The sequence below is a fragment of the Pseudonaja textilis genome, chromosome 1 (genome assembly GCF_049901715.1).
Source record: "Pseudonaja textilis isolate UNSWEBS1 chromosome 1, rPseTex1.2, whole genome shotgun sequence".
In the NCBI taxonomy this organism is placed as follows: Eukaryota; Metazoa; Chordata; class Lepidosauria; order Squamata; family Elapidae; genus Pseudonaja; species Pseudonaja textilis.
Genome location: NC_141990.1, coordinates 46,210,955 through 46,355,133, shown reverse-complemented (window position 1 = coordinate 46,355,133; position 144,179 = coordinate 46,210,955). Strand labels below are relative to the sequence as shown.

At 38.1% G+C, this 144,179-nt stretch overlaps 3 protein-coding genes and 2 long non-coding RNA genes across 11 annotated transcripts; 3 read left to right on the top strand and 2 right to left on the bottom strand.

The window, feature by feature from the left end:
* Positions 1 to 64,293: 64,293 nt before the first annotated feature.
* NENF (neudesin neurotrophic factor) lies at positions 64,294 to 69,687 on the bottom strand. Its single transcript, XM_026695782.2, has 4 exons — positions 69,298 to 69,687; positions 67,785 to 67,845; positions 65,892 to 65,995; positions 64,294 to 65,587 (listed from the first exon to the last, which is right to left on the bottom strand). The coding sequence occupies exons 1-4, from the start codon at positions 69,457 to 69,459 to the stop codon at positions 65,411 to 65,413; spliced, it is 504 nt and encodes a 167-aa protein (XP_026551567.1). The 5' UTR covers positions 69,460 to 69,687; the 3' UTR covers positions 64,294 to 65,410.
* Positions 69,688 to 70,075: 388 nt separating this feature from the next.
* Positions 70,076 to 91,702, top strand: PACC1 (proton activated chloride channel 1). Of its 4 annotated transcripts, none has more exons than XM_087933135.1 (8): positions 70,076 to 70,207; positions 77,374 to 77,473; positions 78,868 to 79,071; positions 82,615 to 82,769; positions 84,389 to 84,531; positions 86,832 to 86,976; positions 88,023 to 88,127; positions 89,492 to 91,702. In XM_087933135.1, the coding sequence occupies exons 1-8, from the start codon at positions 70,193 to 70,195 to the stop codon at positions 89,651 to 89,653; spliced, it is 1,029 nt and encodes a 342-aa protein (XP_087789261.1). In that variant the 5' UTR covers positions 70,076 to 70,192; the 3' UTR covers positions 89,654 to 91,702. The 4 variants fall into 4 exon arrangements, with proteins under 4 accessions (XP_087789261.1, XP_026551572.2, XP_087789267.1 ...); XM_026695787.2 differs by lacking the exon at positions 70,076 to 70,207 and adding an exon at positions 70,821 to 70,958; XM_087933141.1 differs by lacking the exon at positions 70,076 to 70,207 and adding an exon at positions 70,821 to 70,958 and having other exon boundaries at positions 77,356 to 77,473.
* PPP2R5A (protein phosphatase 2 regulatory subunit B'alpha) lies at positions 80,452 to 136,404 on the bottom strand. 4 transcript variants are annotated; one of them, XM_087933117.1, is made up of 14 exons: positions 135,258 to 136,282; positions 116,886 to 117,082; positions 106,688 to 106,789; positions 105,160 to 105,252; positions 103,988 to 104,118; positions 103,412 to 103,471; positions 101,956 to 102,064; positions 101,022 to 101,075; positions 99,713 to 99,763; positions 98,514 to 98,633; positions 98,307 to 98,434; positions 96,163 to 96,264; positions 93,207 to 93,338; positions 80,452 to 80,867 (listed from the first exon to the last, which is right to left on the bottom strand). In XM_087933117.1, the coding sequence occupies exons 1-14, from the start codon at positions 135,406 to 135,408 to the stop codon at positions 80,840 to 80,842; spliced, it is 1,458 nt and encodes a 485-aa protein (XP_087789243.1). In that variant the 5' UTR covers positions 135,409 to 136,282; the 3' UTR covers positions 80,452 to 80,839. The 4 variants fall into 4 exon arrangements, with proteins under 4 accessions (XP_087789243.1, XP_026551571.1, XP_026551569.1 ...); XM_026695786.2 differs by lacking the exon at positions 80,452 to 80,867 and adding an exon at positions 89,380 to 89,905; XM_026695784.2 differs by lacking the exon at positions 80,452 to 80,867 and adding an exon at positions 90,910 to 90,992.
* Positions 94,823 to 99,521, top strand: LOC148127600 (uncharacterized). Its single transcript, XR_015743563.1, has 3 exons — positions 94,823 to 94,926; positions 96,770 to 96,980; positions 99,354 to 99,521. It is a non-coding gene; the product is annotated as an uncharacterized LOC148127600 (long non-coding RNA).
* On the top strand, positions 100,144 to 101,467 carry LOC148127599 (uncharacterized). The gene is made up of 2 exons (XR_015743564.1): positions 100,144 to 100,292; positions 101,320 to 101,467. It is a non-coding gene; the product is annotated as an uncharacterized LOC148127599 (long non-coding RNA).
* Positions 136,405 to 144,179: the final 7,775 nt, after the last annotated feature.

The window sequence follows — 144,179 nt, the reverse complement described above, 5'->3', positions numbered from 1 at the left end:
GGAGTTATGTAGGGTGATGCAATGTCTTTAGGAGATTGTGCAATGTAGTAGGCTCTGTGGCTTAGTGGGTTAATCTTATTATGTCCTGAAGAGTCATTTTTAATCCCTTCACCCTGGAGTTGAAGGTCTTTTGTTTTGTTGATAGGCTGGCCCAATCTTTCTTAATGGGCACAAAATATCTAGTGTGGGCAGGGAGCTGGGGCTCTGAGTTTCTATCTCTCTTAAGATTTTGTAGATCTCTTTTAGAGAAAATATTTTATCCTGCCTTTTTTAAAATATTCCTCAAAATATTTTATTCTTCTAGGGGGAGATGCTAACATTCTACAATAGCATTGGAACTGGTGTACAATATTTAGTTTGTTAGTCAATATATATGGCTGACCTTCTTGGAACTGACTCTTGATGGCTAACAATAAAGTTAGTTAAAAAAAACCCACCAACAATAACAAAAACCAATATATCCTCAGAATGTAGTTGAGGGCAAACTTACAGATACAATGGCATCTGTCTTGCGTGCTTACCGAGTTGAGTTACTGTAAATATGCTGGTCTTGTGAATGGGCTAGTTTTGAAATTTTTGGCCAGATTTACAAATTACACTTAAAGTTTTGTATTTTCCATTAAAAGATATAGACTAAATTATTGTAATATATAGTATAATTCAAATAGATTATTACCTAGAACTGAAGATTTACATGTAGTGGTGACAATTGGAGAAACGCCATGGTTTTGGTTTACTTTCTTCTGGAGTCAGCTCTTCTATGTTCCATGACTGCATTTGTCATATTCATATTCATATTCATATATATATATATGAGTGTGTGTGTGTGTGTGTGTGTGTTTGTGTTTTCTTAAGTTTTCGCGGGTACTTACATGTATGGCATTCAGCTTTGTTCGGGTATTTTCCCACGTCATTGTAGTTGTACTTTTAAAGTTGTAGCAACGTTTCATTAGAATCTCATCTGCCATCATCTGTACAAAAGCCTGTTGATGGCAGGTGAGATTTTGCCAAAACGTTGCTACAACTACAATGACGTGGGAAAATACCCGAACAAAGCTGAATGCCATATATAGAGAGAGAGTCTGATTTGTTTATTTAGGTTTGAACACATTAAGAATTCACCCACTTAAGGAAAATGTAGCTTAAAAATATCAAATTGTTATATTGATCCTAGAAATAAATATATATAACAGTTAATAATGGCTCCATTTATTATATTTACTATTGATGTATAACAGCCTTATTTGTCAAGAAGAATGGAAAGAAAGAAAAATATTTAACTTGCATATCTAATTATATATATAAACTTATAATAAATAAATTTCCATTCTGTGTCATTAAGGCTTTTCCAGAATTAGATTGTCTGCAAACTTATGTAGTTAATGCAATGTATAACTTTTTCTCTGTTTATAACTCTCGATGTGTATTTAACTTATTCTATTTCATCCACCTGATAATCCTAAACCTGATTTATTTACAAATGAATCATACTGATTTTCACTGAATTCTCCTGTAAATAAATCTTCTGCCTAAGGCAACAATCTTAAACTTTCTTTATAAAGCATTATTTAACATTCAGTTAAACTTAATTTTAATGAAGTACATTTGGCACATAAGTACATAAAGTATAATCTTGCCTTCCCAAAGCATCCACTCTTTCTGTGAATTGTTACAGAACAAATAATGTCCACGTTAATTTTTATAGATTATAGAGTTTTGCTTGACAAAATAAATGAAATCAAAGAATCGTGAATGTAGTTGAAATATAGTTCTCAAATCATAATTCCCTTTCCTAACTGAAAAAGCTCTTTTTAGTTTATCATCTTAATAGGTTCTTAACCTATTAAGAATATCGGGTATAACCAACTGAGACTATTGTTCTAACTCAGTATTGTCTAAGATGACTAGGAGCAAGTCTCCAAATTTTCAAAAGAAATTTTTCCCAGCTTTCCTGGGATAATGAAGTAATTGAACATGGGACATTCTAAAAACAATGTATGATTGAACTACTGAACCACGGTTGCAGGTTCCTCACAACAAAACAATATTGAAAACTCTCCTACCACTTCTACAACACTCTACAAAGAATCTCAAGACCAGAAACTCATTACTAATTTTCTTCAAAAGAAATTATTCAAGAAGCATGGTCGATTATTTATATATTTTATTTATCAATGTGTATATGCTTCCTGTCCTGATTCTAGGCAGTTTATGATGTATGAACAAGCATTCATAAAATTATAAAATTTATTCATAAACCCAATAAATCAAAGTTTTTAAAATTATAAATACTGTAAGCCCTGTAGCTGCTACCTAATAGAGGACTGCTTTTCTCATTTTCCAAAACAGGGTAAAGGTACACCCAATCTTGGGGAGCAGTCTGTTCCAGAGAAGGTGGCCACTACTGAGAATGTCTGTCTCTGGATCCCAGATCATCTTAAATCTTTCAGGTTGGGTGGCCAGATCATCTTAGGGTATCTTTTAGTAAACAATAGAGTCATGCACCCAAACCTATACAACTCTTGTTGGTGGTGATGTTATGGTAGACCTTGACCATCCATGAGATGATCTATTGCTCTGACTTTTGGATGGAAACAGATCCTTCTCCCCTCCGCACCCATACAGAAAGTTGTCTTGCAGCTGCATAAGTAAGAAAAAGAACATAATCATTTTGAGGGAAAACAAGTCAAGTATGAAAATATACAACTTCAAAGATGCATATGAAAATGTAAGACAACAATAACATGATATACTGTTGTATTGTGTTTGTTCCTGGAGCAAGTGTGAAGAAATAGCTTTGGCTCAATTGTTAAATATTTGAAATTATTAGCTAGGGAAAGGGAACTAAGGGAGGACAAAAAACATATTTAGGGATGGATTCATAGCTACAAAATTCTTACAGAAACCCTAGAGCTAATGGACTCCAACTCCTAGTGCAAACTCTTCAAAATTGAAAATAGATGAATCTTGTGGATTTGTGGTTCTAAGGCATGGGAGTTGGAGAATTTAAATTCTAAATAGGGCTGTGCTCTATTGGATAAAACAGTTACATAAGTTGAGAATGCTCCTAGACTCATTGTTAATGGCAGTTCAAGTGACTTCTATAGGTTTATAATAGATGGCTTCCAAGATTCAGTTGGTTTTGAGATGGACAAACTAGCTGTGGTTTTTCACCTACAGATAGCCTCCCATTTAGATTACCATAAGAGTCTGGACTCTGGTCTAGAAGCTGCAATTGATAGGGCTACTATGTCTAGTCTGCAAAAATGTTGACAACCAGTAAGATGGCAGCAAAGTTAATGTTAAAAGATTAGTAGTCATCCAGAGTTTTGCAACTCTGATAGAGAAACTCTGATTCCTAGAGTTGCAATCAAATGGCTGAGAATCAATCTCTACTTGAAAGTCTCAAATGATGAAGCTCCCACAACTTCCAAAGGCAAGCTGTTCCATTAGTTGATTGTTCTCGCTGTGAGAAAATTTATACTTATTTCCAGGTTGAATCTCTTCTTGATCAGTTTCCATCCATTATTCCTTGTCTGGCCTACAGGTGCTTTGGAAAATAGCTTGACCCTTTCCTGTCTGTGGAAGCCCCTCAAATTTTGGAACACTGCTATCATGTCTCCCCTGCTCCTTCTCTTCACTAGACTAGTCATGTCCAGTTCCTGTAACCATTCTTTATATGTTTTAGTCTCCAGTCCCCTAATCATCCTGGTTGCTCTTCTCTGCACTTTTTCTAGAGTCTCAACATCTTTTTTATAGTGTGGTGACCAAAACTGGATGCAGTACTCTAGGTACTAAGGCTTTATAGAATGGTATTATTACCCCACTTGATCTTGATTGTATCCCTCTGTTAATGCAATTTAGGATTGCATTGGCTTTTTTGGCTACCACTACACACTACTGGCTCATATTTAGCTGGTTGTCCACTAAGACTCTAAGATGCCTCTCACAATTACTGCTATTAAGCCTGGTTTCACCCAGTCTATATGTTTATGTATGACCATTCAAGTTGATGGCAGTGAACAACTAAATTATGGCCATCTATATTAAACCGGGGTCGCCAACCTTTTGGACCTCAGGGACTACCAAATTCATAATTTTAAATACCACAGACCACCAATATGAATTTTGAGTGATGGTGGCTTGCTGATGTTGGTGGGAGGGAGAGAGGGAGAGATCCAATCTAACCTCAGAGGGCTGGCAGTGATGTTCTCTCTCCCCCCCACACACACCCTCTCTCTCTCACACACACACAGATCCCTCACACCCACCCACCCCCTCTAAGGCAGCCACATTCCTAACCTGCTTTTCAGCTCCGTTCTCAGGGAGGGGAGAGAGAGAGACTTTTGCCTTCATGCAAAGAAAGCAGCAGAAGCAGCAGAAGTCTTTCTCTCCCCCAAACTCCACCTGAAATGAGTCTTTGTGAGACTTGTCACGTCAGTGCAGCCTCTTGGAACAGGATGCCTTGCAGGGTCCCAAAGACTCATATCTGGTGGAGTTTGGGGGAGAGAAAGAAAGACTTTTGCTGCTATCCTTGCGTGCAGTCAAAAGCAGAAGAAAGAAGCAGCCTGTTGACCAAGCCAGGCATGTGGGTGAGTGGGGCAAGTTCCCCCCTCCGCCCTTTCCTCCCTCCCCTCACTACCTCGCGTTGTTTGCAATGCAAGCGACGCAAGCCTTGTGTTCCCACGGGCCATGTGGGTGGCGCAGCCTTGTGTTCCCACTCAGCCTGAATTAATTGCTTTGGGGGGTGATTTGGGGGTGACATTTCTCTGCAGACCACCCAAATTTTCTTGTGAACCACTAGTGGTCCCCAGCCCACTGGTTGGCGACCACTGATCTATAAAGTTGCAGCCATCACAGAGTCTCCACAGTCACGCAATTTCTAACATTTCCTGCCAGGTTCCACAAGCAAAGACAGTGGGGACACCAGTAGGAAATCTGAAGTCACTCTGATTCTTGCCGCTTTTTCACTTGCACATGCTCCGCAGCAGCTCCCTCCACTGTTATACGTATGCTGTAAACACTCCCATGGCAGGCACACATTCAAACGACCTGTCCAAGGCACCTCTGCAGCACCTGTACTCCCATAGTAACCACAAGGTCCAGGGTTTATGATGGCAGCTTGAACTGCAGGTTTGCCATCACTAAGTGATATAGTCACAGGTCACACTTTACAACTGCATTGCTTAGTAATGGAAATGCCAGTCCCATTTGTTGTCATAACCCAGGAATTACCTGTAATTTGGCTAAAGCGTGTTTATCTAGATGAACCAAAATTCTGCACAATACAATTTATATCAAAGTTCATATGCAGTTTCAGAATAGTAGATAATGTGCCAACTATGAGAAGTATCACATTTCCTCAGGTAAAAGATTATATTCAGTAGTTAGAAGAAATTTAAATAATCCTGAAATAAATAGATGTCTAAATCATTGAGATTTAAGTGTAATTGTTTTTATTTATTTACTTGCTTACTTATTGACATATTTGGACAAAGTTGCAAAAAATTTCCCAGGGTTATGCTCTGTGAATTGACAGAAGCAAATCCTGTGCTTCTTTTTTCTAGGAAGAAAGCCAGTTAATCAGAATGAACATGGAGTAGTTAACCAAGATACAACTATAATAAAATGAGATGGAATGCATGGACCCATAATGCTATATAGAGTATAATATTTGAATTAGGGGATTTTTTGATTTATATGCTAATCACTGTACTTATTGTAATAGAATGTGAGGATGACTTCAGAATTGTAGTGAAGTTATCAGCAAAAATCTTTTAATGCAGTCCTCAGAACTTTTATGATATAAGATGAATATACTAAGACTATTAGGACTGCATCCTATATCCATTTGCCTAGAAATAAATCCACTGCAGACAGGCATAAAATTGTGTTGTCAGAGAAAACCAGAATTAAGGGAGAAAATTATCTGTGTTTTTTGCACAATTAATTTTCAAAAATGATTATCCAACTGCACATTCCTAAATAAGTTTTCATAGAAATAAGAACTGAATGGCACAGGTTTAAATTGTTATGGAAAAAAAGGAAACTCTAGTTTACAATTCCCTGTGGAAGGCTCAGCAAAGGGAGAGATTAACATATAGGGGAAAGGGGTCTTTGAACTGCTATTGTAATACAGTATAATGTTATACAATTTAGGATATGTAATGATTGATAGGGTTTTTTTATGAAATGGTGATAGATGGCTGCTATGATTCAAAAAGATATTGTTCTTTCTCATTTTAGCACTAGCACTACTAGGAAAACAAAGGAGAATCAAAACTGAATCTGAAGCAAAATAATTACACCATGAAAGAAAATGTGCACCAAAAGCATCCTTCCTATCTTATTCTTAATACTGTAAAGTACTATAGCAAAATTACCAACACCAGTCACCCACCCATTTTCTGCAGTGAATATTTTTAATAAAGTTCTATTAAATAATTTTAAAAGAATATAAAATTTAATACCAACTAATATAACATAAGAACAAGAAAAAAACAAGAAAGAGTGCAAAGAGAGTAAAATACTCAAAGAAAAATGATATAAAATAGCTTCCAGTCTTCTTTATAGCAGTTATATAGGTACAATTATACGTTTTTCTATATGATTACCACTTAACTCTATTCTTTTTATAATCTATCTTGTCTGATCATCAAAATCATAAACCATAAATTATTTTTTTCTGTTTCAGACAAAGTTTATAAAGAGTTTGTAGTTGGCAATAAATGTAGTTACCGTAATTGTTTTTTTCTCTGATTAAAGAGGTTAATGTAATCATCTCAGCAAGTTTCGTCTACTTCACCAAACATTCCTCCATTGGGGGGGTACAGTAATGCCAATTTTTTTTTCTATCTTTGTGCACACAATTATCTTGCTTCACTTATTGTGTACAAAAATAAAATTCCATAGATTTGTATCCAACTTTTTATATGTTCACCAAACATGATAAAATGTCTCTTTTTGTTATTCACTTTTCCAGTATAAATCTGAAGATAATGTATCTATACTATACTAATTACTATACTACCGTTACTTCATTTTACAACAAAAATCTTTTAAGTCTATAATCTAATGTAATTTTCAATCCTTTCCACATATTTCCCATTGTTCCATCTGTATATTATAACCAAAAATTGTAGCTCATTATGTCATATATTCTTTCACTTCTTGTTTCAAATTTCAATAAGTTATACATTTTAGCAATTACGTGTTCATCATTTGTAAATACTGCTTTTCAAACTTAGTCTTACAATATTCAGAATCATATAGTATTTCGTGTATTTTAAATTAAATTTATTATTTAATTATAAATAAGAGAATCATTGATAACTATATCCCTCTGCCCCTAGTTTTTCTCTTGGTTTTATTTTATACTAGTCTTAACAAAATTCTAGTGCCTCTTGATAAATTGTTTGTGTTTGCCTGTTCCTCATCTATAAATGCTTCTTGTGCTGAGATTCAGAAAATTGTTTTGGGGCACAACTTCAGTTTATATCTGTTCCGTATTCTTCCCTAACATCAGTTTTTAAAATCTACTTAGATGTTGAATCTATGCCACCAATATCCATGCCATCCAAATATCAAATCATAGTATTCTAACTCCAAAAGTCTTCTATTTCTCAATAACAATACCCGCTCTTTCATCCAAATCATCATTCAAACCAACTAGCAAGCTGCCAAATACAAATTCAAATCAGGTAAGCTCAGTACTCCTCTTTTGTCTCTTTAAATATCTTGTTATATTTAAATTGTGGGTCCCCGTCCCCTTCACTCAACAGTGAATATCTCACTAGATGATCTGATGCAGATCATCTAGAACAATAGGAAATGAAAAGTCAAGGCAGTCCTCCCCCACGATTAGCAACTGAGAGGGTGGAATGAACAAGAATGGATCTTTCATTTTTGTTGCAGTATCTTACTGATGTTTTGCATCACTTTGAAATTTGATCCAGGACTCATTGGTTTCACACTATGGCCTACCTTCAGGAGTTATTCTTTGAAATTATTGAAAACTACAGCTCTACAACCAGCCTCTTTTCCCATTAGCAACACCTGTAAATCTCCCCACCCCAAGTTCAGTCTGCAATTTCTGGAACTTATTACTTCTTTGTATGGATTGGGTGGAATATATTTGCCTTTTCCCCCTCAATGCAAGTTTGGCTGTAACTCCTTATTTGCTTACCACTACTGATAATATCTCATGCGCAAAATGTTTTTCTCCAATGGCAGGTACATTTAATAATAAAAGTAATAATGCATAACTCTTGTATGCTGCCAGGCTCTCAACAATTCTTGGAACAGATTTACTCAGGCAAATTATGCAAAATGTATTAATCAGTAATTCAGGTACATGAATATTAATCAATGACACAGTTCCATAAATTTTGTAACTGCATTCAAAAATACCCTTGTTTTCATCAAGAGAGCCAAAATAAGTAACCAAAACTGACAGGAAAAAAAGAAAGAAGAGTCCCAAATGCTGAAGCAATATGTAATCTCGGCTATGGCAATTGTGGAAAACACCTGGTTGCAAAATTGCTGGTCATTCATTTTCACAGCTTTGAAATGCAATAGAGGGTGGTGAGAAGATAACTAGGAAGCTATGGAGGGTTTAATTACTTTTGTTTACATTTCTTTAACATAGCTTCCAACCATTGTAATTTCTTATTTGATTTTCCAAACAAAATGCTTAGGCATATATATATTATGATGGATGTAGACATCTAACATCAAATGCTATTTCTTTTTTGTGTAGAAGGGGTAAGGTAATTGTAATCTGCTACCAAGTAGTGAGACAGAACACTTATTTACATTCCTCTAATGCCTCAGGCTTTTTTCCCCCCATTTCCTTTCCTTTTTTTTTTAAGAGTCAGTTTCCTGTAGTCATTAAGATACTAGGATAGAAACTGGGAGGCCTTGAGTTCCAGTTCTATCTTGCACCCAAAGCCAGCTGGGTAACCTTTTGTCAAACACTTTCCTTCAGCCCTCAGAAAAAAGCAATGGCAAACCACTTTTGCAAATTAATACTGACTTAAAGGCACAAAAAATAGATAAATAAAAATTTGTCAGCTTTAAGAAAATATATGAGTGCTGATTGGCTTAAAGTATTTCTTGCATTTCAAGGTCAAAAGAACCAAAGATGATTTAAGCTCTTATTCAAAGTGCCTGACAGAGATATAATTTAAACATCATATTTGGAGAATTCTCTCACTTTGGGCAAGTTATAAGGGGAATCTTTAATACTGTCAGGCAGGACAAATTGCAGACGTACACTCCTTGATATTGTGATCTGGCCACTTTAGCTGAAAACATTTCCATTACATTATGAAATAATCTCATTTAAAATATTCCATGCAAATGTTGAAAAGAAACACACTCCTCCCCCTCCCTTTAATATGTTTAGGCTAGAGTCAAATAACAAATCCAACTTGCTTTTGAAATGGAAGGGAACTCAAGCAATTTGTACTGAAGTAAGCTAGCAGTTCCTCAAGCTGTAATCCTCCATATTTTCTAGAACTATGCTTCCGGAATTCACAGATGAAGGTGGAACATAACATATCTGAAGCAAACTAAAATGGTACTACCGGTTTATTAACAGAAAAACATTATAGAATTTTGTCTTGCTATACCCAGTTCTTTTGACTTATTCATTCATCATGCATTTCAACACATGATTTTAAGCAATATAATCCTATCCAAGTTTACAGTGCTTGGAAATAAATCCCTTCTCAATTAATCAAATCTATTCCTTCCTAGAAATGCTTAGCATTGCTATATTAATTGTATTTTTTAAAAAATTGATCATAATATGTCTGGTGTTATACGTATATTTGACAGCTACTGTTATGCTGATATTATGATAAGTCCTTTGTCTGGCATATCACTTGTTATTTACAGAACTCTTTTCAATCCTTTTTATATTCCACTTGATTTAATTACATCCATATAGTTTTTTTATTATGTTTTGCTCCACCTATGAGCAATTTAGTGCAAATAAGAAAGGATAAATTGTATTCAGATATTTTTCACATTAAGTAAGTTGTGTGCATATTCAAATTTATCTTACAATAATATGTAAAATAATGATCAAATATTGTTACATATTTGAAAAATGATGCCTTGTTTTTTTCTTTAGCTTTAGCATGAAGATAAAACTAGCTGAAAAAAAGAATCAAATGTCATATTTGGTCCACTGTTTTAATGAATCTACTGCATATGGAAACTAGTAGGTTTGATAAAGAAATGTAAAATAAGAAAAAAAGAAAAGGTGTTAGTTAAATGTAAACATTAGTTCTAATCGATTTATACTATTCAAGTCCTGTGACATTTGTGAGAAACTAATCAATAGCCTCTTCTCTTATTAAAAAGAGCTAAATTATATAAAAACTACAGATACCATTCCTAGAGATATATGTTTAGCCATTCCATATGGACTGTAAAATCTAGCCAAATTATTATAGCATGACACACATAATATATGAACTTGAACCAATTTTATATGAAGAGATATTATGTCATCTTCAGTTGGCAGATTCACCCAAAAAATGCAGAAAAATATGAGATGTTCCATTTTGAAACAAATCAAAAGTCAGATATTTTTTCTTTACTTTCTTAGAAAACATATCCCAAATCATGAAGAATTATTTATTAAGTCTATTAAAATGTCATTAAAAGATAGTAAGGTTTTAAATTATCTGAAACTCTTTCTATAACCCAAATATTTGAAGGGGGAAATTTTTAACTTAAAATTTAATTGCTCTGGTGATCTTTTGAGGGGAATTATTTTTGAATAAAATTAAAAAATATTAAAAATTGAAGGTCTGAAATTGGGAACTGATAACACTATGGATAGCATGGCAAACTGTTGATTTTCTTTAGAATGTACTCTACATCTACAAAGGAGCCAATTGATCATCAATTATAATGAAAACAATGGAACAGAGAAGGAAAAAAAATCAAATCTCACTTCAATAAAACATCATTATAAAAAATAACACAATGATTATAATTGAAAAGTGGTAAAATTTTATTGTAGAATTAAAACCACACTAATCATAAAAGTATGAAAGTTAATTTTATAACGTTTTAAGAAGTTATAAAATTTAAAGATTTTATATTTAAAAAGAATTCTGTTTTGACAATTTTCTTAAATGATGATTCTGTTAGTGCAAAATGACAAATTAAGAACTAATAGATTAACAATCATAATAAAAGATTATAGAAAGAAACTGGCAAACAACAAAGTTGTCGTTTTTCAAAATAGTTTCCACAAATTTAACACAAATTTCCGATATTATCTGAAATTATAGATAAGAATGTATCATTTCTTCAAATGTGGTCAGTTACAGTTTAATTATTGTGACATTATCAGTTTTATTTGTAGAGTATCAGAATAAATATTGATACATATATTAGGATGCAGGTCCAGGCCATATTGTAAAGAGTGTGATGTTTTGAGGTTGTTGGGAATCAAAACAAAGAACTATTATATAAGCTATGTTTTCTTTAACTTTATTAGTATAGTACATATTACGCTCGACATAAAATCAGAAGTTTTAAGGAATTGAGCAGGGCAAAGTGAACTTTTATTTTACAAGCTCTGATTTTTTTCCAAAATTTTTGGGTAGTTTTACAAGACCACCACGTGTGGAAAAATGTTCCTTCAGTGCTTTTGCATTTCCAACACCTTGAGCTCATGTTAGGGTTCATCTTCGCCAACCTCGAAGGGGGTAAGTACCATCTATATAACATTTTATACATATTTTCTTTGTACGCCGCCGATTTCGTAATCTTGATGTTTCTATTCCAGATCTTTTCCCATTCTGTTAATGTAATGCTTCTTCCAATATTCCTACTCCACGTTATCATGTTCCCTTTCACTATCTCTTGCTCTAATTCTACCTCCAATAAATATTTATAAAATTTGGAGATATTCTTTTTATTTGATCCTAATAAGATTTTATCTAAATATTGTAATTTGCTATAGATTCCAAACTCTTTGATATCTTGTTTGTATCTGCTATGGATTTGTATATATAACCACTGGTCAATTTTAAATCCCTGTTCCTGTAAGTCCTGTCGAGTTTTTAATTTTCCTAGAGGGTCTAATAAATCTTTATATTTAGTCGTTTTTGTTATATCCAAATTGTTGGGATGAACCATTGCCTCCATTGTTGAAAGCCAAATCGGAATTTTTAAATAATGTTTTTTGCATATTTTTTTCCAATTAGTTAATAATGAATCTCTGAAAATACAACTGTTTAGTTTTCCCCACATCCCACAGAAATGCGTGCCACCCTCTCTGAAGATCGTGCCCTTCCAAGGCTAAAGTTATTTTACAAGCTCTAAGGAAAATACCAGCAGTGCTGAGTAGCAAAAGTATTTTTTTTCTTTTACTTTATTTCATTTTATTATTTCCAGGGAAATTTGAAGTTTTAGAAAATCTACAACTCAGTTTGGTTAGAAGTGGAAACGGTAACTCTGAGATCTTGGAAAAAGAAAGTAGAGAAAAATCAATAAACAAAGGAACTCTTGATTACACAAGTTCTCATTATCATTAGGAGAAAATAAACTGGCCTTGGATGTTCCCCCGATTCCTAGGGGGCTGCTTGCACTCTAGGTTTCAGTACTTTATTTAAGTTTCAGACATGGATAGTTTTACATCAGGACTTCCATTCCTCAGCTGCTATCAGCAGCTGGTGATTACTTCAGCCAGCTGATATGCGCACTCTCCTCTATACACATTCTCTCATTTTTGCATTACTCATAGTTTGAAAATCACTTTGACTACTATAACATAATTATGTTAATGTCAAATGAGTCACAGAGAAACAGAAAGCTCTTGTGTAACAGACTTCAATTCTAGGTCGGTTTCTGAATGCGGTGTATACTTGTGCACCACAGAAGGATGGGGCCAATCAGAGGTAAGCAACAGAATTACTGGGTAGTGAGAGTCGTTTAATTACAAGCCTGGGTTAGAAGGAAAGTTGATTTTAATGCAATTCAGGCTCACTAATTTATTATTTCACAGGCAAGCCAGAAGGCAGCTATTTCTAATAAACAAGTTAGAACTATATGGAGGGAAAGTTTGGACACTTTTTTTTTCTTTTTGAGCATTCGAAGCACAAGAACGGAGGCAGTAGGAGAGAAGCTAATGTAAGATTCATTATGTTTAAATCCATTGAAATCACTGAGGATGTGTCTAACCTTGGTCTGAATAATACAATAGTCAACTATTTATCTAGATATCAGCAATAAGTGTCACATATACAGTGCTTTCCTTTATAAATTGTCTCAGAGTAAAGCCTCACTTAGCACAATGGATTTATGGATTAGAAACGTTATACAATACATTCAAGTTTAAGTACTGATCTTGTGGTGGGCCAAGTATTTCCTCCTTTTTTCTAGATTCTAATTCTGTAAAACTGTGTTTTGTAACAAACAACAATGGGCTATGAGGAAATATCTATAGCCCTAGTAACCACCACAGCAAGGCTCTCTTGCTCAAAATGAGAAAACAGCAGTAGTTTTAAAGCCAGATAGAAAAAAGACTAAAAACACTGCCTACATACATACTGTATCCAACTGCTTTTTTCTACTTCCTTAATTTTCATGTATATGAATATTGTCTTAGTGCTATACTTTGAAACTGGATTGTATACTGTTATGATTGTTATGACATTTTATGATAGCAGGATTGGATTGTGATTACTGTCACTGTTATTTTTTTTACTGCAGATCTTTTGTTGTTTAGTTATTGTATCTGTTCTACAGATGTCTTAATTGGAGTAAGTTATTACAAGTTATAATGAAATTCATGACATGCACAATGGCTAAAGAAATTCCTGTCTAAAGAAACTTCCCCATTTCTCACAAAGAAATACATTCATTTAAAACTGACTTGTTCGATAAGCAAAGCAAATTTTTATTTAAAGTACTCTATACTTTGAGTAAGATGGACCTTATTTTGTAGTCCTTATTTTGAGCCTGTTTATCTTGTACAATCTTAATGTTGTCATGCTAAGGAACTTTGCAGGCTACTCAAGTGTTTCTTCCAGGCTTTGGGTTTAATGGACGGCTATTTATTTCTACAAGTAGTATGTATTCTATACTTTTCAACAGGAATGCTGGTATAAGTAACTTGTTCTTTTACTTCTTTGTGCATCAAAATATCAGTCCCACAGATTTTGACTGACATGTGAACCAATGTATGCAGCACAGTTTACCCATGCTAAAGACATGGATAAGAAATTATTAGTTCAAATGAACATAATCCATATTTTCTCTAAATGCAAATACTTGCTTCCAGGATCCCAGTCAGAAATGGGACTGTTATTACTTTATTCAAATAGTTTTGATTCAACCACTAACAAATATTCTCTGACCAGATTACAAAGTAAAAGAATAAGATGACAATATAGTCCAAGGGGGAAAAAAAGAAAAAATCCATACTAAACATTCCAGTATAGTATGATCAGTTACAAATAACAAAATTAATATCTACTGCTTAATTTGCTCATTGACCTCAATGGGCTTTAGCAAATTTAATGGGATTTTACAAAGGTTTGTTGTGGGGAAGAGACTAAATACTCCAACTGATCAAAACAACTTCCAGGATTGTGCTCTCATATCTGAGCTGTACTATTTTTTGTACCTATAAATACATTTGACACAAATTTTATGAGGTTTTTTTTTCTTGAATGAAGAAATTTTAGAAGTGTAACCGTGTTTACCTGTTTAAATAAGAACAGCAATTGCATCCTATAAAACATTAGCAAAAGGTATGATTCCTGCTAAAGTTCATATTTTTAAATCAATCTCCCTACTCTTTCACTGAAATCAGGGACTATTAAAAAGTTTTGCTTTTTACAACATACTTAGCCATATATTGAACAGTATCCTCTCACCCCTCTTTTGTACATAAAGCAATATAAAGTTCTTAATTCAACTTATCATCAGAAACAAAAATTCAAGCAAAACATTTTGTAGTCTGATACAAAGGAATATTACGCTTGCAAAAAAAGGGAACTGTACGGATATTTCTGGTAACTATCATTACAAATAATTAGCTGCTGTCAACATAGTTGTGGCAAATTTTCTGAATGCTCTAAACTTTCTTTCAAAGAAAATAGATAACATTGTTACATCAATGTGATCATTTACATTTGTTTGTACAATTCTGAAAAAAAGGGGGATTCTCTTTACAGGCACCCTCAAAAATTATCTTAGTATAATACCACAGGCATAACCAGGGTTTACCTGAGACAATGGAAAGGTGAGCCATTCAGCTGTACTTGGAATGTGAGGCCATCATCCATCTCTTTGAAAACTCCATGTCTGTGATCCTGACTTTTCATCTCTCTTGCTGCCCTCTCCTTCAGCTCATTTATCCAGGACGTCTGTTAATAAGCTCAATCTCCTTTGCCCCCTACAGCCCCCAACGAACCAACTGTTGTTACTAAACTGAGTGGAACTGCTAAGTCACATAATAAGTGACTAATAGGCACCCTATAATTCTTCACTAGCCATGATCTAAATATGAAGCAATAGCATCATCTCGACCTTAAAGTGAGTGAGGGGCTATATTTCAGAATGGTGCCCCTTGTTCCAAAGATAGCCTACTAAAGGCAAGATCTGTAGCTTGAAACCCACTAGAGTTATAAATATTTCTCTGTGATCCTTTACTGCTCTATTAAGTCATTTTCTGCTTTTTGGTATTTACTTCAAGTGGTTTCTTTTTTGAAGAACAGGGACTTTTCAAAAGATCATTTAAAAGTTTACTGTGTTTTAAAAATAAAAAGAACGGAATACAGAGTGGAATATTACATTGTAATGGGTTGATATAAAATTGGTTCCAAAGAGTTGCTTATAAAGTACTGGTAGCCCTCAACCTAAAACCTTACATTTAGTGACCATTCGAAATTTCAATGACGTTGAAAAAAGCGACTTATGACCATTTTTCACATTTACAACTGTTGGAGCATTCTCATGGTCATGTGATCAAAATTGGGATGCTTGGCAATTGACTCATATTTATGATGGTTGCAGTGTCCCAGGTTTTGCGACCTTCGAGTAAGCAAAGTTAATGGGGGAGTCAAGATTCACTTAACAACCATGTTACTAATCTAACTACTGCAGTGATTCACTTAGCAACTGTAGCAAGAAAAGTCTTAAAATGGGGCAAAATTCACTTAACAACTGTCTCACTTAGCAACATAAATTTTGAGCTCAAATGTGGTTAAGTGTGTGTGTGAAAAACTGAATAATGTCGGTTTAGAAAACTAAACCTAACTTCAAATTTTTGATAGCCATGATGCTCAACTAAACCTGACCTGTCTCATAATATTACCATACTGAGATAAACATGAAGTGGAGAAGGAAGAAAAAACATGTTTCTGTCTCAATTCAAAATAAGATGAATAAAAATAGCATAAATAAACTATGCATTCTTAAAAAATTATATACACTGAAAGCAATATAAGATAGAGAATGTCAAGTTATGAAAACATTAATATGATATAAACAATATATATAGTATCGCAGTATAAATGTCCACAAGGGGCTGGGGAAGTAATATCACTTGCATAATAACATCATTACGTAAATTGTTATGTAATTCATATCAGTCATGTGATCTGACTGATAAAAAGGCAGAGGACAGGTCTCAATTTAGCATGTAAAAGGGAACTTCACAAAATTAATAGTCTCATTGGATGAAGAGAGGCAATCTATCAGCCACCTAGTATTAAATAATTGTAAACTTAGCTCAAAGGAGGTAGATATTATAAGTAGGAAGAAGAAAACATTTTCCTAGGTTTTCTGTCAGACCAACTAAATGTCCTTGATAATTCAGAATGAAGCTTAAGAAAATAACTTTTTGCCTTGAATTTTGCATGATTGGTAGAAATTGAGTTCCTTTGGTAGGTATCTTTCAACACTTTTTGAAGCCTATTCTGTGTCTTCCTAGTCCTATTCCATTACCCTAATGGTCAGACCACTGTCAAGAGTGGCAATAGTATGGGAAGAAGGTGGAGCCTCCTCGCTGACAGACCGTAGATTGCATCTCTCTGAGGCTATGGTCCGTGCTCTTTCGTTGGAGAGCCCCAATCATTATGATTAGGGGCTGAAGCTGCCTTGGAGGGGCAGCGGAGTAAGGGGAAGCCACAAGCCAGGTTGAGGGGAGCCACATCTTCCCTCCTGGGCTTGGTCTTTTTCCCCCCGAAGACAACTGCAGTGGTGGTTTAAAATGGCCACCCTGAAGAGGAGGACTCAGCTGGATTAAGATTTGTGCAGGAGGGAAGGAAGAGGTGGATAACATCTGAACCGGGAAACTGGGTGATGCAACTAAACAAAAGTACCCCGGGATTAAGGTAATATGGAATTTTTAAGAAAAGAAAAGTGAGCAGCGAAATTACAAAGGGACAGGAAAAAAAATAAGAAAATATTTCTGACAGCTAAGTGGGGCTTCGAACCGGGAAAGGAAAAAGCCAGAACTAAAGATTTAACTAAATTGGACTAAAATGTTTTGGCAATAAACAGGCATAAAATAAAGCTGGACTTAACATTGTCAAAAAATAATAATAATAAAGTTTACAAATTGGAGACTGGACTGTGCTGGAATATTGAGGTTCAAAAAACCCTAAATAAAAAAATTGGGGGGAAAGGTGAAGACTTTGTATAATGGAGAGTGCCACCTTTTGACAAAAATTTGAGCTCAAACAAGGGAAAGCATCCTGTTTCTGAATGAACTTGTGTGGATATAATATTAAAGAAATATTGAAACAAAGTAAGAAACTTAGAAAGTGAAAGCAGAGCTAGAATAAAGAAAAAAGCAAGGAAAGACTGACTGTGGGATTGATTGATGTTTTTGGTATAAACCCTGGGCTGGAACAATTGAGAACTTTAGAAAATTGAAAGAAGAAAGAAGGAAAGTAAAAGTGTTTTTTTTGTGGACTTTAACAATTATAAAATACAAGAGCGTGTAATGATGATATCTCTTCGGGAATTAAAAATGGAACTTAAAAATATGAGAGAATTACTACGGGAATGAGGTGAATCACTTTGTTCTGTGTTAGAAAAAATGGAAAAATGGATTGAAGAACAACAGAAAGAGCTTCAGAGGAGGAGGAGTTGACTCAAGGAGAAGACATCTTAAATAGACAATTAACACAAAGAACGCTACAAAGAAGTGGGGAAAGAAGGAAGGTAATAATAGAATTAAGTAAGCATATATGAATGTATAATTGCTGTCATATTTGTATGTAAAGGTGACAACCCGGAAATATGTTGTCCACTAAAAAGAGATTCTTGTTTTTATGTAAAAAACTGAATAAAATTTGTTAAAAAAAAAAAGTGGCAATAGTAGGACTGGCAGAACAAAGCTCAAAAAATCTGAACAACCCTTAGGCAATGATTCAAGTGATCCTTGTTTTTTTTCATTGCAGAAAACTCTGGCATATCTGACTTCATAGTAGAGATATGAGTTATAAACCCAGAGTGCTTACAACTCATGACTCAATGTGACAACAAACAAAAAATGGAATTTGGGTGTTATTATAGGTGATGTATTTCATCAATGTTGAACTGCATTTTTTTCTTTCTAATGCAGCCATTTCTGCTGTGTGTACAAGCAACAAGCCACACTTCAATTTGACAACTTCCTAAAAATACATTACAATTTAATTTAAAACATCTTTAAAATAATGAAATGTCCCAAGATTGCTATTAGGACAGACTAATCAAAATTTGCATTCTCCAGAATGCTTCATGAGCGTAGATGAAAGGAGTTGTGGAGCGAAGGGACAAACAAGGCCAAAGACCAGAGCATACAAGTGTAGACTTTATTCAAGGGAATAAAGGGTTGCTGCGTCTGCCAGCTAACAGGCAGACTGCTAGAGAACAACAACGGCTGGCTCCGTCTGGCAGCCGGCTTTTATAGCCGACTGTCAAACGGAGCCAACCAATGGGAGCTGCTGATGCTCCCGCCTAAAGTGCGGACCTGGTTGGGAACTCCAACCAGTTCCAAAGACATAACACCCCTCCCCCCTGGCTGGGTGCATGCATAGTCTTTGAGGTATGATGGAGGGCTTCGCTGGCAACCCGAACGTCGTAGCTCAGGGGAACCGCCGGTTGGCATCGAGTCCAAGGAGCGCGGTTCCGAGACTGCCGTGGAGCCCTCTGGGATTGGCACTGGATCCGGGGAACGAGAAGTCTCCCCTCGTTCGGGTTGGCTTGGTAGAACGTCTTGGCCTGGACGGTCGGTGCTCCCGTGGGGTGGACGTGCAGGAGCTTCTGGCCGGCCGTCCAGGTCCGCTCTCGGCTCACTTTATTCGAGTGGAGATGTCTGGCCCCTCAGGGAATTCCCCTCTGGAACCTGGGCGAGGATTCGAGGGTTGGCTGCTGGATCTGGCTCACCGCTGTTCCGGTCACTCCGCCGCCTGCGTAGCTGGTCCAGGTGTCTCCGCCATACTCGGCCGTCTTCTAGTTGGATCCGGTAGGACCTTGGACTGGTGATGGCCACGATCTGCCCTGGCACCCACAATGGATCTCCTGCATAGTTCCTTGCAAAAACTGGGTCCTGCAAGGCAAAGTCTCGCACCTGGCTGTCAGAACCCAAAGGGGTATCAGGACAGTAGTGGGGATGCAGTCTGTCAAGAGTGGTCCTTAAATGTCTCCCCATTAACAGTTCAGCTGGGGATTTGTTGGTGCTAGTGCATGGGGTTGTATGCTGGCTGAGGAGGAAACGGGATAACTTGGAATGCCAGTCTTCCTGACCGAATCTGGCTAGTGCCTCCTTAGCCAATCTGACGGCTCTCTCCGCCATCCCATTACTAGCAGGGTGAAAGGGGGCCGTGAGGACGTGTCGGATGCCCAGGTTCGTGACATACCTGCTAAATTCGCAGGACGAGAACTGCGGCCCGTTGTCGGAGACTATCGTGTCCGGGAGCCCATGAGTCACAAAAAGTCTGGTCAGGGCTTTGACAACTGCCTGCATGGTGGTCGTGGGGAGCAAGGCAACGTCTATCCATTTAGAATACGAATCCATGACCACCAAGAAAGTCTTGCCATGGACCGGACCGGCCAGGTCGATGTGTAACCATGACCAGGGGGCATTGGCACTTTCCCACTTTGTGGGTGAGGCTGCTGGTGGGGCTGCTCTGGATTCCTGGCAGGGTTTACAGGAGCTTACCCACTCTGCGATCTGATCGTCCATTCCGGGCCACCATACGTAACTGCGTGCCAACGCCTTCATTCGCACGATACCCGGATGGCCCTCGTGCAGCACCTTCAGTATGGGCACGCGAAGGGTGGATGGGACAACGACTCTGGTACCCCACAGCAGGCATCCCTGGAGTTTTGATAGTTCCTGTTGACGTGTTTTAAATGGGACAAAATCAACTGAACACTTTGTTTCCGGCCACCCCCTTCCCACCCAGTCTAGAACCTGGGCGATTAGTCTATCTTTCTTGGAGTGTGCCGCGATGTCATCAGCAGTTACAGGTAGCTTAAGTTCGTTGACTTCGAAGATCACGTGCACCGGAGCTGGGTCTTCAACTGGGGTCGGTAAAGGGCAGCGGCTGAGAGCATCTGCGTGGCTTAAGGTCTTACCGGGGCGATGGACCAGCTTGAACGAATAGGCCGCCAGAAACAATGTCCATCTGGTCATCCTGGGGGACAGAACTTGTGGAGTTTGCCTGTCCCCCGATAAAAGTCCCAAGAGTGGCTTGTGGTCTGTAATGAGTTCGAAATGGTGGCCAAAAAGGAATTCGTGAAATTTTTTGACTGCCGCTACTGCAGCCAGAGCCTCCTTATCAATCTGGCTGTAGTTTCTTTCAGTCATGGAAAGTGTCCTGGAAAAGAAGGCAATTGGTGCCTCTGTGCCATTGGGGAGTCTGTGACTAAGGACAGCTCCTATCCCAAAGGGGGATGCGTCAGCGGCCAAAACCAAGGGTAGGTGTTGGTTGAATTGAATTAAAACGGCGTCGGAGGTGAGTAGAGATTTGATCGCTTTGAATGCAAAGGATTCCTTGGGGCCCCAGTGCCACAGAGCATCTTTATCTAACAACCTGTGTAAAGGTTCAGCGACTGAAGCTTTGTGTGGTAAGAATGAGGCGTAGAAATTTAATAAACCCAGGAAGGCTTACAGTTCCGTTTTATTATTTGGCGTGGGTGCCTCGTGGATGGCTTTTACTTTTGACTCCACTGGGTGGATGCCTGAGGCGTCTAGTCTATATCCTAAAAAGTCCACCTGTTTAGTGGCGATGGTGCACTTCTCCCGTTTGAGTTTGAGACTATGCTGTCTAAACTTCTCCAATACTGCTCTCACCCTCTGGAGGAGCTGGGGCCTGTCCTTAGCTGAGACCAAAATATCATCAAAATAGGGGACTACTCCTGGAAGACCCTGGAGGATTCTCTCCATTAGTGACTGAAAAATCCCCAGGGCCACGCTAACAACAAATTGGAGGCGCTTGCACCTAAATGCCCCTCTGTGTGTTACGATTGTTTGTAAGTCTGCTGTGTGGCTGTCGACAGGGAACTGTTGATATGCCTGCGACATGTCTAGCTTGGCAAAAATTGTGCCGGGTTCAAAAGTGTGCAATAGGTGCTGGATAACTGGAACGGGGTATGCGCTAACCTGGAGATAACGGTTAAGTGTCGTCTTGTAATCAGCACAAATTCTCAAACTACCGTCCTTTTTAAGTGGGGTGACTATGGGGGTCTCCCACTTGGCGAAATCTGTGGGCTCAATTACCCCTTGCTTGAGAAGTTTGTCTAGTTCCGCATCCAATTTGGGGCGGATGGCGAAAGGTACTCTATGGAATTTCAGGCGGACAGGAACTGCCTGGGGGTCTACAGAGAAAGAGATGGGTGTGCCATTGTAGCAACCCAGCTCGCTACTGAAAACATCGGAATAGTCAGAGAACAATGTGTCTACATCAGAAGTTGAGACAGCATGAATCCCTGTGACATTAAGGCCAAGAGAGGGGAACCAATCTAACCCCAAAAGACTAGGGAGGGTACCATTAACCACCACTAAAGGCAAATGGCCTTTGAAGGTTTGGAATTTAACAAGGAACTTGCCTTTCCCGAGGACAGGGATGTTCTTGCCTTGATAGTCTCTCAGCGTGAGGTGGTACTTTTGTAGCTGCTTCCGGGTCAGCCTGGGTTGAATCCTTTTCAGCCTCGTGGAGGCAGTTTAAATTTCGCGCCTTCCGAGTGCAATGGCAGCGGTGGCTAACAGCGCCGCAAACTAGCTTCAATGACTTCAGCTCAGTACTTCGCTAGCGTGATTTGAATTCAAACGGCAGCGGTTTGAATTACGCGCTCTTTTGCGAGCGGGGCGGCTGATGGCTGTCAGCGCCGTGACTTTCAGCTCCAAATGCAGCGGTTTGAGCTCGAGCTCTCTGTGAGCGAGGCAGCTACGATCCAGACGCCGTGGCTTCAGCTCTTTTGCCTTTGGTGCTTCTGGTTAGCCTGTAGTGATCCCATCCTCGTCGCCAGTGTTGTGGAGCGAAGGGACAAACGAGGCCAAAGACCAGAGCATACAAGTGTAGACTTTATTCAAGGGAATAAAGGGTTGCTTCGTCTACCAGCTAACAGGCAGACTGCTAGAGAACAACAACGGCTTTTATAGCCGACTGTCAAACGGAGCCAACCAATGGGAGCTGCTGATGCTCCCGCCTAAAGTGCGGACCTGGTTGGGAACTCCAACCAGTTCCAAAGACATAACAAAAGGCAAATAGGATAAGAAAATAACACTGGCTACTATTTTATTTAGTATAAAAATATGATTTCTACCTTGCTTGTATTATGCACTATTTAGGACGCTTACGTTAACACAGTAACATATAATTAAATTTCAGTAAGACAATAGCATAATTACATGAAAAAAGATTTCGATAACAATCTAACTCCAGCACTCCACTGCTATTAAAGAGGGTATCAACTTAGCTTCCCAGGGGAAGATTCCACAATTATAATGCACTCACAAGATCAGTGATGGGATTCAATATTTTTTTTTAACTACCGGTTCTGTGTGGCTTGGTGGGTGTAGCAGGGGAAGGATACTGTAAAATCTCCAGTCAGAGGTGGTATTTGCCAGTTCTACAAACTACTCAAAATTTCTGCTACCAGTTCTCCAGAACTGATCAGAACCTGCTGAATACCACCTCTGCACAAGATGATCCTTTTTCTCATTCATATTATCTGGATCTCTACCATAGTTAGAGCTGGGAAGCTAATTCAGAAGAGAGGTAATCCTAAAATATCTCGGACTTCAGTGTTTGAGAAATTTGAAAGTCTTCAATACTTTACTGAATTGTGCCTGGAAACAAATGTGTAACTAGTGTGTTCTTGTAGGTTTGGTAATGCCTATCTGCATTTTTATCTGACCCTTGCATCATTCATTCATTTACAAGACTTGATGAGCATCATAACACAGATAATGTAGTTCAGATGTAATTACAAGCTTTGTGTCATCAAAGCCAGGTCTTACCTCATCAAGAATAGGCACAATTGATGTATCTATTTAAAATGGCAAAGTTACTTATCTCAGTTTCCACATACTTGCAAAATTTACAAGTAACTAGACAACCTGTGATCTTAGTGACATTTCAAAGTTATTTCCTTATTGTACCAAATTTCTGAATGCCTTCAACAATGGTGGAACTTCTAATGTATTTAAAAAGTTGTTACAACATTCAGGGAGATATTCAGAGATATAGCTGCCTTGAAAGTAACCCATGTTGAACTGAATAGCATAGTCAAATATTAGGAGCTGACCACAGGAAATGTTTTATGGCATTCTGTATTGTCATAAAATGCTTCATGATAATTTTTATGTCATATTGCAATCTAATCTAATCTATTAGACTATCTAATGACTATTGTTAAGTATTGTACCTTATGATTCTTGACTCTTGATGAATGTATATTTTATGTACACTGAGAGCATATGCACCAAGACAAATTCCTTGTGTGTCCAATAACACTTGGCCAATAAAGAATTCTAGATTGTCTAGATTCTAGATAAAATGTTTTATAAAGTTTCCAGATTTCAATTCCACTGGAATCATGGGTACCAGAATGTGGGTACATTCTGTGTTAGCTCATTTGAGGTACTTGATTGAAAAAGTTTTATGGTGTACAATTTTGCCCAGTTAAAGGTTTCAGACACAAGAGTTTTAATAGAATACAGTATAGATATCAACCCAAAACCTCATTCTTCAAGGAAAGTATTATCTGAGCCAAAACAAATTGCATATGTATTTGAATTCATCTGCTTTCTGACTAGATACATCTCCCTTTATCTTAGATTACCTCTGTTACTCTTCTTCCAGGATATCATTGACTCTAAATACTAATTCAGAACATTAGTTGCTTTCTTGGTGATAAGACCTATTGTTTTATGATATCCTCATCTCATATAGGTAACAAATCCCCAAATCTCTTAATAACTTTTACTAATGGTTTCATGCAGATATTAAAATTATGGAAAATGGGCTCAAACCTTGTGGGTCACCATAGGTAAAGAATGATAGGACTAAACGTAAGTCACCAAAGCTCTCTTCCACCAGGCAGAAATCCTGTGAGGATAGCAAGTACAACTGAGAAGTTCAAAAAACCAACAGATATGAGTTCTCTTTATCTAATTGATAGTATAAATGATCTGCTAGAGCAACTAGAGTTGTTCTTATTCAAAACCTGCCTTAGATTTTAGTTTAGTTTATTGTCATTGTACCTCGTACAATGAAATTAAATACCATCTTCAGTGTACATTATGATTATGAAAATAAACACATTGCCTTCATATTCTATATATTGATTTGAAAACCCCTGATATTGCATTAATATTGCACTATACAGTAGAATTCAGTAGAGTTACTGCCCTGGAATAGAAGCTGTTTTTCAGCCTATTTGTCTTATTTTTATTATCCTGTACCATCTGCCAGATGGTAATAGTTCAAAAATAGGGTACCCAAGATGAGCTGGATCTTTGAGAATGTTTTGAACTTTCTTAAGGCAGCGGGAGCTACAAAGCTTTTCCAAAGGAGTGGGCAACCAATGATCTTCTGGGCAATGACGTTAACCCTCTGGAGTGCTGTCCTATCTGCCACTGTGCAATTGGCAAACCATGCACAGGTGAGTAAGTTAAGATACTCTCTATGGTGCAGTGATAGAAGGTCAAAGCAGTTTTCATTTAGTTGTTGTTTTCTGAGAAGTCTCAGGTAGTATAAACTCTGCTGGGCCCTTTTGATCAGTGCTGCAATGTGAGCACCCCAGATCAGGTCCTCTTTTATGGTAACACCCAGAAACTTAAAACTGGCCACTTGCTCCACTTGGTCTCCATTGATAAGCAAGGGCTGGATGTCTGATCTGTTCCTTCTATAGTCCACTGTCAGCTCCTTGGTCTTATTGTGTTACGGACCAAGTTATCTAGACCAGATTAAACTGGACTAGATAATTCATTTCATTCATAAATCTCTCAAACTAAACTACAGCAAATTCAAGTATCTTGCTCAAAGATAATTAATTGGAAACACAAAGCAGTCCAAGAGGTTTCATCAACAAATAGTTCACAATGGCATTTTTAAAATCCAATTGTGTAATTCAGGTGTTTCTCAATCTCGGGAACTTCAACATGTATGTGGACTTCAATTCCCAGAATTTCCCAGCTAGCCGTTTCTTCAGATTGACAAATACCAGTGTAATTTCTTTGTCCTTCCAAAGGTGTGTTTACCATCTGAACATACTTCCTTGCTGTCTAAATATTTCAGAAAAGACAAGGATCAATTAGGTATATCATTGATTACATTATTTGAGAAAAAAAGTATGTATATTCAGACTGCATAAAGTGAGATATGTTTATGCTAGCCAAATTTACATTAAAGGGAATATCATTACAATTATGGACTTTAAGTGAGAGGAAGCTGAAGAAGAAGTCTGGCAAATATGACAGTGAGCCTCTGAGATGTCTTCTTGAGTTTCCACAATTACTGTTATAACATTTTTTCCTACTGGGAACAGCTCAGCAGGATAACTCTGTGTATGTGCAAAATGGTAGCAATGTTAAATTGCTTCGCTACCCTCAAAATTCCAAATCTGCCTATATTGGTGTTCTTCAACCTTAGCAACTTTAAAATATGTGGATTTCAACTACTAACATTTCTGACTGGGGCATTCTGGAGTTGAAGTCCACTTACCTAAAAGTTGCCAAGATCGAAAAACACTGGCCTACTTCACCATTTCAAAATATAATAGTGAACAGTTGTATTGTAATACATCTTCCAACACGTTTTGGGAGAACTAGTTTACCTTTTAAATTAAATTGTTTGCTTATTACCCAGAAGACACCTAAGTGAAGGAAACAGGACTTGCTTGTATAAGTAAACAGGCTGGACTTTTTTTTTTCATAGCAAGACCATTCGGAAGTGTTAAAGCCAGTGTAAAGGACTACAGGACTAACTCAAGAACAGAAGTCAGAAGTTATCTCTTACATAGAATATACTTTCACCAGTAACTTATCAATAGGAGTAACAATAGTTTGTAAACAATTATAAGTGGGGGAGGGGTTTCTTACTGCAAAGAATACAAGCATTTGGGTAAATAATTAGGGTATTGCAGGGTTTGTGAAACGTTTTTGGAGATTTTTGCTTAGCTACCATTTATTGAAAAATTTAGAAACTTTGCACCCCCATCTATTAAGACGTTTCAACAACCACGTCTTTTTCCACTGGGGGTCTCATCTGATGCCTCTTCGGCTACTCCAATCAACTTCCCAGGCTTCCTCCGGCCCCACAAGACACGTCACTGACAAATCGGGAAGCCGATGGTATCATCCCTTTCAGCCTTGATAGCGAGTGGGGTACCGACGTGAAACAAAGAATAATGTCGTGAAACAAGAGCATTCGAGAAGGTCGGTCGGGCTGAGCAGCTTCAATGCAGGCAGTAAGGAAAGTAACACACCTCCCACCCTCTTATCGGCTTTTTCCATCTTCGGTTCACAGCGAGCAGATCGCTGCAAAGTGGTGACTCATAAGGGGCGGGGGCTACGATCCGTTTCTCCTTCTTGAGGAGTGACACATCAGTGGCCGCGGAAACCTAGGCCAAAAGGAAGGCGCATTATCTTTTGACTATTTATAGCCTCCGAAAAGGCTGAAGAATGACGTCAGGCAAACGGTAGGTGGGCAGTGACCGGGTTTCGGCCTCGCCCCACGATTGGCCTGGCTGCCCCTCCCCCTTGGGGCATCTTTTGAACCTGGAGCCAGCAAACGTGCGGTGCAAGAATCCGGATGATTGTTAAGTGGCAGCAAATGAATCCCGAATCGGCGGTTTCTGTATAAAGAGGTCGTCTGGGTTTGGGCTGCTCTGAACGACGAAGTTGGGGCGGAGGTGACTTAACAGCAGCTGTACCGTTTTCCAGCATAGGTTACTCTCCCCAAAGGGCAGCTGCAAGTCCTATTTCTCACACTTGGCAACTCCGCAGGACTGAATGGGGGGATTCTGGGAGTTTGAAGTCAACACATCTTAGTTGCCAAGTGTGAGAAACAGTGTTCTAGGGTCCCATGATATATATATCATATTCAAGGGTCCAAGCAGAGACATTTAGTTGTTTCCTTTTCGGTGTAAATTTATTCATATACAATTAATGTTTGAATACGGGTAATCTGATTTACAACAGTTTGTTTAGTCACTACTCAAAGTTTCAATGGCACTGAAACAAGCAAATTATGACCATTTTTCACATTTATGACATTTCCAGCATCACCATGGTCATGTGATCAAAATTCAGATGCTTGGCTGTTAGCTCATATTTATGACCATTGCTGTGTCCCAAAATCATGTGATCACCTTTTGCAATCCTTTGACAAGCAAAGTCAATGGAGAATCCGGATTCATTTAACAACTGGGTTACTAACTTACCAACTGCAGTGATTCACTTAGCAACTGTGGAAAGAAAGGTTTTAAAATGGGGCAAAACTCAATAAACGTCTCACTTAACAACAGAAATTTTGGGCTCAGTTATCTTAAGTTGAGAGCTACCTGTAAAAGTATTGCTGTCCTGCTGATCATAGATGGAGTGGTTAAGAGGAGCAGGTACTCAAAGGTCTTCTACAGTTTTGGTGAAGTAATCCTTGAATGCTGCAATTTTATTTTTTAACACTTCCGAAGTAATGAAGCTACTATGAAGGTGCAATGGAATTACCTGACAATCTAGCAAGCTATTTAAATTTCTAGAAGCCTTGTGAAATGAAGCTACTGTTTACTTTAGTGTGAGGTTATACTATGATTATTTTTATCTATGTAAAATGCAGTGGCTACTATAATTTTTTTTATCCAGGCAGTGGTTGTAAATTGTAACCTTTAATTTTATAAATAGATTTCAGTATGAATTGATAGTTTAATTGGTGATAGTACAGTCACAAGCATCATTTGATTCCCTTTTGCTCAACCCCAAAGGGAAAGCTTCTGTTTGTATTATGAAAAGGAGTAATAAATGCTCACTTGAAAATACTAACAGAATAAGAAGAAAGGAAAATTAATCAATTATGAACTTTCAGGCTGAATAGCTATGTTTTTGGATGTCTTGGTGGCATTTTTAGGGGAAGAGTGAGTGTATTTGCAGTGAACTTCACTGGCAACTGACTGTGTTCTTGTATTTATAACTGGTAAGATGCTCTGGTTGGCCCATATGATGGAATTCCAAGAAAGCTGATTTCCCATCTATATAGATTTCTGATTGTTCTGTTTTGAAGAACTTCCAAAAGAATTGGTTCCTGATTTGCCTCTCCTTGAATGAGGCTGCTGATTGGTTCTTTGTATAATAGAGTTTATACACAAATACTTTTGAAATTTGGTGTGGGAGATTTTTGAGAATACTGTGGATTGACAAAAAACACAAACAAATGGATCACCAAAAAAATAGGAGTCTTATTGGGCACAAATGACCAGACTCTATTTATCCTCTTTGGAAAAGCTCTAATGCTGGGAAGGAAAAATAGAGGATGATCAGAAGAAAGATGGATAATTGCAGTTGCAATAGCAATGAGTGCACTGTTGGAAGAGCTGAAGGACCAAAGGAGGGACAGATTGGCATGTAGAAAAGTCTATCTGTGCTGGTGCTAAGAATTGACAATAACTTGGTGGCCTGTAATCAATCAATCCAGACTTATGATGGGTCCATTTTGGAGAAATCCAAGAAAATCTCTTGGGCGAGTTTTTGAGCCAGAATACTATTCATTCATTCTTTCTTTTTTTTGTGATTAGCTAAGGGCTTTTTTGTCTTGGTGTGGCATAAGACTAGGATCCATGTTTTATTGATTTCCAAACTCTCCTCCTTCATATTGAAGCTATTGGAATGCTTATGGATCTCAATAATATGTCTGTGTAGTGGTATATGGTAGTTTGACAGGGTGACCAGTACTTATGTGTCTTTGAATTAGATGGTTGGTCAAAAATGAACAAGGCGTGTTCTTAGACATTGATTATGGCAATGCCTTTCATGTTTTTAAGCCAAATATTAATAGACTTGTGGTTCTAATATATACCTTTACACAACTGAAGAGGATGTGGTAAACCCCTAATGATCTGCCATCCTTGAGCAATCAGATGATATGTTAATGATGATTTCTTGGTTTGTAGAATGCTTTTAGGTTATGTCTACTTTATGTAGGTGTTTCTCTAATAATTTTCCAATATGAACTATAACTTTCTCAATATAGGGGACTTACACTTTTCCTATTAGAGGTGATTTGCCTTTGGATGTACAGTGTATTTATTGTTGTTAGATTTATTACTCACCTGATCTTAATAGCATTAGCTTATAGAGATGTCTGAAGTCATCTGATAATCTTGCAGTGTCCTAGATGAATCTGGAACAGTCAGTAGGAGTTTTGATGTTGCTTCACCTCCGGGAAGATGATGGAACTTTTATATAAATAATGACTCATGTGTATTGGCTTTCAATATACAGTATGTCTTAATTGCAGGTAGTCTTCGACTTATGATCACACAATTGAGACTGGAATTTCTGTTGCTAAGTGATGCAATTGTTAGTTGAGTTGTGCCCAATTTTACAATTTTTGCTTGACCTAGAATCAGTTTTCTTGAGATCCTGTGATATGGTCCAGTCAGAGAGCAGCTTGCCAAGTTCAAATAGAAGCGCCAAGAAATACACTACAAAATAGCTCACTCTGTCTCTAAAGATGCTGCAATTGTCAGTGAAACATAAGGACACCAGAAAATTAGACCATGGATATTTAGCATGAAAACTCATTGCTGCTTGCTTGACACCAGCTGTGAAAGCCTACACAAGTATATAAGGAAAATTACTTTATGCTGTTGTCATTTAAAATGCTTCTTCATACTTTTCTGTTTTTTCAAATTATTTTGTTTTTACATGTCCGCATAGTTGTTAAAACATTTACATTTGGTTTTTAAAACGTTTCCCTTACTTTTATTTTTAATTCCATTCACTATGATGGAAACTCCTGGTTTTGCCCTCTTTACCCACTTATGAAACATTTTTAAATTTCCATCAGAATCGCTGTATTTTTTTTTTGCCTCTTCTAGTTCACTATTCCTTCAGCTTTCTAACTCACTTACCTTTTTCTTTGTATATACATTATATTTTATCTCATCATTTTTTATCTGATTTTTGATTATGCTACTATACAAAGCATCGTTTCTCATCCTTTTTGAAAGTTCAAACCATGAATATAATTGTTGTAGCTTCCACACTATATTTATGCCCATTTACTACTCATTCCTCTTGAATTTTAAGTGGTCTATATGCAGCATATTTTCGTCTTCTGCAGTCATTCAACTATCACATTAGTTTATTTTGTCTTTTCTTTCCTGTTCGTCCCCCCACCCCTGTTCACTCTTGAAATAACCAAAATTCTCTGTCCCACATTCAAAACTTCTAATTCTCTCAATTTTTCATATTAACAGTTCACTATTTCTTTGAGTTAATCCCTTTGCCATGTGTACATGTGAACACATGTATCTGAAGTATGTAGACTCACAATTTTATTCAATACACACATACTAACTAACCATAATGTAGTAGTTTTGGATTTTGTCTTAGGATGTTGTCTGAATCCTAACGTGTATTTTGTAATCCACTATGTTTGGAATATTGTGCTAGCTTAGTGATTTGTATTGGCTCAATCATTGTTTTCATTTCTGGGATGTTTTAAGCATTGTACTCTGTTCAGAGTCACTGTTATGATGTGGGTAGCTCTATAAATTGCTTAAAAAAAATCAATACTTTAAATCAATAAGTCATCATCAATTAAATCCTAGCTTAGCAGGTTGTGTGACTATAGCCACTATTTTTTATATCACCATGGAACAAGCTTTTTTCCCACATTTCTAAGAAGTTCTTGTTAATATAATTGTCCTCTTCCTGTTTCTGGTTATATAAATAGAATAAACAGTTGGAGTACCCATGATTCTTCTAAATTTAGTTTTATTTCTCAATCTAGTAGCAAAAACCAGAACTGAGCAAAAGCAGTCTCTGGGTCTTTTTCACGTGACCTATTCATTTCTTAATTTCCAAAATCTGATGGCTGGATTTCTATATGTTCAGCTATCAGGAGTTAAAGTTGAATATTAATTTAGAATTTGCAAATGAGTTCTTTTCCACTCCAAATAATCTGTGAGTACAGAAACTTCCGTAGCTCCACAGGTAGCAAAAGATGAACTTCAGCCTGAGAATCATTACAGAAAGCAAGCTGGTAGTATAATATTAGAAAGAATAATGTGGGACATAAGGAGAGTCATCTGCATGTCTTGTGGGGCCACAAATGCTCAATTCCTAGCAACTGTAACATATCAGACTTTGGGACTGTTATATTTGGCATAACAGTGGAAGATAACTGGAACTTGGGGAGGCGGTCAAAGGTTGGATAATGTCATTATTTTTCCACATTTTCAGGCATGTATCATTATTATGAAATACAGATTGATGTCATATATGAGGGCAAGAGACAGAACACAGCCAAACTGTAATTAAATGAATTATGGAATAGATGGCTTACTTACTTCAGCTTCAACCACGACAATATAAGAGCACACAACAGATACAAACTCAATGTAAAACGCTCCAAACTTGATTGCAGAAAGTACGACTTCAACAACAGAGTGGTCAATGCTTGGAATGCACTACCTGACTCTGTTGTTACATCCTCTAACCACCACTCCTTTAACCTTAAACAATCTGCTATTGTCCTCACCCCATTCCTAAGAGGTCTATAAGGGGTGTGCATAAGTCCACAATCGTGCCTACCATCCCTGTCCTATTGTCCCCATTTATTTGTACCTATTTCCTGTATTCTTACTTATGTTTATACTTATTATCTTGTAAGCGGTTGACAAATCAAATAAACAAATAAACCCTGTAATAGTGAGTTTAAGCTAAAATTATTTCCATCAAGGTTGCAAAATTTCTCAGACTGCTGGGGGTGAAGCTCAAATCAGGAACACCCTATCGAACTTATAGAGAAGAATGTAGTATCACAATCAGAATTTGACACTAGTCCAAAAATGAGCCATTTTCTTTAGAATTCCTCAATGAGGGAAGCTAAAAGCTCTAGAAGTTGGTCAGGGTATTTAACAAATTTCACTTCTTGTTCCCATGTACTGCAGAAGAAAGTTAGTTGTTTTTAACCTTGTCATAGGTTTTTATAGTAATGACAGTAAGAAAGCTGGTGTGATACAGTAGATGCATTCCAGATTCCCACATATTTTGTGAGTGGATAGGCTTTTTTACATTTAAAAAAATGTACCTATGTATATTCTGAATAAAAAAACCCTTTTTCTTTCTTTTTTCAGAATTATAGATATATGCACAGAGAAATAGACTTCTTAATGCTATTATAAATTTCAAAAGTGATTGGCATGTGCACTTACAAAATTGACAAGACTTTTTTGCTTAACTACTAGCTTTGCTAGAGCTTAGATTGGAAAGGTTTGTTTTCTTCATTTTCAAACCTGTCAGTAAGAAAAGGATAATAAGAAGGAACCCTATCATTTTGAGAATACAAAATGGAGTTTGCACTAGTAGAAAGAGAATGTAGCTTTTTAAGAAGAAGGAGTAATTATACCGTGAAAGGTGGCAATTAAAGCAAAGTAATATTACCTCATCATCGATAAATTAGTTGAAAGATGTTGACTGAGATATGGCCTTTTTCATTCACGAGAACTTCACTTGAAGGCCAGACTTAGTTATCATCTTGATTGGGAACCTAAATTTCAGTTGAGCTTTTCACTTCAGCAGAGAACTATTGCCATTTATATCTTCCGGTTACACCACATATCAAATCATGGTTTAATTATTTATTTATTCATTTGATCTTCCCATCTCAAATATATGACTGGGACAGCTCACAGATTTAAAAACATCTAAAAACACAACCAATAAACAAGTTACAGGAAAACAGTACAAATGCAATAACTCCTAAAACCAAATGAAAAACCTAATTAAAGCAAAAAAACAACACAAAAAGCAGGCAAATACAAGTCATGATTCAATCAGTATACCCATCTAACAGATTCCAAACCATAATAAGATCCGCAGGCCCATTGACACTACTGTGTCTTTAGAGCCTTTCAAAAGGCAAACAGAGCTGCATCCAATCCAAGATTTGAGGGGATGTTCAGGCGGGTGCTATGGTAGAAAAGACTTTAGAGCCTGGGTTCTATCAGAAGACATTTCTTAATGATCAGTATCCATAACATACTCTTTCTGCCAGACCTCTATGGCTATCCTCTTTCCAAGTAAATGTAACCTGGCAAGAGAGAATCCCTCAAATAACCCTGCCCCAATATAGATTATTTACTAGCACCTTGGATTGAATCTGGAAGTAGCCTGTGGAGCAGAAGTGCATTGTGTGCTGAACCTAACTGCTCGTGCCATTTCATCTTCCAACTGAAATTTCTGGGTGCTCTTCAAAGGCAGCCTAACGTAGAAGACATTTTATGTCAAACTGGTTGAGATAATATGACACTTTAAAGTTTAAACTGAAAGCTTTTATGTTGCGCTGGCCTCCAACCACATAAAGCCACTAGCCAGGTGTTCAATGTCCTTTTGGGTATTATATGCTGTAAGTTGCCCAGAGTCGTTGAATACAAGATAGGCAAATAAATTTCATAAATAAATAAATACTTCTTTGGAGAAAATGCAACTGAGATGGGAGAAAACACTTTGGATTAGTCTGTAGAGACTTTTTAGGGGGGGTACTGATGGCAGCAGGAAGGGAGCAAAGCAGCAAACTTTATTTTTGTGAAATTTCTCTCTTGTAATAGTTTTACAACTATTACAAAGACTATATCTTAAAATTGAAGTGAATTTAATATTGTATTAATTGTATTGCTTATGTAAACTACACAATTATTCATTTTTGCCATCATTATTTTGTTTCCAACCAACTTAAAAAAAATATTCCAAAAAGCTTTCATGTTTGTACCCATCTCATAATGATGGTAGAAACAATGTTTTCTACACTTAGAACTTTCCCTCAAATCATGACCACAAATCCATGTGACCCATATGATAAGAGAGATGCTTAGATCATCTAATTGTCTGCCTCTTGAGCATGACTGTTGACTACTCAAGTTCCTGCTTCTTGTAGTTAGGGAAACAAAAGAACTCTATGTGACATAGTGAAAAAGAGCAGTGACTCAGCACTTGTCCAAAAGTGGCATTTGCTTATTTTTGTGTTGCTTCCTTTTAATACTGTGATCAGCAATCAAAGCTATAATAAAGAACTTATGAACATCCAAATTGGGTCATTTATAAGGACTTACTTAAAATAGTTAGCTAAAAAAGCATTTTGTTTATGGTAAAAAGACACGTGTGAATACTTTTGCCTGATTCTCTTGTCTCTTTGTAAATACGTAAGCTAAATAAATATGAAGCAAATTCCTTAGAACTGTGCTTTGCAAACTATGAAGGAGCTGTCTGAGGAGTTGTTGATAATTGCTACAGAAGGTGTTTTCCTCAAATTTTCCCCTAGAATAATTTTGTCTGTATATTGATTAGAAAAGATGGGGAAGACTACCTGAGCCACATATTCTTCCATGTATTGTTCTAGAAGATAGAATCTAAAAAGATACTTCTTAAGTGGATCACTAACTTGCCTCTTCAACAGTTGCTGTTGTTAACCAGTATTAGAAAAGGCTCTGGTAAATTAATTCTGTTGTGGCCTGGTTTCACTCATAAGCATTATTATGCTTAACAGTGACTGTTAAAAATATGTCATATTTACCTGAGGTTACAAACTCAGAGCTGAGTTTGCACAATATACTAAATCATACTGTACTGTACCATATCATACCATGCCATACCCCTGGATTATGTGTGAACTCATATTTTAATCTCTTGGAAGCCTAGTTGAACCCTAGGTAGCTGGGGTACATGATAGGGTTGCTCTCAATCAGTCTTTCCAAATATATTTGCTTGCTTTACTGAGGGGCTTTGGGAGATGAAGTGCCTACCAGGAAACCTGGATAAATGCTGGAGGGCAACAAGGAGTGGAGATGATCAGAGATTAACCAACACAGGTGAAGGCCCAAATTCACATCTCTATCACGATAGTGGTACTAATCACTTCTTAATATTACTGCCTCCTTGGAAAGCCAGGTGTGCAGTAAACTGCACTAAAGAATGAGCTTTTGGGCTCTCGCATCCTGGAAGATCATATGAACAGTTTGCTAAATAGTTTGGGGACAAAATTGCTCATTCCCAATCTTAAACTAGATGCTAAATTTCATGCAATGGCGGCTAAAGACTTGATAGATCATCTGTAGACTCTCTTTTAAAAAAGCATTTCTTGACTCAGGCACCTTGGATAACTTTTGGCTAATCTTTCATGTCCCATTCTTTAGTTGGTGTTGATGAAGGGTGCCAGTCCCATTCACACTAATCAATCTCCAATGATATAACCTCTTTTGTAATTTTTATGTAAGCAAATTCTCTTCCAATCATTTTTTTGTATAGCTTAACCTAATTTCCACAACTTGTGCAAGGGCCATACAAGTGCATTGGATTTCAAAACTTATAGTTTTTTTGTACGTTTGTATTGTACTTATGTAGAAGCCTATTCCAAATAAAAACAGTACTAGTACTAAATACTCTACTACTCCGAGTCATAATCATTTAAGATAACTTTCCTAATGCAGTCTTCCCTAACCTTGCATCCTTCAGTTATTTTGATTTACCACTGCCATCATCTCCAGCCAAGAATCATAAGAGCCACACAGGGTAACAGGATTTGTTAGACTTCAACTCCTAATAGACACAAGCAAGACCCATTGGTCAAAAATGTGAGAGTAATAGACAATTTAAAAATAGTAGGTCAAACATTCTCTATCAATAGAAGTAACTTGGTTTGAATAAGTGTTTTTTCCTATTTTTTTCCAAGATCAGCATGATGTTTGGTGATTTACCTGGATATATCCATAAGTATGAAAGTAAATTATTTCTACATTTTTGGAGGAGTTTTTTTTTCTACCTCTTAATTTGCCCTAAACACTTGAGCTTCCTAGCTAATGCTAATTTCAAATACTAGCAGGTCTTACCTTGCTTAATTTCCAAGACTAGCCAAGGTTGGATAACTGTTGCTACTAGCTGGACTAATTATTCCAATTATAAATGTCCCCTCGTAGTACTGAGGAAGACACAGTTGGATCAATTCCATCATCATAATCATAGTTCTCTTCCTCTTGCAAATAGGGATAATTGGTTTAAAGTTGATCACAGCTATTTGAGAAAAATGAATAATGAAATCATAGAGATGGAAGGGACCATAGAGGATGTAGTCCATAGGCAACTGTCTATAAAGGAAATATTTTCTGTTCTAGTTATGGTTCTTTCACTCAAATGCCATTTCGTTTGATGGGACAAGAACGGTTGTGTTGGGATTGGGAATGAAATGGTTTAGAAAACTTGGCTGATGATTTTATCTGGCTGTTTCTCAGTGCAGAAAAATAAGAGTCACTTGAGGGCCAGTTTGGTATAGTGAATAAGGCACTAGCCTAAAAACCAGGAACCATGAATCCCTTTTCTTAAAGGGCATTGCATACATCGGTCCCATGTCCAAAGGTAAAAGATGTGTTGTCTGCAAAAGTTGCTGACCTCATTCTGCTTGGAAGGCTATGCACTGCTTGCATCACATGAAAAGTAAAATCTAGACCAAGGATCTTTCACTAATAAGTAAAAGGTATGCATGAAACACCTCTATTTCCTAATGACCTTGCAGTGCTGTTCCTACCTAGTGGCAAAATGTCTGATGTTTCAGACAAGACAGGGAAATATCAGAAATGTAGATTGATAACGTGATCCTGTCTTCTTCAAGACTCATTTGTACACTAGCAGCCCCTAAACAGGATTTAACACCCTCCAAGAATTTGGTATAGAAAGAAGAGAAGCTACATCAGGCATAGCATTTCATTGTGCTCATTGCTATAAAGGAAATTTTGCTTGTTAAATAAGTTTAGTCTCGAAGATAGAGATGCGGAAAGTGAAAATTGGCTTCACGTTATTCTGTCTTCCTAACAGAACCAGTTTTTCTATCTTACACTACTACTTGCATGCTAGTTACTGGTGTATTAATATATGATGAAAATGAAATCATAGGTTTCAATGATAGCCTTTTGCAATCAATGCCTTGCATTATAGAGCTCTACAAGGAAGTATTTAGCTATATAACATCAAGTGTGAAATGATGACAATAAATACTGAAGAGCATCAAAAAATAATATCACAAACTTGGAATTCTGTAGGAGGCAAACATTTTGCTTTTTGGCCAGAGAATAGGTAAAAAAGCATTGCCTGTAGTTATTTCATTTTCAAACTCCTAATGGTTTGGGTTAGGTAATTTGAAAGGTGTTTTAATAACTACCCAGAGCTGCTGGCAGCCAGGTGGCATATAAATAATAATTTCATTTGACTTAATAATCTCTTTTAGACGCTATGCTTGTTTTAATTAATTGTATAATTTATGTATTATTATTACTATAGTGCAGATCCTAAAATCATCTTCCAAAGTACTTTTCCATGGACTGCCTAGAGAAAAATGACATTTTTCAGGTATGGTACCACATTTACAACATTTATTTTATATAAATACACATGCACAGACATAAAAATTAAAACAATAGAAACTAATGCAAGCTTTAAAAAATAAAAGGTTAAAAAGAAAAATAGAAACTGCAAAAAAGAAAAATGGAGTAGGAAAAAATAAGAATATATAAAAACAAGATATAAACAAATGAGTTCCCCCTCCACCATAAATATAAACAATTTGAGTAACTTATCCCCTTCTATTAAAATACAACAAATGCTGTACTTTCCATATCTCATCTCTTATTTATAAATAAATCCATAAAACCTCATTATTTCAGTCCTGATGTCAGCAAAGTCCATTAAGAGTTACCAGAATTAATAACATCTCTATTTTAACCTTGATCAAATAAATCAACTTCATATTTCTTCCTTTTATTTTTAACAATCTTGATCTCTAGTCCTTCCAAATAATGTTCTAGAACTCGATTTATTTTCATTTTTTCCTTGTCCCATTTCTCAAAATTCTTCAAATTTTTAACAAGCCTGCTTTCTAAATCTGATATAGAAAAATTATTCATGTCATTCTCTTGGTTTGCTATTTGCGTATCCCTTTTAATTTAATACATCAGTAGATTTGTGGGGGGTATATGTCCAATATGACATCTTTTTCTTTATCATTCTTTTAGCTGTCATTGTAAAATCCACTTTCAAAATCACAATCTTGTAAGATAAAACTATTTCCTCTTCCATAACATCTTTTAAATACAGTCTATCAATAGAGGCAGACACACTTAAAATTAACCTCTGAGGCCATTGTTCAAAATATCCTTCAATATGTCCAGAATTGAAACATTTGGCTTCATTCTGCATTTGTAAGTTAATTTGCGTGTTCTCCTTTAATTCTCCTTCTAGTTCCTCTAGGGTCCAATTTTTTAAATCTTATCTTATTACATTTTTTAAGAATTAAAAACAATTCATTTCCCCATTGAAAGGATTCTTTATAATTATTCCCAAAATCTTATTTCAAATGTATCTGGGACCTTAATGCATTTGTAATTTTCAAAAATTAAAGTTTTAATCACCCTTTTGCTGTTTATTCAAAAAAAAGTTAATCTCTTAAATTTACCTTACCTTTTAATAAGGATTGAAGGAAACTAACTTGGTGCTATAAAACCTATTGATCCAGAGGTTCCTCATAGCCAAAAAGGAGTTAACAAGCAATTTCCAAAAGATATTAGAAAAGAAGTATGCAAATCCAGTGTCCTTTCAAACGTGCTGGCCACAGTTTGAGCAAGATTATTATTCTCTCACATACTAAGCTCTAAACCAATCAGAAACCCTTGTCTTTATTTTATTTTTATTTTATTTTTAATTTTATTTAACTTTTATATAGCTGACCATCTTATAACAAACTCTAGAGGTACCCAATCAAAATGTTCTCAGGTTGTGTATTCCTTATGAGAAACAACTGCATGGTGCACTGGTGGGCAATCTCAAGTCCTCTCCTGGTCTGGGTTTATCAAACAGGCAGTTATTCACCAGGTGTTCATTCCACTGCTGTTGTTTGCTCTGTGAATTTACTCTTCCTTCCCCCAAAAGTGAAACATTTGTTCAAGAAAGTTTTACTGATATCTAAGTAGTTTTTTCATTGTTGTTGTTAGCAAGAAAAGAGTTTTTATTTTCCCAGCATTTCAGGATTTTTGGTACTTATTGGCCCTCTAAGTTTTGTTCTGTTTTTTTCCTATCAACTTTAGTTTGTATGCTTCTTTTACCTTTAATTCATATTGTATTTATAGTTTTTAATCTTGGCTCAACACAGTTTGGTGTAGTGGTTTAATGCACCAGGCTAGAATCTGGCAGGCTGTAGTTCTGCTTAGACATGTAGCCAACTGGATGACTTTGGGCCAATCGTTTTTTCTCAGCTCCAAGAAGATGACAATAGTATGCCGCTTCCGAGAATCTTGCCAATAAACTGCAGGAACTTGTCCTTCTAGTCCAGGGATATAAAACTCAAAGGCCTGCAGGCCGAATCCAGCCTGCAGGGTGCTTAGACCTGGCCCGCAGGTAGTGGTGGGATTGAAATTTTTTTACTACCGGTTCTGTGAGTGTGACTTGGTGGGCATGGCTATGTGGTCATGTGACCGGGGGATCAAAAGACAGAAACTCACTTTCTGGAGCAGGGGATTGGACTAGATGACCTCCAGATATCTTCCAGCCCTGGATTTCTGTGCTGTTTCAAAGCATCCTCTGAAGCTGCATCTAGTGCAGGGGTCTTCAAACCTGACAACTTTAAGACTTGTGGACTTCAACTCCTAGCATTGCTCCTCCATTCATGTTAGCTCAGGAATTCTGGGAGTTGAAGTCCACAAGTCCTAAACTTGCCAAGCTTGAAAATCTTTGGTCTAGTGGCAAGGTTTGTGGTCCTTCCTTCCTCTCCTCCCTCCCTCCCTCTCTTTCTTTTTCTTTTTTTTCTTTCTTTTTCCCTTCCCTCCCTCCCTTTCTTCCATCCCTTCCTCTTTCTTTCCCCCCTTTTATTCTTTTACAGCACCCCCCTGCACCCCATTTTTGGCCTAGTGGGCCTCAGGAAAGCACTGGAAAAAGATGCATTTTGAAGCAAGGGGGGGAATCAGCTGTGCCGCACAATTTAGATTAGCTAGAAAGCAAGGAATAATTTAAATTGCTTGGCACAGCTGATGGTTGCGCAGTTGATAGTCCACTGGTTCCCAAAGTGGCTGGTACCGCCCCCTGGGGGGTGATGTGATGACTTAGGCGACCGCTAAGAGACAAGCGGCGGCGGCAGAGGTGAGCCTCTCACAGGGCGCAATTCAGGGGTGGGATTCTACTGGTTCATTACTATTTCCAGTAGTTCAGAAAACCCGTAAAATGGGCCCCTGGCTGGCTCTGCTCCTCTCCGCCCGCTCCTCCATTCCCTGCCCAGTCAGTCCTTATTGCGCATGTGCGGCATTGCCAATCACTGATGGCCACAGCAGCGCATTGGAGAAGTGGAGCAAGCAAAGCCGGAGGTCGGTAATTTTCGCTCCAAAAAGCATCCAGACACCATGTCTTTTTTTCCAGCCGCAACCCAAAAAAACCATGCGGCGTCTGGAGGCTTTTTGTAGCAAAAATTACCAACTTCTGGCTTTTCACTGCATTGCCAACATGCCACCGCCGCTGCATTCTAGGTGCCAGCCATGCAGGCTCGCCCCATTGACTGCTGCAGCACTCCGCTTGGACTTGCTTGGGCAAGTCCCTCTGGTGCAGTGGGCTCAATGGGGTGGGAGAGAGAAAGGAAGAAAAGGGATAGACAAAGAAAGAGGGAGGGATGGAAGGAAGGAAGGGACTGAAAGAAAGAGGGGAAGAGAGAGAGAAGGAAGAGAAAGTAAAGAAAGAAAAAGGGAGAGAGGAAGAGAAAGGAAGAAAAGGGATAGACAAAGAAAGAGGGAGGGATGGAAGGAAGGGACTGAAAGAAAGAGAAAGAAAAAAGTAAGAAAGAAAGGGAGGGAGAAGAAGGTGAATGAGATATCTAGTCCAACCACCTGCTCCAGCAGGGTTAGAAGGGAGTGTGTGTGTCTGTGTGCGTGTGTGTGTGTGTCTGTGTGCATGGCTGTCAAAACTCCAAAAATAGGTCAAGTAGCTCTGGGGAGGTCAGTCATAAATTAGAACACTTGCTAAGCAACCGGCCATTAAGCGAGGACCACTTATATTTGGTTTGCCAGTCACATGGCCATCTGGCCACACCCACCCAGTCACATGACCACCTGGACATGCCCACTCAATCACATGTCCACTAAACCATGCCCACCCGGTCATGTGACCACCAAGCCATGCCCAGCCAGCAAGTCACACCCAGCCAGTCACTAAGACACACCCACAAATTAGACCACACCCACAGAACCAGTTGTTAAGAAATTTGAATCCCACCCCTGGGTAGGGGGCACTAAGGATGAGTTTGTAGCACCAAGGGGGCGGTGGACTGAAAAAGTTTGGGAACCTCTGTGATAGTTGGAAATACTGGTTCGACCGAACCAGGAGCATTTTTTACTACTGGTTCAGGTGAACCGGGCCAAACCAGTAGAATACCACCACTGTTCGTGGGGCCGACCTGGAAACAACAAAGGACTGGCCTACAGTGTTTCTTGCAATGAAAATGGAGCTCAGGGGTGTGTGTGGCCCTCCCGTGCTGTTTTCGCTGGCAAAGGGTTGCAGGAGGCTGTTGCAGCCGAAAATGTAGCTCAGGAGCCCGTTTTCACTGGCAGAACACTCTGGCCTCCACAGGTGCCCCCAACACAAGTGACATCAAGCTGGCCATGCCCATCCCAGCCCCCCCCAAGGTCAAATGTAACCCTGATGCGGCCCTTAATGAAATCAAATTTGACACCCCTGGTCTAGTCACTAGGAATCAGTCTTGAATCAGTGGATAAGTAATTTGCATTGGTTTGATGAATTACCCAAGGAAGTTTGCTAATAGTTAGACTGTCTAATAAGTTTGTAAACAAAGAAGTATAATAAAATTAGGTTTCTGACCAACTTGTTCTTCAGAACATAGGGCTGCTAATGTCAAAACTAGGAATTCAAAGTGCATGCACATCATGTAGGACTTCTTTCTAAAAGGTGATGCTTTGCATTCCGAAAATTCCACTTTCAGTTTCCTGAATCTCAAGTTAAAAGATCTATTAGCATGGGACAGGAAGCAATACTGCCAGAAACAGGCCTTTTTCACCTCAGAGAATTATAGTGCCTTCATAGCTTTACCCAGCCATTATTCAGATGTTACAAGGCCTGGCCTTGTTATTGTTATTTTAAGACAGTGGTTGGGTGATTCCAAAAGATGCCATAAGTTGTATTGGAGAAATGATAAAAAAAATGGATAAGGAAATAATTTTACTGCAATATAAGACATATTTCCTTATTCTTACCTAACTAACTTGGTCATACATATCTTGGTTCACACACATTGGAAAATAATACCAATCAGGGAAAATCTTCATTAACTATTTTCTATCATCAAGCTGCTGCTGCTGCTGTTACTAGACATGTTAATGCATCTCACTAGTTGGCTGACAGTTCTTGGAACCTTGAGCTCAGAAAATTATTATTATCTTTCCCTTTCCTTCTCAATATACTCATCAAGGCCAAGCGGTGGAAAGCTCTTGCACTTTAAATTCAGTTTTTAATCAAGGATGGGAAATCAGTGATCTCCTAAAATGGTGAACTACAATTCCCAGGAGCCACTTCATCCATCACAGGCAATAATGCTCAAAATTCAGTAACATTTGTAGGCCCATCCATCTTTCTAGAAAATGATTCTGCTTGAAAAGCATGTATGGAAAGCAATACAGCTGCAATACAATCCAGCTATCCAGGTTTCTTTACTTCATTATATAGAACCGGTAACAGATTTATAAAGCAATTAACTGGAAAGTGTAATTTTAAAAAAACCCTTATTTATGCGAGCCAAGCCTTTCCGTAAAAGAGTTATGCTGTAAGCAAGGATGACAGTATTTCATTTTGGTACTGCAAGTCATATGTTTAATTGGAAATTATTTCAGTTTATTTCTGCAATGTCCTCACCAAACAAGGAGCACATGACTGTTTTGTAAGCTTCTTGTACCTGAGGGAAATTTGATAAGGCTCTCAGGATCTGTATTGTAAGCAGATGGAGCACTCTGGTCCAATAGGAAAAGTCTCTGCAATGACATCATCCACAAGAGTAAGGATGGAATGATTACTGCTGGCTTGTCAGACCACACTGGTAATGAAAGATTCATGAGGAGATGGTGTTTTATGGGCTAGTATCTAATACTGCTGCCAAGTCACAAGTGTGATGTGAACTAATCGATAGAATTTATCCTCCTGGAAGAAACTAATAGTGTGTGTTGATAATGAGATAAAATGTTTTAACATCTCAAGATACAGAACCAAGCATTCTTCCAGCCTCAGCTTTTAAAAAATTGTGCTATTTGGTGTGTAATTGCATAGGAATATTAGAAGACCCTGTATCTGATCCCAGGAGATCTTGTGTGATTTACTTCTTAATTAGTATGTAGCAGATTAAGGGCCTCGTGCAAGGAAAATCCCTGTGAAACATTACTCTAAAGTGCTGATAACTATTGTTGCCAATCTGCATTTTACAGTTCATTAATGGAATCATAGTGTCAGCCCTATAAGGTGGGCAAGACTAGCAACAATCATTGTGTAGACCTAAAACAACCTTCCAAGAATTTGTGAGATTAGAAATGCTAAATGAATAAATTTTAGGCCAAATGAACCCATGACCAAGCACTAGTCTATGATCATATTATTATATATCTTCTTTTATCCACCTGGTAGAAAATTCTAGAGACAGTTGTATATGGATTTTGTTTCCTTTAGATGTTTTGAGGACTTGTGCTCTCCCCCCCGCCGCCAGTATTTGATTTATATACATACATGAGGAAGCAAAGAAGATGTCTATTTCCACCAGGTACCATATAATTCCCATGCAGACGCATTTGCATGCCAATTTTTAGTTGAATAGCTTTCTTTGTTAGAAAAGATATTTACTCCAAGTTCAAATCAAAAACCACTACCACAAGGAGGCCCCAAATCCTTGAAGCTGCCCATTACCAACTGAGTATGTGTATATATACCCAGTCATCTGATCATTCATAAATAATCTTCCTGACCCAGAAAACTATCCTATTTATTCTGACTTCATGAAAATAAAGACCAGGAATCCCACTATTCAGATGACATTAACTGAAAACATTCCCTGGTCAAAATAAGTTTATTGTTTATGACTAATTCAATCTGAAGACATTCAATCTTTAGCATAGGTAGATGTAATCAAATAGATGAAAATCCTGTCAGTTTAAACCAGAAATGAAATGGGATGATCCAATGTATTACATTTATCTTTTAGAAGACGTCCTGAGAATCCTCCCTTTCCAGGATTCATAGGACAGTTGTCAAACAAATCACAACTTGTGTATAAGTTGTGATTTGTTTCGCATACAAAACAATTGTTGATCCTGTGGATCCTGGAAAGCTTCTCAGAATGTCTTCTAAAAGCAAAGAACATTGATATTTCATTGGATCAAATTGCTTCCAGTCTTGGCTACATGCTAGAGCAGGGGTGTCAAACACAAGGCCTGCGAGCCAGATTTGGCCCACAGGATGCTTAGATCTGCCTTGAAAACAGTGAAGGACTGGCCTGTGGTGCCTCTGCCAGCAAAAATGGAGCTTGGGAGGGCCACAAGTCGCCCTCCTGGATTCCTTTTTGGGCTGCAATGGTCTCCTGCAGCCCTCTGCCAGTGAAAACGGAGCCTGGGGAGGCCATCCCGGCCAAAAACAGAGCCCAGGCTGGCCACACGCGGCATCCCCAAGTTCCATTTTTGCTGGCCATCGCAGCCGAAAGTGGACCTTCGATGAGTGATGTTGAGCTGGCCACAACCATCCCATCCCCCCAAGGTCAAACACAACTCTGATGTGGCCCTCAATGAAATAGAATTTGACACCCCTGCGCTAAAGCAGGGGTCCCCAACCACCGGGCCACGGACCAGTACCGGTACTGGTCTGTAGAACATTTCCTACCGGGCTACCAGTTTGCTGGGCGCCGCCATCTTGTTTGACAAGAAAGTGCTTCCGGGTGAGCTTTTCCAGTTGGAAAGCGGCGTTTGGGTGCTGAAAGAATCCTCGCGCCTTAGTTTCATCGAAGGGGGGGGCTTCGAACGAAAGTAAGGCGCGAGGATTCTTTCAGCACCCAAGGCAAGGTGAGCCAAGCGACCATCCTGAAGCCGTCCTGAAGCGAAGCCCATCGACAAAGGTACAAAGGAGTTGAAGGTGGCGGGGAGAAGCGGGGGACGGCTGGCTGGCCAGTTGCTTGGCTCACCTTGCCTTTACATGCGTGCTGATGCCAGTACCAGGCCGCGGATCATTTTGTGATGCCGGTACTGGGCCGTGGCACAAAAAAGGTTGGGGGCCACTGCGCTAAAGGATTCTAGAGTTTATAAAGCTTTGGCATAGATTGGTCACAGGCCATACTACACATGAGAGAATCTTTTGCTAGGCAAGATAGATTAAAAGGTCTGAATGACATGCAGTCCAGTAGACAATGAAACCAGAATGCTGTTCCTGTAACAACTGTTCCCCAGATTCACTACCAACATGATTGTCTTTCCTTAAGGAAAAGAGGACTGACTTCTCTGCTTTTATTTTTGCAGAGTTATTCCACTTCTTTGAAGATACCAAGCCAGCTGGGTAACCTTTACCCCGTCACTCTCTCTTAGCCCTAGAAAGGAGGCAAGGACAAACTACCTCCAAAAAATCTTGCCAAGAAAACTGTGTGGATTAGTCAAGACATTTACTAGGAGTCAAAAATGGACTCAAAAGTACACATACACACACACACACACACACAAAACCCCATACTTCAAAACGTATTCCCTGATACCGAGCACTAAAGACAGCTTTTATTGGAAAACTGGAGGGAAAGGATGAATCCCTTCCTTCTTGAATCTGGGGGGTCTTTATTGTTGCAACCACTATTTTGTTTAGTTTCTCTGGTCTGCAGTGAAACTGTTCATTAAATTAAGAGAGTTTTTGTCTTTAACAATATGAGAAAGCTTAAAGGTAATCACTGTGCTTCTGACTTCTGAGGAAATGTAGTTTATGTATAAATATCCCTGATAAAATGCAGAGCATATTGGTTAGACTTGTAATTTTACATTGGCTATTTGTAACGTGAATGCAGTCATTAATAAGTGAGAGACACACTCATTGTTGCATAGAGTTTGAAAACAGAATTTTTAGTTCTGGTAATAAGAGCTTGTAATTGCCTAAGCAATGACACACAGCTTGTTCATCATTCTCCCTGCTCATCAGACTCATTTTTGCTTACAATTTCTTGTAAAGCTTTAAGACTATAAAGTTGCCTTAGCTATACATGTGACAGAGTGACTGAAGTGCACTCTGAGATCATACTGTTTCTACTGGAGAGAGGAACCTGTTTTGATTACAAAATCTTCAACTTCTGGAGAAAGAGGGGCTCACTTTTCTACAGAGTTGGTGGTTGCTGAGCTCATTTTAAATGTAGTGCTGGACGTGTTACAGCAGAGAGGAAAGAGAAACAAGATTAGCAGCAGAGTGATGCAACACAAAGTTTCTTTCTTGGACAAGGTCCTATCAGGTGATGGTCAAGCAAGGCACTTTTCTTAGAATCTCCTGAGTTATGCCATTGACAGGGGAAGTCACTTTATGGCTCAGGGTATAAGCTATGGTTCTGTCCTTAGCTGTTTGTTTTCAGAGAGTTTCACAAGTGCTGCTAGCAATGCACATGTTCACTTTTCTTCTAGTTAATTATATTAACATGCTTCTTCTTAGAAAGCTAATGTTTAATAATCCCTGACACAATTATCTTTTACAGTAATCTACTGACAGTATGGCTTCAGCCCCCAACATTTCTAGTTACAGACTCCAAATGCTGTGGAAAAACTCTGCTCCAGAGACCCTGACAATTAGAGTCTATTCGGCCTAGAATGTGGGAGGTTCACAACAAGTATATTGCATAAATGATAACATCGTTTCCTTAATGTTAATGTGTGTGTGTGTGTGTGTGTAGTTGTGATTTTGTCATTATCATTTGTTGTAAACATGACTGAAACCAGGGATCAGCAGTCTTTTTGGGGTAGGGGATTGGGTGGAATAGATGCCATTATCGTAGGGTTAAGTACAAAATACCCGTTTATCAGAAGACTCTTTGGAAAGATTATTCTCAGCCATCTCCCTAATGGCCAAGATGTCCCCTAGCAGTAGAACTTCCCTTGCCTATATTCCAGGGAGGAGAACCCACTGAAGAAGGCATTAGGCTTTAGCTACTATACACTTCGTATCCTTTAAGAACTCTCCATCTGAAAAAAAATGGATTCTTAAAAGAAACCACAGTGGGACAAGTATCCTGGCTTGATCAATGTCCCCCCACCTGGCACCATTAAGAAATATTTTGATTATGACTCCTGGAACTCCCAGCATTATGATAATTGGATGGGAAAATGATGGTATTAAGGATGCCCATCTCTACCTAATGCAAGGTATTTACGGCCACAGGGATGCAGTTACACAGTTCCTAAGAGAGATTTCAAAGGGAATATGCAAAATTTGAGAAGATCAGCAATGGCTAATAGCCATGAAGGTGTTCTTCTCTTTTATTTCTGGAACAAAAGCAGCATTGCTCTGCATTCCTGTTGCTGGGAAACCTAAGTGGGTAGGTTAGCTTTATCCCTTACTTTACAGAAGGCATTCATTGGAAAACGCCTTCTATTTTCAAGGATGTATATCAATTTGAGAGTAAAGAAGTGACAGCTGAAGAGGTCTTGAGGTGTTGCCCATTACTAGCTAGAACATGGACTGAACTGGCATATAGGTATTTGCTTTCAGTCTTTCTCAATGTTTATATTTTTCCTACATTGGCATCTGTTGGAAAAATTGAGCATCTTCAAACATTACAGATGTTTTGTCTTCTTCTCTAACAAGAAGCCATTCTGTCCATATATGAGAGTTATTATAGACATCTAGTTGACCACTGGAGAAAATGGGAGAATTCTTTGGTTTTAAGTTTCTTGCGGTTCAACATATGATATAGTATACATATTACGTTACTTCATCTTTAAGACTTAAACAGAGCCCCCAAAGTGGTTTTGAATATTAAAAGCATACAATGATAATTAAAGATAAAAAACGGGATAAGAAAAAATAGAGTAGCAGTCAAGCACTTAAACTAACTTTAATCTAAAGATTAATCTACAAGAGGGGATCAGGATCAATAGTGAATGAATGACATTTCCAGAGATGACTATGTGTGGGAAAACAGCATAGAACTGCAGAGTGACTTACAAGTAATCCTTGACTTACAACAGTTCATTTGGTGACCGTTCAAAGTTACAACGGCATTGAAAAACATGACATGACCATTTTTCACACTTAGGACCTTTGAGGCATTCCCATGATCACGTGATCAAAATTCAGATGCTTGGAAACTTGTTCCTATGACCGTTGCTGTGTCCCAAGGTCATGTAATCACTTTTTGCAATCTTCTGACAAGCAAAATAGATGGGGAAGCCAGATTCACTTAACAAGCAGGTTACTAACTTATCAAGTGCAGTGGTTCATTTAACAACTCTTGCAAGAAAAGTCATAAAATGGGGCAAAATTCATTTAACAAATATCTCACTTAACAACATCAATTTTGAGCTCAATTGTGGTCATAAGTTCAGGAGTATCAACTTTGTGTTATTCAAAACTAGATAGTACTGTCACATATCTCAGGCTCAGTGTAAGACAGCTTTATATATTAATATGATGTATGCCTACCTATGGCCTTTCCTTGTCCCTTAAAATTGTATTGCATAAAACTAAGGAACTTACAAGATGTGTCATAAAAGGGTAGATGTCAACCTTTCCTTCTGCAATGTTTGTCCTTCCTTTAGCCTCTGCTTACTCACACTTGCCTCTTGTTCCTCTTCCTTGTCTTTTGCTTCATTTAAAAAAATGGGTGGAGGGCAGAAGTCACTCTGAAATATATTTCAAAGCCCCAAAGGTAACGATGACCTTGCACAATTATAACATTACAGGATTGGGTAAATACTACAATCCTGAATTTATAATGCATATAGCTGCCCAGCTTGACTGTCATAGTGTCCTTTGATTTTTAAAGGTTCCTAAGGCACATTTCTTCAACCTGATCTCCGTTGGATATTGGAGTCCCACATCATCTGCACAGGATCCTGGAATGCCACTTTTGGACCGTGAGAAGCAACTGCTTGAAATGCAGAAATGAGTTGGGCTGATTCTGTATAAGTATGGCATTTCCCCCTGGAAGTCTTCATAAAGACTTCTGTGTCTCTGCCATTAAAGAAGTGCAACCTTTTCAAGCCAGGAAAGACTCAACTTATATGATAGTGCCTGTGTACTTAACATTTTCCATCATATTAAATGATTCATTTTTTCCAACAACTTTTGGAGCAGCTTTCAAGGCAGGGTTCTGAATGTCTGGAATAAGAGAAGATTAGGAGACACAATTCTTATAAGGTTCATTCAATTTGACCAGTTACCTCAGTGTGCAGTTACTTTTTGTGGCACTTAAAAATAGAGCAGTTTGTAAAGACTGAAAGCAAAAACCTGGCTATTGAATATCAAGAGAATAGTTCAGTTAAAGTTGTCTCAGTTAATTTGGTCAACTCACTGGGCAGCTTTGAATGGAGGAAGTAGCAGGATTCTCAAGAGTCAGAAGACAAATCTTAAAGAAAAGAGGTTGTGCACAAATATGGCCAAACCAGATGATTCCCATAAATAGTATCATTTTCTGTAGTTTAGGTGTTTTCTAATTGAACATTGGCCAGAAGAACAACACACATGCTACCTTCTAAATCTTCTGGTTTATGGCATGTCTTTAAGGTGGCAACCTTAAATAGGTTTAACAGTCATTCACCTTTAGCAGGAGGCCTTAAAGGCCAAGGTGAGATTTTGATTGGGAAATGGTTCTGCCTGTCTGTAGGAAAGCAACTCTCATTTGTAGCCTTTCATTTCCACAGTTAATCTATTGATGAGGAAAATGTTTTAATTAGTAGTGGTAGGAGCCGTTTCTCTTAAAGCAGCCTGGTTCTCTGAGATACAGAAATTTCTAAAGTGACACTTGGGTGGTGATTATAGAGAATGTAGTTATGAGACAAGTTATTTTTTTATGAAGTTTTATTGTTTTTTAAGACAAACATAGACAAACAAAACATAAAAACATCAAGCCATCTTCCATATATATACATACAGCGTGTTGGTTGGTTTACAAATTGTTTTGTGCTTCCACTTCGTAGTCTTCAATTACAATTACATTGTATATATTCTCATATTGTCAGTCAAATATTCCTAAATACATTAATATCATTATTAATCAATCATTTGACTATACTATTATTCATTCATGTTTTAGAAGATAATCCATATTTTATTTAAGCTAAGTTATTTTTATTTTAAATGATTGGACATCACTCTTCAGATAGGTGTGTCTGAATTTTAGGGGGTTTTTTTGTAGTGATTTTCATTTCCAATACTATTTTACACTGGTATGCTTATCGTTTCTGAACTCTGCTGTTTGTTGTTTGGGAGTTAGAAGAGCAGGAAAGAAAGGGATTGATCTTGCTGTGTTATATATGCTCTTTGTCATCCATAAAACACAAGAGCATCCAGAGCTAAATTCTTGAAGATCCATTGAATAAGATGTTGCAATTGCCTTTAGGTTATATAGTGTTGTTACATTGCTGACATTGATTTATACAGAATAATTTATATTAAGTTGTGTGTATCACACATACTAATTTTTAAAAAAACTACTATCATAACTTATATTCAAATATGCTGTATCTTATCCTGGATTAACGGTGGCTGAGAATTTGATACCCTTTTAATTTATAATTCCAACATGAAATTGTTATCCTAAGTGTAGGCAACTTCATACATTACAGATGTTTTGTCTGACGGACACAACCAGAAGCCTGATAATGGCAGATGAGATTCTGCCAAAACGTTGCTACAACTTTAAAAGCACAACTACAATGATGTGGGAAAATACCCGAATAAAGCTGAATGCCACATATGTGTGTTTGTATATAGATAGATATATATAGACTTACACTCCTGGAGAAGCGCCCTACTTTCAACCACAGGGGTAGGCACCACCCCTAAGTACAAGTAATAATAACAATAACAATAATAATAATTAAAAAAAAATAAAGTTAGAGACACGAGATTCAGTCCTCCACAATGGAAGGTGACAACGTCTTCCGCTCCAAGACAAATAAGTCCCGAGATAAGTCAGTGGGCCCCCAAAAGGCCTCTAAGGCGGCGGATCATCGACTGCACCAAGCCTTGGAAAGGCAGTGGCAGAAACGGGCCAGGGAGGCGGACAAGATGGCTATGACACAACAATCGGATCAGGGCCCAAGTACATTGTTGGGGCCCTTGGACTTATCCACCCACCCCAGACAGGCTATTTCTGGACAGCCTCCCATAGGCATATCTCCTCCAATGAGCACTGCCCGACGAATCCCAGAGGCAACCTTCACCCCTATGGCCGCCAGTTTAAGACAGAAGGAGGGATTACCTGAGACTATTCCCATCGAAATGAGGCAATGGATGGAGATGGCCATACAAAAGGGCATTGCGGCTGGAGTTTAGCAATCCATCCGGACCAGACACTTTTTGGCTACTTCGGAAGCGGGATCCCTGTCTGCTCGATCCTTTGCGCATATGGGACATCATCAAACTCAGGTATTCCCCAATATCCCTGACATACCAGCCCAGGATCTTCGGGAGGAGGTGGAATTAGATGACCAGGATGTTCCCATGGAGGTGGGGTCGATCCATCAGATGGACTTGGGGTTGTCAGAGGCTGACCCACTAGAACGAGGAATGTCGGATGACGAAGGCCTCATTCCAGACCAACCTACCTTTTCTGGCCTTTTTTGTCCGCACCTCTTTAAATCTTTACTGTTCAAAGCAAAGAACACCGCTAAACTAGGCACATCAAGCCCTCATCCATTGTCAACAGGGTCTCAGGACGAATCCGAAGCTCTAATATTCTCACAACTGGCTAATGAGGCAGAAACTGTTCCTGTCCCTCGTATGTTTGCTGAATTAGTACAAAATCAATGGGCATCAGCAGCATCATACCCAGTCCCAACAGGGTACGATAAACGATATTATAATTTGGCACCAGAGTTTTTTTTCTCAAAATGCCGGAGGTGGAGGAGCCCATTGTGGCACTGGCCTCTTCTTCAACCTTTCCCAATGAGGTCGAGGAAGCCCTGAGACCGGAGGAAAAGAGAGCAGAGTTGGCACTCTGTAGGGCACATGTTTCTGACACCTGGGCCATGAGGGCAGCTACAGCTGCATCCTTTTTTACATGGTCCTCCCTACGATGGCTCCTCAACTTGAGGGATATATTGCCGGCGTCAAATGTCAGAACCCACCTGGACATTGCTAAGATCATTGCAGCAGCAGAATTCTCCGCCGACGCCACATTTAATGCAGTCAAATTCTCATCTAGAGCCATAGCATCTCACGTATCAGCACGGAGACTGCTATGGCTCAGACATTGGCAGGTGGATACCAAGCATAAATGCAAGCTGGCATCAGCCCCAATATCGGGGGATAAATTATTTGGCAGTGTCTTGAAGCCCCTGCTTATTGAGAATAGAAACAAGAAAAAAGTGCTTCCCCCTCTTTTTCGGAGGTCTGAAAACAGAACGCCCCAGTCGTTTCGAAGGGGTTCCTTTCGGACCTACTATCAAGGCCCATATGTTCCCAGATCGCAAAGAACATCAGGCTACAGAGCCAGTTTTAGACAGGATAGGTCGGAATCTTCCGACAGAGGTCAGTGGGGAGGCCAAAACAGAAGAAACCCCAGAGGTACCGGAGGCTGATTTTTTTGTCGCCCCAAGTGAGTCCTTGACAGCAGCTCCCATTGGAGGGCGGTAAAATTGTTTGCTGATCAATGGGACAGCTCCACCTCTGATGCATGGGTCAGGGGCTCTGTTAGGTTTGGTTTGGCACTAGAGTTTCAATCCTCCCCTCCAAACTTTTTCATAGGTCCACAGACCCCATTAAGAGAGCATTGATGCAGGAAGCTATCATCTTCTGCATATTCGGGCCATTAGAGAGGTCCCATCTGAACAACGGGGTCAAAGCTGTTACTCTCTACTGTTTGTGGTCCCAAAGAGTTCGAGGGGCTGGAGGGCAATTCTGGGCCTCAAACGTCTTAACAGATCATTGGTTTATCGAAAATTCAAAATGACTACTCTCCAGTCCATTCTGCTCAGCATCAGAGAGAACGAGGTCCTGACCTCTATAGATCTCACAAAGGCTTATCTACATATACCACTTAGACCTGCTCACTACAAATATCTTAGATTTTGCTATTGTGATCGGCACTACGAATATATCGCCCTACCATTCGGTCTGGCTTCGGCCCCTAGGACTTTTACCAAGGTCCTAGCGGCTTTGGCTGCCTTCCTCAGGATCAAATCTATTCGTTTATAATGTTATCTGGATGATATTTTAATTTTGTCATCTTCCAGACATCAAGCAAATTTGGATACCAAGATTACTCTGGAGACCATTCAAGGTCACGGCTTTTCCATAAATTGGGATAAAAGCTATTTGATCCCTTCAACTAGGTTAATTCATTTAGGGGCAGTGATAGATACCGTGGGGGGCAAGGTTTTTCCCTCTCAGGACAGGTTGAATAGTATCCAGTCTTTGGCCAGAGAGATCAGAGCCTTAAAGAGAGTTTCCCTGGCAGTTCTGTCTCAACTGTTAGGGAAACTGATTTCTTGTATTTCCATTGTGCCTTGGGCTCGATTCCATTCTAGAGATCTACAATGGTTCCTGCTACCTTTCCAGTGATCCAGAAGAGCCACTTCCAACATCCGGATAAAGGTATCACACAATGTTCTCCAATCGCTCCGCTGGTGGTCGGAAAACACGATAAACAAGGGGTGTCCTTTAAAGGAACCTTGCAGGGCAACGATCACAACCGACACCAGCCTGGTAGGATGAGGAGCTCACTTCCAATCCCACACTGTGCAGGGAATTTGGACTATTTCCGAACAATCACAAAGCATCAACCTGTTGGAGCTGCAAGCAGTTCATCTGGCGTTATGCAGTTTTCTACCCCTTTTCCAATCACGCCACATTCTGGTCTTGACAGACAATATCACACTAAGGCCCATGTAAACAGACAGGGGGGTACCCACTCCAAACTTCTGATGCTGGAGATGGCCAGGTTGTTCAAATGGGCCAAGGCCAATCTGTTGTCACTCAAAGCAGAGCACATAGCAGGGGCCTTAAACATACAAGCGGACTGGCTCAGCAGGGCCTCGATAGATCAGGCAGAGTGGCACCTACACCCGTCTCTCTTCCAGGAAGCAGTGCGGAAGTTTGGGCAACCGATGATCAATCTATTTGCCTCTCCCCGCAATGCCCAATTGCCCCGGTATATTTCAAGGTACCTGACTCAGGGGGCGGAGGCCGTCAACGCTCTGCGATGTCAGTGGCCTCCCGGACTTCTATATGCGTTTCCTCCACTCCCTGTAATACCCAGGTTGATCCAGAAGTTATTGGAGGAATGAGCGGAACTGATATTGGTCGCCCCTTATTGGCCCAGGCAAACGTGGTTCATGGACTTACAGGACCTGTCGAGAGAACAACCTTGGAAAATTCCACTGTCAAAGGTTTCCCTCTCGCAAGGGCCAGTACTTCACCCGGACCCACAATGGCTCAGCCGAGCTGTATGGAGGTTGAGCGGAACCGTTTAAGGACCCAACAGATTTCAGAGGATGCCGTTGCCACCAAGCATCCAGGTGGTCCTCTACAAATCATATATACGAGGCCACATGGTCCACTTTCTGTCGCTGGTGCCGGGGGCCTAAGATCGACCCAACTACCCCATCAATAGGACAATTATTGGACTTTTTACAGGAGGGGTTGACCAAGGGCCTATCTCCAAATACTTTATGCAGACAGGCCTTGGCCTCGGTGATATCCTGGGGTGACCTTCATTCCATAGCACACCATCCACATATCCACAGCTTTCTTAAGGGTGCTGCAAACTTACAGCCTCCTGTAATTCACCGCTATCCCACTTGGGAGCTCAACAAGGTGTTAACCGCACTTACAACTGGGCCATTCGAACCTTTAAGAACCGCTAGTCTCAAATTCCTGACATATAAGGTGGTCTTCTTAATTGCAATCACATCAGCAAGGAGGATTTCCGAGTTGGCAGCATTGTCGATGAGAAAGGACCTGTGCGTGTTTCATGTGGACAGAGTGGTTCTCAGATTGGATCCATCGTTCATCCCTAAAGTAAATTCAGCCTTCCACAGAGCGCAGGAGTTGGTGCTTCCAAATTTTTGTCCGAAACCATCTCATAGACTGGAGCATCAATGGCATCATCTTGACGTTCGAAGGGCCTTAAGCATCTATCTAGACCGCATGGCGGCATTTCGAAAATCTGAGGCTCTAATTCCTATCCTTCAACCCATCCACTTTAGGACACAGGGTGTCATCGACGACCATTGGTAGATGGTTGAGAGCCACCGTAGCTAAAAGTTACGAATGCCAGTCCATCTCAGTTCCTAAGGGCATTACAGCCCACTCGACAAGGAATGCAGCAACATCAGCAGCATGGGCCACTCGGGCTTCCATAGACGAAATCTGCAGAGCGGCAACTTGGGCTTCATCATCGCCCTTTGTCAGAAATTATAAAATTGATGTCTACTCCTCAGCGGACGCTTCATTTGGCAGAAGAGTCCTGCAGAGGGTCCATAGAGTTTAGGAGTGGGTTTCGATCCAAATGGCATCCCACCCTAAGGACAGGCCAAGCTTTGGTATGTCCCACTTCTTGATGCTCTGAACAGCTCATGGGAGAAAGGGCGTTGGTACTTACCTGATACGCCTGTTCTCTGTGAGCTGTGAAGAGCATCCAGCCCCACCCATTTCTTTCTGTCTAGTGGGGTTCCGTTCCGGTGAGGGATCTAGATTAGGTAATGAGTCCTGGACTTTGGCACTCAGTCTTTGCAAAACTGGGGGACGCTGAGGAGGTGTTCTGTGGAGGAGGAGGAGCGTCCCGGAGTTTTAAGCCCAGCCTTTCCAGAAGAGACTGAAGCACCTCCACTTCTGGATGCTCTTCACAGCTCACAGAGAACGGGTGTATCAGGTAAGTACCAATGCCCTATTCATTTCAAAGGCACTTCAGACAAGTGTATCAACAAAGGGCTCTGTTGGAGTTCAAGTAACCAGCATTGGGTGAAAATCCTAGCTTCTTTGGAAAAACCCTGACTACTAGCATAGGGAAACATGTTGAAAAATATCCTTGCTCCCAACATATTAGCTTGGGCCACAGAAGAGAAGTGTCTTTTCCTTGCAAGATGTTGTTTGGTTGGCAAGAAGAGCTGATGGCTCTTGTTTTGATAGTCTGCATGGCTATGTTTTAGGATATGCTTGCCATGGGTCATTCATTAAATCTTGTAATGTAGCACGAGATTATAATAGACATTATAATGAACTCATTGGAGAAGTGGGAAAAAAACCAGCACTGTGGTAAATCTATAGATATGTTAGGAAAAAGCCACTATGAATGAAGGAATTATTACAAACTCTATTAATGCTCACAAAAGTGTTTAAAATAAGGAAGGGAGATCCATGTGACAGTTATTTAAGGCACAGATGAATGTCATTTTTTGCCACACTGCATGTCAAAACTGTCAACATGGCTTTTTAGAAATTATGCACTAAAAAGGAGAAAAGGGAGGCTTCATTGTTGTTTCAAACACTTCTGCTTCAACCAAGCCCTGCCCTCCTTTATTTCAGAAACGGACAGCCCAGAAGCTATTCATGCCATCAAAAATAGGCTTTCCTAGGGTACAAAATGGTTGCAAAAAATTTGATTACTCACTGTCAGCAGGGAAATTGTTGAATCTAGTAGTGGTCCATTTTTTTTTCATCCCAAATTGATTCGCTCCAAGTTGTTCTTTGTGTCTTTACCTTCCTTTTCCTCTTTAGTTAGTAAAGTTAGTAAAGTTTAGTTAGTAAAGTTTGTGTCTTTACCTTCCTTTTCCTCTTTAGTTAGTCTGCAGCAATAAAGAGCAGAACCCAGGACATAGATTTGGCTCTGAATGAAATGAACAGGTATTTTTAGTTCATTGTCCTTCAGTTGGGTTGCTGTGGCTGATCTTCCAACTAAGCCTATTGGGGAAATCCAATACACCCAAAAACACCAAGCTGGCAAAGTTAAATGCACAGAATTGTTGCATTCAGTCAACAAAGATAAATACATGGACTATGAATGGGAGTCTAAAATATTTATTTGGGGTAGAAAGATGCCCAGAATCCAATGCATTTTTAAGTATGCAAACAATAGTATAACAAGTGATTCTTGTTCAGACATTTGCAACAATTCCTTAATAAGTATAATTAAGGCTGAGTACCATATTTTAACATCAATTCTTGTGAAGATGAACAGAAAAAAGAAAACATCTGATTCACTTAAAAGAGGTCCCATTTACTATATGATTGAAAAGCTGATTCCTTCACCTCCTTGCAGCTTCCCTACGTATTATTGTAACATATGCATTTTGTAAGGCATATTGGAATATATTTTGCATTTCAGACCCCTCAGATTACCAATTATTCTGGAAAAATACAGGTAGTCATTGACTTACAACTGTTCATTTTGTGACTGTTTGAAGTTACAACGGCACTGAAAAAAGTGACTTTTGATCATTTTTCACACTTACAACCATGATCATGTGATCAAAATTTAGATGCTTGGTAACTGGTTCATATTTATGTTGATTGCAATGTCCACAGTCATGTGATCACCTTTTTGCGACCTTCTGACAAGCAAAGTCAATGAGGAGGCCAGATTCATTTAACAACGGTGTTACTAAGTTAACAACTGTGGCAAGAAAGGTCATAAATTTGGGCAAAACCAACTTAACAAGTATCTCAGTTAGCAACAGATATTTTGGGCTCACTTGTGGCCGTAAGTCGAGGACTACAGCAAATAGACCTAGAGGGAAAGAAAAACCTAGAGACATATTATTTCTGAGAAAAAGCCAGCAGCTATTGCCAAAGAACCAACCCTCTGAACATAAAGCTCTTCTGTTCCTGCATGCTGACTCAAGCCCCACCCTATGTTGCTACTGGATATCCCACCAGAATTTGCAATGATGCCAGCTGCCAAGAAGTGCTGAGGTGTGAAAAATGCCAAGTGATCCTCTGTGAAGAGATCACTTATTTGGCATCTCAGTCTAAATCAGCCATGTGACAAGACTGAAACTAGCTTTCTCCAGGATCTCTTCTGAGCCACAGATACCTTCATTGGAAATGGCCAGTGATAGTGAAGGAGGGAGAGAGAGCTTCACCTAAGACTACAGACTAGATGGGCAGAGCTGATGAGCTGAATTAAGACTGAAAACCAGATGGTCAGCACCCACTATCTAAAATTTCTTATCCATGCTATTATGCTATAAAGTAGGTCTGGAATCAGCTGGCTGCTTTCTCTCATTTCCAAAAGCTGTTAGGCTGTTACGCACACACAAATACATGTGTATACATGCACACACACACCTCTTACATCAGCCCTTGCATCAGCCTTTACAACTTTAGCTAGGTGGAGTGGGGAGTGTCAGTCTCCTGTTAAATCTTGCATGGCAAATTCTCAAGAAATTCCAAATAGCAATCAGCTTTACTCATAAACCAGAATTATAATTTTAAAAATAATCTATCAACAATAAAATCAACAAGGTATATTTTTTTACCAAATTAACAGTATACTTGAAATGTTAGGTATGAACAAGTCTCACAGAAATAAGATTTACTTCTGAGCAAATATGTATATAGGATCAGAAGCACTTTGTTCTGGAAGATTGTTATCATTTTCTGCAGAACATTATACAACAGCACCGTATTAAAAAAATTTCAGCTCCTTGGTTATCTGTAAATTGAAAACTGCCTTTCCCGAGTTTTGTTCTTTCAAAATCTAAGTTGGGTATTGTTTTCAATTTGAGGAAACAATAAATATTACCATCACAAGATTAGATTTCATAACAAGTCAGGATGGACTATTTTTTGAAGTCTGTGTATGTATATATGTTTGTACATTCCAAAGCATGCACGCCCACCCACACCCAGCTTCTCAGGAAGGCCCCTCTCTACCGTGTGACTCAGTGCTGAAGCAGGAATTCAAATTATCAACCTTCACCAAACCTAAAAGCCTTGCACAGGGTTACATCTGTTTTGCACGTTTGGTACATATTGCAGCACTGAAAAAGGAAAACACAAAAACTGCGAGTCATCCCCCTTGCATCAGACTCTGTATCTCACTCCAGGTTCTCATTCCCTCCGGTTGCATGACTTTCATCAGCTCAGCAGTGAAACGGAGTGGGAAAGCGGACCAGCAGAGAAAATTCAGTTGGGGGACTGTACTCCCTCCCTCCCTCCCTCTCTCTTATCATGGGATTTGCTTAACAATAGCAACTGGAAGTGCCAGAACTGCCATCCCCAAGTGATGTGGTCACATGATGTTGAGGTTTATAACCACATTGATTAATGATGGAAATTCCGGTTCCAGTTTCTGTGGTTTGAAACAAGAACTACCTCTGAGTCCAAGGAAGAGTTCTCAGATATTAACCTATTCTGAGTCCAGTGACTGCAGCAAAAGATCTTTCCTGGACTTAATAATCTTTGATTCTCTACAGCTAAACCTCGACTTACTACCACAATGAAATCTAGGGTATTGGTCATAAGTCATTGCAGTTGTAAATTGAGGCACCGTGCGACTGGATGATTTTATGACCATTTTTATGATGGCTGTCACTGAGGTTGTAAAGTGAATCATGTGGTTGTTAAGCAAACCACATGATTCTTAAGCAGATCCATTGTATACCGTAGGTTTTTTTTGCTTTTGGTTGGAAAATGGCAAAAAACGTCACCAAATGTGGGTTCTCATGACCATGGAATACTGCAGCTAGTCATGAATGCAAGCCAGTTACCACAAGCCCCAGACTATAATCACATGATCTGGGGACATGACAGTCATCGCTAAGGACAGGTCATAAATAGCTTTTTTAAAAAACATGTCATAAATTAAATGGCTAGTCATAAATCAAGGACTAGCCATTTAAGTGACAAAGTTAAGTGACAAAGGAGTATTTTGTGAGGAAGGAGTGAAACTGAAATGGGTTGGGAACTGATCTACATTCAGCTCTGTGGTGTAGATACTTCTGAACTGGGTGAACAATGGACTTGAATGCTGTTATGAACATACTTATCAGAATTGCCCCCTTGTAAAGATCACTATGTGTGATGTGAGCTTTCCTGCACTCACCAAACAATCCATAGATAAGGCAGCTTCCTGTGTTCCTAGCTTGGTCAAAAGGAATATATTTGTGCAGAGAAGCACGTACATTTTCAAGTTTCACAGAAGAGGAAAGGGGTTCATTCCAGGCAAATGAATTTGAACTAGGTTGACTTATAATCCTGAACAGATTGGCAATATGCAAGTGGCTGGCCTTGCTGCTATCCTGTTTAATATACTCACGGGGCTGGAAAGAGTTCTTTAGCCTATGAAGTATGGCTCCTGCTCGATGCACACTGAGAGCAGCATAAATCCAACTTAAAGCATCCTAGACAAATCTTGGATAGGAGAATACAGATATTCCCCTATCCAAGATAGGACAGCCCATTACCTCTCTGGGTAACTGGATCCCCCATTGAATATACTTTTGAAGAGGAGTCCTATTCAATTGACATCTGCCAGCCTTGAATTTGAATCCGTTACTCTGTGTTCTGCTATTCTGGAGTGATAAGAGAACTTGGCTTCTACTTCTGTGTAACATACTCTGATAATTAATTACCTGAGAAATGCAGGAAAATTAGGCACATTTTTGATACAATGGTTTTTATCTGATTTCGCTTATTTGTTTTATTGCCTGTACTGATCCAGGGCAACACCAACTGTACTTTTCAAAAAGGCAACACTGTTGTGTGCTAGTGCACACACACAGTGTTGTCAGGTGCAAGAGCACCAACCTAAGATACAGGACTCATTATGAATAATGGGCTACTAAGGGGTAGAGCTTCTGCTCAAGAATATTCAAAAGCAGCAACTGGATTTTGCCCAAGGCTCAGCTTAAGAGCTTAGATCACAGGTGTCAAACTTCATCACGTCATGTGATGTATCGTGACGTTTTTTGCCTTTGCGGAGCCCGGGTGGACGTGGCCTACAAGTGACACATCTGGCCCGCAGGCTGCCAGTTTGACAGGCCTGGCTTAGATCAAACTAGGGCTTCCAGTTGTGACCTGAAATTTTTTTTTTAAAACACCATTGGGCAGAAGCAAAGAGCGTGTCCAAATTCTGGTGAACATCTAGATATTTGTTATTTGCCTTACCCTTAAGATAATATTTCACAACCTTGACATCTTTAAGATGTGTGAACTCTAACTCCCAGAAATCTCCAGCCAGAATTCATACATCGTAAATGCTGCCAAGACAAATGGGAATTTGCAATTTGGGGAAAGTGGGTATGCGTGTATATTATGTACACAAATCTTCATAAACATTTATGAGCATTTAAATGTGGAATATAGATGCAGATGTACCTTTACATCTTAAGTGCATTTGCAATGATTGGGTTGCTACTTATTTCCTTGATAGTTCTGGATTTCTTGTCTTTTTCTTGCAAGTACACCACAACTGGGAGGGATTATAAGAGTGTAGTCCCAAATTTTTAAAAAAAGAAAAAAAGCAAGTTGGAAAAAGTTATTCATTCCACAATTGGCTGCCCTGTGATATATTCCAATGCAAAGGAAGCAGATGTGATTCAGCAGTGTGATGGATCATTTGACATTCAAGAGCAACGTGCAGTAACTGAAGAATTTTTACCTTCCTATTTTCTCATTATCAAGAAATATGTTTAGACAATGCTCAACAAAAGGTGTTATAATGTTTGAGTGTTTTTTCTTGTTCATGTTATTGTAAACATGCCTAAGTTGTAAAGAAGTTGGGTAACACTTTGATAAAGTATCAGCTCCTCCACCTGTGTGGCTTCTTCTTCTACTTGAAATCTCAGGAAGTTGTTTGACTGCACGTTATATGGCTCACAAACATGACTACAGCTCTGGTTTCTGGGACACATCTAAGCACTCTGGGTTAAAGCAGGTTACTACGGTATAAACTGAAATGATGTCTCTTCTGGCATGTTTCTTGTGGTGGCTAAGGTAGTCCAAGGAAGTACTTACTAAAGGCTTTATGCATTATTATTCTACTGTTTTAACAGAACACTTGAAGAAATTTGGGTCTTTCCATTTACCAAGTGCCAATTACTGTGCTTGCCAGCTATGTTGTTTCTAGTAGTGTGGCATTGCCCTCTAGTGGCTTGAATATATATGCACATTGTTCCTAGTTGCAAATAATGATTTTGTTTTTAAAAAAGAACATAGCACTTAATTTTGTCGATAAGATGTAGCAACTCTATCATCTTGTTTCCAATTTCTGTTTTCATGTACCCAATGAAACATATTAATGCCCTACTCAAATTTGATCATTCTCAGTGTTAAAATCCATGAAGCCTCCTAGTAAAAACAGACAAATTTTTGCAATTTAAATTATGTTTCTTGATATGTGAATGAGCCTAGAGAATGCATATCATAGAAGGGGTGGATTTAACATGGAAACAGTTGCTTCATGTTCATTTCCTGAAATTGTACTGAAACAGTACAAATAGTAATTACAGCTACATTCTCTGCATAATTTCATATCAGCTTTCATTCAGTTGGACAAGAAAGATAAATGGAATTTGTTTTCAAACTTTCTTTGAAGTAGAAGAGCACTTCCATGAAGATGTTAGTGGGTGGAGTATGAAGTTTTGCACTCACTATGAGGTAGCCAAGAAGTATATGTGAATAATCTTTCACTGCACTTCCATCATATATTCTTTGGCTTCCCATACTTCTGTTAAATCTTGTGGGAAGGTATCAATAGGAAAACTTTTCTAAACTGAAATTTTACAAAGCAACTCTCCTGCCACTAAGAGACATTGCCACCCTTGAGTAATGGTTGGTTGTCTCCTCTTGGACAAATAAAGATAAATAATTCACTCAACTTCCTGAGAATTGCAAAAGAATTGCATGTGATAACTTCCAAGATATTCCCAATGTCTGAAAAGAGAATAGCAAGATGGAGCCAGTAAAAAAAATGGGGGGGGGGGTCCTCCAGAACAGCTGAAATGTAGCATTGCCAGAGAGCAGGGCTACCCAGTGATGTGTGGAGACAGCCAATTTCTTAGGCTAAAGCATTATTTCATAAATACTGTAATCAAATAATTGCAAAAGGTATTTTAAAGCAAATATAGGGATGTATGGACCTTAACTGGCTACTGGTTAACAAAATGAGGGGTTTTTTTGCCAGGATATGCTGCTGTAGTTTTTAGTACATCTGTCTGATGCCTAAAAATCACTTGGGAAAGAGAACATTCAACCCATTTCAAAGTGCTTCTCAAACTGACCTACAGGACTGAAACTTGCTTTAAGAAGAAAAAGGAAAAAAGACATGTCAAGGCAAAAATAATTAATATCACATGTTATCAAATGAGACACTTTCTTTTGATATGTCCAAAGTCATTTAATGAGGTAGATTTGAGTCTTAATATTATTTTATTTTGCTCACAAGAAAGGAGTAACAAATGGAATACAATCAGATATACACATGAGGTACCAAATATCAGATCCACAGAGTTATTACAGTCACTGGTTAGTGTATCCAATAACTTATTTCTTCCAGTTGGACTATTATTGGACATCAGGAGAACTAGTGAAAAGCTAGGATGGTACAGATGCTACCCAAGCCATGCTGTGCACATTGTACTTCTGCAGAATTGCAGACTTGCTTTTTCAGGAATTCAAAGAGAGGAAAAATTATGTAAACATTATGTGGCAAGCAGATATATTTGAATACTAAAGATGAATAAAGAATTGGACTTTTAATGTTTCTTATACTACATAAAATTGTATTAATTCAGTCTTAAAATAATATGCAAAATAGGTTAGAATTACTAATTTCCTGTAAACTTTTTCTATGTCACCTTGCTACTGCTAAAGACAGCAGCTCTATACTCCTCTGTTGAGACTTAAGCCCTATCTCTCCTCATTGTGGACTTCACTACAAAGCAGGGAACTTTGTAACAGAAAGTCACAGACTTTCTACTAGTAGTTTGTGAAAATAATGCACAGTTGGTGGGAGAACATTCAAAGGAAACTCCCTCAAAGTTCATACAGACCGATGGACAGAACCCACTGCGTTGGAAGGCACAGGTAACATTCATCAAGAATCACAGAGTCAACTGGATATTGCTAATAGCCAATTGTTAGCAGGATGGTTTGTCAAATTGTATGTTTTATATGGCCATGAGGAGTTTGAATAAAAAATGTTCATTGAGAATGAACATGGGACTCCTTGTCACCTGATCCTGCACTTCTCTTAAGCTTTTGCATTTTTAGCCAAATAATTGGCTAATGAAATATAATTTCTCCACTGATGATGAAACAGAACACTTTGCTGGCCAAAACAATTTCAACACATACACTATACTTTTATCATTCATATCAATATTACTAACCAACCAATGGTAAGAGCATGATAAAATAGAAAGCAATCATCCTCAGAGATATGAAGCCATTTAGGTACATTATATTTTTCAGTTTTTAGATACCTTCCTGTTTCTTTGTAGTAGTCATGGGATTGCCAAGTTATTGTTAAAACTCATCCTTAATAGTGAAATGTGGCTGATCTTCAGGTTTAAAGTTTGGGTTAGGGCTGCCATCTTCATTGAGAATTCTTCGGGCAGTGTAGCCAACAATAGGGTATTTAGCCTTGTAAACATTACTAAAGGTCTCATCCAGAGATCGCAACTGCTCTTCTGTGAGTCCCATCTCAATGAATTGCAATTATGTAAAGAAAGAAAGATGGAAAGGGGAGGGGTAGACAGAACAAATACAATGATTATTGCACACTTCCACGCTACGTAATCTGAATGCAAAGGACTACTAATTGCACTGAACCAGGTTTTTTAGAGCTCTGTACTTTTTCTGTTTTTAAATCCCTCCCCAATCCCACCATCTTCAATGATCCTGTTACTTGGATCAGATCACCAGGACCAATAAAATCACATGCAAATAAAACCATTTCTTAATTGTGGCTTCAGATCAAGCTATGGTGAAAAGATCTTTTTCTTACTGTATCGTAAGTGAGATCTGCTGGATCAAGAGACATTTTTGCAACACTTCGGGTTGAATCTTTTCCAGCTAATGCATTGTATGGTGCTCCTTTCCCATAAAATTCTGTTGGAGAAAAATAACACAAATAGCAGTTAAGCACAGGACTTAAAATCCTTAGGCTCGCTTGTTCTCATGCACGCACATGCACAGACAGAGAGAGAGAGGTATTTTGAAGATTACACTGTTTTAAGAACAGCTATCGTAAATTACATCCCAGGGACTTCATTGTTCACAAGCCTAGAATAAAGTGTTGTTATATACTGAGATTTCCAGAGATTGATTTGTTTTATCCTGGCTTTGCATAATGCCAGCCCCTAAAAAGTTCTAAAACAAGTAAGCATGAAATGTCTTATCTTCAACTGTGTAACAAGAGAAACACGTTCATGACTCAGTTTGTCTTGAACCAACTTTAATACAATATAAACATCCTAAACTACTGAAATCCTCCAACATTTTGAAGCCTTAACAACAACACACAGAACAAGTGGGCATATGGCAAACAGTCAGTAATCTTAAGGGATAGTTTAGAGAGTGAAATGGTGATCAGAAAAGGAAAGGGAAATAAAGAAAAATGGGTGTGAGGTACACAGTCTCTCCAACCAGGGAGCAACCAATGCTAGACTGCATTCTGTGAGCTGTTGTCCAAAAGACTTGGAAAATATCAAATTGAAAAAGGCAACCATAAACATTTTGCTTCCTTGCATCCTGTTTTTGCCCTCCCCGGCGTCCAGAGGCACTCTGCAGGCCAAAAAATGGGCGCTTTCACTGTATAAGATGCACAGACATTTCCACCCACTTTTTGGGGGGTGGGGAGTGCGTCTTATACTCCAAAAAATACAGTGTTTGACCAAAACTTTATCCTATGTCACGAGTGACAGGAATTGAATAACTGGATTCCCAAACTTTCCTTATACAACTGCCCATTCCAAGCTATTTGCCATATACTTTTGAAATACATGCTACTTATTTCCCTTTTTAATAACCATGTGGTGAAGCACCTTTTCCCACCAACTCTCTATACTGATAAGATATGGCTACAGGTATATTGATATTGGGGACTACTCATCCCTACTGCTCTATGGATTTATTGCATTATGTGAAGGGATGTACATTAAAACTGTTTAAAAGTGATCAGATGGGATTTTGAGGTGAGCTATTCAGATTTGGATTTGGTTGATGAATCTTTTGAAGCAGCAATAGTTTTCAAACTGTTTATTTTCCTCCCAGAACCCTGGTTTGAAATTGAACACTTCAATGAGTAAAGGCAAACCAGGCAGAAATAACTGAGGTTTGGAAAGCAAGTAGGAACTTGCTTCCTTTGGTTTTAAACAGTGGCAAAATGAATATCCCTGGGGCAGCAGCACTAGACTCTTACAAATATATGAAACTATTGCTACATAGCTGCTACGAGGTTGCTGCAAAGACAGGAAAAGATCTAGGTTACTCTTCAGATGAAATTAGCGCCAAGAGCTGCTGAACGGGTAAAATCTGGCATTATACACAAGTACTGTCCTTCTAAACAGGTGTGAGCAATCTGTGGCCGCCTTAGCTGATGTTGGTGTACAAGTCCCAGGATTGGTCACCGATCATATTGGTTGGAGCTGATAGGAACTGAAATTCAAGAACTATAAAGGCTATCCAGCTCTGGGAATTAAGGATAATAAACATCTGGGGAGGGGGGGGAACTAGCAGCCTTTATAAATGAGAGGAACACTTTTTTCAGCATATGCTTGGGCAATTGCCTTTACTCTTTAAAAGGGCCATATGGTTGAGGTGACAACACCAAGATATACTTATTGTGAACCATTCTGGGGGGAGGGGGGACGACATTCTGCTTGTAAGGTGATTTTACCTTTTCCAGAAGTGACATCAAACACCACACCCTTCACGGCTATATAAATAGGTTCATCCTCCTGAAAGTACAATGTATATACTTTATCATGAAATGTACTGATAAGAAATGCCAACAGCATACTGTTTTACCTGGTCATTCTTTTTTTTTCAAGAAAACCAAAAGTCACTTAACTAGAACTTGAAGGTTCTTGTCTTTAAAGAAGAAAAGCTGTTCACATTAACAAAGGGATGCTATAAAAAGAAAGTCTACAGAATAAACTTGAGCAGAGAAATCTCCAATTGGTGTAAATAAAAAGAAAAGTCTGTAGCACTGAATACTAGATTTAGAGTGGTGGTTAATAGGTGGGGAATTTGTGGTTCTCCAGATGTGGTTGATTAACTCTACAACCAAAATATATTTACTTTTTGCCATGATAACTTGTGTTGCTCAGTGTCATACTTTATGCAGCTGGAAACCCTGGTTTCACTGCTTCTGAAAATTTCTACATCAAATTCCTTTGTTAATGAAATAAAAATAGAGGTTATATCCATTATGATATAATACATGCAAATGAAAGTTCTGATTACTAAGGTATAATTATTCATTTTGGTACAAAAGTCCCATGTTTGTAAATGAAGAGGAACAGCATGCAAAAACCTACTGCATACACATTATGAAATGCCTTTAATATTTACAAAGGTTTTCTTTTATCGTTAAGTGTCCCTATGATAAACTGTCTAGTTTTCCACAAAGGTATTTATGTTGCCAATTGCTTTTTTATTACAAAAGTATAACCCAAAGTTCCATGTTGCCACGAGCATCCTTCTAAAGACCCCAAAGAATCCAGAATTAGTGGGGTTTTTAATCATGGCCATTTTTAGGAACAAAATTTTACACGAAAGGCACTCATTTTCCAGTTAAAATGCCAGGGCTTTCCAAAGCAGACCTTATATGCACTGACTTTTGCCTTGCAGTCCAACTCTACACAAGTGCGCGCGCGCGCGCGCGTGTGTGTGTGAGATTTGCAGTACCACAAGACCAAGGAAAAGATGCAACAACCAAGTTTTGGAAACAGTTTGAAACCTCATTCCTTTGTCCTAACGCGCGATATCCCATTTTGGGCAGCCGTGCTTTAATGCTGTACAAGAAATATTCCGTTACTCTTTCTTGCGGCTTATCAAAACAAAATATGCTGCCTAACAAACTTCGCCGAGTTCAAAGAGATTACAGCCCGGGAGCCCCCCCCAACCCGCCCTCCGCAGAGTAACTTCGGTCAGTTTCGGCCGAAAGCTCCAAGGCGGGATCAAAACGCGCAGAACTGCTCCAGTCGTGTTGCTGCAACGGCGTCCAGAGGGCGCAGCTCTCTCCCAACAGGTCGCTTCTGCTACCTCTTTTCTCGAGGAAAGACCTTTTCCCCTCCCCTCCCCCGAAAAAGCGGCTCGAGCCGGCCTTTGCTGCCTAGAAGGCCCGTCCCCGCAACCACCACCAGCCCGGCCGCCGAGGGGGAGCCTTTCCGAAAGCTTTGCCTTACCTTGTGTCCGTCGTACCTGGCCAGCTCGTCTTCCGTGAAGAGCCGCACCGGTCTCTGCGAGGGCGGGGGCTTGAAGCGGAGCTCCTGCTCACTTCGCGCCTCCTGCGGGCCCGCGTGGGTCAACGCTAGTAGGGCAAGCGCCAGGCGGAGGACTTGGGCCATGGCTCTCGGGAGGCAGACGGCTTCCAAATCCGGCTGGGAGCGGAGGCTGGCGAGGGAAACGCCTTCTCGGGGCTCCTCGTGCTCGCGTTGTTCGTCTATGCCTCCACTTCGTTTATACGTCGCCTCATCCTGAAGGCTGCTCCAGGGAGAGTCCTTCCAGCCCCCTTCCCTTTGCTTAGTTCGAACAAGCTATGGAGGACTCCGGGATGGGAGGCGTCCTTCAGCTATTCAAAACAAAACCAAGTGTGGTTGACTGGGAGTTACATTGTGTTGGTTAAGTGTTCCCTTTATTTTTTTGAGCAGTGTATTTAAATACCTATTTTTTCTTAACAGTGCTCAGGTGCTGACTGCTTGATTAACACTTCGCAAGTACAATGTGCTGGGATTTTGTTTTCTTGGTTGTCTCTTATTAACTCTTCAAACACTGCAAACAAAGCCTGATCACGTATAATACTGTATTTGCTTCAATCCTACTTTATAATCTCTATAAAGCATCATATTGACTGGTCTGGAAGCCCTAAAGCTGTATACACAGAAGATCTTTGTGCAACAAGTGGGTTTAAGTGATTAAAACGAGTCATTGTTACTTTTACAGTGAGGTATATAGCAATAAGGCATTTGCTACTAAGGCTAGCAGGAATATTACCAATCAAGAGAATTGTCAATAATCTCCAGAATTCAGCTGTCTCATATTAAAGGAAACTTTCTTTGCTGCCATGTGCTACTCAGCTGGATGTCTGCAACCCAGGTATGATTATTAAGGTATGCTATACATATTAGGGTATGTTATACATATTGGGGTATGATAGCCACATTTCACTATTAAGGATGAATTTTAAGTAACAATCTGCTTTCTATTTATTGAGGATTTGATGTAAATCCTGTTTACTGGGGCATGCTTCCAACTCTATCTGCAACCTTGTGCACATAAATTAAAATAAATCCCATTTAACGGATTATTTAAACTGCTAAATTTATTAGATGTATACTATTAACGGTCACCGGTCACTCAATTTGTTGCAGCTCTTCGATATAACCTCTCTACCCCCTGCTTACATTCTTCACACATTCAACCTGTTTCCCGAATGGGCTAACCCGGCCGACCAGTATCCGGTTAAGGATAGAGCTTCAAGGGACGCCAGAGAGCGCTACTTGATGATAAACTACATCTCCCAGCAGCCTTTCCGCTTCTACTTCGGTTCCGCAACCGGTGTCAGCAATCCATTAAACGCGGTAACGGCCTGAGCGGTGGAAGAAGATACGCTAGCGGCACCTTGTGGAGTCGGTGCGTTACATGCGCTTGCGCCGTTGGTCGGATCATGTCCGCGCACTTAGCGGGGAGTGAAACGGGGCGTGCCGAGCGGCGCTGCTGTTTCTTCGATTTCGTCCTCGCTGCCCGCCTTCTCTTAACAGATGCCGCTGTTTGATCCGGTTCTCCCTTGCGCTTTCTTTTCGCCGGTGCCATGATTAGACAAGAGAACTCGTCGTCTTATCAAGAGGTATTGAACGGGGAGGGAGGCGCAGTATTTGCACTCTGCTGATACGAGGCTTTGTACGCGATCGGCGTTACAGCTTGGCGGCGTCGAGAAACAATCAGCCTGCACCGAAAAGACAGTGCCTTTGCACGGTCACTGGCAAGCAAGCCAGCAAGCAAGAGCCGCAACAATATAAACTTCGGAAGGGAGTCCCGCCAAAGTTCAACGAGACTTATTCCAAAGTAACAGTACAATCCAGTACTGTACAAAGGATACATTAGGGCAGACGTGCCTAGCGGGGTCCCTTTACGCTACAAGTGGGTGTGGGTAGGGTGCCTGCATTCTCAGGGTTGCCCCTTTAATCGGTAGTTCGGGCATTGCCGCTGTGGATGCATCGGAATGCCGACTTTAAGCGAGTCCAGTTCGAGCACCTTGAGGAGAGAGCAGCTCAAACCTTTGCAGAGTTCCGTGCAAGGTGGAGAGGATGCCCTTTGAACAAACTCGCTGTGGACTGGACTTCTGTTAATGCAGAATATTAGAACCATGGTAACAAGCCCACTGAAAGCTGGGAGCTTTTCTTCTTCTTATGGTTTAGTAGGACTGGGTTGTGTTAGGTCCCCACCCCCGAATTTAAAGCATTTTTTAAGGCAAGATGGCAAGAATTTGACCTGAACCTTGTCCTCCCCTTCCTCCAACAGCACTTTAAAAAACTCTGGAAGCTGCATTTGAATTTTTTTTATTAAATTTACATGCTGCCTGTCTTACTATCCAGGGTGACTCAATACCTGTACCTTTGGCACCTTTTCTTCAAAGATACAGTGTACAGCAGTGTTTTGTTTTTTTTCCAGCCTTGGCAACTTTAAGATGTTTAGACTTCAACTTCCAGAGAATTCTAGCTTACAGGTTTTTTTGACCTACAAAGGACTATGGTGTCATAGTAAATATTAGTCTTACAGATACGTTAAGCAGTGGTGGGATTAAAAAACTTTTACTACTGGTTCGGTGGGTGCACTCCTGGTCGCTTCAACAGCTGCTGTGTGACACTTCTGTGCCGCGCAAAGCAGCTGCGCTTCAAAGCAGAAGATAAAGGTGAGTATGGGAGATCTCCCCTGCTCATCACCACTACCGGCTTAGCAGAACCGGGCCGAACCAGTAGAATGCCAGTGCTGGCCTTAAGATTTTTGTTGTTATTGCTGCTTTGTGGTATCAGACTAACATGTTTGTTCCTCCAGGAATGGGACTTATCTCCATGGGGGAGGAGTCTGCCTACAGAGATGAGGTGGACCAGTTGCTTTTGTGGTGTGGAGACAATAACTTGGGCAATAATTCAAGGATTCCAAGAAACTAACTTGTATGATGGTTTCTAAAGTGTCACATGTTCTTGCCTTTGTTGGTTGTCATTATCTGTGTACTCAGAAGTAAGTCCCCAGTGGGATTAATGAGTTTATACTCATTTCCCCTTTCCCATGACTGATGGATATTGTAGGTCAGAGGAGTCGATCACGTCACGGGACGTATTGTGACGTATTGTGATGTTTTTTGCCTTTGCGGAGCTGGGATGGGCATGGCCTGTGTATGACATATCTAGCCTGCAGGCCGTCAGTTTGATAGGCTTGTTGTAGGTCAGCACATCTGGAGGGCACTGGACTTGGAACGACTACTCCAATAATACTGCAAGGATATGTTATCCATATGTTACCTAATATAGTTGAGGCTGAGTTTTTTTATATCAGTTTCACTCTCCATCCCATAGAATTGAATTTTACCCTCTCTTTTCCTTTGGATTTTCGCAGTAAAAGAAGCTTGCTTAAAGCACTAATTTTAACTTAGCTTTTCTTTTTAATTCTAATGATTGCTTAGTGTTTTCTTTCTCTGAGCATTTTCTATGAAAAAAAACATTGTGCTGCCTTTTGCATGGAACAGCTTTTAAGTCGCTGCATTGCTTCGCTGCTTGGCAGGCCTGTGTGCAAGCAAATAGGCAGGAAAAGGAAGGCGAGAGGGTACTGCTGGCTGTCGAGATAAACAAGCCTATACAGACAGACACACACTTTCAAATGCATTTTTAGAAAGCTCCGGAAATTGGCTGCATGTTTGCATTCACTTGGCTTGGTCAGACTATCTCAGTTCTGCTGACAAATTCTCTGCTGGTCACCATAACAGCCTCTGAGCTTTAGGCTCCTTGTTTTGCATATCAATAAATCAGCTGTTGCAGTCATAAGTCTGTCTGCTTCTCCTTCAACCTAAAGAGCAGCTTTCCTTTAAGAGGACACTACCCAGGTGCTCTGGGTTACGACTCCATCAGTCAATCAGCAGAACTGGCTGGGCTGATGGAGTTGTAATCCAGTACCTCTGGATAGCATCAGCCTAGGAAAGGCTGCTAATTATGGCAACAGTTTAGTTTCTTAAATCTGTGACGGGGAAACCAAAACGTTTTATAACACCTTAAATACCAGATGATTTAATAGAATAAATCCATAAACAAGTTCACCGTTTTGTTGTAGCTTTTATATTTATGATATAAAAGGAAAAATCATTGTCTTCAATTGGGAGCATAGTTGAAGAATATTCATTTCTTGTACCAAAGGTTGCTACAACAAATTGTGGTTGCAGTGTGGAACATTCCTGTTTGGGATTCCATATGAGTTACAAGCAGTTTCTCTCCTTCATCCTCAATTTTCTCCCCAACTGACGTTGTTCTGTTCCCACTGAATTTCTCTTCAGTGAGCTCTTTTTCAGAGGAGCAAGGCCTCAGTGAAGGGAAGGGTTTTGGGTTTTCCTTTAGGTAAACCTTGAGGTTTCTCTAAGTTTTGGCTACAGAAACAATGATATAAGTATCATAAGAGCACAAATTGTAAAGTAACTGAAAGCAGCCATCGGTGTCAAGATTCAAGGGATTCTATGGCCTAACAATAATCATTTTCTGAACTTTGGTTAGGAGGTGCTAGACCAGTGGTGGCTAACCTTTTTGGCCAAAAATTGTGCACGCGCTTGCATCCTCGCGCTCGCATGCCAGCACCCAGAAGGCAATGTGGACCCCCCATGCTCCCTACGCATGCGCACACAATCCCCATCCACCCACCCCTGCTGCCACCTTACCTGCACTGCACCTTACAGCTAATTTTCGGCTGGTTTGAGGCCTTTTTCAGCCTCCCAGAGGCTTGAGGAAGGCTTCTGCAGGCTTTGCAGGCCGAAAACTAGGTCCGTTTTGTCACTTCTGGTATTTTCGGAAAAACAGGAAGTGACGAAATGGGGCTAGTTTTTGGCCTGAAATCCTGCAGAAGCCTTTCCTCAAGCTTTTGGGAAGCTGAAAAAGGCCTCAAACTGGCCGAAAATCAGCTGTGAGGTAAGCAGTGAGTAAGTTTGCCTGCAGCTGGCGTGCCAGCACAAATGGCTCTGCGTGCCACCTATGGCATGCGTGCCATAGGTTCGCCATCATGGTCCTAGGCACTTGCAAAGAAGAGAGCTAATTTGGAACTCATCTGAAGTTTTTAACCAACAAAATAATGGATGAACCAGGCAAACTTGAAAGTATTGTTAAGCAACCTTTAAAAAAGGAAGTCATGGTTCAAAAATGAAACAGGGAAGTGATAGGGTATTGAGTTTGTTGCTGAGATAAATGGAAAAGAAATAACATTTGCTCTCCCTTTAAGCCAGCATTCTAGTCTGATTAGATCTAACCAGATGCTTTTGGGAAGCTCACAAGGAGGCTAGGAGGGGAAAACAGAAGGATGTTGGTGAGGGGAAATGGAATAGAGTGAATAATATGCTGGATCCAAGGGTTGCTCATACATTGAAGCAGTGCAGAGCAAAATTTTGATGGCTGTGTGGGCCACATCTCATGGCAATGATTCAGCAGATGTTGCTCTCTCTAATGATTCTAGGCAACTTACTCTTTTTGTTTTAATTAACTGCCATACAGTATGACCAAGACCATAAAACAATTCTGCACATCTAAAAGGCCTTAATGAGAAGATTTATTTAGTTGACATTAAATTTATGCCGTTGCAAGTGATCTGAGATCAGTGTTATTCCTCCCCATAAGCTATTACAAATAGGAGCTCTGTTGTCATTCTAATGGCAGATTGTTCTACTATGTTGATTGAGCAGGATCTGCAAAAAAATCAGCTGTGCCTAACCATCTGGATCTAAATCATGTCAAGTTTTATATAGCGAAGTGATAATCTTGTGTTGGAATTCAACAAGCAACAAACAAGAAAGGTCACATATATGCCATTGCATTCTGACCAGCTCGAATTTCTGAACTGTCTTCCAGATGTAGACATAAAAAGCTCATTGTAATAATCCAACCTTGAGTTACCAGTGCATGGGTTACCAGTGTGGGGCCTCCAACATTATGCAAATGTTACATAAGTCAATGCTGAATCCAAGATGATTCCCAGATAGCAAACCTGTTCCATAAGGGGAAATGTGTTCCATCCAGAACAAGTATTTCGCTTAAAGCTTGAAATCCATTCCAGGAATCAACAACAACTTGTCTTGACTGAATTGTGCTTCTCCCCTATTCAGTCCCTTATACCTGATATTGTATAAAGGTGGTCAAACATCAATATTGAGCTTGTAGGAAAAATGCTGGAGATCTTCAGCATGCTAGTTGCAACTGGTACTAAATCAGACATGATCCTTACAAATAACTTCATCCAGTTAGTGAACAATGTGAGAAACAAGATAAAATCTTGGGACCGAATAGGTGTGATCCAATGCTACCTTCTAGAAATACTGAAGAGAGGCAAGAGTAAAAGCATCAGGAATTTGGGGTCTCTAGCCTATAGCTCCCAAAAGGATACCGTGATCGATAGTATCATACTGCCATATCTGTCTCTCATAAGGATCGCCTATCCAAATAATGGAGACCATCTCTATGCCACATCCAGATCTGAAGTAAGACTGGAAAGGATCTAGATAATCCATATCTTCAAAAGGACCACTGATTTTTCTTATTAGCTTGCTTAAATATAGAATATTAGACAAGCCAAGATTATTTAATAATCTTTAAAATCAGTCCAATTTGGAGGTAGTTTGTCAAGCAAAGTCTTCACCATCTTCTCTTTTAAGGAAGGATGAACCCTTCTGCTATAGAAGGATCTTAATCTAAGATATCATTGGTCAGCTATAGAGGGAATCTAACAAGCAAGTTGCAGTGAATAAATTGAAGGACTTTATTCATTTCCTGTATAAATCTGCAGTAGAACAAGTTCACACAGCTCTCATTAGATGGTACTTTGGACAATGTAGGCATTGTTAAGCCCAGTATGGGTGAACTATTATTCATGAAGAACCCATGAGAATTCTTCATAAAATAATACGAGGCTATTATCAGCAAGAAAAGTTGCATCTTCTATCTGGCAGCCCTTAAAAGTTCCCCTGGCCAATTCTGTGTGTATGGGATTATATACAGTATTTTACTTCCTTTTCTCTCTGATGACTTCATCACATACTTTGTAATGGTGCTTATTCTATGCTTAGTTGTATCCATGCCTCTTGCTCTGGAGTAAGGCTCATCCATGCAGCAATCCCCTTGTGTCATGGAAAATCAAGTTGAAATAGGGTAGTAAGTAGAGCCTGGAAAAGGCCTTTTTAAAACATTAGGAAAAACAACAGTTAAAAAATGGCCCAATTTTACATTGGGAAATGGGAGAAAAAAAATACTACATTATGATTCAGCTGGTTGTTTTAGAACACAAAGAGGGGCGAAAAACAAAGGAAAGCTAGATTCCCCACCCCCACCCCGAGATGCCTTCCTTTATTTTAATCCAGTACTTAAGATTGCTGTGCAGTATGTAGGGATTGTTGGAAATGACAAGCTGGAGACGTTAACAAAAATCATCTTGACAGCTTGAGCCATAAGTTTTGAAGGACAGAGCAAGAAAACATCTAGCCTATATTGATGCAAGAAGAGGTATTTGGCCATTTTTTATTGTAATCATTTGATTGAAATGAAATATAAAAGCAGTGGCATGAAGAGAGACTAACTGGCCCAAAGTTACCCTGTAGTTCAGTGGGAATTTGAATTTTGGGTGTAGCAATTATGTCATGAGGTTAAAGTATACTCAGTTGTATCATCTAAAAACTCCAGATATTTCATTGCTCTGCCTCTTCACAACTGTGGCTAAAATGATGCGTGTTTAGTAAGACAAATTTGTACTTCCTAAGAGTCAAACAGAAACTTTTCTCTTTTTTTTTCCACAGGGGTCAGTGTTAATCCATCATAGAACCCAAGATCACCCATCCCATGCTTGCTTAGTTTCAACAAGCTGTTTGTAATGTGTGCATGTTTTGGGCATGAATAGAATAGCCATAATATAGGGTCTATAAGATATGAAGTAGTTAGAATAAGAATGGTCGATTGAGATGGGTAATATGTTTGAGTGCAGTAATATGCCAACTATAGTAATTTGAGCAGGGGTAATTCTTTTTACAGCTAAATGAAGATATGGAGTATGGACCTGCAAATTCTGAACCAACAGATGAACTATTAGATGAAGAGGATCAGGAAGATACCAATTCAACAATCCTTCCAGGTGAGGCCTTCTGATCTTGTCAGACTGAATAATTTACAATGGAACATCTTAAGTTCTTGTTAGATATTGTTACCGATTGACAAGTGATACTCAAAGCAATCAAGAGAGAGAGAGATACTCAAAGTATTGAGAGAGTTGCTATTTGTGAAAGACAGGTAGATTGTTGAACTATTCAACAGGTATAAGGCATATGAGCTATAAGGTGAGGGAAGGGTCTCCTTTACAATGAAAGTTCTGCCTGTGATAGCACACACACCAGGAATACTATACTCAGATGTTCAAAGGAAATGTGGAGAAAGCTAATTACTAGATCAATGGTGGACAATAAGATTATATAATGCTTTGGACCTTTGAAGACCCAACTGGAGTAGCTGTCTGCAACTATTTAAATAGCTGCATTCTAGAATCGTATGGCAGCGATGGTATTCCATGAAAACATGTAGCTGCTTTAAATTGTCGTAAACACCTTCTACAACAATTCACACTTTGCGTGCTCAGAAACCTCTTTTGGGAATTTAATCCAAAGAGTTCCATAGCAAATGTCATTTACTTCTGCCCTGCATCCCTTTCTTCAGCATGCAAGGACACGGTTTTCATAGATTTAAAGAAAGAAGTCTTCGACAGGCTTGTTGTTTTAAAGATAACAACCCAATATTTAAAAAGATCTCTTTTTAAAGATCTGAAACTTCCAGCCCCACCATCTTTAATGAAATAATTGCACAAATGACATGTTCCCTGTGGCCTTGGATGCTGAAAAATGCTCCTTCAAAAGCAAAACAATTGTTTGATCCTCCTCTACATTCTTGCTCCACAAGACAAAAATAGGATCTCACTTTCCAAATACTCTCCATCAGATTCAGTGTTTTGAATCTGCTCCCTTTCACAAGAGGCAACTCTAGTCCATTGGGTACTGTAAGGGCACAATGGCTTAATCTCACTGGAACGGTGGATCAGAAATGGTCTGCAGTCTGGCAGTTCAAGCCTGGCTCCATGAGATGGGGTGAGCTCCTACTATTCGCTCCTCAGCTCCTGCTCCCCCAGCAGTTTGAAAGCATGCAATAGTGCAAGTAGATAAAAACCTAGCTGCATTTGTGTGTGCGGGAAATAGGAGGAGGTCCTGGACCTGGCTGGATGCAAGACAACGCAACATGAGGCAGGAGGTGAAGGAAGCCTGGAGGAGACAGGAAGAGCCATCAACCCAAACGACGCTAGTCAGCTGAAACTAGTTAGCCACCTGCAGTGAACCAAGGCTAGGGACACAAGTGCCGAACAGAACGAAATAGCAGTTAGGCTGTTAGGACTACATTGTGTCTAGCATTTGTAGATTCCCTGACATTGTATGCCATATGCTAAATAAATAAATAACTGCATTTTCAAATTAATATTATCTTTAGTCCTAGATGGTAGCAGCCCTTCAGTGCGTTTCAGCAAGTCCTGCCTGAAGAATGTCTTCTCTGTAATACTTCTCTTCATATATTTGGTGCTTATGGCAGTGGCCATTTTTTTGGCCTATCAAACCATTGCTGACTTTAGGGAAAAACTCAAGCATCCAGTGATGTCTGTCTCATTCAAGGAAGTGCACTCTTACGATGCTCCTGGTAAGACCAGAAGATGGACAGCATATTTTCTGGGGAATCAGGTAGCATCTGCAGTTATCCTTGGAATTAAAAGTTTGCCATTACAGCTATTCACCTTACCTGCTATCTGTTTGTTTGTTTTTTCTTTATTAAATTAAATGCTGCCCATCTTCTAGATAAAGCAAGTGGTACATATGCTATTTTTATAAAGGTGAAGTTTCTCTGAAGGAATTCTGGGAGATGTAGTTCTGCAAATTCTGTTGAAGGCTTTGGAAATTCAGAAGTTTGGAGTGGAACACATATCAATGAGCAAAACAAGTATTATATAAACTTACACTTTTGTACTCTATAACAGCAATCGCTGGCAAGGTTCATGCATTGTGTTAAACTATGGTTTTTATTAAGATTCTTGAACAAGCCACAATGGCCTGGTTCACACATAAACAGTATTTTATAAATCACAATGGCTCATTTTACTTATCTATTAAATATTTTACCTATCACTTTGGTAGATGGGTTAAAAGCACTGAATTAGAAGGCAGAAGACTGTGAGTTCTATTCCAGCCTTAGGCAGGTGACGTTGGACCAGTCACTCTTTCTCGACCTTAGCAGTTTGGGTCTCACCAGCTCAAGATTGACTCAGCCTTCCATCCTTCTGAGGTGGATAAAAGGAGGACCCAGATTGTTGGGGGCAACAGGCTGACTCAGTAAAACCACTTAGAGAGGGCTGTAAAGCCCTGTGAAGCGGTATATAAGTCTAAGTGCTATTGCTATTGCACTATTAGGAAGGAGATGAGAGTGAGTCATTTCAAAAAATGCTGCCAAGGAAACCACATGGACTTGTTCCTGTAGTCACCAGAAGACAGGATTGACATGATGGATTAGAACAATAAGAAATAAATCAAAACATAGTGACTTAGCATTATTGTGTAAACCAACCTAACGTTAGTTCATCATCACAGCTTTTTTTTTACTTTTTATGGTAGCAATAGAATGGACTTATTTTTTTAAAGGCCTCAAAATTCCTGGGAACATAGGAGCAGCAAGATGGCATTTTCTTGGTCAAACATGCTTTAAATTTCCAGCATGTGTTAAAACTGAAGTACTTTTGTTCAACCTGCCAGAACTTCACATATCTATGTGGGTTTTGTTTATTAATAGTGTAGAAGTGATCCCACCTACAATGGGAATTTTGCAGAATTTTGATAGGATGATGTTGGGGAACCTGGGGGCTGTAGAATGAGTTGGGAGCCATATGCAATTAGCTTTCCATTCCTTGAGTCAAGCAGGTTGTTTTATTTGAGGACAGGCAACATGCACATTCCAGAACTAATGAAATCCAATCAATCATAGTCAAGACAGCCAGTGGTGAGGAACAATGAATAATGTACACATTATCCTGTGGAACAATTCTTTAATAGAAGCTTCTATGCCAAACATTGCTGGATTAAAATCATGTTGTAGTCATAAGTTGTCCTCCTAAATAGCACAGGGCATTTAGCAGAAATGTGTGATAAAGATTTGTTTGCATTAGGGAGCTGCAGCAGTGAAACTGGTCACAGCATCTTTTTTTCCAACAATTTACATAATTGATTTATGAAAGATTTATAATGAATTATAATGTACTGTAGGATCTGCTGTAGAACACGATTGTTGAGGAAGAAAATATTCTACTCCATCAGCTTCATGTTTGGATATTCTCATTCAATGTAGTTTTCTTGTGAGGTGAGAACACTATTCTAATCTCATCTTCCTCTCAGTGAAGCCTCCAGAATTACTTGTGCTAATTTTACCAAGTGGTCTCTGGGTGAAATGATCTGCAAAGAGTCGGATGAGGAGCCATTAGATGTGATGGGATCCAAAGCCATGCTTTTAATGTGCTTGTATTAAAGCAGGTAGGCAGTAGCTGTGACTGGATCATTTGGTAGATAGCTGGGGATTTCCACTTGATTAGTAAAGATTTGTAAGTTGTTTTAATAAGTTAAACTATAGGAATGGAAGAAAGCTTAGGTTTACCAGTAATGGAATTTTGGCAGGTTATCTGTCCTCTCCATTTATTTCTGATAATCGGAACCTATGCTCAGAGTTCTTTAATTCTGATTTGATCAATGAGTCTATGGCTTTTAATTAAAAAAGGAAATTACTCCTGTAAGTGTGAAATTTATCCAGACTACATAAGGGCACACCAAATCATAGTGTAGCACAATGGGTAAATCCACTATGTGTTTATATCTAGGGTGAGAGGAGAGGGCTGTTTAATATTTGTGCTCTTACCTCACTAGATTCCAAAAATTGGTGTGGTGAAATCCCATTTCATTAGCTTTTTGTAATGCAAGCTCTATGTTAATTCTCAATATTTCATCCTCTCTGTGTTGAAAAGCCTATCTCTAACATTCTACTCCATTTTATTCTAAGGGGATTCAGATTTCATTCAGTGTATGTAAAAACTATGTACCTATTTCCAGTTGATCAATATAGTCATATAATTCTTTGACATATAAGCAACATAAAGCGATACTAACATTTTGCAATGAATACATGTTCATGTTGTAGATGAATCCATAGCAGCCTGGCATCATTTGTCGAACTAGCCGTAATAATCTGAGTATCATAACTGGATTTATATTTTTGGTATAATGTAATGCTTTGGGCAAACCAGACCAGCAGGCATCCTTATTCTCTTGGGTGTGAGAATGTGAATAGTCAGTTGCACTTCAGTATAACTAAGCAGTAGAATCTTGGACAGGGCTATATAGCTAAAAGCAGATTTGTATCTCAGTGGCTGGTCCCATTAGTGTCAGATGTTGACTTCAGAAAATGTTGTCAGGTGCACCCCTTTGTTTTCTCTCTTAAGTTTGACTGATTCTCATCTTCACTTATAGGACAAGTTAATGGCCTTTTAAACTGCAGCTTCATACTATTGTGCTATTCATTTATTTCCGCTTGAGACTATCAATATATTATATATTATATTATATATATATTATATATTATAGGGATCTTTGGTTGTTCGGGTTTTCTCCCGCGTAAGATTCAAAGTATCTAGGCAACGTTTCGATGAAGTCTCATTCATCATCTTCAGGCTTCTTTCTTCAGCTCTGTGCTTCTCAGAGTGATGATGATGAAGATGATGAATGAGACTTCATCGAAACGTTGCCTAGATACTTTGAATCTTACGCGGGAGAAAACCCGAACAACCAAAGATCCACATACAAATACCCGCGAGAACCTCAGAAAACAAATTATATATTATAGTATATAGTATATAATACAGCATATTGGACAGAGGCTTTCCTTTAGAAATGCAGATGATTAATCTTTGGGCCTTCCTGATGCTGTGCTGTGCTGTTGAACTGAATGGTACCTCTCAAGTATTTTGCCCGAGAGTGGATTTTGTATTATGATCCTCCAGGTTAGATTAAAATATCTCCCCATTTACCATATTGTATTTTGTATTTGTGGATAATGGCAATATTGTTTGCTTACATAGTTATGCATGGGCTTGGCTTGGCATGTGGGCTGGTTCCATTGATATCAAATGTAAAACTGTTTCTTCTAAAATAGGTATTGCCCTCTACCCAGGCAAGGCTGAACTGCTAACCTGCAAGCATCACTTCTACGATTACATTCCACCTCTGGTCAACCCAGGCCAGCCAGGGAAAATTGAATGTGTTACCCAGAGAATCAACTACACAGATCCATTTACTAATGCAACCAAGGTAATAAAAGGAATGTAAAATAAAGTCAACTGTGTGCATAGTGGAGATGCCTCAGTACAAAGCCGGAGCTAGTATGATATTCATACTGCATTTTCCTACTCATAGAGTAGGAAACTAGAAGCAAAGCAGGAGAACATAAAGGCATCTTTGAGGGCTTCGCTTGCTGACCTTAGTATCCACACAAGTTCCTATCAATTTAACCAATTCCTCAAAATGTCAGGTCCTAAACCAGCACTTTAAATTGTTTTGGAAAGCAACACAGGCATAACATGCTCCTGATGCAAAACAATTTGGAACATAATTTTATGCTGCAGGGCTAACACTGCTATAGCAATATTATGCTATACTAATTATAGTAATTTGAATAAAGCTAAGATGAACAAAGTCGTTTCCTATAGGTCTGTATGATGCACCTGTTGACTAGTATTAAAAGCATGTGCAGGACACAACACTTCCATCAAAATGACAGAAGCACAATTATGACACAAATTCCACATGTGTGTGTGTGTGTGAAGACACAACAAATGTTCCAAAGTTGTGGAGCTTGTATCACAATGATACATTGCTGCTTTGGGCAAATAGTATTTACTAACCAGGTGTGTCTCCTGTAAACACCTGGTTGGTAAATGTTTTTAAAGACTTTCTTTAGAATTAAAATTGGGCTTCTAAAGAAGTGAATAAAAAACTGAATTCCTTCTTGGCAATCTTCAGTCTTAGCACTGTATTCTACAGTAATAATTCAGTCTTAACAGTCCTCACTACTGCAGATAGTCATTGGCTGTAAGAAAACTGGGGCTTACATTTACTTAAATTTACAGCTATAGCAATAGAAACATTTGCATAAAAGTGTCCATAACACCTGGTACCTCCCTGGCTGTGTCTGTTGGCCACATCCTCCCTCAGCCATATGCTTAATATTTTAAATAAACCCAGACTAAGACTTTTCTGTGCAGAATCCATATTGTTTTGCATAGCTATAATATGTGCAATGGATATGGTCTAGAAACATTAATTTTTGTAAAATAGGAGTAGCTGGTATGTCAATTCACATACATGTCCTCCATCTGTGAATCTTTCTATAATTCTGTCTGGCTTATCTTAAAGCTCACATTTTGCCATAGCAATGGAAGTGTAGTACTTTGAAAACTTCAATAATCATGACTAATCATTACAAATCTCAGAAGGTTCTTATCACCACCTTTTTCAAATGCTGTGCAAAGCATCAAGGGTTGCTGTAAATGAATGAATGAACGCAGATCATCTTATTGGGACAACCACTCAGCTGAGAAGGGGCCTCATCTGCCTTCTCTCTTCCTTCAGTTTGTTGACCGTGTTACATATAGGAAGAAGATATTATGAAAATTACTATGGAGTAGGAGACAAGAAGGGAAATCCCTATCTGCCAGTATCATTTGTCTAAATTGAGATCTAGCCTGTTGTAATTAATATAAATAACAGAATGCTTTGGGGTATTATTTTTCTGAATGTTGGTAAGCAAATGGATTCTAGGGTCAGAACTATCTTAAACTGTCTTGATTAATCCCGTAATACTTACATCCATGTAGAAAAAAAAACTTCTCATATGTTCATTTTTTTCCTTCTTGCACTTGCACTTATAGAAACATGCTGTGATTGTCAAAGGACCCCAAGATGTGAAGAAACGGGAATTGGTCTTCATGCAGTTTCATCTGAATGAGACTGATCAGGATTTCAGTGCGATAGACTATCTTCTTTTTTCTTCATTTCAAGATTTTCTCAACAGGTAGAGCCCTCCTTAATTTTCAGTCACATCAGAAAATAGAGGTGACTTATGGCATAAAAAGGTTGGGCAAATTCATGACTGTGAAGACCTTTTTTTTTAGTAAGATTCCAAGATTCTCCAAAGAGAGTTAGATACAGATCTAATAACACCTCAATTACTTATACTAAATCAAATATTTTCTCTTTTGTATCTTCCAAATTTATATCCTTCAGCTTTCACAATCGTCATTAAGACTTACGTATATCTTGGGGCACTCTGGTTGGGGAAAGATACAATAGGCCTTGATTGGTCTTAATTGGTCAATTAAACATGCAAATCCACTCCTGATTTGCTCCCATTTTTCTTCTGCAACCTAATTTAGAGGTAAAAATATTATTTGTATAATAATTGGGAATCTAAAGCTCCGTCCAGTGTATAGCAAATCATGTCTCAGTTCATCTTTGTAGTACTGTGATATAAAATAAGATGGAAGAAACACGGGTCTCTTTGATTCCCTGCCTACAAACCTTGTTTTGGAGAAACCTAAATATAACGGCGATGAGGAAGGAACCATACCAGGCCCTCAAATTAAAGCGTTTTACTTCCAGTCTGCTAGCATTTCCTGAAGTAAGTAAGCAGCAGTTCAATAGATTAGGAATACAAAACAAGAGCTAACATTTATTTAATGTGGTATGGGGAGAGTTGGAAGCAAGTTGGACAAACAGTTCTATTTTTCAAGAAGGGAAGAAATTCACATTCAGAAAGGCAGCTTTATATATTTATAGCTGCATGCTTTCCCCCCCTCCCCCCTCCCAATAACATTTCGCACTGACTGTGGCTTTGTGGCCATAAGAAAAGCTCAGGTTTATGTGATAGTCTCATGGTTACGTTGCACTTTCCAAGGTGAGCTTAGAACTATATTTTGCTAATGTATCTGTCTGTGTGCTCAGAAATCAACCTCCTTTAACTTCAGGGGAATTACATCTAAATAAGTGTGTATGTATACACACACACACACACACACACACACACATACGTATTTGATACAAAAACTACTAGTGGTGCAAAGAGCCATGGAAAGATACATGCTTAGCATTACAAAACAAGATAGAAACACCTGCACACGGATTAGAAAACAAGCAAAAGTATATGATATCATCAAGAGAGTAAAAGAATTGAAATAGAAATGGGTTGGTCACATAGCAAGAAGAACTGATGGCTGATGGACCAAAAAGCGCCTACGAAAGAGACCTAAAACAAGATAGATTGATAACATCTGCAAGTATTGTGGGCTCAATTGGCAAAAGAAAGCTCAGGACTATATCGGTTGGAAACATGTGGAAGAGGCGTTCATTCTATAGTGGATAGACAATGGCTAAAATGATTATGATGAAAAGTGTTCTTCCCAGAATGTGTTCCTGCACAGGCTCTGGGGTAAAGGCCCAATTTCACCAGAGTTCATCTTGTTTTAGACCAAGGATATCAAACTCCCAGCCCCCAGGCCGGATGCACTGGCCATGTCCACCCTGGTTTAACAAAGGGGGGGGGGGAGTCCCGATATGTCACGTGATGCCACCATGACATGAGTTTGACACCCCTGCCTTAGACTAAGGGGAATTGTAGGACCAAAATATTTGGAAATCCCTAGGAAAGATTTTGAGGCATACATAATGCAATAATTCTGAATTTCTCTAAAACCCCAGTAGCTGTTCTGAGGGCAAGACAGAATTCTCTTAGCTTCAGCTCCTCACCATAAATGTGAGGTCAAATTGTGAAGATGAGAAAATGGTAAAATGTATATTCCAACACAAACACCAGCTTTTGTACTTGCTGATTCTGACATATATATGCCCTGTGGTTTGTGTTACAATTCTTTTTTGTTATTTGCTGCCCCGTTCCCATAGATGCCTGTGGCTTTACTTTTGCTTCTTCAGGATGCAAGTAATATTGACCTGCTCTGTGTTGAGTGTTGCTGCAAGTAGCTGCCCAACTTACGTTATCATTTCATTCACCTTAAAGAACTACGGAATATAAATGAAATAAAGCTAAATCTGAAAAGCTTTACAACATGGAGATTCCCAAATAACACAAAGAGTAAATAACGTATTTTTAAAATATCAGGTGATAATAGGTAATATTAACAGGTTCCAAGAAAATTATGGTGAACATGCTGGGAAACCTGAAATGAGAGACTGAAGGTAAGTCAAAGCATCAATCTCTAAAGCCGGGAGTACTACACATTTTTCTTCTTCCTCAAAATAACAAAGCTTCATAGCAAACCATAATAATCTGTCTAAACATAACATTTCTTCCCATTACAGTCCAAACAAGTCAGAATTTATGAAGGTGTGTGAGAGTTCCTATTCCAGTTGGAAATTCTCTGGAGGTTTCCGAACTTGGGTCAAAATGTCTTTGGTGAAAACTAAAGAAGAAAATGGTTTGGTGGCAGTTGAATTCAGGCAAGAGGTAATGGTGTCTCATGAGACTTTCTGATCACATGGCTTTTGTTGTTGTACAAATAGCTGGGATTCTGTTGCTCTTGGTTGTTGTATCATCTTGAGTATTGTGGAACAGTGAACCACTTAAAGGTTGGAAAAGTGCACTGAAGACTTTGCAGAATTTCTTGCTATTTATAAGTATCAACCTAGCAAAGTATTAAGGTAGTTTTTTTCCTAATCTCTCCTTAGATACTTAAATCACAATTTTAATTTGGAATTCAGGGGTTTCCTAAGGAACTTTTATGCCAGACACTAAAGTCTAGATATCTCCTCTGATTCTGAACTACACAAATTAGCTAAACTGATAACTTAATCTTTAACACCGACAAACAGGATGGTATCTTAGGATAGTAGGCAGGTTCCCATAGTATACAGTTTTTCCCATTCAGATACACTAGCATGTTCCCTCTTCCTCCCCAATATCTGCCCCTAAGGGGCAGATTAATAGTAATGCTCAATGGGAAAGCTGATCCCGATAACTACTGGCCTCTATAGTTTTCCTGCATTCCAAAGGCAACAAATAGCAAAGAAAAAAAATGATCCACCATTAAATTCCTAACAAAATGCATTTGAGGAATTAGATCTGTGAACTACTGATTATTAAGACTTTTGCTCAATAATTTTTTCTAGTATTTCCCCCCATCAATGATCTGTAAAAGAAAAAAAAGGTGTAGCTATTCTTGAAGACATTGTACTGTATGTCCTTTAGCACTCCCATTTTGCTTTTTTGAAAAATAGTTTTATTGCTGGCTATATTCCATGCTTCAGCCATTTTGGGAATTTCCCCCATTTTACTTTATCTTTTAGAAGCCAGGTTGTTTGCATCCCTTATTCATATATAATCTTGGTAAAGTTCCTATTTTCCTTCTCAATCTAGTCCCACAGCAGAGGCTGTCAATTTTATTTTTATTATTTTTAACGCATTTGGATTCTTGGGCTTTTTTAAAAAAGAAGTCTATTTTGGTATGTTATATATGAATAATCACCTTTCCCCCCCCCCCTTTATTTTGTCAGATTAGCGTGGTTAACTACATTGAACGAAGGGCAAAAGCTGATATTGACCAGTTATTTTTTGTGGTGTTTGAATGGAAAGATCCTTTTATTCAGGAAGTTCAAGATGTGAGTAAACTTGGATCATTTTTCTGTTAATGTAAAGTGCCAGCCTCAGTATAAATTGGAAGCACAAATAGGACATCCACTGTTTTCAAGATGATGTACAAGTAATCCTTGACTTATGGCCACAATTGAGCCCAAAATTTATGTTGCTAAGCGAGACTGTTGTTAAATGAATTTTGCCCTATTTTATGACCTTTCTTGCCAAAGCTGTTGAGTGAATCACTGCAGTTATTCAGTTAGTAACATGATCATTAAGTGAATCTGGCTTCCCTGTTGACTTTGCTTGTTAGAAGGTCACAAAAGGTGATCATATAGGACATCACAACTGTCTTAAACAAGAACCAGTGACCAAACATCTGAATCTTGCTCATGTGACCATGGGGATGCTGTAACAGTTGTAAATGTGAAAAATAGTCATAAATCACTTTTTTCAATGCCACTGCAACTTTGAATGGTCACTAAATGAATGGTTGTAAACTGAGGACTGTCTGTACTTGGAATGTAGTCAAAATAGCTAAAAATTTGCACCCTATGTAGACTCCCAGATGAAGGTCTATCAAAGAGTGCTGTAATGGCAGAAAAAAATTGATTGCTGCTGTAGATGGTGACTTGTCTGAAATATAACAGCTATAGAAGCATCACTTTTTGGCAGTAACATGTTTAATTTAGAAGGAAGTTTCTTTGCTTTCATGGCATCTTAGTCCATGAAAAATGTATATCTGATTACATCTTAAAAGTAGGCATATCCACTGGGTCCTTAAACATTTCTGAATCCTTTTGAATTTTCAATATTTCTGCATGAATAGCAATGGCACTTAAACTTGTATATTGCTTCAGAGTGCTTTACAGCCCTCTCTAAGTGGGTTACAGAGTCAGCATATTGCCTCCTAAAATCTGGGTCCTCATTTTACCGACCTTGGAAGGATGAGTCAATCACCTTTCCACATATGTCCCAAATTAATTTAAAAGAACCAAATTAAACTAATAAGTCAAAAGCCATTATACTTGTTTTTTTGTTTACTGAGGAAAGCCACATATTTGATCATATTTTAGGTCATATTTTTGCACCAATATTGACAATTCAAAAGGGTTCACCAATTTTTAAACATCACTGTAGACAGGACAAATAAACCAGTTTTAGATACTCCTCTATTAACAGCAAATTTCAATCTTAGCCATGTGACTATGTAACAAGTAAAATAATACTGAAGTGCAACTTTTTCTTTTGGTCTGTTTGGAGAAGTAATCGTAAATAAAAGTTTAATATGTTTATTAACCAAGTGTTTTATTATAAAACATTCCATAATAAAAAGTAAACAGTAGCTCTTTAATCAACAGTTTAAATGATTTGTTTAATTTATTTTCAGATTGTCACTGCAAATCCTTGGAACATGATTGCTCTTTTGTGTGGTATATTCCTGGCTTTGTTTAAAGCAGCTGATTTTGCCAAACTGAGTGTGAAATGGATGATAAAAATCCGAAAACGGCATCTCAAGAGAAAAACTCAAGCCTTGAACCATATAAGTTGAAAACAATGTGCTTCACAGATTTCTGCTTCACTGAGAAGTTCAGCTAGGATGATTAAACCAGTACAACGTCTATGTTACACAAGAAAACTGCATTGATGGAAGGACAAATTGCTTTGTTGGGCTGAACTTAACATTTGGAAGTTTTAGAAAATAACTTGACTCTTTATAAATCCACAGTCTTTTCCAAAAATATGATTTCTTTTACAAGCTGCTACTTAGTGGTAAGAATATTCCTGAAAAAGAATTAACTACCTGTAAAAAAGAAACAATTTATATGGATGAGGTAGGATTTTTTTTTTTAAATGGGAATTTAACATATAGTGTCTACCAGTAAATAGATTTAGTTAATCCTGTTCCCAAACATTGAGTCCAATCACTAAATAAACTCAGGGACAAAGACATTTGCTTCAAGACCTTCCACTGGATATACTGCCAACCAGGGGGAACAGTGCTTTATTCAGCATTAAGTATCATTTACATTCCAGCTACTGCTCTGACAAACACACTCCCAAGGGATGAAAACTCATTGTTAAAGCTATATGTACTAACTGAATATTGAACATACCACTGATTAACAACTAACCCCCAAAAGCATGACTAAAGAGATTGATCAATATTGGTTGGCAATATTTGTTAGCTGTAGGACATAACAGTTTGATTTCTTACCATTTCTAACTGAAAAAATACATTATTGGATTTCAGCTCTTTTTATGTGTTGGACTTTAGTTGCAAACGTAGGAACAATCTTTTTTATAAAAAGGACAACTGATATATGATAACTACTGGAGACATTGTGAGGATTATAAGAGTCATGGTGGCACAATGGTCAGAATGCAGGACTGCAGGCTAACTCTACTCACACTGCCAGGAATTCGATTCCTTCGATCCTCACCAGGCTCAAGGTTGACTCAGCCTTCCATCCTTCTGAGGTGGGTAAAATGAGGACCCAGATTGTTGGGAGCAATAGGCTGACTCTGTAAACTGCTTAGAGAGGGCTGTAAAGCACTGTAAAGTGGTATACAAGTCTAAGTGCTATTGCTATGATGCAATATGATGCCAGATTTGGGGGGATGTGGTGCCACATGCCAATTTTGGTTTGCCTACTCCTCTGTTCACAGAATACAGTACAATAAACATAAAAATAGCTCTTGTCTTACCAAGAGTTATTATTTAAGAGTTATTATTTACTGAAACAAAACCAAACATTGAAAATAGGAATTTTATCAAGCGTTCTTATTAAATAATATTTATGCTAAAGATTTTTCAATAAAATATACCTCTGTGCTACACTTACTTAAAATATTAATACTGTCGTGATAAATCAGACCTCTTCCAAAACCTATAGATAGAAAACTTATAAATCCATAAGCATTAAAAAGAGAAAACATGTAATAATGAAATATTACAAAGATTATTATTCCTTAAATGAGAAAGATTTAGATTAGTTTAGATACTCATTTTATATTTACCTAAAATACTTTTCTCCTGTTTAAAACCTCCAGGCAGATTATAGTGGTATGATGAAGAAAATTACTTTAAAATATATTAACCATTAATTCTACATTAGCTTTCTGCCACCTTCTGAGGGGGGTGTAGAATAAAGTGTAGTCTGTAGTATTTTACTTTGAATCATGTAATGCATGATAGGGTCCATGATTGTGTTTATATTTTGGAATGTTGCCCATACAAATCCAAAATACTATTATTACTTTTAATTCCAGTATTTGTAGACATAAAGATGAATATGCGCTAGGCATCCATTTTATTTTGAAATGTGAACATATCTTCTGCATTAAAGACAGAATCTTGTTTTACTTAGTCAATAAAATGAAGAGATGAGGGCCACAACAATTCGATGTTATGTTGATGAATAATGTCCATTAAGTAGAATGAATTGGGTTTTCTCCTGTAATTTCCCACTCTATCCCATTCTCCTGAAAACTATTGTGGAATCTTGGGGGAGGGGGCTGACATCCCACCCAAAAGTGTACAGTCCCCACTGGTTTTTTCTCCTGCAAAAAGCCTATCTAAAATTTGCGTATCAACATTTATTTTGTCAAACTACTTTCATTTCAGTTTGATAATTGCCACCTGCTTTAATCTTATTTAAATCTTTTAATTAAATGTTAATATTTTGCTGAAAAATAGCCCATCAATTTAACCATTCTCCTATTTATAATTATTAAATTACAAAAATGGTAATATACAGCACTAATTACAAACATAAAGACTTTATTGAATGCTGCTCAATCCCTTAGTCTTTCAATACAAAACCATTTTCCACACAATTGAAATTTAAGAGATTGGAATGATATATAAAGATCTGCAAAAGAGCACCCCACTGATCAAGTAAAAACAGACAAAACTTTAAGAATCATTTTTTGTCTTAAGCACTGCTTTTTCTTTTAACACAAAGACCTGTCTTGCATGTCTGCATACCAATTGCACAGCCTAAGCTTTAAATGGAGCCGCTGGGCCATCCTGCAGGGGCCAGGTTAAAACCTAGAACAATAGGGGTAGAGTAGAACTCAGAGGTCTTCTAGTCCAACCCTTTGTCCATGGCATGAGTAAACACAAGTAAAAGTCGGAAAAAAGCAAGATTGATTAGGTTTGACAAAAATTTGCTATAGAGTGTAATCTATAGGTTCCAATTTTTAGTTATGGGAACAGAAACATGACTACTGAATCTTCTCTAAGAGGAAGCATGAGAACTATATGAATAATTCTTTATTAAAAGTTAACAATCTTTCCTCATTCAGAGCTCACATAACTCCTGAAACAAAACATAACGCAGCCTAACTCCTCCCTCAGGTAATTGTAACTTGGGTAGGAGTTAGGCTGCTTCTCCAAGCCAGCTAAGCTCAACTTACTCCCTTTCCTATTTATATAGCCCACTTTACCCACCTCTTTTCTACTTGAAAAGGTCCCTTATATAATTTTGAATCTTAATCTCTCTAAACTAAACATTCTTATAAAATAGCCTGACCTGTGATATTGTAATGGGCAGATTCAACTCAAGTGATACATATTTATTCAGAAGCAACCTCCGCCGAGCTTCATGGGAGTCAATCCCATCAACTTGATATTAGATTATTAGTTTCATTTCAGGAAATACAGTAAAGCTAGAAGTCTCTTCCTGAATCTCAACCAAAGGCTGCAGCACTATGAAAAGCGCACAGGGAGGAGAAAATGCAGCTACCTGTCATCTATGCCTAGGTGCAACACAATTTAAAAAAGAAAAAACAAAACTTCAAGTCAAAATTTCACCATTCCCATAATTAAATTACATACTTCGTGGATGATAAAATTTCTTTCTGTGAGATATCAGAATTGACAATATAGCAATGATTAGAGACAAATTTACAATATGCTATGGTAAATAATATCACATTCAATTACTGTATTTCAATTCAAAAATATTTCATTTACATGTGGGTGGGATGGCCATTTCAAAGATACTGATGAGGTTTCTCTTCTGTACTTTTTACATATATATTTTTTAAAAATCTGTATAGAAAAGGTATGCCTCACAAACAGAGGCTTTCACACTCACTTGGCACTATCATTTGGTATATTTGTCAAAGAGGAGGAGGTATTACTTGGCGGGTTAGACAAAGTCCTGGTGAGTCTGAGTTCTTCCAGCTTTTTCCACAATTCTTCACGTTCTAATTCTTTCTTCTTCTCTCTGTAAAAAAAACAACAACATAAAAGTTTCTTAATCATTATGCATCTATGGAGCTATTAAAGATGATCAGAAATATATGATGAAGTTTAACCAGAATATCCTATCACGAACCTGTTTGGTACCAATCAGTACAGAAAATAGTGACCTAGATAATGTCAAGGTTTGACTAGAAAACAAATTTTTAACATTCCAGTGTCTGTATTTATAAGAACCTAAAGTTTAGAAAAATAAAAAGGTGATAAGAAAATGTAAGTAAAGTTTTATGCAAATAACCTTGAGTATATTGTAGTGCTAGAAAATTCAGTAATCAGAAAGTGTTGAAATGAGTTGGTTTTTAAACTAAGAATAATTATCCTTAGATATTACAGTAAGGAGGCTGCATTTCTTGGCATGCTCAACTGTAGTCTCCATGAATTAGCCACATAAGTATATTCAGATATAGAAAGACTATATATCCCTTTTAAAATACTAGGTTTTTTGAGATGTAAAAAAAAAAATCAGACCAAGATATTTCAGAATTTTTTCCACCCTTAATATAACATTGACTGTACAATTCAGTTAAAAACAAACTGAAATCTGTTAGGGGAAAAAATAAAAAACTAGAATAATTTGGCTGCATAAGTCACACACTCTTATACGTAGTCATATGTTAAAAATTAACCAATCATGTTCAAACTGATGTCAAATAGTGGTCAGCACACACCTGCCATTAATTAAACTAAGTCTGATCAGCCCATATAAAGTCCAGTTGTTCTAATAGGATTTTTCTAATATTTTACTCAAAGTCAGGAGTTGGAAAGTTTATCTATAGATGCTCAAGAACGGGTGTCAAACTGGTGGCCCGCAGACCAGATGTATCACCTGCAGGCCACGCCCACCCCAGTTCCACGAAGGGGGAAGCTGCAATGCATTCTGTGATGCTGCGAGTTTGACACCCATGCTCAAGAACACCCAGTGCTTCTATGTCAGAGTTCCTCAAACAGAATATTTTTGCAACTTCTTTAAATATAAGTAGTACTTGTTTAGTGATCACAGCTGTGACTACCATCTTAATTATTAAGTGAAAAGCAACTGTGCTTACAATATTACTTTTTTCCTTACTTCTCCACCCTTTAGAATGCTCATGTGGTGCTGGGATAAGTAGCAATAAGGAAATTAAGCATTTACATTCATTGGAGAGGGCAAGATTACAAGAGTTAGCAGGCACACAATGGAAAACGTACATTGAAAAGAATTTGGTGGCGCTGGCTATTTGCCCAGCACATCAGGGGCTGGGCTGCAAGTATGCTGGGCAAACAACTGGCACTAGTGCATTCTATTCAGTGTGTCTCCCCCTTTCTGTGCCTGATCTCCTCTTGTAATCTCCTTCCTCTCCAACAGCCACTTGGATGTGAAAAAAGGGTCAATGTCAGGACAATGCATAAGAATTGACTGAGAAAGAAACCTTTTAAAAGTAACTAAATGGTTGCAAAATTGTTTTTTTTTTCCAGTACTTTGAATGGTCACTCCATAAAGGCAGTCAGTAAGATCTACCTCGAGCTGTATCTCCTCTCAGGAACATCCAGCTATACTATGATTCCAAGAACAGGTGTGTTTAAGGAATTACAGACAAGACTACATGCATGCCTCCTACAGGTTCCGCAGCATATTTTTGCCTTTAATTCATAGCATTATAGAACTCTATGCTAACCACACTGAGATTTTTATTCCAATAGGAAGTAAAACATGAAGGTTTTTAAAAAGATACTCTGAATACATTGAAAACCTTTTAAAGATGTCCCTTAATTTAACGTATCAGTTTTTAACCAAAGTATCTTGAGATCAGGGCTGGTCAGATTGACAGAATTATGAGATTTAAAATCCACACATATTAGCTGAGGTTCAGAAACACTCCTCTAGTATCTCCATTACGCAGTGCTCCAGTTTCCCCAGCAGGGAAACATCTCCAGGAGAATGTATTTCATTTCTTCCTGGAAGTGAAGACCGATTGGTAGGGACCTAGTAAATTCTAGTTCTACTAGCACAACCTTAAACGTGTCTTTTCTCCTTTAATTAATAAGGGATTTGATAAGTCATCTATTAAACTAGATGAGTACAGCTTCTCAAACAATTTGGAGTGGAGCTCCAGTGCAGAAAAGATCCAGCTCTGTATTACTATTTGGACTATTTCTTTACTAACATTTCCTTCCATGCGCATAACAGAAGCCCACCTGTATATATGTGAAAATAAATTAAGAGAAGCACACTGCCATACAGAGCAACAAAATCTCAACAGAAAAAAATGCTGAAGCATGAAGGCATGGGAAAGATTGTGTCCCATGTGACTGCTAATTACCCCACTAATAGCCAGAGATGTCCCAAAGCTTTTGCTGATACAAACATCTTATATGGATGTGCAGGCTTATATCTCAACATACAGTTGGTAAGATGCCAAAGGCTAGGCGGCTTTACAATGATCAGTGGGTTAATAAAAAGAAAGAATTTGTACCTTACTACATGGAAAGAGAAAAACTGCAACAGCCCTTAATCAGAAAATCTCATAAGCATAAATCCTTGCAAAAAATAAAAGTGAAAAGGAAAGGACTGGCTGTGAAGCAGGAAGAGGTGCTAGGTACAAGTAAGTATGCTAAGCAAGGCCCCTTAAGAGAAATGGGCTTAAGGAAGGAATGCATTTATTGAGAAGAAATGGATAAACATTGTTAATGTGAATAGTAGGAAGAGATCATTCATTTACAAAACTATTTTTTTTATTTTAATGTCAAATCAACATTAATCTGTAAGACTGTTTCAGGCACATGTTTGTAAACACATTGGAAAAGTATACCTTTGTCTTTCTGCTTTGTAAGTGCTTGTGAGTTCATCAAATAGTTTCCCATTCATCTCCATCAGTGTTTTCAGCACATTATATACTAATGCTAAAATGGTCCTAGAACAGGGTAAGTTACAAAAATATTGTTAAGAGATATATTCTATCATCTAGTCTGATTATTTAGCTTCTGCTTTAATTTTGTCACCATTTCACATAAAAGAAACAATTGTACTTATTTTTGAAATGATGGGGTCTGCAAACTCGAAGCATGGACATTAGACTTGTTTGTCTTCACTCAAATTTAAAGCAACAGTGTGATTGAATTATTGTCATAATAAATAGAAGCAAAGTTACAATCCAATATAAATCAAAGTCAAGTGAACTATAAAGGCCACTGCCCAAATCTAACAAAAGTACAAAATGAAAAAATATATTCATAAGGGCCTCCTATATTTAGTATTTCAACGAAATTTGCTTGGCAATAAATGAAAAATCAAAGGATAAAATTATCTGACTAGTAAAGTGATTTCCTTGAGAGTAAGTTTCCATTACATCTCAATTCCTTTATGACTTATAATAAACATTTGATTAATTTCAACATAAAACATTATTTTGATTATAGAATGCCTTCCTAAGAAGATTTCCCTGGCATCAGATTTTTAACTCTGAGAATGTCCATTCTCAGAAGAAGAAGAAACCCATTCTGCTAGTAGATATCATGGAGGAGAGTCCCAAGTCAGTGACTTGAAGCCTGTTTACATACCACACTGAGCTTTTAAACTTTAGATAGATTTTTAAATGGTTGGCTGCTGTCATAATTTTGACTATATTCTGTAAGTAATATTTTATTGCATTTTGGCTGAAAAGTTGTACCTTGACCCCAGCAAAGCATTTGACAAAGCCTCTCATGAAATCCTCAACAAAACTGTAAAATATGGGCATGTTGCACGGATTTATAATTGCCATTCATAAATGTCTCCTTATCAAGCTGGATAGCAGCACAATATAGAGTGCCACAAATCTGTCTTGGGACCAACATTTTTATTACTGATCTGGAAGGAGTTTGTTTATTTTTTATTTATTAAATTACTATGGCTACCTAACTCAGCCAAGTGACTGGGCAGAATTAGGGGATGATTACCAAATCTGCAGATGGCATAAAAACTAGGACTAATTAAAACTTCAAAAGAGAAAGGGAAGATTTTTTAAAAAATCTAAAGAGGTTTAAACAGTAGTCCAAATAAAAATTTCTCCTGAAATTAAGGAGAAAACTAAAACCAAAGAAACAAGCAAAACAAAGGGAGAGATCTGTTTCACAGTAGTAACATGAAAGGGATCTGGGTGTTCAAGCAGAACTTAAATTGAACAATAGTTAATGATTTGATGCATTTGCTGACAATGCAAATGCTATTTTGGAATGTATACACAGGAATATAGAGATCATGGGATAGAGTAATTGTCCCACTCTATTTTGCCTTGATGAGATCCCACCCATACTATCCTGCCTGGACACTGAACTCTAAAAAGGAAACCCATAACCTAAAAGAAATTGACTGGATGGTACCAAGATGATTTGGGCTGGAAATGAAATCCTATGGGGAATGGTTAAAAGAATGGTATAGATTTAGCATGTGTAAAAGCAGGTCGAGGAGAAATATGTCATTAGATGATATCTCTTCTCTTTGGCCTTCTGGGGAACTACCAGAACCTTAGGATGAAAGTATAAGGAAGTAGATTTAAATAAGAGATATGAGGAGGAATTTCCTATCACAAGAGCTATCGATCAGATTGCCTCATAAAGGGGAATCTTCTTCACTGGAGGTTGTCAAACATAGATTGGATAGCCATCTATCAGAAATGGTCTAATGGATCCTGTACTGAGCAAAGGATTACACAAGATGAATTGAAGTCACTTCCCACTTTATGATTTTATGACAATGTATATTATAAATCATTTCTAAACACATCTTTCAAGTAGCAGTATCAATGATTCAGCACTTGCAGTTCTGTGCAGAGTTGTTTTCTCATGCATTGTCATATACACAAGTGCATTCTTTTAACATAGTGTTTGTGCCCTACAAATCAAAAGGATTTAAATATGAAACTAATCTGCAATATATAAAGACATTTTAAAAGATTAAACAGTAAGAAGTACATACGGATTCCAGTGTTCTTTGGAGATCTTATATAAATTGCCAAACATAATTGGCAAAATTGTATCAACGTTCTCTTCAATCAGACCAAGAATATATTCATTATTCCAAAAGTACAGAGCTCTTTCTGCAATCTGAAATACACATTTAAAATATCAGGACAATGAGATTGGCTAGTACCAATGTTTAATTATTGAAAATCTCAAGTTATACCTGAAAATGTGAACTTGACACACACTTTGCTATCTGTTTAAAAAGAGGGTCTTGTATTTTTTTGAACTGTGACGGTTCTATTACATCCAGAATTTCTTCAATTTCACCTAAAAACATGACCTGTTACAAAGAAAAAATATTTAGGCAAGAAAGGTTTCTATAATAACATCATTAGCATACAGAAAGACAATTGACTGATTTTTTTAAATCTAGGATTTTCTGTAATCTACATTAATTCTATTTGCCCTTGATTTTTTTTAAAAAAATAAGTAAAGTATCCTTAATTTTATACAAATTACTGAAACAACCCAGATTACCAACAAATTCCTCAACTTTTAAATATCAGCAATGCTACAGATCTGGTATTCTTAGAACCACCCATTGAGATGGTCTAGTCTAGTGAATGGTTTAAAAATTATCCAAATGAAAAATTCCTAGGATTTTATATGAATTAATACAGGTTTACACAGATACTCAGGTTGCGATTCAGAGCTGAACAGTTGCTACACAAATATTTTTCAGCAACTATATTTAAAATAACATATAATTCAGAAAGTCTTAACAAGACTAAAATTCTGTAAAACAAAATGTGAACAGTATATATTCTATGTATTATTACACATAACACTGTACTACATACTACTATATAATATTAAAAGGTACAAATACATTAAGTATCTTTTTACAGAAGGATTTCAATAGTCATTTAAAAGATAAGATTTAATTATTTGCAATTTAACACAATGTAATACTTATTTCTTAAGAATATGCAGGACACATTTCCTCCCAGCCTCAAATTTGCATGCAAGGCTCAGGTCTGTTTTTCTCTCCTTTCTCAAGGTCCATAAATAGGCAGCATACTAGAAAAGGAATGAAAACTCTGCAAACTCCCCTCAAAAGCACAGTTTGGAGTGTATCAGCCTGGGAAGTTTAATTGGGAGGAGGTACGAAGAGAATATTCATGTTCTGCATAATAACCTGTCATCCTGCCTTATCACAAACAGGTAAGTAAGAACTCTAAGCCCACAGGATTCTTCCAAAGAAGGGCCATGTTTAAAGCTCGCCTTAGGGTGCCAAGATAGTTTTCTTAAGATGAAAATGGAGACTTTATGCATTATCCATATTACAGCTAGAATAAACCTGCTGAGCTATAGTAAATTGATTTTAGTATAATGCTTTAGAAAAATAACCAAATTTACCTCTTTCTGGCTGCATGTTTTTGGCCAAAATTTCAGCAATCCTCTAATAACCTGGGTTGCAAAAATAAAAATTCGTCAGAGCATATCTATGAAAACTGATACTTGAATGATGATATTGCTATCTTTAGATTTACTAAGTTCAATCATTTTGTTCAATGTATTGACACAGATGTATCTTCAAAAATGGATTTTGTTCCAAATATATTGAAAAGGATTTTTTTTACATTTTTAAACAAGAGGTAACAGATTAATGAATTACTAGATTCACTCATTACTTTAAGCCATCATAGATTAACAATGATTTCTTGAATTTAAGGATAACTGACTAGGTTTATACAACAAATGCAGACCAAAACATCACTTTAGGGCTCAGTCAGACATAATACCCGCATGTAACATTTAAAAAAATAAAATGCTTACATTTTCTCTAGAACAGGGGTCCCCAACCCTTTTAGCTTTTTAGGAACCGGATTGTACAGCTGGACATGAGCAGAAGGCAAGTAAGCAAACCAAAACCAACAAACCCCCTCAGTCCATGCGAAAAATGTCTTCCATGAAATCAGTCCTTGGCGCCAAAAAGGTGAGAGACCCCTGCTCTAGAATTTCTATCGCCTGTCGCTTTCCTATTTAAGTCTATTTCTCAATCATTCCTTAACTAGGCTTTTCTGTGGATGTTTTTAAATACTCTTTGTTCTAAAATTGCTGGTATGATATTTATTTACAATACTCAGCTTTCCTCTTACCCCGTTATTACATATTATTTTATCAGCATTCTAAAGTAAGGGGCCACTTCTGATAAATAGCTGTCCAATTATATATTTAAACAATTTGAAAATTTGAATGTATATCTGTCATATTAACAAACTGTTTACTAGTAATTACTGCATTTATATTACTGGATAAGTACATTCAGTATGACAGCACAAGGAACAAACAGGCTGGTTTTAGAAATATTTTTAGAATTAAAACACATTTCATAAACCAGTAATTGAAAGCAAATGACTTGCTTTAAGAAGCAAAGCACTTCTAAGTCAAACAAATGAAGATACCAGTATTCTGGTCAGAGTTTGCCATGGACAATAAAGCAAGGGTCTTCTATTAATTTCTGGGACACATGTATTCTATTAATACATTGTAAATAACAGTAGGGTGTTCTATATAGGCTACATATGAATTATGATTTCTTGCTGAAAATTCTAGTTGCTGAACCACACTGGTACAGAGGTTTGGATAATCATTGTTATTTGCTAGATCTAAGTTAGAGCTATATTGCAAAAGTTCAAAGAGAGACAAAAACAACAATGCTTACCGGCTCTGTTAATGCCATATCTTTTTCCAAGAACTGAACAACACAGTACGCCAGCTTTAAAAAAAGGTTTTGAAAATTCATAGTTCATTATAGGATTATTAAATTCTCATAATTTTCAAAAAGAGATTACCTGTAAAATATTATTTGAATGGTCATCTGTCATTCATATGTATGGTTTTATGTCTGCCCTGAGCCTCTTTTGGAAACTTATAGAGTATACAAACATTTGATGGATGTCCCATCTTCTCTGAATACCAGGCATATTTAGACATGAACTCTAACTTTTTTTTTATTTCAGAGACCGGTACAACAATCCCTTTGATGAAGAATGTCACTGATTGTTTGAATTCACCGTATACCTCTTAAATGTTTTATACATTATATATTAAAGTAGCATTTTAAATATTTAGTTTTGAAAAATAAATACCCTTATAAGCATCATGTAACACAGAATCACAGTGAATGCCACAAACTCAGTTGTCAAGCACAAAGAGGAACACACTGATGCATCATCAGATGACCCTCAGAAGGCAGATAATTACTATTTAGTGTTTTTAGTTAGTACCCGGTTTAACTCTTCTATCAAACAACTTGGGAAGCAGATTTCAAGCTATGCATGTAGGAGAATACAGGTAAGCTATTTTTAAAATTACAACATACAATCACTAATAAACTAATAAATAAATAGACAATAAATTCAAAAGCACAAGTAGTTGAGAAAAACATGTATTTATTTTACAATATTGGTTCATAAAAACTTTAGCAGTGTGCAAATAAATATTCATCCTGATTTTCCACTGTGAAATATATTAAAGTTATGTATCTTTAAATGACCTCTGGTCCTAAAAAACTCAACTTGTGCAATTAAATAGGTGTAATTGCAACGTTACTTGAGCTTCAACATGCAATATTTTATTTCCTCAGATCAACATACCTGTGCATGAAATAAAGCTAATCCCTTTGCAGTATGCATGGGAATAAGAACCTTCAGAAGGAATTGTTTATGTTCAGCTTTCAGTGGCAATGCAAAACCATTGATAATACTAAGAGGGGAAAAACAAATTAAACATGAAAACTTACTACAGTACAGCAATACATGTAATAAATGTATATTTATTTTACATTTTATTCTGAAGATTGTGAACAATACTATTCCTATGAACATAGTATAAGACCAACTCTATTTTTCACAGGGTAGTAAGGACCAGTTACTTTTCCAATCATATTGCTGAAATTAGTGACTACAAATAAGCAAATCCTAGATGATGTTTGTTTGTATCCACTAATTTGGCTGTTTGGTTCCCTATATGAGCACCAACTGCACATTTCACCAATTGAAAAAAAAAGTGCTTTAAGTAGGATTGAAATTAAATCACAGCAGATTCGGTATCCAATTTGCACCAACTTGAGGTCATTTCTAAGACTTTTACTGTATGAAAAAGTTTACAAATAAAAAAACACATTTGGAACTGCAGGAATATTGTAATTGTTCCATTAAATGTAAAATTAATTACATGCAGTTTATGGATCTCATAGAACATTTCCTTTTCTTTCCTCCCCTTCTTTTCTGGTCATATCTATCAAATCCTGTTTGAAATAAAAGGGGAAAGGAAGGTATCAGACTCTCAGTACCTGTCCTACAGGCAATTCTCATTTAAGGACCAGTTGCTTAGTGAACGATTGAACTTACAATAACCCCCCAAAAGTTACTATGACTGAAATTAAATGTTCTGGCATCCACCCCCTCTCACACGATCATGTGATTGAATTTTGGACACTTAGCAACCAGCCCTCATTTACATTCATTTGCCACATCCCATGGCCACATGGCCACAATGTACTAGTTTCTTATAGGAAATCAGACTTTACTTCTGGTTTCTGGCAAAAATCACCCATTGCAAACAATGGGCTTCCTTTATGACTGCTGCAAAAAAAGACATAAAATCAGGATGACCATGTGATGACCAGTTAAAAACTGGCTCAGCATACAACTATAATTGTGTGGGCTCAGTTACAGTTATTAAGTCAAGGACTGCCTTCATTGCGTACACATACTGTGATACTGAATATTGCCTAACATACTTTAATTGTTTATTTGTAGATGATGTCCCCATATAGAAATTCTGCAAGTCATCTGAACTTCACAGTATATCTCTTTAATGTTTTGTAGAAGCATATTTATTCAAGTGCCTGATTTTCTAAGACCAGTACCAATGTCCACATGGTCCACAATGTCCCAAGAGCTCATTTCAGTTACAGCATCTTTAACTCCCTTGGCAGGCCTGATAACAATTGGGTTGGTGATGATAACTATAACCATTGGTAACCATAAAAAAAACAACTGATGCAAACCTTGGTCCTTCCTGACTATGATGAATAAATCAACCTACCTTCCCAGTATCTCAAGTAGCTCAGCAACACCATTGAAATGTTCTGTTTCATATATAAACCTGTTGAAAAAATTGCAATTAAAGTTTCACCGAACAGTGAAGAAGAAAATACAGTTAAATATTAAAACATTCTCCACATGACAGTTGAGGGGTTACTATTTTTCCTGAAAACTCTTAGCAGAATGCACCTTCCATTTGATGTAAGAAATTTGCTTTAAAATAGATATTCTACATTATGGGTAAGATTCAAAGTAGATCACAACAATCCTCCAGAACAGAAAGGGATAACATAAAGCCCACAAGCAGCCTCAAACCGCAGAGGTTCTGTAGAATCCAGGCATAAAAAGGATGCTTTAACCTTCTGAATCATTTACAACATTTGTTCTACAAAAAAAACTCAATTTGTCCTGCGGGAGGGTTGAGGGCAAGCTAATTACCCAAAGCCTTTCAGAAGTTTAATCCCAAATATGTTATTACATTAAGAACAAGCTTTAGGTTATTAATTCTGTACTTTTTAAAGTACAAATTAAATATACGCAAAGATGGTAGTAAGACTGTAGACAGTATATCATATACCTGAGAAAAATATTGTTGATTTGTTTCCTGATGAATGCTCTTAATCCAAGGAATTTGCCATAAATTCGATGAAGTACTGTTTTTAGAAAGTCACGCTCTCGTGGATCTTCACTGTCAAAAAGCTCCAACAACTATTAATAAAGTATAGTTTATTACTTCAATAAGCACTAATTGGTATACAAGTTCAACCCAATTTGTTCCACACCTTCCCACATAAATCTAAATTAAATTCAGAAAGGCTTCAATAATACAATGCCAAAAATAAACAGTTTGCAAATGTATGGCAGAGAGTTCATAGGATAAATATTTCAAAAGTCAATAGTAGCAAGTGTTTAGGTAGAAATACAAACATTCTTACTGGTCATAAGCAAACAAATTCAACAACAAGGAAATGCTGAGCTAAGAATAACCAAACCACAGTTACTGTGTGGTGGCACTGTAATTATTGCTAACAAATGTAATGTATAATTGCTTCAACTTAAAAATAAGGAATAGAGCTAATATTATGTAATATTGCATTTCCATACATTCATAATGTTTACATAGGATATGCAGATAGTGTTATACAATTATCTTTGCCATAATTTAAAAAAATCATTTCAATGTAATACACAGTTACAGTTCAACAGTTGCAAACTTACAATTTTTCACAATTACTGTTCTATTTCTCCCTCTATTTAACAATATAAAGAATGCTGACTTGAACTCTGATCTCTGATTTGAGAGAAACTACTCATGGGAGCACTATAGCTGACAATTTTCATGTGTTCCTTTGGAAACACACCAAACGGTGCTGCAACTGTGCTGGAACTTATTCTTCAACAGTAGTTAGAAGGGAAATATGTGCACATTCTCCAACTATGGGAGTGGGGTGGTATGGGCAGAGTGGTTGGACTAGAAGACCTCCAAGCTTCCAACTCTATAATTCTATATATTTTGCAGCAGTATGGGAAGGAAGATACATAACTGCCACAACTCAAAGGGAGTATTGTCAAAATGTCATTTCTTCCCCTTTTATAGTATATAAATATAAATATGCTTGTCTAAAAATATTTCTGTGAAACAAAATTAATCTTCCATTCATAAAAAAAACATTTACATTAAAAAATAATCTAAGCTAATAATCTAAGCTAAAAAATAATCTAAGCTATATATTTCAGATGAATATTTACCTGCTGTACAAATTTCTGGTCAATATGACGTTTTGCAATGCTAGGCTGGAAATCAGGACTTTCTAAAAACCTTAGTAAAAATTCGTACACCAGCTATGAAATAATAAAATAAATATTGTAAAAACATTTTGACATGTAATACATTTCACATATATTAATAAAGCCCATTAGAAGATAACAGAAATCCATTTCAATAAAATTCAGCATGCCAATATTAGCATATTAACTAGCATATTAATAGTTCAGGCCAGAGGTGGCATTCAGCAGGTTCTGACCAGTTCTGGAGAACCGGTAGCAGAAATTTGGAGTAGTTCGGAAAACCAGCAAATACCACCTCTGACTGGAGTTTTTACAGTATCCTTCCCCTGCCACACCCACAGAACCAGTAGTAAAAAAATTTGAATCCCACCAGTGGTTCAGGCTCTTAAAATCACATATTCCTACTCCACTACTATAATCTTTAGGCTGTAGGAAAGGCTTCTCTCAAGTCTAGTGCAGAAAATAGTTAAGATATCAGATGTGCTCTGAGGCTTCCATGTTATTTTCTCCTATATGACCTTTTGTATTTTTATTATCTCCCTATTCATGACATAGCCAATTCCTCCTTTTCTAATGCTGTTTTTTGTATTATAAGTGCACCAGGTTTAACACTAACCAGCTGCAGTATCTTTGAATGGAGTTCATAAAGAGTTTTAAAAAGGCTTTTTAAAAAGATTAATTATAGTTCCATGCATAATGTTGGCAGTTGTTTTCAGGCAATTAGGCTTCTTAAAAGCTTTCTTTAAAGCATTCTGCCTAGGGGAAGGGGTGGGAATCTGGGGTTGAAGTCCATACATCTTAAAGCAGTTGAGGTTGAGAAACAAAAAGAAGCAAAAGAAGCTCACCATTATCATCGATCACCCAATATAAATCCCACAAACTTCTTGCCAACCATCCTCAAGGCAATTACACTTAAAAAAACCTTCTAGAAGAGCCAATAAAAGATTTATTAAGTCTTATTGTGCAGAGGTGAGTTTGCTTCTACTCACAAAATTGCCCCATCGATCCTAAATTCAAGTTAAAAGTCAAAGAATTCAATCTAGTGAAGGCCATAGGACATAATCAATACCATCCGAGGCAGGAACAAGTTATACATTGAGGATAAAGAAGAACCAGGGTTTAAATTGGTAGTAGTAAAACCAGTAACTTTACTGATATGAGGTCCTACATTTTAGAAGGCAGGACTGAATGAAGTGGTAAAATGTAAATCAAAGACGAAAAATAATATTTTAGAATCCTGGAGGGTAGAAATCAGGTGACCACATGGAATGGTTTGAAAATAGATTCATGTGCATATAAAAATGTTTATATTGCATTTGCTGTTTCTAGATGACAAAGTACAACATTTCAGGGTTACTTGAGCTGGATTTCAGAAATCCAGATGACAGCAGCAAGACATAGAAAACATGACTTTGTTTGATATTACATCTATATCTGTAATCCTAAGAAAGCTGGCATGAATATCAACAAACAAATTTGAAAAAGTTACCTGTATATGGGGCCAAGAAGCTTCTAATGTAGGCTCATCCTCTTCTGGATCAAAATCAGGATTTTCACTTGGAGGAAGTGTTCTAAAGATATTAGAGCTAATCTAGGGGAACATGATTACATTTTAAAAGCTATATTCAATCTGATATATAATTCATAATATATAATACATAAAGTTCATTTATGACTGCATACATATACTGTACATGTAACTAGAAAATACTTTTAAGACCACTGTTTCATCTAGTCCAATATATACAGAATGGGCGTTGGTAGAAGTTACCATGAACGCCCTTTCTATCGATGCTGCGAGAGAGCCCAGGATGGGTTGACTCCTTCCTATGACATCATTTAGCTGAGTCTGTACTAAGATATAAAAGCCAGCACCGGGGAGAGACCCCAGCTTTGGCGAAGATACAGACCCTCCCTGAGGCACCATTGGGAAAGAGCCTTCCGGGGGCATCATAGATGCACCTTGTAGAGCCCCTAAGAAGCCTGAGTTGCCTTCAGCCTGAGTTGCCTTCTTAGGGGCTAGAGCCTTAGCTTTAATTTTAGCAGCCACATCCCTCTGGACTGATTGAGTGCATTGCATATGTCTTTTTCTCTTATTGGGCTTAAGAGACTGTTCCACGGGGGAGCTCTGCCTGAGCCTTATCTTGCTCCATTTGTAGAATAAAGAATAATCTTGTGTTGGAAAGAAGCTGTTTAGAAATTTTTCTATTAAGCCCCTTAGAGTATAAATAGCCCCCAGGCTTACAAAATGGCTGCTCACCTCGTGGTGGAAGGCTTGAATCCAAGATGGCCACTGACTACAGGAAAACAGGCTCCAAGATTGAAGAATCGCTCCTTAGGCTATACAAAGCGAAGTCAGCAAGGGAAAAACGCAGCAACCAGCCACACGAGCAGCTGGCTTGTGCTCTTATCAGTTTGCCAATTGTTTTTACGATCACTCCAAACCACAGGCATGGGGGAGGTCTGCAGACGCTGCCCAGCTTGCCTGCACAGAGCTCTGTAATGCTGCTCCCAATGTTGCAGGAGAGAAAGCCCTGCTCTCCTGGAAGAGCAGCTGCCCTGGGAGCTGCTTGAAGCAAGGAAAAAAGTACTGAAGATTGCTGTGAGTGCTGTCTAACAGAACGCTTTCAGAGACACAGCTACTGACTGAAAGGAGCTGAGTCAAAAGCTGGGGTCTCTCCCCGGGGCTGGCTTTTATATCTTAGTACAGACTCAGCTAAATGATGTCATAGGAAGGAGTCAACCCATCCTGGGCTCTCAATGCAGCATGGAGGACAATACCATAGTTGGAATTGACCTTGGAGATCTTCTGGCCCAACCCCCTGCTCAAGCTAGAGACACTATACCAGTGGTGGCTAACCGTTTTGGGCTCCTGTGCCAAAAATTGTGCATGCGCTTCCATGCTCGTGCTCGCATGCCAGCACCCAGAAGGCAATGTGCCCCCTATGCATGCGCACGCAATCCCCACTCACCCACCTCCCGTCACCCCTTACCTGCACTGCATGTCAAGCTTTTGCAGGCTTCTGCAATCTTTACAGGCTGAAAGCTAGCCCTGTTTTGTCACTTTCTGTTTTTCTGAAAATACCAGATGTGACGAAACAGAGCTAGTTTTCAGCATACAAAGCTTGCAGAAGCCTGCAGAAGCCTTCTTCAAGCCTTTGGGAGGCTGAAAAAGGCCTCAAACAGGCTGAAAATTAGCTGTGAGATGTGCACATGCGCAGTGAGGTAAGTCTGCCTGCAGCTCGCGTGCTGGCACAAATGGCTCTGTGTGCCACCTGTGGCACGTGTGCCATAGGTTCACCATCATAGCCCCATACTATTCTCACTGTCAGGAAATTTCTCTTAGTTCTAGGTTGACCTCTCTTTGATAATCTTCCATCCATTATTTCTTATCTTGCCCTCAGGTGCTTTGGAGAATAGGTCAAGCCCCTCTTCTCCGTGACAACCCCTCAAATATTGGAAGACTACTATCATGTCACCCCAATATTTCTCTTTGTTAGACTAGACATACCTAATTGCTATAACCATTCATACAGTTTAGCCTCCAGTCCCTTAATCATCTTTGTTCCTCTTCTCTGTATTCTGTAGAAACTCAGTATCTTTTTTTATTGTGCTGACCAGAACAGGATGCAATATTACAAGTGTGGTCTTATCAATGCAGTATAAATCGGTACAAACACTTCATGTTATCTCGATATGATCATTTAACCAATTATATGGTTTCTATTCAATGGCAACAGCCTCTGCCAACATTGCTATCTAATTGGCAAACCATGAACTAAATCTTGTTTACTTGTATGCTCTCTATACTTCTAACTCTCTTCTGAGTGTATCTAGGAAAGCCAGAAGGCTGTAGGGAAGGATTTATTCTCAGAAAAAGCACATTAATCAATATCTTAGAAGCAGAATGGCCACATTGAGGATGAAATGGATAATGAGATTAGGGATGTAATGTTGGAGTCACTATCTTCATACCCTGATGCATCAAACTACCTTATAAGAAAGAACATTTGAGACTATAGGAGCAAATATCTATACCTTTAGGAGCAAATAACACCCAGGGAAGAACAGTGACTAAAGAAATCATCAGCATTATTGGTTTCAATATTAGAGAAAAGAATATTACTGGAAGTAACAGATTGTAGCATACAGGTAACTCCATAATAGATATAAGAAAAGGAGTAGAAAATTATTCTGGAAGGAATATTGTGATGATCAAAACAATTGATTGTAGGAAATATTAAGAACTTTTATACACAGTTGTCAGCACAACAAAACAATTTAAACAACTGATTGTTTTATGCCTAATTGTTAAAATTATAAATGATGTCCATTTATAACAACAGGTAGAATGTGGAAATCCAAGAGACACTCTTAAATTTGATAAGACTCACTGGTATCAAGAGCAACACTGAAAGAAAGTAATTATAGATACAATGTCTCACATGAGGCTTATAGTAATTATTGGAATTTTAATTACTGGATTTCATGGATATTACAGAATAAACCCCAGTTTCTCCTCATGAGAGAGATGCTAATTTGAATCTGGTGAGCAAACCTTAGCAGTAGTAATCTCCACAAGATGGTTTTTTATAAGAAACTTTAAATGTTTTTTTTCTTCCGCTAATAATTTTTATTACTTAGGCAGTCTTTTAACTGGAGGACTAAAAAAAAAATTAACTACAGAATACCTATATTTAGAAGAAAGCTAAATTCAGTTATTTTGAAAACTGATATAATCATAGTATAATTTTATCCAACACTTACGTCAAAACTTTATAATTATGTAGGATGATTATATAACTACTGTAAACATGAATCAATGAAAATTTGTTTTATAATTAATTTTAGAAAATGTGCTATTTTGCAGATTAGTTCAGGCTTACTTGGTAACAGACATGCACAGCAGCACTTGAACTACAAAACAAAAATTTAGTGTCTGTCACTTTTCTACTAACAATTTTTTGATTCCTGAAAACACTGGTTACTACCACTGCTCTGTTACATCCCAAAGTTACAAATGTTTCTCATGAAGTTCACAAGAAAACTGAAAATCCCTTGTATGTAATTCTATTATCTGAATGTCACAATGGCATCTGACATAACTCTTCCAGGATAAAAGAAATACAAACAAAATCTCCCCAAACTAAGCAAGAACAGTATGTAAACCGCTACCATTCTAAGTTATTGAATGTCTGGAGAATGTTCTCAAGAATAGAACAGTTCTCCATTTTCTTATTTTTTATTCCATATTACCTATTTTATTTTGTTTGTCCTGAGTTCAAGTACATCAGCTTGGAAGATCTACCTATGCAAAAAAGAGCACTTTGCATTGGGACTTTGCTTACCTACATAGAGCACAGAATAACAGGATAGGAGTGGATCTTGGAGATCTTATAGTCCCTACTCAACCATTCTAGCCAAATGGTTGTCCAATCTCTTCTTAAAAACCTCCAGTCACAGAGCACCCACAACTTCTAGAGGCAACCTCTTCCACTGATTAATTGTTATCACTGACAGGATATTTCTCCTGGATTCTAGGTTGGATCTTTCTTGTTAAGTTTCCACCTGTTATTTCTTATCTTGCTCTCAGGTGCTTGGGAGAACAAGTTGACCCCTCCTCTCTGTGACAGCTCTTCAAATATTGGAAAACTGTTATCATATCACCCCTTATCCTTCTCTTCATCACATTAGACATTCCTAGTTCCCGCAACCATTCATCATAGTTTAGCCTTCAGGTCTCTAACTACTTTTGCTGTCTTCTCTGCACTTTTTCTAAAGTCTCAACGTGTTTTTTGTTATTGTGGTGACTGAAACTGGACATAGTACTCTAAGTGTGGTCTTACCAGTGTAGTATAAAGCAGTACTAACACAATATTGATATTGATACTGTCCCTCTATTGATTCAACCTAGTATGTAACCTTTTTGGTAGCTGTGGCACACTGCTGGCTCATACTTAAGTAGTTCTCCCCTAGGACTCCTAGATCCTTCTCACAGTTACTGCTGTTGAGCCAGGCACCACCTACTCTATGCCTGTACATTTGGTTTTTCTTTCTTAAATGAAAGACTTTACTTTTGTCATTGCTGAATTGCATTTTGTTGGATAGGGTCCAGTGTTCAACTGTCAAGATCCTTCTGTATCTTGAGTCTATTGTTTAAAGTGCTGGCTATTGCCCCCACTTGATATCGTCTGCAGATTTAATGAGTTCCCCTTCAATCCCTTCATCTATATCAGTGGTTCCCAAAGTGGGCGGTACCACCCCCTAGGGGGTGGTGGAATGCCTTGGAGGGGTGGTAAGAGGCAAGGGGGCCGGCAGGGAGGCACTAAGATATGGCAGGGGGGCGTTCGAGGTGCCGGCCTTGCAGGCTCACTGACTGCCGGCCCCACAGCCCATTGATTGTTTCATCGCTTTGTCGCCAGTGCCTCTAATGTGGAACCCGCCACGCGGTGAGCCTTGCCAAGTCTGGGGGGGAGAGGTGGGAGGTGGTGGAAAGAGGGTGCCTTAGCTTGCAGGCTGCCCTCTCCAGTGGAAGTGGTGGAGGCATGCCAGAAGGCCCAAAAGCAAAACCCTCCCAAGGTGCGCAGTGGAAGGAGTGGATGGTCCAGCGTTAGGGCCCCCTTCCCTGGAGAACACGGGAGCATGCAGTGCCCACCCGGCCTCCGCCTCTCCAGCCAGCCGGGCTTGCGCACAGGATGCGGGTGGGTGCAGCTGCGGCTCTCCAAGGCGCGTGGCTTGGCTCGGTTCAGTTCGGCTCTACGTGGCCATCCCAGACCTAGAACCTAGCCTCCCTCTGCAGCCCGTTTCTTCCAACCAAGCCCTGCGCTTGCTTGCTTGCTTGCTTAGTTTCCAAGCGATCATTTCCTCTGCCTCCGCTGGTCTGGGCTGCTTCCACACACCTTCCTCCTCCCGGGCAGAGCATAAAGATGGGCGGAACACTTCACTGAAGTTGGGAGTCTCTGAGCATGTGCAGAGTACCTCCCCTTGCTTGGCCCGATGGAAGTGGACCTTGGGTTGAAGCAAAGAGGGTGAGGTCGGCTGCATCGCTGCCCCGGGGAGGTTGGCATTGCAAAATTGGATGCCAAAGGGGGCTGGAGAAGAGGCAGAGGGGCAGCTGCAGGGGGCAGAGGGGCAGCTGCAGGGAGCTGGAGAAGGGGCAGAGGGGCAGCTGCAGGGAGCTGCAGAAGGGGAAGAGGGGCAGCTGCAGGGGGTTGCAGAAGGGGCAGAGGGGCAGCTGCAGGGGGCTGCAGAAGGGGCAGAGGGGCAGCTGCATTAAGGAGCAGGAAGATCTTAGCCATGGTTTATTCACTGACTAAGCCGGAATCAAACAGCATGCTAAACTCTAAACCAGAATGGCTGGGTTGATATATTCAGCCCGTGTTTCTCAACCTTGGCAACTTGTGTGGACTTCAATTCCCACTCTGGCTTTGCTCTACTTTCTCAAAGTGCCACCGCTGTCATATTCTTTCTTTCTGTCTATCCATCGTCTATACATACATACATACATACATACATACATACATACATACATACATACATCCAAAAGGTCTGCCTGTCTGTCTGCCTGCCTTTCTGTCTACCTACCTACCAATATAGATCTATCTTTCTATCTATCCATCCAAAATGTCTGTCTGTCTGCCTGCCCACCTACCTACCTACCTATCTGCCTGTCTTTCTGTCTACCTACCTACCTACCTACCAATATAGATCTACCTACCTACGTACCAACTTATTTACCAATCTACTTACCTACCTACCTATCCATACATTCATCCAAAAGGTCTGCCTGCCTGCCTATCTACCTATCTATCTACCAATCTACCTACCTACCTGTCTCTGTCTGTCTGTCTCTCTCTCTCTCTCTCTCTTTCTTTCCATCCATCCATCCATCAATCCATGTTCGAAGCACCAGCCCCGCAGGCACATTGGGAAAGTAAAGCAAAGCCAGTCTGGGAGGGATGGAGGGAGGGAGGGAGTGGGAGAGAGAGAGAGGGAGGGAGACCTGATGCATCAGATTGAAATGAGGCCTAGTTTAGACTGAGGCCCTTTTCCACATTGAAACATCTTTGCCAGCACATTGAAACATCTTTGGCTTCTATTAAAGGTTTTGTGGAGGACACATGGTCAGGAAGCTATCAGGAAGCTCTCACGTTTTGTTGAGGCTTTAAGCAGGATCCATTGGACCAGATCTCCACCCTAAAAATTACTTTTCCCCAATGTATTACAGTGCCAATTCTGAAGAAGGCAAAACCAAAATGTACTGGTAAATTACGAGAAAACACACACACACACACACACACACACACCCTTCTAACCCTGCTGGAGCAGGTGATTGGACTAGAATAAATATCTCATTATCTTTCTCCTCCCTCTCTCCCTCCCTCCCTCCTTCTTTATTTCTTTTTCTTTCTGTCCCTTCCTTCCATCCCCCCCTCTTTCTTTGTCCCTTTTTCTTTCTTTCCCTTTTCTCTTTCTTTTCTTCCATCTCTCTCTCTCTCTCTCTCTCTTTTCTTTCTCTCTCTTTCCCTCTCTCAGGCTCACCCCATTGACTTGACTTGCTTGGGCAGGTCCCTCCAGTGCAGTGGGCTCAATGGGGTGGACCTGTGGAGCCAGCACCTAGAACGCAGCAGTGTCGGCATGTTTGAAAAGTAAACAACCGGCCATTAAGTGAGGACCACTTGTATTTGGTTTGCCAGTCGCGTGGCCACGCCTACCCAGTCACATGACCACCAAATCACATCATGTGACCAGCAAGCCATGCCCAGCCAGCAAGCCATGCCAGCCAGTCACATGACCAGCAACCCACACCCACCCAGTCATGTGACCAGCAAGCCACACTCTCAAATTAGGCCATGCCCACGGAAATTTGAATCCCACCCCTAGGTGGGAGGCACCGAAGATGAGTTTGTAGCACCAAGGGGACGGTGGACTGAAAAGGAACCACTGATCTATATCATTTATGAAGATGTTGAAGAATAGTGGATCTAAAACCAAACCTTGAGATACCCCACTGAATGCTTCCTTCTATTTAAAGGAAGTTCCATTAAAGACTACACTTCTCCCAAAATATTCCACCAACAGCAGCTTCTTGAAAGATTTTCAGTTCGACCAAAACAAAGGGCTACATATTAACAACTATTCCCATCATTAGCTGGTATTTATTTTCAAAGTAGCCACCTTTAGTAAAAGACAACAGTATTTCAGCACATCTATTTCAGTGGGCAGAAACTAACAAGTAATGACAATGAAACCTGACTACTGCCATGTTTGCAAAAAAAAACCACCAGGATTTCTGTGAAATGTCTAAAATTCAGAGCCATTTAAATAAATGAAAACATTACCATTAATTTTAGTATAGAAATGTAGTTTACTAAAGCTCAAATATGTCAAAAACTTTTCTCAACTGCTGAAATCAATGCTGCTACGTATTTAGAACAGACCATTTGACCATAATTCCCCTGCACAGACCATCTGTGTACAGGAATATATGAAGCATCAAGCTAGAAATGGTCTATCAACCTCTGCTTTCTTTTCTTTCTTTTTTTGGCAGTTAATTCATTGAAGATTTAGTACCAGTAGAGGAATTATACATTACATGATTTGGATGAGGGGATAGATCAAATTTACAGATGACACCAAGCTGACAGGAATAGACAACATTCCAGAAGATAGGCTTAAGATACAGAAGAATCTTGACAGACTTGAACATTGGGAGGTATCTAACAAAACGAAATTCAATGGTGAAAAAAGTAAGGTTCTGCATTTAGGCAAGAAAAACCAAATGCACAGATATAGTATGAATGTGGTACCTGGTTCAATAGTAGTAACTGTGAGATGGATCTTGAGTCCGAGTGGACAATCACTTAAGTATGAGCCAGCAATGTGCTGCAGCTACCAAAAAAGCCAGTGCAGTCCTAGGCTGCGTTAACAGAAGGGTAGAATAGAATCAAGATGACATGAAGTATTAATACCATTTTATAATGCCTTGGTAAGATCATACTTAGAATACTGCATCTAGCTTTGGCTATCACGATGTAAAAAAGATTTTTGAGACTCTAGAAAGGGCACAGACAAGAGCAACAAAGACGATAAGGGGACTGGAGTTTAAAACATAAAGAACGGTTGCTGGAATTGGGTATGTCGAGTTTAATTAAAGAAAACTAGAGGTGATATGATAGCAGGGTTTCAATATCTAAGAGGTTGCCACAAAGAAGAGGGAGTCAAGATATTTTCAAAGGTCCCTTCCTACTCTGTTATTCTATTACATATACAGATATGCATGGATATGCAGTCCTTCAGTCCAGCTTTGCCTACTGAAAGCCAACTGTTTTCGAAGAACGTCAGCTGTACCTTTACAAACTGATTTGGCTAGTGTAGCAAAATATAACAAACAAGATTTTTAGAATCTAAAAGACATGGGCAGCTGACAGGAAATCTTTTCAAGTTATAATATCCATTTCTAGATTCCTGCCAATCCTGGTTTAACTTCTGTGGGATGACTAAATAAGCAAAGTGCAATTCTAATTATTTTCTTTGATCATTCCATAACTTTGTCTTCCAAAATGGTCATTTACAGAACCAGTCCGGGGACAAAACTGATTCTGGTTGTACTAAGGTGCCACAACAAGACAACAGTTTCTGAAGGAACAGGTCAGATAGATCCCAAGTAGGAAAACGTCAATATGGGTACAGTGTTCAGTACCTGTCAGTGGTTCCTTAAACAAGCAGCACTTCAGATCCAAATACTCTATACTTATGAGAAGGAAATATTAAGAACTTTTATTTAACCCCACAAGTAGCTAGCTAGCGTTATTTTTATTTGTTTTAGTTCTATACCACCAGACTCCCAGAAGAGAGAACTGAATTCTGGGGTTTGGGAAGGTTCCATCTTGTCCTTGAAAAACTTTAATATCTACCAGCATAGGCAACATTATGATGACCAAAAGCTACACTTAAATATTGTGAGTGAGAAAGAGTATTTTGATTTGTTCTCATTTCTTGCCAAATTGAAGACTGATAAGCTGCATGATCATGGAAAATCAAAAGATGTATAATACAGATAAGAGAGTTCCACAGATTTTCATGTTTCCAAATTATACAATAAGACTCCTTGTTTCTTTAAACCACAGTAAGCCTTATTATCACATTCATTGTTTTCCTCCTGAATGTAATAATAAACTGTATCATTTATTTTTAGCTATCACACTACTAAAACTAAACTTGGATAGTGCAAATATAAAGGGGTTTGGATGCCACTGAACAAGGAAGAACCAAAGTGATACTACGAGAAGCTAGGAACTAAAATGCAGTACAACAGAACTGAGGGAAGGTATACATTCACATATAAAATACTCAGTTTTATTTCAGTTTTTCTGAATGTATGCTTGTTTCCCACTTAATATTATCAGAGTTTCCAATGGGTCCTACTAGTGTTTAAATTGAATCCAGGTGAAAAAATAGCATCAGTATGAAACTTGTTTCAATTATATAATAAATAATTGACCATTATTTGTTAGTATGAAAAAATAATTAGCCTTTAAACCAATTTTAATATTAAAATTTAACTATAGGAGATTAAGAGCAAAAGCACTATCTAATCACCACAAAAAGGAAATTCAGAAGACAGAAACGTCTTCAATAAATTTCATTTCTAAATCCTTTCAATGGCATTCACGTGACTTACTTACCATTTTTACAATTTCTGAATATGCTGATTCAGTAATCACACCACGATTTGTAGAAACATATTCCACTAATTCATTCAGTGTTGCTCTTTTAATTTCTTTGCTCCTTAAGTCAGAGACAGAGTCCATGAAATCAAATAATACACAGCACTGCTGTAATTTCTGACAGAAGAGGACTTGTTGTTCATTTGAAGTGGCATCTACCGAAGGGAAAAAAAGTAGTAATTAGAATTTTACTGTTCTATAACATTTAGTGTATAGGCCAAATATGTAATTTATTTGATATCACATTCATAGTATATCTTTCCTCAGGGAGTTCAAGATAGCAGATACTAGAACCCCATCTAATTTGTGCTCAAAACACACTAGGTTAGGCTGAGATATAGTGACTGTGATCAAGTAGGAAATCTTATTTAAATACATAACTCATCTAAATTAATACTAATTGTCCAACAACAGGTCTGATATTCCATTATTCAACCTATATAGTGAAACCATCTTATCTATGGAGTCCCTCTATGCAGAATATAATTATTCAAGAACAGGAACAGAACTACTACAAATGCATTATGAATACTGAATTTAAATTAGGTCTTCTAGCCTACTCTTTAAAATACTATCCCTGATACAAACAAAACAAATTTCTGGAGAAAAAATGCTATTCTCCAAAGCACTCAAGGCAGGCCAAGAAGCAATGGATGAAAACCATTCAAAAGAATAGAACCAAACCAGAACTAAGAACAAATTTCCTGATAGTTAGAACATTTAATCAGTAGAACTACTTGCTTCAAGAAGTTGTGGGTACTCCAACACTGGAAGTTTTTAAGAAGAGATTGAACAACCATTTGTCTCAAATGATGTAGGGTTTCCTGTTTGGACTAAAAGATTTCCAAGGTCCCTTCCAGCTCTTATTATTCTGTTATTACAGTCAATTAGTATGTATTATCCTACGCCTCACCTTTTTCTTTTTTTCCCCTTTTACAGAGCAGAGAGATTGGAGAGGAAGGGACAAAAAGAGAAAGCAAGCACATAATGGGGAATACTCATTGAAAGGAATGTGCTAGTGCAAGCTGTTTGCCTAACACACTTGGAGCTATATGCATTCCTTTTAATATGTATTTCCCATGCGTGCCTGCTTTTTCTCTTGCAATCCCTTCCTGCCCAATGAATGTAAATACAAACATTAATTCCTTTCTTGCTAATTGTCCCAGGACTTAGGTAGCATTCTAAAGGGTGGGGGAGTGCGGGGGAGGAAAGCTGCAGTAAAATCTTAAGCAGTCACATGATTTTCCACTTAGTTTTATGCTAAATATAGCTAAACAAGGACTACCTATATTCTAAATTTTTTCAAGCAAAATTATTTAAAAATTGTTAATTGCCAAAATTATGAAAATTTTATATGAAAACATGGTGCATCTATTTAATCCACTTTAGACTGTTTCCCAATGTAAAAGCAAAGTTTAGAAATAAAAGAACTTCAACTGAGACTTCCGGTTTGAGCTTCTTCAACAACAGACAGAAACCACGTCTCTGCGAGGCTTCGATCCGTGCTCGCCGCTGGAGTGCCTTGAGCCAGCTGGTTTCGTGGCTAAGCCACCCTGTAGAGGTGGTGAAGAGGGGGGAGACTGCCAGCAGGGTTGAGGAGAGCCGCATCCCTCCTCTCCAGCTGGCCATTACTCCCTTTCCCGAAGGCAGTTGCAGCGGTGGTCAGAAATGGCCACCACAAAGAAGAACTCGACTGGAAAAGAATGTGCAGGAGGAAGATAAGAAGAGAAAGTTTTGGTTGACCGGGTCAAACAGCAAAAGCAACAAATAAGGTACCCTGGAATTGAAACTGTTAAAAAAACAATAACATTGTTCCCTAAGAAGCTGCAAAGGAGAGAGAAAAGGGAAAAGATTTGGTTTTCTCCTTTTCCTATACTGACAGCTAAGAGACTTAAAGCAAGAAATTGGAAAAAAAATCCACTTTGACATCAATAGGCATTTAATGCTGAAAATAAAAAGTCAAAGGGATAATAAAGATTTCTGGATAATTAAAAGCTTTTGAAAACAGGAAAGGAGAGAAAAAAATAAAAGGGTAGGATCTGGAAGGGAGGAGACTGCCTGGAATTAAAAAAGAACTTACAGCAAAATCTCAACAAGTCTTCCAAAAGATACATTCTAACTGAAATATTGCAACAAAAACCCCAGGAAGAGAAAGTCAAAAAAGAAATAAGAAGATGTAACTCAGGACTATCTGGATTACTTGATGATTTCTGGATTCTTGGTTATTGTTTTGAATGACTAAAATCAATCGGGTGGTTGTTTAAAACTGTTTAAAATGGCTCCACTTTTAGAAGAACTGAAAATGGAACTTAAAAAGTACAAAGAAGATGCACAAGAAGGGAGAGGTTCTTTTGGCTTCGTATTTCAGTTTTTAGAAATGGAGATTTGGAATTATGAGAAACAACAAGAAATGCCTGCAGAACAAGAAGATTGCGACAAAGAAGAAGCCATCTTTAATGAACAAGTAATCTTAGATGGGGGGAAAAAGGAAAGGGGGGAAAGAGAATGGAAAGTTTAAGATTGGGAAAAACAACTCCAAAAAAAATAGAGTGAAAAATAAGTATAAAATCAAAAAGCAACAGAAGAGGGAAATGCAGAAGAGAGAATTAGAACTAGAGAGACAAGGGGGTAAAAAGGGGAGGGAGAAGATGAGAGGGAAGAAAGAAAAGAAAAGAAGTTATAAAGGACAGAAGCAAAATTTAGAGAAACAGGGCCCATTTAGAGATAATGGGTGAAAACTTAATGGAAAAAGGAATTCTGCAAAGGTACATAAGATAGTATGGTTATATTAGAAGCAGAAATAATTTTAGAAAATATGAAACTATGATTAAAATGTCTGATAAAATAGCTATCGCAATTCAGTGGAATGCTTGTCAATAAATAAATGTAACAAAAGGTATATTTAATGATTTATAAAACATATGTGAAGAGAAATAAGGGAAAAATTAATTATGGAGATTATATGTTTTTTTAAGGAAGTATGATATTTAATTGAAAAGTGTTAAAGATATTATGGTTTTAATGATTATTAATGATAGAACTGAACTGGAATGGAATGAGGGTTTATAATTACACATATTTACAATCTTTCTTTCTTTTTTTAAAGAATATAGTGTGTATTATAAGAATGTGCCAAGCAGAATTCGATTGGAAGTTATGTATTATGTATTATATTGAAGGTCATAAACTTAAGGTATACATTGAAGTTTAAATAAGAGTTAAATGGATGTAATTAAAAGATATAAAGGTGTCACACTCCAATTAGTAACTACAGGAGAAAATTTGTTTAATGAGAAAAGATAATATGAAATTGAAACAGAACAGACAAAAGTATAAATACAATGATTTCAATTGAGATGAGATAATCAAAATAAAATTGAGAACATTAAAAGAGGGAAAAAACTATATAGAAAATGTAAAATAGTATAAGATACGGAATAGAATGCAAAAAGGAGCATGAAATTGAGTTTTGTGTCTGTATAAAGAAGTTCAACCCGGGACCATGCTATTTGTGAAAACCCAAATAAAACTTTATTTTAAAAAAAAGAACTTTAACTGATCACTCTAGTATTATAGGGTTAGCTTTTTCACACCTTGAGTCTGTTGGCTCTGCTATTCTTGGTTAAGTGGCTTCCTCAGAAGTTTAGCTCTTTCTTTTTCCTCGGATTACACAACTAGACACAACAATTTGAAATCTCATTGTCAGTTCAAAATATAATCAACAATATATTTCTCTGTCTCACTTTCACCTATTTCATGTGGTTCCCTAAAGGAATCTGTTACATTGCCAGAACTTGTACAAAAATATTTCTCTGGGCAATTAAATATGAGATTTATTTCAAAACACTAACATATTAGCAGAATAAGTTCAATCAAAAACCACACAAATCTAAATTTTGCCATCAGTCTTGGTTATATAAGTTAAATTTGGAAAAGGACTCTGACTATGGGCTAAAATTAGCAAGTATATGACCTTAAATGATCGTTTGAAGTCAATTATAGCAATAGATTTAGAAATGAAGTGAAATCCTGTACAAGCTACAAAATGGAGTGGAGAATCAGACTCAGCTTACAACTGGTTATAATGGCTGGGGCTGCTAGGAGCTGAAATCTAACAATTGTGGACAGCTACAGATTTTGATATGAGGCATTAAAACTTTGAAATGTACAATACCCATTTCCAATGCACACATACAGTAGCACACAATAAGATAAGCAAAGTTTCTCCAAATATTTTTTTCCTACTTGAAATGAACACAGAGGTAATGTTCACTCAGCAATTTGCACTCTTGAAAATAGGCATGCAATTGTAAGGTATATATTGTTAGCTTATATGCATATACTGTATATGTATTGTTATGTGCATTGCTGGTACTGATGTTATGTTTTGATTGGAAGCCATCTTAAGCCATTTGGATTCAATACCATATTCATTTTAAAATTAAATATTTGTAGATAGTAAAACTTGGTAAAAAGGGGAACTATTTGTTCAAGCTTTATCAGGGTAGCAATGTGCATGCCAAGGCTATTGGAAAATGACCCTCAAGTATCTTATCAAATGAAAGACGTGACCACTGTGTTCCTTTTAGCGCAAATTTCATTTTGAGAAGATCTGAAAAAATGATGTTGGGGAGGCTTCGACAAAGAACTCTGTCATTTTGTGTTCTCAGTTCCATTAACAGAGGAAAAGAAAGCATGAATTAAAACCATTCATTACAATAGCTAATTTAATTTCTCACTTTTGGCGTGGGGATTCAAAATAAATCTAACTGATGAAAGATTGTCTATAACATTCTGCATGATTGGAGGGTTCAGTTATTATCTTAAGACAGTGGCTACTCTCATGCTCTAGAATACCACATTTTAAGGTAACAAACTAGAAATAATATAAAAATTGGGAAATCAGAATCATAGAATTGTACCAAAAGGAAATACAAATAGCTTTATTGTGGTCATTAACCGTCAGAAACCAAAAGGCACATGACATATTTATAAAATATAAATACATAAGGAAGTTTTATTGAACAAATAATATCACATGGACAGTCTAAGAGATGACAATCCTTACACTGAAACAATGCATTTTATCCTGCATGACTAAAAAAGTCACAGCTGATTTTTTTCAATACTGAAATTCAGTATCCTGAAGCAAAAAATAATAACAAACTATAAATGTAGATGAAACAGAAACTGCCAGCCAGGACAAATATATTCAAAAATAACTATGCTAAAAGAACAGAAGAAGAACCCTATTGTGGAAAAAAGGTTATTTTTAAAGTAAGTTATTTCAGTGTAACCCTCAAGCTGCCAAACACATGACCTATTATTATTTTTTTGTAAATTTTATCTGAGTTTTCACACAAAAAAAAATTACAAATAAAACATATTTTTGGAAAGTAGCGTAATCCCGGGTTACATTTCTTCGTACAGACACAAATTCAATTTCATGCTCATTTTTATGTTCCATTCCATATCTTATTACTGTTTTACATTTTCTGCATAGCTTCTCCCCTCTTTTAATTTTCTTCCGGTTTGAGTTCCTTCGGCAACAGACAGAAATCTGTGATCGTGTGCAGTTTTGGTCCGGGCTCGCCGCTGGAGCACCCCGAGCCGGCTGGTTTTGGGGCTAAGCCACCCCGTAGAGGTGGTGAAGAGCGGGGAGACTGCCAGCAGGGTTGAGGAGAGCCGCATCTCTCCTCCTCAGCTGGCCATTACTCCCTTTCCCAAAGGCGGTTGCAGCGGTGGTCAGAAATGGCCACCTCAAAGAAGAACTCGACTGGAAAAGAATGTGCAGGAGGAAGATAAGAAGTGAAAGTTTTGGCTGACTGGGTTAAATTGCAAAAGCAACAACTAAGGTACCCTGGTATTTAAACTTACAAAAAAATAACATCGCTCCCAAAGAAGAGTTGGAAGCAGCGAAGGAAAGTGAAAAGGGAAAGGTTTGTTTTTTTTCTTCTTCTCTTCCTTTCCCTATACTGACAACTAAGAGACTTAAATAAAAAATTGGAAAAATCCGCTTTGACATCAACAGGCAATTAAGCTGCAAATAAAACAAAATGTCAAAGGGATAATAACGATTTCTGGACACTAAATTTTTTTTCATAAGCAGGAAGGGAGAGAAAAAGAATAAAAGGGCAGGATCTGGAAAGAAGAAGGAGACTGCCTGGAATTAAAAAGAACCTACAGTAAAACTTCAATAAGACTTCTAAAAGATACATTTTAACTGAAACTTTGTAACTAAACAGTAGAACCCCAGGAAGAGAAAGTGAAAAAAAAGAGCAAAAAGAAACAGCCTGCATGTATTTGGATTACTTGGTGATCTTTGGATTTTTGGTTATTGCATTTGAATGACTAAAATTAATCGGGTGGTTGTTTAAAAAATTATACAATGGCACTACTTCTGGATGAATTGAAAATGGAACTTAAAAAGTATAAAGAAGATGCACAAGAAGGGAGGGGTTCTTTTGGCTTTGTTTTTCAATTCTTAGAAATGGAGATTTGGAACTATGAGAAACAAGAAGAAATGCCTGCAGAACAAGAAGATTGCGACAAAGAAGAAGCCATCTTTAATGAACAAGTAATTATATGTGGGGAAGAAAAAGGAAAGGGGGGAAAGAGAATGGAGAATTTAAGACTTAAAAAAACAACCAAAGAAAAGAAAAATAATTCGAAAAATAAGTATAATATTGGAAAGCAACAGAAGAGGGGAATACAGAAGAGAGAAATAGAGATAGAGAGACAAGGGGGTAAAAAGGGGAGAGAGAAGAAGAGAGGGAAGAAGGAAAGGAAAAGAAGTTACAAAGGACCAGAACAAGATATAGAGAAACAGGACCTATTTAGAGATAATGGGTGAAAATTTAACTGAAAAAGGGACTCTGTAAAGGTACATAAGATTGTATTATTATATTAGTAATAGAAATAACTTTAGAAAATTTGAAACAATGTATGATTAAAATGAGGGATAAAATAGTTAGTGTAATTTAGTGAAATGTTTGTTAATAAAATAAGTGAAATAAAATAAATGAGAAAATTGAATTAGGAAGGGACAGGAACATTTTAATTAGTTAATGTTTTATAAAATATAAGTGAAGAGGGGGGAATTAATTATGGAAAGCTTATAATTGTTCCCATAGAAGTATGATATTTAATTGAAAAGTAATGGTAAAGAAGTTAAGATTTTAATGAATATTAACATTAATGATAGAATTGAATTGGAATGGAATGTGTTGTTTTAATTACATATATTTATATTTTTATCTTTTTTTAAGAATATAGTGTATATTTTAAGAATGTACCAAGCAGAATCCGAATGGAAGTTATGTATTATATTGAATGTTATAACTTTAGGGTATATATTGAAGCCTAAATAATTGTCAAATGGATAAACTTAAAAGATATAAAGGCGTCATACTCCAATCAGTAACTACAGGAGAAATGTTGTTTAATGAGAAAAGATAATAGATAATTGAAACAGGACAGACAAAAAATATAAATATAATGATTTGAATTGAGACAAGATAATTAAAATAAAATTGAGAAAAACACATGACCTATTTTTAGTTGTGCATGTTTGGTAACCACACTGTGGTTTTCAGTACAAGAGCAAAATCTAACTGGCTCAGGAAATCTTGGCATGAAGGTTATTAAAAACAGTGGCAAGCTTAGTCTCAGAACATGTTTGTGTTACATTCGCATAAACAAATTCAAATCTACAAGAAACTGCTGACAAAACAGCACAATACTATGGGTTATATTTGCTTTATCCTAGAAAGTATTAATGCCACAATGCATCTAAGAAGGCTTGCAGAATGCTGATAATTTTCATAAATTCTTCTCCAAGTAACTAAAGCAGATCAGGCATAGCCTTAGGATCAGTACAACAAAGGCAAAAGTGCTGGAAAAGACATTAACTCTTTCAGGTCATGGATGTTTTTGTCCAATTAGCTAAATTATACATACATTGTTTATGAGCTGATATCTAAATAATTTGTGTGCTTATTTTGTTTTATCCTTTTCATAGAATGTGAATAATTTGTTGCATATTTCTGACACTTTATTTTCATTTATTTTCAAAACTAAAAAAAAAGTTCTCAGTATTTTAATTAAGTTCTAGAAGTACAAAAACAATAGATAAATTATGCTGTGGTGTGTTGTAAGGGCATAATAAAGTCCCTAATGTGAAAAATCTTAATGTGAGACCTATTCATAATTTAAGTTACTGAAAATAATTTGATTTAATTTTATACTAAATTTAATTTCCTAATATTTCTGCCTATATCTATTTTAAAATATATTAAATAAGTACATAACCAACCCTCTAATATAGAAACATATTTTGGAGTATTCTACACCTAGGGAGTTTTCTGAATACGCCTCTATTTTAGGGTTACAAAATGTGGTATCTCGTTGACTCAAAATTATTATTCTAGACATGATGTTGATAGAACAGGTTTCTTCTAGAGTTTCTGAGTCGATGAGGGCAAGCTGATGACCAGAAGGTTTGGATTTGGGCTCCTATTAAAAATCTTGTTGCTACAAAAGCATAATTTACCATTACTAGTAGTATAATCTATGGGGCAAAACCAGATAAAATGCCAAACTAAATATCCTAACAGGGACATCAACTGTTTCATCTTGGTTATTATGGGCTGCTAAGCAACTAAAATGAGGACGCAGGTTAACAAAAAATGGAAAACAGACAGAAGGAAAAAAAATGTTGATCATGTTGCAAAGCATTTCACAAACTTTCTGACTTAACTTTATGAGGGATTTAGACCTAATAACAATAATCACAACCATCTATTTAGAAGTACAAAAAATCATAATTAGACTTGATATTAAGTAACATTTTATAGCAAGTTACATTATCTCTACTAGGACTGCAAAAATACAACTACAATTAAAATAAATAACATAATGACAGAGAAATAATATGGATGCTAACACTCAGACACACATATAATTTATAGTTATTACGTTTTTAATACTGCCTACCTGGCCAGATTTCACAACTATTCATAGATTTCAGTTTAAGAAACCTAAATATAAACTTTTAAGTTAGCCAGTAAATTAGAACAGTAACTTTCATCTTATTCAATGAATTATGGCAATTCAATTTTATGCCTGCACAGTTAGACTGTAACACAACTTGAATGCCATAATCATGGAAAAAGAAACATAATACTATGCTGCCACACAAGATGTTGAAGATTTAAATAGAAGTTATTAATATGAAGATTGCCAATGGGCAGCAACTATACTTAGTTGTTAATGTTCACTGACATTTATTTTTTTAAAATCAAGTGTTCTGAGGAAGTCATTTCTTGAAAAACTCATGTTAAGAACCTCTGAAAAAAGTACTGCACAAAATCAATTTAAATGAACCATACTTCAAAATATTACATTTAAAGATAAAATTATTTTCATTTCTAAAAAATAAACAATATAATTTTCTCTTCCACAGAAATAATAATACGCATTCAGTAATATAATAATCAATTACTAAAATATAGAAAAATGTAAAATCTCTTTTATGTTGAATTAAATTCCCAACTGAGACTCCATGTATTTCTCATGTTAATAATGAGACAATTATTTATCCTTTTCTTCTTGCAGGGTTTTTTTTTCAAACTTCCCAGCCCTATACAGCCTTGATATTTCCCAGAATCTTCTTTCCAAATGCTAGCCAGAATTGACCTTGCCTAGCTTTTTAAGACCAGCCAAAACTGACTATGTAAGCAAGACAAAGTCCATAAAAATAGTCACATAAAAACAGGGAGCAATGTTGTGGCTTTCTGATGGAGCCATCTATATCAGGGGTGCACAACCCCCAGTCCATGGACTGACACTAATCTGCGGCATGCCAGAAATGGGGCCACACAAACAAGTGAAATCCCATCCATGGGATGCAAAACCACGCCCCCTCCCATCCATGGAAAAACCTCTCTCCATGGAACCAGTTCCTGGTGCCCAAAAGTTTTGGGGCCACTGATCTATATATTACTGAAATTCTGATTCCTGTAACCTTTAACTAGGCGAAACAGTGCATCACAGGATGACACTTTTTGAACTAAGGTACCTCAAATAGGCTCACTTACAGAATGCATCCAAATATGACACCCATGATTACTGTGAATTGAAATTTGGCAAATTTTATAAAATGTTTTTTTTCCATTTTTTTTAAAAAAACAAACATACACATACAAAACATAAAAACATAAAACCATCTTCCATTTTATATACATACAGTGTGTCAGTTGGTTACATATGTTTTGTGCTATCTTTTTGTAGCCATTTACTCACAATTTATATCAGTCTTCACATTGTCAAACTAACATATGCTTATATATTTATCAGTTATTAATCATCTATGACTAAACTATTTATTCCATCATTTTATATGAGATGTTCCAAGTTTTATCTTAAAATTTGTGTTATACTTTCAACCAGTGGTTATACAGTATATATCTATATTATGTTTTATATCAGTCTATTAAATTTCCATCACAAAATTATCTAGTCTATTACATTACCATGCCTTTTTATCCAACCATTCATAAAACAAATCCCATATCATATAAAATTGCTTGTCTTCTTGTTCTCTAATTTCAAATGTCAGTTTACTCATTTCAGCACAGCCCATAATTTTTTGATAACTTCCTCCTGCATAGGTATTTTGTCATTTTTCCAGTTCTTTGCAAATACAATTCTAGCCGCTGTTAAATTTTTATAACATGTTTTATGACATAAAAATTATCATAAAACAGTTTATCATATAACATAAAATGTCATAAAGGATTTCCTGTGCTGATATTTGCTATATAGTTCAGCATGGGTTATTCTCAAGGCACATCTCTGAATCTATCACAGCTTTTCCAATGAAGGCAGAACATTACAAGCTCTGCCATTGTTGAAAGCATTGAGGAATCTGACAATATCTCTGAAAGGATGACTCAAAGGTTACATGTTGTCTAGTAAAGATATAAAGCTACAATGCTCCTTGCAAATACTACCAGTACTTCTTGGAATGTTCACAATAAGGAACATTCATTTGTTAATTCATTTCCAAAACATATTATAATTATTGGGGCTTTAATTTTCAAGAACAGAATCAAGAGGGCTATGCAGCAAAGTCGCTATACAGCAACAGCCATTTTTTCAACCTCCATCTCCAGCATTAACATCTTGTATTATTTATAAAAAATTGTTTGCTGTCTATGAGTAGATAACACGCAGTACGTAAAACTAGAGAACTTACATAAAAACATTGATTTGTTGAAAGACTTTGTTAAATGAGATCAAGATATGCTACACTTAACAGCACTCCCTTGAATCCCTGTGAAACCATTCACTCTGTCATAAGAAAAGATAAAGCTAGTATGATATGACTTGTTTTGGAAAAATCAATGAGGACTTCTAATAATCCTAGTGACTCCTAGTGTTCTTTTACTAACAGACATGGACTTGACAATCCATTCAAGTATCTTTCAAAATACAGATGTTAACCTAGTTGGCCTGTAATTTTCCAGATCCTCCTTCTCCTTTATGAATATTGGAAAATTTATTTTCTTCATTCATCCAGCAATTTATTATTTCCCCAGTTTTCAAAGGTTTTAGATAATTCTAAGAACACTTCCACTGGCTCCTTCAATAGTCTGGAATATATTTTATCTGGCTCTGAAGACATATGTTTATTTAAGGTGGCAGAGAATTGTGTTCCCCCTCCTGTTTGCCTCAGGAATATTAAAAATGGCTCTCCCTCTCTTTGACAGAAGACAGATCCAAAGAGAGAGTTAAACAGTTCCACCTTCTTATTTCCTGTTATTACTTCCCATTTTTCCTGCACCAACATCCTAATTGACTTTACTTTTATTTTGGATCTACTTTTCCCAAAATCGTTATTCCATTTTGCATTCCTCACCAGACACATCACATTCTAACGTTAATCTCCCTTCCTTTCTCCCTGCTGTTTCAAATTACCAGTCTGTATCCCCCTCTTCAATGCTAGCTGCCATTTTCTACACATTTCTTTTTTAGTTTTTAGATTTTTATTCATCTACACAGACCTCTTAAGTCTTTTCTTTCTATTTTTCCTTTTTTGTGAATTGTTTGTTTGCGCTTGTGCTTTAGTATCATATATTTCAAGATGTTCTCTCTTAGACTTATTTATCTTTTAGGATTTTGAGCACTGCATCTGCTTTCTTGAAGACAAATTTGAATTCATTTATAAATGGAGAGAGAGAGAAAGGTTATGTAAGGCCTCTACAAAGATCTACTAGGGAAGGCAATTCCTTTAGCGATACAATATTCCCAAACTAACTCTGTTGTATGACATTGACTTTGTGCAATTTGTTTTATCAAAAATCATCAGGAAAGGCTTGAGCTTTACATGGTAATTATCCCATTTCCTTAAGGAGTCGCTCCCTAAGTCAAGAACAACTGATCTACTTCAAATAGATTTAGAAAACAAAACTGGCATTTGGCAGCTAGCCAAAATCATAAGCGAGGAGTGATTTTCTCACTGTTTTGTTGCTGTAACTTCATGAAAATATGCACAGTCAGACATCTAGATAAAAACTGTAATAGGGCTGACATTACTCAGTCATCATTTCAATTAGTATATAACATTCTGCTGTCAAAAAGAATTGCCACCATCTTACACTAAATTATACTGTCCTGATTATTTACCACAGAGGTATAAAATGAATCTACTGTAAATAAATATGTATAGGAATGACCACTAAATGATCACAAATCAAGTAAATGATATAGTATGGGTTTCCAATAAACAGCAACAATTTAGTGCAGAATTGGTCATGATGAATGGCACAATATGTTTTACTACAAACAGTAGTATTCATCCTACATATTTTAAAATCTGATTTTTTTACCATTATGCAATAGTATGTGCAAGCTAGATGCATATTCCATATTTATATCTGCATTATTCTTCTATAAAACTCCATTTTTAGGACCCTGTAATCTTTCTTTAATTCCCCATGCAGAATGTTAACTGGGGAATGAAAATTAAATTCAAATCCCGCTTCTTCATTCATCTTATATTTTTAACTTCAACTCACATAAACATATCCCAGCATGTAACTACCTTTTTCAAAAAAAAAATTCACAAAATTCATCTCACTGCAGTGTCCAACCACAGTCAGCAAGCACTGATGGATTCCAATTACTCTGATACAAGTTTTCCATTGTGGCAATATCCTGATAAAACCTTTTGCCTTGTTCATTATAGACTGCATCTAGATTTTTGGGAAAGAAGTCCAAGCGTGAATGCAGAAAATAAACCTTCAGTGATATGTAGCACTTCATGGTTTGTCAAACAGCTACATATAGTTTGATGTTCTGCCAAGAAAATTCTCAACAACATCCTTGGATGCTTTCCAGGTGGTTTTTTTCTGGACCCACTAACAGATCTTTGAAGCACTTGTCATTGATGACATATTTCATCTGCGGACTAACAAAAATGCCTTCCTTAATCTTGGCATCAGTTATTCTTAGAAACATCTGTCTCATATAATGAAAACCTTCACTTGTTCATTGCTTTTACAAAAATTTTCATCAGTCTGAGTTTTATGTGAAACGGAGGCAAAAAAAAAATCTTTGTCAGATCAAGTGGTTTATGTGCCATGATTTTCTGCCCTGGAACCAAATTATTTCAGAATAGCCATTTGTTTTTAATGTAATGCTACTCTCTTTATGGCTGTCCCATTTACATATGTAACAACAGTACTTGATATATCTGAGCTGCCTTCCAAGCAGCAGAACCATTACTTTTAGTTATCCAGATATTTCAATTGTACTTGGTGTACTGGATGTGACACCTCAGCAACAGTTCCATGTTTTCACAAAGCAATTTATAATGCAAGCAAAAATTAGTAGGTTCAAAATATATACAAGAAGAAACTGCAAAAAGAGCAGTTATTGTGATTAGGCTCAAAAATCTATAGCAGTGTTGGCAAATCTTTTTGTCACCACGTGCCAAAATGGGAGCGCACGCACCCACGTACAAGCCCGCATGCTGGAAACCAAAAGAGCACCCAGTTTCTGCCATACCCCCCACCCACCTGGTCTTCAGGTTTCTGGTGCACATGCACACATGAAGACCAGCTGGCCAGTGCGCATGTGCGCACCGGAAACCAGAAAAGTGCCGATGAAGCCGGCCACAGAGAACTAGCCAGCACAGCCCCCCCTCACTTCTGCCAAGGAAGTGTGACCGCTTCCCAGCCGGCGACTTCTTACCCCGGCGCACTTCTTACCCCGGCGCCCGACAGACGTTCCTCCTGAAACAGATGCGTAAAAAAGATGAGAAGGAAGTCAACGCCCACCCGTCATCTCAGCCATATGTGCAACGGGGATGCCCCGGAGGTGGGTGCATGCCTTCCATTGCTGAGCCACCAAAGGCTTGGTTGGGGCCAGAAAGAGTGCAGCCCCCCGCTCACACCACTTCTGCAGGGCAAGGGGCAGGAGTGACCAGCCAGCTACTGCAGCCACTCCCCCGCTGGCAAGCCAGGCCCTTGGCAGTGTCTCCATGTGTGAGGACCTGCACTCTCCTCCAGTCCTTCTGGGACAGTGTGAGAACCACTACTGCACCCTCCCTCCAGCAGTGGCAGGAGCCAGCCAGGCGCTCTGGACTGCAGACGAACCCCGCTTTGCAAAGCACAGTTCAGGCATCCCTCGCTTGGCAAGCCAGAGCTGGGAAATCAAACCTAACTGCAGACTTCATAATCTTCCTTATTTTTGTCATTTTCTCAGGACTGCAAAAAAACCAAACCCAATATGAAACATTTGTAGAAGACCTTATCTAAGACTGGTGAGGTACATGTAATAGATACATCATAAATTTTGACTTCTTGCCACAAACAAAATTTCTTTCCATAGTTAAACTGTAAGTTACTTGTTACAGGAAACTACAGGTTAAAAAAGCTCAGCTGCATGTCTTCCCTGCATCTATGGAAAAAAAAATTGAACCTGACATTTATCAATGTCAATTATTTTCTTTTAGCATGATTTATAATCCATTATAAAGATGCAATTCAGTAAAATCATCAATATTTATAATAGTACATATATTACATTTCAGCTCTTTTAAACAGAAACCAAGTTAATATTTATAAGATATTCCTTTACAACTTTTACACACACACACACACACACACACACACACACAAACAGTTGGAACTAATTCACAAGCACCAGAATGACAAAAAGGATGGTACCATTATTCCATAAGTTAAGTAAAAGTTCTAGATGGGTTTCCTCAACATACAGAGAACATACTCAGATTTAAAAAAAGGTTGGTTTGGTGTGATCTCTAGCTAATGTTTTAAACCATTAACAGCCTCTCTCTTTTGAGTTCTGTAGAAACAATTTAGAAAGAAGAAACAATTTTGCAGAAACTGTATCAACATCATTACCATCTTGCTCTTTTCAAAGAAGCTCACTGAGAATGATATAAGTATCCCTTCTAAGGATTTCTATGAACTGAAGGGACTTCAGGAAAAGGAAGAATGGGAAAACTGAGGTGGAGATTTAATTATGCCACAGCTTGTATGAATAACATCTGTCATGTAGAATGACTGCTCCTCTGTAGCAGGCCAGTCTGCAATGCTACCACCTTTCCTAAATTTAGATATTTATTAAAGGATGTTGATAGTTGACAAGTTAATGTTATTTTAAAAGTGTTTATTTTGTTGTAAACTATCATATAAACAGGACAAATACTAGGAACTTTCCAACAGAATAAATCCGAAGATATTTAATCAATCAAAAATATTACTCTTGTTCAATCTACTGGTAGGTGAGCAAATTAACAGTGGGGTACAACTTCTACCTGTGTTCTATGCCTATTCTTCAATCATTTATTTCCTTTTTTGATTAGTAGCCAATATATAAAAGATAAACAGTCAGCTCCCCAAATACACAACATAAAGAGTTATTAAAGTGCATTCATCTCAATAGTTTACACAACATTATAGTGTTAATGTACTACAATAATGTTATTAGGATTTAAATGAGAGTTACATCCTGTAATAATTACAATAAACTCTACCAAGAGAGTAATGGAGAGCCAGTCTGATGTAATGGTTAAAGGCACCAGGCTAGAAATCAGAAGGCCATGAGTTCTAGTCCTTCCCTAGGCACAAAGCCAATCAGGTGACCTTGGGCACTATTAGCCCTAGGAAGGAAGCAATGGCAAACCACTTCTCAAATCTTGTCAAGAAAACTGAAGTGACTTATCCAGACAGGAGTCAGCATTGACCTGAAGGCACCCTCCTGCCCCACACTACAGAGAGATGAAGTCTATATTTTAAATGTTTTACCATTACCACTTTTTAATGCATGAAGGAAAAAGAACATATTACAATAAAGTTTCCAATTACCCATTAGGCAACACAATCTATTTTGTAAAACCAACAGTGCTGATGAAACTTAAACTGATGTCCTACTAACTTTTTACAGTGAAAACCAAATCAAAACTACTCTACTTTTAGTACTGTGCTGATTCTGCAGATTATCTAACCCAACCCACAAACAGACAGTATGCGCATACATTATGATTCTAAATATCTGTAAAGGAGATACTGGCACTGATGATGTTACCTAGTTTGGGGAAAAAAATCCTTTGCAAGAAAACAACCAAGCTCAGAGAGTACCAAGGACCTTTTGATTCTATATATGCCTTCACATAAAATACATAATAGTGAATGTAAGTTATAATGGCAAATAATCTATTACAATACAGCAATAAAATTATTCAAAACAATGTTTCAATTCATGAAATGCAACAATCTGCATTAGTTTCATATATTAAAGTCTAAAGAGTGAAGCCTGTACTTGAGATATTTAAATATTTAAGTGCTCAGTCTAAAATCCAGGTAGTCCTCAGCTTACAACCAAAACTGAGTCCAAAATTTATGTTGCTAAGTGGGGCAGTTCTTGAGTGTCTGTCCATTTTACAAACTTTCTTGCCACAGTTGTTACACAGTTGTTAAGTGAATCTGACTTCCCTATTGACTTTGCTTGTCAAAAGGTTGCAAATGACCCCAGAACACTGCAACTGTCATGAATATGAGTCTGTTGCTAAGCATCTGAATTTTGATCACATAACCATGGGGGTGCTGTAATGGTTGTAAGTGTGAAAAATGGTCTTAAGCCACTTTTTTCAGTGGCATTGTAACTTTGAATTTTCACTCAATGAACTTTTGTAAGTTGAGGAATACATGTATAGTATAAAACATGCCATTAGTACATGGCATCTATTTTAGTACTTAATATCCAATTCACATTTCTTTCATTAAAATTACTTCAACATTAAATTAAAATATGCATTGGTATTTAGAAGTAAAATCTTATATTTAGGCCTACAAAATATATAAAATTATGTTTTGTCTTACAATGCATGAGCTATATAAACCATGAAGAAAGAAGAAGAAAGTAATGTGCAGAAATATATAATAAACAATTATAAGAGCTTGTAGGAAAACAATGGATTATTTGAAGATAGAATTCTAGTAATAAATGTTGCAGAGTGCTCCAGTTTTAAAGACAAATAAGCTTTTTAGATTTTTTTTTTAAGCAAACAGAAGCAGCTGCACAGCAGGATCAGGAAGAAAACAGTAAGCACAAGATTTCTAAAGCAGAATGGAGGGGGAAAAAAAAGCACAGCTTCAACTCTGAACAACTTTGCAGGTTTTGTTCTATATAAGGCCCAAATCTATCCAGTTCCTCTTTTATCCCCAACCCTCTTGAATAACCAATTGTATCAGCATCTACCTGTATAACCACCAAAAGAAATGTGAAAACGGGGATTCTTTAGTCCAGGGTTCTCCAACCTTGGCAACTTTTAAGCCTGGCGGACTTCAACTCCCAGAATTCCCCAGCCAGCTTTCCTGGGGAATTCTGGGAGTTGAAGTCCGCCAGGCTTAAAGTTGCCAAAGTTGGAGAGCCCTGCTTTAGACGGGACCAAACGAGCGCCAAGTGCAAGGTTTTCGAAACGAGAGGAAAACTATGAATTGTCTAAGCGAGAGCCGTCCGACCAAACGTCGAAAGGAACGGCTTTTTTTCCCTTCCCTTGACAGGAAAGGAGATTAAAAGGTGGGAAAGAGCGTGGAGAAGAAGTTTCCCTCCAAGAGGGAAGGCGGCACGAAAAAAGCAGAAGGCACGGAAGGCGCCAAAAGGAGATGATTACGGGACTCCGCCAGGAAGCGGCCGCTGGCTCGAAGAAAGGCCCGGGAAAGCCACCCTTCCCCACCGCCGCACCTGTAGCCCCAGGCCAAGAGCGCCGCGACGCCTCGTGGCCCCGGGGAAATGTACCTTTGAGCTGGGGCAGCGGGAAGAGCTCCACTTGGCTGCCCTGGCTGCGGAACTGCGACGAGCCCTGCGACCGCTTCTGCTTCTGAGCCTTGCGCACCGACCTCCGGGTGAAGCCGTCCACTTTCTCCGCGGCGGTGATCGCCGTCGACATGGCGGGGCTCGCAGGAGACACAGGCGGGCCCGTGTCTTCCCCGAAGCATAAAAACACTCCACTCCGGAAGCCGAAAGCCAAGCAGCGGGCGGGTCGTGCTGGGTCGCCCCCTTTAATAAAACATCTCCCCGGGGGGAAGAAGGAGAAGGGAAGGAGAGGCTCTTGGGAGCCGTTGCCCGAAAGGCTCGTTGGCCAAGAGCTTGGGGAGGGATTCCCTGGGGATGAGGCGGAAAAGCGTCCGAGGGGACGGGCTTCCGATTCAACGGGAGGCTTGTTAATCCGATGCTCGTCCGCCAAGGGAGGCTCCAAATCCGAGGCTTCCGAAGTTTAAAAAAAGACACGGCTGGGAGACACCACGCTGCGTGCGTCAGGCTGGCAGGCAAGGCTCCCCGGGACGGAGGCGCCGAGCTGCAAGCAACAAGAACCCGAGGAAAGTTTCTACTCCGCCCCGCGGTTGCACCGCCTCGCTTTCGCCGCCCGCCCGCCCGCGAGCAGCAAACTTTTCGCAGCCGGCGCGCGAGGAGTCGCCTGCGCTTGGGACTCCCTCAGAGGTCAACCGAGTCGCCCTGCCGGGAGCTGGCCAGGAAGAGCCGGAGCTTAACAAAGAGCTGGCGAGGAAGCCCCGGAGAAGCCGGGCGGTGCAGCCCTTCAGCCCCCATCGGGAGCTCCCTCGGACTCTCGGGCCAACATCCCGCCGCGCTGCTTTCTTCCCGGCTCGGGTAGACGGCCGCTTCCTCTTTCCTGGAGCTCCGGCGGGTCCGGCGCGGCACAGCGTAACCGCGAACAGGGCGAAAGCTCCCCGCTTCCAGAATCAGCGCGCAACCTGCTTGAAACGCTCGAGCAACAAGGACAAGAAGAGTTCCGAGTCTGGAGCGGAGGCGGGGCCAGAAGCAGCGCCAGAACTCGGGGATAGGGGAGGGGATTGACAAGGGCGGGGGCTTGGAAAAGGAAGCGGTTGGAACAACCGTTAAGAGGAGAGTCGCCCGAAGGGCGACTGACGGGAGCGCGCAGCCAATTGAGAAACGCGGGCTCTCCAAATTACCATAAGAAGGCGGAACAAAGAGAAAGCAGCCGGTTTTACAGGAGACGAGGTGACTGACAGCGGAACGGGCCAACGTGAGAAGACGGGGGGTGGGTGTCGCAAGAGGAAAGCGATTGGGTCTTGAAGCGGCGGGGGGCGGGAAGAGTGGGAGGTAATGCCAAGCCGGGCAGAGGTTGTTTTCAGTGTCTTTTGGCAAAGGAGCCGCTTCGATGAGGTTCCTCTGCGATTGTTTTGAGCGGGCTGTGGCATGCTCTCTACTCCCGAGCCTTCCCTTGTTTTCGCAATGGCCCCTTTCCGGCTATGGATTGGCTGCCTGCAGCTATTACATGGACGACCTTTCATCTTCGCCTGCTTTGCGAGTTTAGCCGGTGCGCTGAAGTGAGAGTTTGGGGAAGAGGATTTGGAGCAGCGCCTCTCAATCTCAGAACTGGGTGGACTTCCAACTCCCAGAATTTCCCAAGCTGAAGATCGTTGGACTGAGTTGACGTCCGCGCTGTTCAAAGGCCCTGAGATTGAGAAATACTGAGGTCTCCAAACTTGGCAACTTTGCATAGCTGAATTCTGGGAGTTGAAGTCCACAAGTCTTAAAAGTTGCCAAGTTTGGAGACCCCTGATTTTAGACCCTTGGGTTATTTGAATAAACCACAGTTTGCTTAAACTGATTACAATGCCCCCATGCGAATACCCCACCTCTGACTTGGCCGGATTTCCCTGCTTCCAAAGGCTCAAAGTCATTTAAAAAAAAAAACAAGAAAAGGGATAAGACTACCGTATCTGGGCTCCAAAAGGATTGCCGTGCAAGCTCCACGCTGCCATGTAGCAGCCTAAAAAATGGAGAAGAGGGAAATGGAAAGCAACCATCTGAATGTTTTCCAATAGAACTGTACAAAGGCAAAGAGCTAAATGTGTTATGCAATTGCAGGTGTCCGCTAAGGGAATTAAATGACAAAACTTAAATAATGTTATGTGATTATTTCTCCGTTTTTAATTCTGATTTACAGATTTGGGAAGCTGTAGGCATCTTGGAATTGGCTTTTGCAGTGGCCTGTAAAAACCCTATAAATAAACCAACGTTGACATAATTATGAGAATGGCACACGTATTTGTATCAGATGCTAAGAAATATCCTTGGTGGCATTTGTGCGATGTTGCCATGTGTGCACAATGTCTTTGTATCTTGCAGTGGTTTATTTTTGGCAAGCTTTACTGACATTTATTTATTGAGATTTAATCTCACACTCCATTCAGCATTTTAAATAATGGGATGGTTCTACTTTGCTCCTCATCTTGGCTGAGAATTGGAAGATACAGCCTCAACTCGTGGAAGATACAATCTCTATCAATATTGTTTGCAGCAAGTGAAAGATAAAATTTCTGCAGATCCAATACAATATATCATGAATTTAGAAAGTATATCTTGGTGTATATATTTGACCTATTTTAGATTCTAACTTGGGTTATACCCATTAAGAACATAATCAAGGTTATATCCTGTTATTCAATAGATCACAATGAAGTTGCACTAATGGAACACTTCTTAATGTAACTTTCCAAAACTGAAAAGGCTGTACAGTATTTAAATCATTTATTTTATTAGAGTTTTCATGCTAAATTGTCAAGCTTCACCTTGAAGAAATGACTATAGTAAAAGGTCAGTGCCATCTTGTCAAGGGATTTAGTCTGAAAATTGTGTAGATCCATTAAATATCTCAAACCTAATTGCCATTAATCTTAATGTTTTTCTTTCATTGTTTCCCTCTTAATTTACTTGTGAAATCTAGTCTGTCTTTGTCATATGAATTTCCCTGCTCTATTTAGTGGTTCTAAAATTTCTGCTTAGTGATTTCTCAAGCTTGAGTGATTCAACACTTGACACCAGTTCATAGCAGTTCTTAAAAGGAGCACGGTGATTAAAATGCTGGGTTGACAATGTGCGAACCTGTATTCGAGACCTGAGTGCTGCTGTGTGACAGGGTGAGCTCCCATCATTTGCTCCAGCTCCTGCCCATCTAGCATTTTGAAAGTATGCAAAATAGAGTAGACAAATAGGTACCACTTCAGTGAACACATTAATGGGGATGTGAAAGGAGTCCCCAACCAGGCATCCCTTGGGCAATGGTGATATAACCATCTAATTCTTTAATTCCAGGAACAACTTGGTACTTCCAGCATGGATGGGATGGGATAGCAGTTCTTGCAGAGCTAAACTGTGAACACAGCTGTGCCCCCCCACCAAAAAAAGACATAAGGGAAAAATCAGGTCCATACATGAAGGTCCAAATAAATTGATGTAATAATGCTATTCATGCCTATGTGCAGGAATATTCTGAACTAATGGTTAGCACCTGTTAGGCAATAAATAAGGGTTAGTGAAATTCAAAGGGGGGAGTTGGACACACACACACCTACAGGGAGGGAGAGAGGTGGGGGGGAAGAGAGAGAGACCAAGACCAGTTTCTCAAGTCTGCAAGATCGTTATCCAGCTTGTTCAAATTCAGGCCCCTATCAAAACATTTTGATTAATCATGGCAATTCCCATATTAAAATATGGCTATTAGTTTATATGTTTTCATATATTTTAATTTTTTCAATGTATATGCTATACTATGTTTTAAATTGGATGGGTTTATATTTTCTTCAGTGAACCCAGTCTGATGTAGTAGTTAAGGGACTAGCCTAGAAATCAGGAGACTTAGCTATCTCCAATGGAGGCATTAATATATCCTAATGCCATGGATCTGAATAAAACAATAAAATACAAAGAACTCATAACAGATGAAGGTGACCTGAAATCACAGATACAGCTCAAAACACAAGGAATTGAAATTGGGTGGTGGCCATACCTCCAAATTCAAACAAAATATAAAAAAGACAAGGAACAATTTGGATTTTAAAACAAAGAACAGGAATTAGACAAAATATTACAATTATTACTAAATTATACAATTGCTTATTGGAATTTAAAATGGAAGAGGAAATGGTTAAGGAGAATATGATAATATCGGCTAAAAATTGTGGTCATAACATCCACTTAGAACAATGGGAATGAATATGGCAAACCAACTATAAATTAATGTTTTCAGTATCATATAAAGAGAATATTTATAAAATGTTCTTATCGCTGGCACCTTCCACCGGCAAGATTGGCAAAAATGTTTCCCAATATGTCACCCAAATGCTGGAAGTGCAATTATAGCCAGGGAGCGTATTTTCACATGTGGTGGGCATGCCCCAAAGCTAGAAAATACTGGTCTAAAATACAGGGATGGCTGGAAGAGATGACAAAATTAAAGATTAAATTCAACCCAGAGACCTTCTTATTGGGAATACCAGTAAAAAACAACAGCATCTAATACTACACATCATCACAGCAGCAAGAATAGCCTTTCCCCAAAATTGGAAATTAACAACGGATTTAGCAGTAATCAACAAAATTTACCAATGCACAGAAATGATTAGATTAACTATGATATTAAAAACAAGGAAGAGGGAGAATTTTTTACAACATGGAATACATTGTACAAATGGTTAAATGAAAAGGAAATAAAGATGTATAGTGAAAATGATTAAAGAAATATTATGGAACAACATAAATAAGGATAAATGTATAGCTATGAATATATGTATAGTATAGCTATGTATATAAGTGTAGTAGTGTAGTAACATAGGAAAACAATGTATCACGATGTATTAATAACATAGATAAGTAAGAAATCAGGAATTAGATTTAAGATATCTTTGTAGTAAATGATCTTAAGTAACACTAATAGAGATGTACACTGTTATGAAAACACTGTAAAATGTGAGAACATGATTCTCTTTTTAAAATATTTTTTCTTGAATAAAAACTATTTTTTAAAAAAGAAATCAGGAGACTTATATGTTCCCTTATTCATGAAAGCTGACTAGAGAGCTTTGGATGAGCCACTCTTTTTCTAAACCCAATCCACTTCATGAGTTGTTGTGGAGAAAATAAGGAAGTGGAAGAATTAGGAACGTTTGCCACCTTTAGCTAGCTAGATAGGTAAACACACAGACAGACAGGCGTTCTTATATGTATCCATTTCATGTATTCATAACTATGTTTATATTTATACCTATTATCTTGTAAGCGATTGACAAATCAAATAAATAAATAAATGTGGGTAAAAATCTAATAATAAAAAATAATGGTTCAAAACAATTTATTTTTTGTCTATGTGTAATATCATCCAGAGCCATAATGGTGAATCAGAGATATAATTTAAAACAAAGCCCATTTCATTTAATAAAAAGTGTTGCATACCAAGGTCTCCACAAACATCTTCCCTACATATCTAGCAAAGCCTTCAGCAGACTGGCCAAAGGCTGTAGAAGCCATTTTGTCCTTTGTGCTACTTGTCTGAGTGCAATTGCTGCAGTCAGCTTTAACTATAACCCAGAATAGGGCATAGGAGGATTCCTTGGTGAACTGTTGTGATCTGTATCTCAGTATACTGTCTGTATAAACCAGATTGTAACTGTCTGCTGCTCTTTATATTCCTCAAAAGTCCCAGTTCATCTGATGGTTCAAAGGATGGATGGATGGGTGGATGGATGGATGGATAGGTAGATAGGTAGATAGATGACAGAGAGACAGACAGCCAGACAACACAATCCTTTTGAGGAAAATATATTTGGAAATGCACATTGTGAAAGTGAGGGTTTTTTTTTAAGTTTTAAATATTGATTGTGCTTATTTTTAGAATATCATTACCTTTCCCATTTTTTTTCATTTACTGTTGGTTTTGGCCTGGTTTACTTTTTCTTTTGAACACTGTATTGTAATTTTGTAATGTTTTGTACTGATACATTTTTTCTTTAATGAAAAGGAAGATCAGTGATAACACAATGCAGATATTACAGTAAATGCAGATAGGTATTATGGGTCTGAAACAGATGGTTTTTGCCCTTTCTTTATCTTAATGCAGGAATGGCACTTCACATACTATTGGTGAAATTTGTATTATTTCTAAGAACTAATTCATAAAAGTCAAAGAGTACATAGTCTGTATGGATGCAATGGGGGGCAAGAGAAGCAAATATATCAGAGGAAACTATTTTTAAATCACTATTTCTTTTTTTAAATCCCTATTTCTATTTCTTTAGTTCATTACTTATTTTTAAATTTTATTATATGCATTAAATAAGACTTTTATCTGCAAACAAAAGCTTATAAAATATGAGTGTTTTAAAAAAGATTACTAAAATTTAGCAAAGCTTATTAACCTGAATGAGTCAAACCCATATCCATCACCAATAAATTGCCTAATTTATAATATCAATACCGTAACACACATTAAATATTTGTTGATTTGTAAAATTTAAATCTGACATATCCCCTGTCTTTTAACAAAGCATGCTTGGAATGGAGAAAAACACACAAGAAATAGTATTCCTGCATGGCTAGGGCATCATTTCAACTATACCATCAGCTGTTATCTGAGTAGTGTTGGCACACCAGACTAGCTCCCAAAAAGCAGGTGAAATGCATTGTAAAGCACAACAATGTGCTTTGATTAAATCATGGACTGACTGCCCAGAATTTCCAATAAGTAAATTATCCCAGCAACATGTGTAAATCAAGACTCATAATCGATTGTATATGCTATCAAATATCACAGTTTGTCTTGGGTAGGCAAGCTACAGGAGTCAAGTCAAACAAACAGATCAGCTTTATTTGCACAGTTATGCTACAAAACTGACAACATGAGGCAAAGTTTTGGGGAGACAGAACATGGGATAAGCATATCCTTAAAAAAATCAATATTCCTCCATGTCAAACTTTTCTGGAAATATCCTTGAGTCATAACTGCCTATTCCAATTGGAATAATGATCTGAATGGTGTCAAGTTTCTTGGCTCAAACTGGTTGCGGGGTGGGGGTGGATGGATAATAAATTTGAGTCTAATGCATGTTGGAATGAAACCTCTTTAGGTTTAGATACTTGATTACCTTTTCTCAATGTGAGACTGAAACTTATTCTCAGACCCAGTGGGATTTAGAGGCAATCCTTCTTTCTTCAATATTTGATGATGATGATGATGACGATGATGATGATGATAGGTGTTTTTGATTTTTAGAGGTTTGCATGATTGACATTTTTACCTTGAGATGCTCTAGCTCCCAATTTAACTCCTACATATGGGGTGAGATGGAGTGTTGGAACCTTGACATTAGCACTGTAATGATGGTCTGTTATTTTAATATCATCTTCTGATTTTCTGTACTGTACGTTTTCTACCCTCCTGTAGAATGCATTAATAGATGATTCTATGGCAATTCTGCTAGCAGAGTGTACTATATTACTTTGCTCCCATCCAATATAATTAGAATATAGAATTGCTCTGTTAAGTACAGCCTTGCTTACTTAATCCTCTCCAATAATCTCTTCAGTTTGCATTTTGATCAGTAACCTTGGCTTTGCTGCCTTCACCTGTTGTCATTTGTATTTCATGTGATTCTGCCATTGAATAAATATTGCCAGGGAATGGATTGTTTAAAAAGGCCAATAAGCTGGGTTTTTTCCCTCTATTCTAAAATCACTCATATTTAACCAACACTCTTTCTCTTAAATCCATAGATTATAAATCCTAATAATGTGATGTACTACTATCTACAGGAATAGAAGATGTCTTTGTAAAAATCCAATCTGATGAAGCATTTATATTATTTAACAATGACCACTTGAGTTTTCTTTTAAAAATGCCACCAATAACACATGCATAACTTTGTAATAACTGTAATTTTTAATCTCCAAATGTATTGCTTTGAAAATGCAATTGCAATTGCCCTAATAATTCAGGTGGGCAAATTCCTTTTAATGGTTCTTTTAATAGAATATGGGTTACAGAAAAAAAAGAAAGTGTTTTAATTAAGGCTGGCTTTAATATCTCTCTGGTAAATATAGTAAGAACATTTTGTCATTACATAATAATAACCAAAATAGGCCAGATCAACTTTCTCTAGCTTTGTCATGTATTTATTTATTTTTAGCATTTTTTTGTGACAGCTAACCCCAAATGGTTTAGCAAATAGAAGATCTACAATAAGTACAATTTTACATGAATGATATAAGCACAATTGTTGATAGAAGTTACTACATACTTTATATATTTTTTTAAAGGAGAACTATTAAATCCAAATTAGTTTGCTGTGTGAAATCGATCAGTTACTGTCCTAAAGGAGAGCTTTCATAACATACTGTCTTTTCCTCTCTATCCTTGCTTGACATGTTGGGTTGGCTTTCTGTCCTAGAGATTGTTTTTTACAGGCTCAATCCACCTCTCTCTGCTTTTTATCTTATATACTTATATTGTATATACTGCTGTACATATATACTTGACTTGTATACTGCTGTATATATTCTCCCAACAATCTGGGTCCTCATTTTACCAACTTCGGATGGATGGAAGACTGAGTCAACCTTGAGCCCCATCAGGATCAAACTACAGACTGTGGGTAGTTAGCCTGCAGTATTGAATTCTAATCACTGTACCACCAGGGCTCAACATCAATCCCAGCAATCTAATTGTTTATATCATTCTTTTCCTGAGTGCAGTTCAGTGCCATATGAGGGGGGGAAAACTTGCATGATACAGTTTACAGTATTTAAGTGAAAACCTCTTAAGGTTGTATCTCAAAATGTTTGACAATTATAACAAGTCATGGATGGCAGCTTTTTTTTTTTATCAATGGGGCTGTATTTCTT

Excerpts from the sequence above, each read along its gene's own strand:
- NENF (XM_026695782.2), bottom strand. The coding sequence starts at position 69,459 with ATGGCCCAAGTCCTCCGCCTGGCGCTTGCCCTACTAGCGTTGACCCAC. Across the intron at positions 67,846-69,297 it reads CCAGGTACGACGGACACAAG|GAGGATGAACCTATTTATAT; the intron begins GTAAGGCAAAGC and ends TTGTACTTTCAG. Across the intron at positions 65,996-67,784 it reads TGATGTCACTTCTGGAAAAG|AATTTTATGGGAAAGGAGCA; the intron begins GTAAAATCACCT and ends TTTCTCCAACAG.
- PACC1 (XM_026695787.2), top strand. The coding sequence starts at position 70,923 with ATGATTAGACAAGAGAACTCGTCGTCTTATCAAGAG. Across the intron at positions 77,474-78,867 it reads CAATTCAACAATCCTTCCAG|TCCTAGATGGTAGCAGCCCT; the intron begins GTGAGGCCTTCT and ends TATTATCTTTAG. Across the intron at positions 86,977-88,022 it reads CAGTTGAATTCAGGCAAGAG|ATTAGCGTGGTTAACTACAT; the intron begins GTAATGGTGTCT and ends TTATTTTGTCAG.
- PPP2R5A (XM_026695784.2), bottom strand. The coding sequence starts at position 135,408 with ATGTCGACGGCGATCACCGCCGCGGAGAAAGTGGACGGCTTCACCCGG. Across the intron at positions 99,764-101,021 it reads ATATGGCATTAACAGAGCCG|GTTATTAGAGGATTGCTGAA; the intron begins GTAAGCATTGTT and ends TTTGCAACCCAG. Across the intron at positions 96,265-98,306 it reads TCCAAAGAACACTGGAATCC|GACCATTTTAGCATTAGTAT; the intron begins GTATGTACTTCT and ends ACCCTGTTCTAG.